Here is a 143,115-nt window from a genome sequence, read left to right as displayed (position 1 = left end):
AAGTCACTTTGGTAGAAGTTTATTGTATCAACTTAATCGCATGAACTGTTCTGATTAATCTTTTTTTGAATGGCAAAACTTTTTTTTAACACAGAATTAGGATTTAATTCTTTACTCTCCCGACTCCATTGCGATGTACGTTGCTTGAAAGCGAATGTAATTGAATATAATATAAGAATATTTTTTCGTTGATCATTTGATAGAGTAAAAGGTACTAGGTAAAAAGTTGAAACTTACACGAAGAGAGCAAACAATCGTAAGTCATGTACAGATAAAAATAATATCAATACATTTAGTTCACAGTATGATTTCCCATTCAGTGTATCAGGAACTTAGTATTCAGATTGTCAATTGTATAAGACATTACATTACCATTTAACTGTTTTATAGCTTATCAATGAAGCAAATATAGTGAATTCTAGTTATAGTGTGTTAATTTCTTTAAAATATATGTGAAAACTTTGTTTTCATATTGAAGAGGAGAGAGATCTAATGTACATAAGCTTAAGAAATGGTAGTATTTGATATACTGAAATAAATGAAGAACATGATATTCAATGCGGATCTGAATGGACATCATGATTCAAAGTATCTTTGCCTGTCAGATGGATAGCATCATGTATATATTTTAACCTTCCGATTACATTTTCTGCATCAGTTCTATTTTCGTCTAGCAGTTTCCTTAGCTTTAGAATGTCGAATTTAACCTCCCTATGAAATGAATCCGGACTTAACAAATGCCCGAAAAGTGTGTTATTGGCATAATATATGTTCTGCTTAGCATTATAATCAATGTATATACCAATGGTACAGTCATCCACAGAATAAAATTCTCTTTTTTGAAAATTCCTTTCATTAACTTCTTGACAAGTTAAATTGAATTCACATTTCTGAAATTTTTCTGTAGCAATGTTACTGCATCCCTTCTCAATATTTAAGAGAAAAACGAAATCAATGACTTTTATCTTATTGTCTATCTTCAGATCAAATGTTAAGTTTCAAATCTCCCCATCGCAGAGGTCCCAAAGGAGAATTTTTCAAATATAAAGGAAAGTCCGCAATATCCATCATGTCCATGGCATGTCTCAAACGAAATTTTATATCCGATGTAAGCATTTCCATTGTGACCTTTCACCAATATTCAGAAACGGCTGTTAGATTTCTATGATTCCACCATTGGTGTTCTCGGTGTAAATGTCGTAAGTAGTACCCAAGTAGGCGTATCAAATTGGAATGTTCTATCTGGTCACGCATTAAAATATCTTTCATGAAATACATATGTGCTGTGTAATGCCCTATAACGTTTTGAATATCAGAAAGCCTCTTAATAACAACTTTAGAACCATTGAAAATGACAATATTGGACGTTTTAGACCTTCCAGATCCAGTATGTGTTTCAATGATTTGAATCTGATCAATATTGGAACGTCTTATTGGATATGTACGAACTGTTTGCATAGTAGACAGATTTTTTCCCTTTTCGAAGAAGAGTATGTTTCGTTGATCTCCGTTAAATGAGCAGGCTTCTCTGTCACAAATATCACTACTGTTATGACTTAAAGTAGCAGCAACAACTGTCCTATCATTTCCGCTTTTATTTATGAGTTATTCATCAAGTTGTACTAGGACAATAAAAAACCAGCAGCTTTAAAATAATAAACAAAAGAATATCGTCATATATGATCGTGACAAATGCTTGCAAACAATTGTTTACTGCAAACAAAGTTATTCTGTTTGGGGTTTGAACAATTTATCAAAAAAAATTTAGATATGATTAAGAATGTATTACAAAAGTAATTATAATACTAAGTATATACAATTATACAAAACAAACATGTACATTTGACTTGGATGAAAAGTTGTCTCATAGGCACTCATACCACATCTTCTGGTATCAATTATTTATTTTATTTTGAACTGCAACGGTCATTCTGATTTGAACAGCTCATAAAACACTGAAAACTGACATACACTATTTAAGGGTGATCTCAATCCTACTCGTCATGTGAAACACTCATTTATTTTGACACATACATAATATATAAGTCTAGACGTCCGAGACAAAAAAATATTTATCCATATAACCTCACTCTTATTTTTTATTATAATATTAAAATGTCATCTGCCCACTTGCAATAAAAATTATCGATACTATGAACACTGAAGTGTTTGATATGTCTTCATAAAAATAAGACACTAACACTTCACTTGTCGTCCAAATACATCTAAAATATATGCAACAATACTTTGAAAACATCCCAAAATGACCGAGGGAGATGTTTGAACTACAAATGGATCGTAACCAGTTGCCTCACCAAATTAAGTGCTCACTGCCATAATATCTAATTACTGTGGATTCCTTTATTTTCGTGGGTACCAATTTTCGAGGATGAAGGAAAAATCACATGTTCGTGGATATTTGATTTCGTGGTTTTGCCGAGGTCTGCATACAAACCTATAGAAAACTTGTTATTCGTTGAACATTTAATTTCGTGATTCGGCTGTACCCACGAAATCCACAAACATTGGTACCCAACGAATAATTATTGGGTAAACCTGTGACAATTCGGAAAAAAGACACCTTCGATAACAATACAGGTAAGGCGAGAGCAATGGAATTGTAACATGTCTGAGACTCAAGAACATAAGACACTATCGATAACAATACAGATAAGGCGACCGCAATGGAATTCTTACATATTTAAAACTCAAGAACACTAAAATAGTTTCCAAGTTATGATGAGAAGCATCTACTGCGGATTACAATGCACCGCCTTCATTCAATCATGATCGGTTGAATATCTTCGTGTACTGTGTATACTGGTCAATGTTGGAAAGGAAGAGGGGCGAAAGATACCAGAGAGACAGTCAAACTCATACTTCGAAATTATAAACTTACAACGCCATATCTAAACATGAAAAAGACAAACGGACAAATAAATAGTACACAAAACACAACATAGAAAACTAAAGACAACAACCCCAAACAAAACTGGGTGTGATCTAAGGTGCTCCGGAAAGGTAAGTTTAGCCTGTTCAACATGTTGAAACTTACCTGAAACGTTTTCTTAAAAAATTTTAACAAACTTGGCTTTTTTTCTTCATCATTTAAACATTTAATTTTATCAATACTACATTCAGTCAAAGTTTCAGTCTCTTTTATGAACTCGTTTTGAAATGGCCTATTGGTCACTGTGCATAACTAAAAGAAAACGGCTGTCTCTTTGAACAACTAATTATATAAGGATCGACACAATTCTATTTCATAGTCTCATTGAAGCTTAAAAATAGATACCCTCTAAAGAGCCATGCGATGTTAATTTTGTTTTGACTCAGGTACGAATGTCTTTTACTCTTTTTTTATTACTCTTTAGTTTTTATATTTCTGAACTCTGCATTTACGCCTATAGGAAATTTGTCAATCGTTGCACAATTAATTTTGTGGTAAACCTTTACCACAGAAATCCATAAAATTGGTATGAAAACAAATAAAAATCTAGAGGTTAATGAAACTAGAATTACATGTTAACATACGATGTATAAAAGGTATGAAACCGTGGATTAAACCTGGTTCTATAGCTATCTAAATATCTCTCTTATGTTCAATTATTTGATGTAAAGACACATGCATTAGAGATTACTGTCAAACATAGTCGTACAGCAGTCAGCAATGTTTTATAAACTTAACAACTATAAAGACAAAAATGTAGAAAAGGTAAGCAAAAGCACCGTAGCAAAAACGAAAGACACACTAGTAACCCGAATTTAGCATGAACGGACAAAAACGTGTTAACGCTATTTAAATGAGATTAATTGTCATTTGATAAAGATTGACAACATTTAAAAAATATTGTTAATTGATTTCAATTCATTTCAATTCATTTTCACGCCAGTCAAATAGATAGAACATCGTTGAGACCCGCGCTTTGCACAGGTAAATCACTCAAGCAAAACAACCTTGATTTATGTATCTTTTTTTTTGAAATTTTATCGAAATTTAGTTAAATGCGTGTATTCTTAGTAAAGTCGCATGCTTTAAAATTTTAAGGACCGTTATAGCTTGCTGTTCAATGAGGACAAGGCCCAAAGCTCCGTGGTGAGGCCGTACTTTTGACCTCTAATTGAAATATACCATGTGACTTGTCGGAGAGTGTTTCATTTGCACACATACCACATTTCTTATTTATATTAACCGGGAGCAGTTTAAAACATTTTCATTTAGATAAAAAAAATATAAAAATTCAGTGAATCAAATGAATTTGTAGCATATTGTTACATTCAAAAGTATTTTATTTTGATTGATAGTATACATTATTTGTATTGCATTGGTCCACAAATATTTTAAAACAATGTGTTCTTAGAGATGAAATAACTCTATTAGCGCGTTTGTACCCGTTTCAGTGCTCAGTATATACCCTGTTACTTATTCGTTACCTATTCGTTACCTATTCGCTTATAATACGTTTGTTGTACGTTGCACCTTTTCGAAAAGGATTTTCAATTGTATCTATGTCTCTGGTGGTAACAAAAAAAGTAACGAATAAGGAATAGGGAATTAGTAACGAATAGGTAACGAATAAGGAATAGGGAGTAAGTAACGAATAGGTAACGAATAAGGAATAGGGAATAACTAACGAATATGGAATAGGGAATAAGTAACGAATAAGTAACGAATAGTTAACGAATAGGTAACGAGTAGGGAATATGGAATAACTAACGAATATGTAACGAATAGGTAACAAATATGGAATAGAGAATAAGTAACGAATTGGTAATGAATAGGGAATAGGGAATAAGTAACGAATAGGTAACGAATAGGCAATAGGGAATAAGTAACGAATAGGCAATAGGGAATAAGTAACCAACTTGACGTCCATACAAAAGCATATGTTTCCGTGTTTTTTGTTTTGTTTTATGGGTATGTTTCTTTCAAAGTAGAATTTCATGAGAAATAGTTGAATGTACATGTTGTGATAAAACTTTTCAACATGAAAATTTTAAGCTGAAACAAAAAAAATGGAAGGGCAAATTAGAAAAACCACATCAAAATATATAAAATAACAACGTTTTACAATGATCAATATGTAACAGAGTTAAATTATTATAATGACAGAATTCTATGAAGATCATAAACCTTATCCTCAGCGAGAGCTACAATTCCACTGTTGGTGCTACATGAAAATCCTAAGATTGCATCTCGTATTCCTAACAAAACAACAGATTAAATGTTGAATTAATTCTAATAAGTAAACAGATTCAAATATAAACGTGATGACCTTTTTTGTTGTATATCTTCAATTATTTTAAGCCATGCTACAGATGTTTTCCCTCTTTGAATCTACTTTTTCTTTTTAAGTAGGATTTAAAAATCAAATAAAAAAAAGATTATGCAAAGCATGCTTGAAAATAGAATATATATATATATATACAACTCGTCTAAACATCAACCCAACAATGTTAGATCTGTAAATTTGCTTTCGCAAATTTTTGGTTCTTCCCTCGCCGGGATTCGAACCCATGCTACTGTGATATCGTGACACCAAATCGCCTGCACTGCAGCCGTCCCGCTAGACCACACGACCACCTGGGCTCTCAAAAAAAGAGCTTTCGGTGGGCATGTGTTACCTTTCCACGTCAGTTTTAAATATATATATATCTGAAAGCAGCATTTACCTTAGGCTACATGTATGAAGTATTTCTGATAACATCAAAACTGATGATTAACCTTCGTCTTACTATACTATGTTCTTACAAATAAGACATAAATTATTGATCCACATTTACATGTTTTTTTAAATTTATTATAATAAGTGATTAAAATGTTAATCAATATAATATGTACAATAAGGTATATTTTTGGCACAATAATTTTATCACCCATCAGATTTTTTTTTACCCAATCGATAATTGACAAGGAAGCTTCTAAACCATGAATTCTATATGGTGAAGTTGAAATCATTCCTTCGTTAATTTTATGGACACCATCACGAGTTGTTGACCAAAATGGAATAACCGTTTCACAAATGATAGCGGATATTTTCCTTTCGTCGTAACTACAACCCCTTTTCCTTCATAAATGTGACCTACCGAATTCGACTATTTACCGGATTTGTAATCAAATTAGCAACACAAGATATGCCACATGAGTAGCAGGATCTGCTTACCCTTCCTGAGCACCTGATATCACCTCTAGATTTTGTGTTCGTGTTGCTTATTCTTTGTTTTCTATGTTGTGTCATGTGTACAAGTGTTTGTCTGTTTGTCTTTTTTCATTGTTAACCATGGCGTTGTCAGTTTATTTTTGATTAATGAGTTTAACAAAATGATTTTTTTTCATTTCACAGAAGCCCATAAATTGAATTATTATGAATCATTTTATTAAAAGATAAAACCTTAAAAGTTGTATTGATAACTCTTCAAATGCTTTGTCTGCATCTGTTGTATCTGCTGAGTGTTGTTGTTGTGTTCATTTGTATTTTATTCTTTTCAGATGGTTTTGTCATTTAAGGAATATTGTTCTAACATTGCTATTTCAGCCGGGAGGTTTGGCTACATAAAAAGTAAAAACACAAAAATACTGAACTCCGAGGAAAAAACCCCAACTTTTACAAACCATTTTTCTGAAATGTTTTGTACTAAGTATGGAATATTGCGTTTGATTTAAACCAATCAATTTGCTTTTGTTGCACTTTTAGCTTTTCTGATATGTCATTGTTTTCCTCTTTTGGTTGGTGGGTTCATTCGGTTTTAATTAAAAATATGTTGTCCCTAAATCGATGCGTGACTTTTGAACAGCAGTATACTTTTGTTGCCTTTATAAAACATCAAATTTTATGTCTCCAACTTCCAAGATCAATTTTTCTTGTAATATTAGTAGTAGAACATTGACGATGACTGTAATCTTATACAAGTGCTCAGATATCATCTAATGCGGATTCATTAGTTTTCGTGGATATTTGATTTCGTGGTTTTGCCAAAGTGAGCATAAATTCTTGTAGAAAATTTGTAATTTGTTGGACAATGGAATTCACAGTAATTTATTGCACACATTATAAACCACACTTCGCTTGGTACAGTTAGTTTAGCAATCCGTCTTATATAATGCCATAGGTTAAGGTTTTAGTTTTTTGAAAATTATTTTGATTTGAGAGAGAAAATTCCTATTTCGAATTTTTACAAATAAGGGTCTCTACAGCGAATCACAAATATTGGGAAATCCATAGCTTATTAAAGATATGACGAGCCACTAAACCAACAATAACGCAAAAGGGATAGTCATAGTCCGGTCTTTAGGTTGAGGAGACACTTTCCTTTATTTAAACTGATTCATTTTTTGTCCATAATTGCAAATTTGGATAAAAAAAAATCATATTTTCATGGCGTGACGTAAGTACGTTTAATATAGGCTTTTTAAATCTGAAAAGATTTTATATTTTTACAAAATAATGCATATAATACATTCCCTTTGTCACATGTGCAACTCTGATACGGAGAAAACAATTATATGGCAAAACGGTTGAGTGGACACCATATAAATATTGAAATAATATTCAAGACATCAAACAAACAACAAACAATTATTACAAAAATTCATATAAACACTACAACATTTAAATACAATATACAAATTGAAATCTATGTACCATGATCAGATCTGAAATAATATATATGCTTGATTAAAGCGAATGCTGTAATGAACAATATTCGTTTTGATAATAAACCATTAATTTCACAATATTTAAATACACGTGTAAAACATTAAATTATTGATGAAAAATAGTATGCTTTGAACTTTCAATAATACATTTATCAAACGTGACAGCTGCTTTGACAGAACATGAACTTTTTTTTTCTTTCTATATATTAACCGTATATTATGTTTAGATCAAGGGTCATTTTGGGTATTAATTTTATCCGTATAAGGCACTTTTATAAGTTAGAAAATCTCAGCTGATGATATGTATTGATTTTATCCATAAAAAGTAAAATCCCCAAAATACTGAACGGTGAGTAAACTCAAATCGAAACTTCCCTAATCACATCACAAAATCAAATGACAAAACACATAAAAAACGAATGGACAACAACTGTCATCTTCCTGCCTTGGTACAGCATTTTCAATGTAGAGAATGGTGAATTAAACCTACTTTTAAAGTGCTTAACCTCTCACTTTGTATGACAATCTCATAAAATTCCGTGAAAAGCAAGTAAAGAGATATTATCTGACGATGTGAACAATGAAGTTTCTTATTCAAACCTTTAAGCATTCGGAAAATAAAAGATGAACATCCGGAAAAATCATGACTATTTCGTAATTAGAGATGCATCATTGATGATTTATCAATTTTATATTATTTTAAAATTTAAAAATTCGCACACAAACATTTTAAAATGGGAAAACACATCATTGTTTCAGGTTTATACCGTATAACTCAAATGTTTATTTATTGATCATAGTATAAAAAAGAATGTACAAGTCTTGTAAATCTAGTATTGAACAATCAGTTTTTCATTCACTTGTACAAATATAACATCAATATCAACTATATGGACATACAAATAGACATGGGAGACTGAAACATAATATACACTGCAAATAGAAAGTTTGTCGAATATTTGTTTTTCGTTTACAAACGAAGTTTATATTTATATTTATTGCATAGCAATATGATATTTCCCTCGGAAAGTAACAAAAAGTAAGCGTTCAATAAATCTCATAAATACATCTCATATGACAGTTCAATATTAAAGGTATAAGAAATGGCCAAAACGTGGGCATTAATATAATATCACACTATAAAATATAAATTGCTGTTGATCAATTTGTTGTTGTTAGGTTTGTGATGAAAGACTGGTATCATGTATATATCATAACATAAAAAAGCTAATCAAACAATGGTTGAAACAATAAAAAGCTTCGTTTTCATGGTCACAGATTCACGAATTTTTTGAATAAGTAAGTTTTTGTCTCTCACTTTTGTTTGTCTATTCCTTTGTTTATAAGACTTGTGAAGGAGTTTCTGTCTGTCAATGATGATACAAATAATAAGAAAATGAACCTTCATTGTTGTACCATATGTACCTACAATCCGTCTGTGAAACGAAGTTTTTGTTTAAGAGTTAATAAGTTTAAGTTTCATTAAATGTCATTTGCCTCTACGTTCAAAAACTTAAGACTTAGATACAGAATTATGTACATTTCAAACTGTGTAAATTATGTGATAAAGACAGGAGACTTATCCTATTAAATGTAAAAATGAATATTTTATTTTTTTCATTAGTTTGTCTGTATGCACCAAATTACAGGACTGATAGGAATTCTTTCTATAAAAAGGTCCATAACGTTTTTGATACTATTATGGAAAAAGATATAAATATTGATGACTTTGAAGAATGTGATGGGGAAGTAACTATTGATGAATGTGATAGTGCATTAAACACGATAAAGCTGAATAAATCACCAGGTCTTGACGGCTTGACTTTGGAATTTTAAAAGACTTTTTTGGAAAAATTAAAACTAATTTTGGTTAAAGTTCTTAATAAGGGACACGAGGAAATAAATTTATAGTATACCAAACTAACAGGTGTACTATCTTACTATTATTTAAAAAGAATGACCCATTATCTTTAGACGATTATCGTCCTAAATCATTATTAAACGTAGATTTGTAAATACTATCCCATGTTTCGGCACAAAGACTTAAAAAACTGCTTTTATTTAATTTGATCACAACGGAAACGAATGTGAAAAGTTAAATTGGGAACCTCAAATTGATAAGTGAAATCCTTACTGAAGGCATGGACAAAAAGAAAAATTAATAACAATTGGAAAAAAAATAAATGTAAAATCTTTGATCTTATCTTAATTTACATTTTTGGCTACTTCGTGTATTGTTCCATATAAATACATAAAAGAGATTCAAAGCTGGTGTTTTTGAATATATTGGGGAAGATAAAAATTACAAAGGAAAACGAAATACACTTATTGGTGATTATAAAAAAAAGGGGGGGGGGGTAAAAATGTTGATTATGATAGCTATTTTACATCAGTGAAAGCTGCATGGGTTTCCAAATTTAATTCAACCACTATGGCGAACTGAAAAATTATTCCTACCAAATATTTCAACAATCTGGGAAAACATTGTCCTGTTTTCAACATGAATTTAGATAATGTTAAATCTCTAAAAGAATTCGAAAATATACCAGACTTTTATTTGCAAGTAATTTTGAGCTTGGTGAAAACAAGATGAGGTTTTACAAAATTTATAGATCATTTTCAAAATAAAACAACAGATTATTTTGTGAAAATAGATACGTTAAACAGTGTAACAATAGTTTGTTCTTTCAAAACTGGGTAGCAAGTGGTTTGATTGATATCAACGACATACTTGATCGTTAGGGGAAATTATCAGAGGTTTTAATTTTAGAAAATTTAAGCAATAAGTCTAATTGAATTGCAGAGTTTACAATAAACAAATCTTCCATCCAAACGGAATGGCAGCAAGTTCGTATTAAAGAAACTTCTTTAAAGAGTAAAATCAGTATCAATAAGGATAATATGAGATGGGGAAATTAAAAAATACGAGCACAAGATATCTAAAATATATTGTTATATAATAGTCTAGTAGATCAAAAATATACAGAGCCGATTGGTATCAATATTTGGACAAGACATTTAAAGCTAGATAGAAAGCCAAATATGTTATTCGTAAACGATTTTATATTTAAATTTTAAGAGAGAATAAGATGAAAATGTTAAGATGGAAACTTCTAAATTATAATATTCCCACAAAGTAATTACTATTAAATAGAAAATTTCTACTTAAAGTAAATGTTAGATTTGTCAAACTGAAGAGGAAGATTATCAAAGCTCTGATTCCTTTCACGGATTGGGCTATACTTTTTGGACCTTTTGGATTATAGCTCTTCGTCTTTTATATAAGCTTTGGATTTTAAATATTTTGGCATCACTGAAGAGACATGTATTGTCGAAATGCGCATCTGGTGCAAGAAAATTGGTACCGTTAATTTTATGACTTTCATTTCTTTATGACATGTTCTTTCTAAAACACTTTTGGGACAAAGTGGAACATCTTCTTGCACAACTCAATTTTAAAGATAAGATATCAGTTAAACAAGTGGTATTTCGATACAAAATACAAAAAAACAAATTCTCAAAGTGTATTTTTTCATAATTTGAAGAAATTGATTTAATAGAAAAATTTGAATATATTTGAATAGTTTATGAATTGAAGGACTTTTTGTTGAATACATTTCGTTTTTGTATAGTGTTTTATACTGAGCCATTTGTAAGTGATATGCATAAAACAATATTGCAAACAATTAAAGTAATGGCAAAAAAACATGCTTCGTATTGTTTGACAATTTGTACAAATATAGTGTTTGTACATTTTCTACGTCACGTTAAGTCTACTGGTGATTTTTTATAAGTTGTTTTTGGCTTTTGACAGTCAGTTACTACACGTTCTCTCAGATCTGTACTAATTGTTTATTTTGTTGTTGCGTATTATGTATTGATAAAAATCCCTTCTATGTCCTGTTGGTGTTTTATTGTTTGATTTATTTTTGCTTGATAACGATCTGTTAAGTTAATTCTTTTTGAACTGGTTTTAATTGTTTGTTCTTAGATTGAGCTGTTTCATTACTGATTCATGTAAAGATACGATTGAGAGTTAACACTTATGTTTAATCCCGCCATATTCGACATATACCTCTCCAAATCACGAGCATATAGTTCAGTGATAACCGTTGGTTCATGTCCGTCATAGGTGTTTGACGTAGTTAGTTTTGTTTAAAATAAGACTGTTAGATTTCTCAACAGATTTTAAGTATTTTTAATGTTGAAGCCTTTCATTGCAAACTAAATGTATACGGTATGTTTTTTTTGTAATTGTGTTATGTGGTATGGTTACATTTAATTGAATATATTCACTTCTTGTGAACTTTAGTGGACAGTTGTTTCATTGATAATCATACTCCAACTCCTTATTTTAATAAGCTAAAACTCATTTCAGTATTTTAGAATGAATTATTACTTAATGTGGTGTGTTAAACGTCATATTTAGCAGTCTTTTTATATAGTGGTCAGATTTTTGTTGGATAAAGTCAAAGTGGCCACAGAAAACTACAAAATAATCACAATTCCTGTATAGTTAAAAATAAAAAATAAAAACACCATCGGAATCATGAGGACAGGTGCTTTTAGCCTCAGGATATTATGATATATATTTTGTAGACAAGTCGGCAAACCAGTTCCCTAATGAGTTGAGGATGGCTAACATCTAAACAATTATCACACTTTTTTACACAAACAAACAACAAGATCAACTCATGAGCGTTTTGTATATTAATGTAAGGCATCTGGAGGTGCAATAACTTGTATTTTTCATCTAAACTGGTAAACAGGCAAATCATATACATTCTTTAAGTACAAAACTCCTGGTATTTTACATACTTACTAAATAACGCATTCTACCGGCATTGTCTCTAAATACGATAGTGAACGTGGGCATTAATCATGTTAAAACACAGCATGGCTACAAAAAGAAAATTACTTTTGTTTATTTGTTTTCTGTTGTTGTTTTTTTTTTAACATTGTTTTATTTATATAGCTGTTGATATTGAAACTGATATCAAAACAACTTTTTAATTATTAAAAAAAACAAGGTGGTAAACAATAAAAACAAAACTTTGTATTGTCAGCTGTCATGTAAACAGATATCGCTATAGTACAAATACATAATATCTTATCTTTATAGATTGGTTAATATAGTAAAACGTATTCATTTTAGACACATAGTGTATTGGTCGGTGGAGATACACAGAAGAAAACATTTGATAATTGTAAGTTTTATCTTTATTAGCCTTTTCAAATTTGTCTTTACAAATTTGTTTTTGTTTATGAAACATTAATGTTACGAACTTTAACAAATTTATTTTACGTATGTAATCAATGTGCTTATTCTAAAAAGAAATCCCTTTTAGAAGACTGTTCTGCAAAACTCATTGTAAACAATTGCAATTTTAACTTCGGTGTTGACATGAATATCAATTATATGGTCATTTTTTGTAAATTTTCTGTTAACTAAACTTTGAATTTTTCGAAAACTAAGGATTTTCTTACCCCAGGAGTAGATTACCTTAGCCATATTTGGCACAACTTTTTGGAATTTTGGATCCTCAATGCTCTTCAACTTTGTATTTATTTGGCTTTTTAACTATTTTGATCTGAGCGTCACTGATGAGTCTTATGTAGACGAAACGCGCGTCTGGCGTATAAAATTATAGTCCTGGTAATTTTGATAACTATTAACTGATATATTCAGCATGTTAACATTAATCAATTTGTAACAGAGTTAAACTTAAGATTGTACCGTTATAAATATATAAGTGGTATTTTCAATTGCTTCACTAAAAGCTATTTTTAGGTTTTCCATCATCGTTGCAGATATTCAATTCATTTATATTCTAAAACACATTCTAGAAAATGATGCCGACTATTTGGATAACATATGAAACACATCATCTAATTTTTTTTACAAGTTTAAAGTATGATACATACATTATTCATGAGTATATTTTATAAGTTCTAAAAAATACATCTTTTTAAAAAGCTTTGAATATAATTCATTGTGATTGATATAAACTATATTCCGTGTCGCATGATTTGTGTTGTTGGCTGAAACCACAGTAGTCAAAAGGAACCTAACTACGTTTTTCTTATTGTTGACTGCTTACATCCATTCATTTGAACTTTGTTTAATATTTGTCTCATTGGCAATGATACCGCATCTACTAATTTTCTACTGAAAGTTGTACCTCAAACAAGTGTTTTAGCGATGCGCAATCTCAAAGAGTTTAGTAGAAGGTTTAAAAGGCACAGTTGTCTTATATTATAAGTGCATTTTCAGTTACCATTTACCTATAGATAATGTTTTAGAAAGACAGTGTTATTGGATCTATTTATTTTTGTATTTCCTATAATTATCAATTGATAAACATACTCAAACAAGTCAATATTGAGCAATCATACAATGTTTGTGTTGTCGAACTTTCGGATTTATTTAGCTAAAAAAAAGGAATGAATGTCAAAGATTTTAAAGATGTAAAATACAAAAGAAGACTCTAGCTAGCGGACTGGAAAACATACATTGCTTTCTAATTTTGTTGATGGTGTTATTCACCCCATATGTATAACCAGTATATTACTGTAGGGATCAGCCCTAATGTGTTGAGATGAATTATAATTGATATGTCCATAATCATTATGTTTCTTTTAACTTTAGTCGCCGTCAGCTGAAATTCGTAGCGGTTATCGGAAAAAATAATCTAAACTATCAACCACGTTCACTTGTGATATAGTTGTTCACATTCCATTCTTAAATCGCAAAAAGAAAAACCACTACTGACCTACCATTTAAGTCATTACATTATGATAATCATGACATTCACATTTTCCAAGACGATGTTGAATGGTGGAATCCGCCATTGTTTTTACAGGAAGTGTTTCCGTGGAGTTCAATTTCATAAAATTTGCATAAAGCGCGGGAAACTTTAGCACATCAATGAATAGAACATTATACAGGAAACTGTGTAGGTGACGAATTTCTTATGTAAACAAACGATCCACATAGAAATAAAGATGACAGAGTTACAATAGAAAATATTTTAGAACATGTGAAGGTCAGAATTATTACAGTGCGATCAACTATATCTCGAGTGGCGCGATTGATAGTTTAAACTATTTTTACTAATAACCGCTACGAATTCCAGCTGACGGCGACTATAAACATTCTTTGTTTTGAAATACCAAGGCTTCTTCTTCTCAGGAATAGATTACCTTGGCTATATTTTGAAAAACTTTTAGAAATTGTTGGTCCTCCATGCTCTTCAACCCCGTACATTTACTTTGTTTAGCCCTTTTAACATTTTTTTTTCGAGCTTCACTGATGAATCTTTTGTAGATGAAACTCGCGTTTTGCAGTGTTAAAGACCTATTGATTGCCTTAACTGTGCTGTTTATTTATTCATTTTTTTACGGGTTACTGTCTCTGTTACATTCCCCGTTTACATTATACACATACTGTTTTTCGCAACCTACAATTGATAGGCTAAATAAATGTCAAACAGACCTTTTCTTAATCTGAAAATTAAGGTTCTGAGTTAATCATTTTTGGACAATATTTTGGTCTCAATAAAGCAATAATTTAATTCACATAGTTAAGTAAGTGGCTGCTGTCTTTAAAAAACTCTTGATCAAGTTATTAACAAAATTACTAAATTGCAAAAGGAATGCGACACTTACAGAATACAGAGGAGAAATCAATGAACAAAAGATAAATAAAAAAGAAAGATTGCTCCCAAAAAAACAGGGGCTACCTCAAAGAGTGAACAGATCTTGTGTCTTGCAAGACTCGCCGTGAAAACAATTTTAAATGAAAATATTTTTTTCTGGCATTTCCCTCAATGTAGTTACTACCCTGTAATGAATGTGGGATGAGTGTTATCTCAAGTGAAATGAAACTTATTTTCAGACATTTCAAGTATATTTAATGTAGATTCATGGTATACCGCTATCTTGGATAGTAGAATTGCAGTACAATATTGGTGCAGTTATTTGGCGTATTCTGCAAATTTGGAGACTGTATTTTACTTATATAAAGAAAACTTGGTAATTTATTGTATAATTCAAAATATTTAAACAAATATCATGTTTTTGTGCTTTTAGCATCATTTTTCAAAAGAGCCATTTAAGGGGAGATAACTCTTTTAGTACACAATTAATATTATACTAATAGGATTTTTGTTTATTTCTACTTGCAACAAGAAAACAAGTTCGGTGACACCATTTTTTATTTTTATTTTCTTATATATATTCATAACAAATATTTTCACTTTTATTATATCGTAAGTACCCGTTAATATAGTCATAATTCTATATTCACTGCAAAGAAAACATTGAATTTGTCAATATGCTAAGGAATTTTCAACCGTGATCAACATGTGCCGAATTTAAAAAAAACACCTCCGAAACGGTATAAATGTGCACACTACTGCATACAACAATTTCAACACTATAATAATGGATACATTCTTTTTAACCCTCGATGATAATTCTCAGAAATAATTCTATTATAGTATATCATCTGTTATTTGCTTTCTATCTATATAACAGTTTTACAATGATGAATTGTTCATGTGAAGATGAAAAGGAGGGTGTTTTAAATAGGGTCAACATAGTCAATAACGAGACGAATTTAAGGCCACCCGACGAATATACAGTGGTAATTATATATGTTGTTTTACAAGCATTACAGACGCATCATCAAACAACTATACCTTAACATATAACATCAAATAATACTACTGCTACACATATATATATTTTAGTCTGAGTAATAAAATTAACATTATTAAGGTGGTACCTAACACTACAGGGAGATAACTCTGTAAAATCAGCTAAACGTTTTAATAAAGTTGTGTTGTAAAGGGAATATTAAGCTTCTCAATGATCAAAATTGGTGTTTGTCAAACTGCTATATAAACAGTGTAATTTTTCTGATAAAATGGTTGGTTCAAAATGTTTGAAATTTATATATTTTTGTTAAAGGGTCAAAGTAAATACTTTGTCAAAATTTCATAAAAAATAAACGAGCCAAATTAATTTTAGTGAAAGTGTTGGGTACCACCTTAAATGAAAACGCTGAAACAATATGTTGTTATCTGTACATAGTGTAAGAACACATCTCCTGTTCTGCATCAGTCAAGTAGACCAACTCTGTTGTTTTTGTTTGGAATACATTGAAGTCAACTTGATTAACTAGATTTTCAATTTACCGAAGTACTATTTTTATTTACATTTTATAACAAATATAAAAATAGGCCAAATATACAAAAATTATATTCAAACTCAAAAGTAGAAAACAAACTGCATGACAATACCATGGTTAAAAATGAATTACAACAAACAGTACACTAAACACAACAACGATAACTGAAGATTAATCAACACAAACCCACCTAAAAGCCAATGGTTAACAAAAGCGTTCCTGTAACTGAAATGGTTATTTGTTTATTTTCGCTGCATGTCAAAATAAATTTTATATATTTGCAGTCAACATTTGGCATGTTTAGTTCAGCCTGGTGTGCTTCAAGTTTAGGAATGCAAGCATTGGATCCTTTCTATTTTACGGAAAACACAACACAACAAACAGTTGCAAGCAATAGCAGTATGTTTAACGGGCTTCCACAAGACATGTCCAAAGGTAGTGTGTTTGAGTTTGGCCATTCAATAGTAGGCAACAGTACGGCCACGAAAGTAACATATTATGAAGCGTATATACAAATGAATGAAAAGTATTGCATGTCGATGTTTCCCAGTGTTTTCTATGGAAACGTTTACATTGGAATATCGATTGTCTGCTGTTTTCTTATATTTGTTGGTAACATTTTGGTTTTAATCTTGCCTCTCATTTCAAGATTATTTAGGTCGGCAATATTCACCACCATTTTTAGTTTTTCGTTTATATCGTTGATTCATTGTATCGACTTGTTGTTTTACAGCGTTGCACAATGTTCGGTGGCTTTCAAATTTAGATTGAAATCGGCTTTCAAATGTATGCTACTTAACTGTGGTAGAGGCTTTATTGGAAACATAATGAGCTTACATCTAAGTCTTCTGGCTTCCCAGCGTCTTTATCTGTCTTTCTTCCCCCTAAAGGCGCATGTGCATCACACAAAAACAAATATTCGTCGCTCTGTAGTCTTTATTTACGTTGCAGGAATTTTGGTAGAATTGATTATGGCTGTTGCGGGTTCTAGAGATTGTGTTGGCAACACATATAGTAATAATTGGTCAACTTTGTTACAAACATATGCGGATTTCATTGTCCTGAACTTAATAACAATTGTATTGTTATCATCAGCTATGATAACCGGAATAGTTAAACAGTATATATCAGAAGGATTAACTCAATCAAGAGCACAGAAATCCCAGTCTCGCATTGCCTCAATAATTATTGCTCTTTTTCTAATTTTGCATTGTCCCTTCAAAATTGCGGCAGTTGTTTTACAGAACGCATGTGTAGATCCGAAGTATGTCGGACCAATTGCTTTTATAATTGCAACCATACAATTTCTTGTAAATGCTTTAAATCCTATACTTTTGTGTCTAAGAGTTCCTGAAGCAAAACGGGCATTGATGAGTAAATTATGTGGCTGTAAAAGCAAACAAACACCCTAGCTAAGTGTTTTCTGGAGGTGTAATGAACGTATATGCATAAATGTGTTGTTATAGTCGAAAATGGTACTGAATATGCCCAAAAAGTTACTAACGCTTTTAAAGGGATAGTTAGAGAAACCAAATTAGTTTCTATTTACACAACAAATAAGTAAAAGTAAATGACATCGTCAATATAGATGAAGATCAAATGTTATTGTGTCACTTGTGTTGTGTGCTTTATTATTTATATGACGTAATCACAAAGAATAAATAATTAATACGTCATTATTTAGAACACAAACTATTGGTTTTTGTTTGTAATATTTAGAATGCAAAGATATTATGATTACTATTTGACTTTAACCAATGAAGATTTTTCTATTAGAATAACAAAATAAACAAAAAACAAAAAACAAACAAAAAACGTAAACAAAAATCAAAACTAGTACATAATATTTATACCATCTCCGAATACGTTGTCTTTTACATGTGGTTAGATTTTGTGTTGTTTCATTTCTACTTATACTATCGAATTGTATCAGTTTATATCGCACATTACTATTTTTTGTATTTGTAACATTAACTTAAACTACGTGTTCGGTTTTTAACTGTTTTATTGTATAAAATTCAAGATTTTATCAGAATAGATTGATATGAATTCATTTCACATCATAATCATACTGGTAAACATGATGAGGGATATCTGTTATCCGAAACACTTAAAACGTTAATTGTGTTCATGCTTTTATTGATTTTGGTGATGGTGTACCCTTTTTGAATTGTAATATATTATATTTTGTATGATAATTATATGATTTATCGCCCCGTTAGATTTATTGTTGGCTATTATTCAATCATTATAAATATAAACATGTAAACATTTTTTTTCTCTCCAGAAAATGTGTGTACTGTTGTAATCTATTGTACTTTATTATATACTAAATAGAAAATACAAGTTGTATATGTTAGTTGCAATCGTTCTCGTTCATTTATCATTGATAAAGTCAAAACTCTAAATTAACTGTATAAAAAGCCATGATTTATTTTCGAAATCCTTACTTAGTTATATACCAGGGATAGATTACCGTAGTTTTATTTTGGCAAAACCTTTTAGAATTTAAGGTTCCAATGCTTTTCAAATTCGTTATTTAATTGGCCTTTTTAACTTCTTTGCATCGAGCGTCAAAGATAAGTTTTTTGAAGACGAAACGTATCTATGATAATTTCGAATCAGTAAAGGTTGCAAAGACTTTATAAATCCCTATTTTATATTACGTCATGTCGTATGAAAATATTTACTTTAGATATATCATACAGAGTATATGATATACTTTTTTCAATAATCCCACAGTAGAGTAAATGAAGTTATTGTTGGTGTCTCGTATTGATAAAGTTGTGAAATTGAAAAAAAACATATGATTACTAGTTTCTACTTATTATGGTAAAATACTTGATGTATTATATGTATTAAATTGATATATTATTAATCTCTATTTTTTGTTTGCTGCCTTATGTTCCCTTGCAAAAATTCTAATTATAGTATTCGTTTAGCTCTTTGCAAATATTCAAATACAATGAAAGCATCACTTCAAAAAAGAGTTGTCTTTGGTTTTCCTGTTTAGATGGTTTATCACTAGTCATTTTTGGGGCTCTTTATAGCTTGTGGTTCGGTTTGAGCCAATGCTCCGTGTTGAAAACCGTACTATGACCTATAATGATTTACTTTAACAAATTGTGACTTGGGTGGAGAGTTGTCTCATTGGCATTCATACCACATCTTAGTATATCTATTATAGACAAGGAGCAGAGGAATATTGATGTGGTGGAACATGTGGTATGACATTAGGTCCTTTATGAAATAAATAAGGATTTTTTCGTGTTTAGCCAACCATACAAATATCTAAAATAAAATGCTTATTTCTATCCACGTGTACTCTAATGAATAGTGATTTAATTGGCAATCATACCAAACTTCCTTATTTCCATATTACGGCATTAAACGTATAGTGACTGAAAAGTGTTGACATTTCAAGATTTCTTTGAAGATTAAATCAAAAGCTGAAGAATGCATTCTTCTTTGCGTGATCACCCTGACGGTTATATATTAAGAGTTTAAGTAGCTTCTATGGGCCATTAAGATGTCATCGGAACGTCTCGACAAGGAGTAGGTCCAGTAAGACCCCTTTTTGGCCCCAAAATATAGCAGTTTTACAATTTTTTTAAAATGTAATCTTTTAGTTATTTATTGGACAGAAGAATGATTCTGCTACATAAATATGGGCTGTTTTTGACAATACAATGCACATATATCAGGTAGTAGCACCATTAAGTCATGCTAAATTACTGAAATCTTCACAATTCTATAATTTTAGTTAAATTTTAGACGGTTTCCGTGTATAACGAAAGTGGCCGCATTCGTGTTCATTATGAATATTGAAATGTAAGTTGTATTTGATGATATAACATAACATGTATAAAGATTGTGGATGAACACGGATGCGGGCACTTTCATTTTTGACAAAAACCATCTGAAAAGTGACGTTTTTTGCCATATTTGGTAGATTTTGTATATTTGAGCTTGATTCGGATCGTCAGCTGAACCTGAAATTTGAGCTCAAAATCTGTCCTTACCGGATTTACCCCTTTTCGATCATTTATACATGAAGTACTATATTTCTGGGATATAGTCCCTCTACGAAAGGCTTCCAAGTGATATTGTATATTTCAACATTTAAAGTATATTTGTAGATTGGAAAGCTAAACACATGTTTTGAGACGGTCCCTGTACGCGAGGTGTTGTGTGTGTAGTATTCAATAGCACGTGCTATTGTACATTGTGACACTAAACGTAAGAACATTATACTTACATATTATGTCCCAGAATAAGCTGATTCTTTTTGAACGTTAACCACGTGATAGTTTGTATTACAATCGTAGCCTGATTATCGGCAAATGTTATCGTCGCTAGCAAAGGGTTACGATACAGTCCCCTCCTTTTCACCCTTGGCAGATAACAATTTTTGATTACAATGATGTGCCCATTGACACGCCCATTCCAACTACATCGTTCTTGACCAATAGCAGCACTTGAATTCTCTTCAGTGTGAAGTTGTAAACTGATGGTGTCTAGTGTTAACAAATTTCGTGAAGCAGGAATCGAAAAAAGACGTTGACATTCCAACATTTGCTCTAGAATCATACCAAAAAGTAAAATCACAAAAATACTGAACTTAGAGGAAAATCAATTCGGAAAGTCCATAATCACATGTCAAAATCAAATAACAAAACGTATCAAAAACGAATGGACAAGAAATGTCCATGCATTCGTTGACAAGGAACTGCAATTAGTTGATTTTGAACATTAAAGTTGTCCCTAAAAATCCTCCCATATTTTGGGGGTAAATACGTGTTGCACAATCAACACGCATACGTGGTAATCGTTTATTTATATTAACACTTAATCATCTTAAAAGTGCTTTTTAAATGGATGCAGCCAGTTCCAACTGCGACCAATGGAAATCATTACCACGTGGATCCAAATTCTACCTTAATCAACCAAGGGATGATTGGAGGGGACTAGATCGTGGCATGTGGCTTGCAAAAGTAGCAAATGCAGGAAAGCAAGACGAAAACGAACAAACTACATTTCTGTAATGAATAAGTATCTAAGGTCGGGAACCCAGTGCTCGGAGAGCAGAACGATAATTAACAAAACGATATTTCTGTCAAAAATATTTAACTTCAATTATAGATAATATCAGTCCAAGAACATATTCATGAAGACTATTAAGTTTATACTGAGACTATGTTTATCATTTATAGAATATAACTTATAATGTCATATTGCTGGCATAATGACCAACAGGTTTGAATAGTGAATACATCTATAAAAATTGTATGCAACGTTTGAGCACCAATCGTCAGGGATGCGTTCACATAAGTTAGTATCTAAACATTTAAAAAAAAAACACTTTCATGCTTTCAATTCACCTGGATATAAAATCTTTGCATCTCACATAAAACGTTATTAATATTCAACATTAATCATTTGGTGACTACATTAATCATTTTTACCGATTTATTCTCTGCTTATATTTTGTATACCAATATATTAATAAAATGTAAAGTAAGACTTAAAGAAAATATTGATTAATTTTGATAAATAAAATGTCCAGTGATAAATATTTAACGAATGTGTTTATTGATATCATTTTTTTAATTTTCGGAGAAGATTCATTTACAGGAACGCATGTATTTATTTCAATTTGTTGTATAAACAAATCTTTAAAACAAGCATGCAGAGTGGTTATACGTGCCGTCAAAGCTTTAATAAGTTTTTTTTTATTGAAAAAGAGCGTTAACACCATATGGTCAAATAGCTAACAAACATATATATATAAAAACAATGAAAAAATAAATAAATGTACATCTTATACTAATGATGTTTTATCTCTCCCTCGGTTTATATACAGAGATTACATTATTTTCAAGGACTCCCTGACCTCAGTCCTTTTGACTTTTAGAAAAAAAGAGTCGCATGTGTTTGTATCCTTTTTTGTGACAGTTAACTGTGTTCAAAGTTTTGGGAAAGTAGGTATCTTTCAAAAAAAAATTTGATTATGTTGGAGTGTACTATTTTCTTGAAAATTTGATACTTCATTATTTGTTCATATACATTTTCATAAGAGTTTTCTAAATTTTGTTTGTATATTATCCTATTATTTTGCTTTTTATTATAATTATTCGTATTTTGATTATCAATCACAAAATATTGTTTTACATAATTTACATAGGAATAACTTAAATAACACGAATAACTAATTGTAACTAAGTGTTTGCTAAATCAAGTATTTCTTTTAGTAGGGGACGAGTACCTTCCCTTTAAAGTCTATAATGAAAAAGAAGAGTTTGTCTTTTCATAAAGCATTCAATAGAACTGATGACTGCCCAATTTTGATCGAACAGCTCTTTCTTTTACAAATAGCTTATTTAGTTTAGTTAGTATTTTATAAGGGGACTTTTGTTAATGAAATTAAGAGCGTCTTCTTTTTCATTATTTTTATCACCTTTAATTGACGCTTTAAAAAAAGGATGAATATATGTATCCATATATAATATTTCATTGTTGTAAGTTAATATTGGTCAAACTAGACGTGCATTCGGCAATCCTCGGTAGAATCCGCTGCTCTTCCTAATCGAGGGTACATAATCGGCCGAGTTGAGACGAACGACAAGACGTGCATTCGGCAACCCTTGGTAGAATCCGCTGCTCTCCTTGTCGAGGGTACAGAATCGGCCGAGTTGAGACGAATGACAAGACGTGAATTCGGCAACCCTTGGTAGAATCCGCTGCTCTCCTTGTCGAGGGTACAGAATCGGCCGAGTTGAGACGAATGACAAGACGTGCATTCGGCAACCATCGGTAGAATCCGCTGCTCTCCTTATCGAGGGTACATAATCGGCCGAGTTGAGACGAACGACAAGACGTGAATTCGGCAACCCTTGGTAGAATCCGCTGCTCTCCTTGTCGAGGGTACAGAATCGGCCGAGTTGAGACGAATGACAAGACGTGCATTCGGCAACCATCGGTAGAATCCGCTGCTCTCCTTATCGAGGGTACAGAATCGGCCGAGTTGAGACGAACGCCAAGACGTGAATTCGGCAACCCTCGGTAGAATCCGCTGCTCTCCTTGTCGAGGGTACAGAATCGGCCGAGTTGAGACGAATGAAAAGACGTGCATTCGGCAACCATCGGTAGAATCCGCTGCTCTCCTTGTCGAGGGTACAGAATCGGCCGAGTTGAGACGAATGACAAGACGTGCATTCGGCAACCATCGGTAGAATCCGCTGCTCTCCTTATCGAGGGTACAGAATCGGCCGAGTTGAGACGAACGCCAAGACGTGAATTCGGCAACCCTCGGTAGAATCCGCTGCTCTCCTTGTCGAGGGTACAGAATCGGCCGAGTTGAGACGAATGAAAAGACGTGCATTCGGCAACCATCGGTAGAATCCGCTGCTCTCCTTATCGAGAGTACAGAATCGGCCGAGTTGAGACGAACGACAAGACGTGCATTCGGCAACCCTCGGTAGAATCCGCTGCTCTCCTTATCGAGGGTACAGAATCGGCCGAGTTGAGACGAACGCCAAGACGTGCATTCGGCAACCCTTGGTAGAATCCGCTGCTCTTCTTATCGAGGGTACAGAATCGGCCGAGTTGAGACGAATGACAAGACGTGCATTCCGCAATCCTCGGTAGAATCCGCTGCTCTCCTTATCGAGGGTACAGAATCGGCCGAGTTGAGACGAACGACAAGACGTGCATTCGGCAACCCTCGGTAGAATCCGCTGCTCTCCTTATCGAGGGTACACAATCGGCCGAGTTGAGACGAACACCAAGACGTGCATTCGGCAACCCTCGGTAGAATCCGCTGCTCTCCTTATCGAGGGTACACAATCGGCCGAGTTGAGACGAACGACAAGACGTGCATTCGGCAACCCTTGGTAGAATCCGCTGCTCTCCCTATCGAGGGTACAGAATCGGCCGAGTTGAGACGAATGACTAGACGTGCATTCGGCAATCCTCGGTAGAATCCGCTGCTCTCCTTATCGAGGGTACACAATCGGCCGAGTTGAGACGAACGACAAGACGTGCATTCGGCAACCCTCGGTAGAATCCGCTGCTCTCCTTATCGAGGGTACACAATCGGCCGAGTTGAGACGAACACCAAGACGTGCATTCGGCAACCCTTGGTAGAATCCGCTGCTCTCCCTATCGAGGGTACAGAATCGGCCGAGTTGAGACGAATGACTAGACGTGCATTCGGCAATCCTCGGTAGAATCCGCTGCTCTCCTTATCGAGGGTACACAATCGGCCGAGTTGAGATGAATGTCTAGACGTGATGTAAAACATTTCAAAGTATTATCAGACCTCCTACGGATAGTACGTGAACATGAAAACGGGAATTGTTTTCTGCTATGTCGGATATTTACTTCAATATACTTTTTTTTATATTACCGACTTTTGACTCCGGATTATATAATTTTCCCGCAGGTAACTTTTTCAAGGAAGAACCAAAACAAGTAAAATAAAACATAATCGTGTAATTTGAGGGGAAAGTTTACTGTTTTCCGATGATTTTGTCGTGTAAAGAAATCATAAAACAGTTAGTTTTCCCCAAAAATGTACCGTTTGAATGTTTGATTTTACTTCGTTACGTTGCTTTTAGTTGACTTGGTACATGTACCATGATGTCCTACTACAGATTAGGTATCTTGTCGAAAAAATGAGTCAAAAGTCTGTAATATGAAAATAGTTATATTTGTTTATGTAGATTATACCTTTGGTTTTCCCGTTTGAATAGTTTTACACTAGTAATTTTGGGGCCCTTTATAGCTTGTTGTTCGGTGTGAGCCAATGCTCCGTGTTGAAGGCCGTACTTTAACCTATAATGGTTTACTTTTTAAATTGTTATTTGGATGGAGAGTTGTCTCATTGGCACTCACACCACATCTTCTTATATCTATATAGTACAAAAAAAGTTACAAAAAATACATGCAAAGTGCATGTAGACCCCGGTACTGTTTAATAATAATGTTGCATTTTAAATCTACAACAAGAACTCCTACTTTAAAAATTGCATTTCATTCAAATAAACAAAAAAAATAAAACGAGAGAACGTACTTTAACAGAATGTCCAAAATAAAGAACATCACTCGTCTACCTTAAGTAGATCAAAACTTTTAATTTATCGAAAATATCATGTAATTATATACTGTAAATTTAATGGATGACGATTTAATGTGTATTTACAGTTGTTAATTCTATTTAATAAGACTTTACGTAATGCATTTTTCATCTTAATTAGAAACAGTTATGAATATTACCCCTTTGTTTAGTGATACGTGAAGATGCACCTACACATATCCTGTTTATTTCATAAGAAATTTGTATTTTGATTGCACTGTTATTTCTTTTCGTTTCATAAAACATATTAAAAACATAATAACCTTGATATATATAGAAGTGGTGTGACATTTTATAAAACGAACGCAGATGCACGTAAACATTTAAAAACTGAAAAATAACCAACTCGCTCAGATCTTAACCATAAACCATTGCAGCAAGTAGTGTCCTCTCACATAATAGGTAGGTGTAAATTATTAAAGAATATTCTATTGAGTTTGATTAATTTTAATTTAAAAAAATGGAGAAAATAAATTGTATTCCTATCTTTTTTTTTTCAGCTGTATTATAACACTATAACTAAACAGGAACAGCCTTGGTTGTCTCGTTGCTCATTCCTTCTGCGGGAGGACATGAGTTCGAAACAAGGCTGCATCGAACTAAATGCTTTTAAATTGGAAAGTTCTCTCAGTTTTTTGGTGAGTTTCGTGTTGCAAAGTCTTTAATTTTCTATGTTGTGTTTTTTTAATACTTTTGTCTTTTTGGTATTTTTTTCCTTTTTTTCCTTATTTTTTGCCAAGGCGTTGTCAATTTACTTTCGACTTTTGAGTTTGATGTTTCGTGGGTATCTTTCGCATCTTTTCCCTTTCATATCCTAAGCTCGCAGCATTACGATGTTAACAAAAGGTCAGGGAAGGTCAGTTTTGTTATATTATGTCCGAAATTGGTTACACATCTATATAATTTAGTTTAATTAGTGATAATTTATAACACCAGATCGACACAGCATGTTGGCACGTTGCAAATTATAATATTGCATCTTATATTTTACGAATATCATCCATTTAAAAATAAAGAGATGAGGTATGGTTTGCTTAATTATTAATAATTTAATGCAGTAAAACTGAAATCGGTTGTGCATTGCACATACATGTATGTGCATGTATTGATCTGATTGATTGATAGTTGGTTGCTTACCATCCACTGGAAAATAGTTCATGCATGTTTAGGTCGAGAGCAAATTATCAATAGCTACAATAGGTTTGTCCTGTAATAGAGGCCGTCCGGGATGAAGGTCGGGAAAATATTTCACTGGAAAATGAGGGTATGTGAGTGCGTACTTGAATATCCCGCACATTAAAATGGACGTACGTTGAGTTGAATCTAACAAAAAATGTGTGCGTTCTTTGACGCGGTGATGCTTATAATTGTTTTGCTTATGTTTTTGGTAACATGTGTTACCGTAATTATACGGAATGTATTTGGGGTTTTGTTTCTCCTCCGTTTTTTTTCCCATTTAAAGTATTTGGCAACGTATGCACAAAATGAACCTGTTTGTTAAACCATTGACCAAAACCAAAACAAGGAGAGGATATTTAATCCCACCACACATTCACCATGCGTCCGTCCTTATTCCGGAACCTCGTTGGTGGTTGTTTTGTGTTTTAACTAAATGCTTTTTGTTACTTACACAATTTTTATAATTATTACCGTGATGACAACAACATTTAAATATGGCATACAAATTCAAATTCAGAAATTTAATTATGTTACTATGCAGATGATTTTACTTTCATCTTTCTTTGTGGAATGACGAAAAAAATATTCAAATATGTTTTTCAAATGTGATTTTATATATAAAAATTTTTTAAAAACGTTGAATTTATCTACGCAGAGGTTTCAATAAGTATAAACCCTTTACTAATAAATACGAACGTGAATTTCTTGTGAATTTAAAAGTTGAACGCACGATGAAGGTAATTTTGTGAAAGAACTGAATCAAACATAAAATTCTTTTAAGGTAAAAAGTTGAACGTCTAATGAAGTTTCGCTAAAGAACCGAATCGAAAAAAAAAATTCTTTTAAAGTAAAAAGTTGAACGTACGATGGAGTTTGGTAAAACAAAACCAACAGAATCAAAACTTACTAATTTTAATTTTACTAATAAATAATATAAGGAAATTAGGAGGTGTTATCATAAAAGGTAATTATCAATAAAATGTTGAAAGTAGTAATGTTTCTATAAATGTTTAATAATCAACAATGAGGGGAAAATTTTCAATTACCCCCCTTTTTGGTTGACGGAAGAAGAAGATACATTTTTGAACGGTGGTTTAAATGAGAATGTTAATATGTTTCAAAGATAAGTGTGATGTTCTGGTTAGCTTTTACCACATATCGCTATCTGTGTAATATATTCTGATTCTGACAAACAAGGAAAACCTCTTTTGTAGTTCAAAGTAAACTTTTTACAGGTCCTTTTAACTAAATTCGAGTTAAATGTAGAATGATTTCGTATTGGTGTAAAGTTGTAAACAATAGCAGTAAACTAAGTAGTTCTTTGTACAGGCTGATGTTATCATTGAAGAATTATGGCCATTATGTTTTCAAATGGATTGATTCTGTCGAATCAATATTTAACAACACTGGTCTAAGATATATTTTCATAAACCAAATTGGCTTTTGTGATACAAATTATCTTGATCGTATATTGAGTGATCAGTTTATTACCTCATGGTTTGGCGATATAGAAAATTCTATGGGACATTCAAAAAGGACTTTGGACTAGAAAAATATCTGATCAGACTATCTGAACAGAATAGAGGGTGGATAACTAAATTAAGGACATCGAACTTACGTATTCCAATCGAGACAGGCCGTTGGCAAAATATACCTAGACCAGAGAGAATATGTTCTTTATGTCATAAATTTATTGGTGATGAATTTCATGTTTTATTTGTATGTCAACATGGTTCTATTGTTAATTATAGAAACAAATACTTACCTAAATATTATACTATTAATCCTCAATATATTAAATTGGAAGGATTATTGTCCATATGTAATATGGAAGTCTACAAACGATTGTCATTTTTCATTAAGAAAATTGCTTGTTTATTCTAAAATATCTACAATAATTATTGTATTTCTATATGTTTAGATATTACTGCATGCTCATTTCGTCATTCAATTGTTTATGTATTATACTTTGACCTCATGTTACACATTAATGTGTCTGAGCGTTATCAATAAAATCTTGAAAAAAAAATCTTGAATCTCAAATCAATTTAAACCAAATCTTGATACTGATTTTGTGTCACGCTATATCCTTTCTTGTCCATTATTGTGCTAAGAAATTAAGTATTATCTTGAAAACCACAAACAAAAAACGGTCTTAAGTACGTTCACTATTCACTTTTCACTATTGAAATTTCATGATTAGTGATTTTCTCCCTTATTCACTTTTAAAGTTTATTCAAATCGAATAACTAATCAGTTTGTGTATTAATGGTTTCAATTCGATTCAAATTCTATCCGCTAAAAACGTTGAGGCCTACCTAGTATTATAATATTAAGGTATAAAGAGACAAGATATGTTTTTTTGCCCTACCTCTTTCAAATAAAATTTATTTACTTTTGACTTAAAATTTCACTTGATTATTAACAATTGCATCTAATATCTACTTCGGTCAATGATACATGATACTTTTTATGCATATCTAGAAGCTTACGGTACAATTGTCGCACTTAATTTGTTACATATTTTTTATATTGGGAAGGCGAGGGGTCCAACTTTTATTCATGAAGCATTAAAGTGAGAAATCGATGGATGTCCTCACGTAATCGAATCCGACCGCTACACGGTACACCTTGTGTCAGGGGAGGGCAAAATAATTATTATACAACATGTACAAATAGATCTGTGTTGTGGAGCGCCCGAATACAGAAAACGTCCAAAATTAAGGAGATCCATAACCTCTTTAATCGGATCTGTGCACTATATTCACTATATACGTTTTGTTCCGATGTATATCGACTTTATGAGGATATTTAGAATTTACCTGTAATTAGGGGATTCAATGGTCTGACGGTCGATCAAAACATGCTTGGTGAAGTATGTTTCTTAGTTTTGTCCGTTTTTGGTATTCAAGCGCTTCATAACCCCTTAAACCGGATCTGTGCACTATATTCACTAAATAGTTTTAGCTGCCCAATCTATAAGCTTTCTTAGGATATACCTAAAATAAGGGGATTCAAGGGTTCAAAACTCTATCGAAACGTGCATGATGGTGTATTTATTCTTAGGTTCGGCCGTTTTCGGTATTCGGGCGTTCCATAACCACTTAAACTAGATCTGCGCACTTTATTCACTACATAGATTTTGTTGCCCAGTCTACAAGCTTTCTGAGGATCTGTGAACTTTGTTTGGGTAGGGTAATACAGAGTTACTGGACTTGCTGGTGTTTGTTTATGTAGTGTGAGTGACCGTGTACTGCTTGTATGAACGTGTGCTGGAACTGCACTGAACTGGAACTTAGGATACTGGAATAAGAACAAGCTTGTATAAAAATAGATGTTTATTCTTTGCTGGTCACGAGTGCAAGTCATAATAATCATACAATGAACAATGAACATACATAATAAAAACATACATATAGAAACATGAATACAATTAAATATATCAGTAACTCTGGTATTTGAATAATGCGAATAAGAATAATTAACCCACCCAAAAGTATAGTTCACTTTAAATGAATAGGGGTAAGACTAGCTCACTTGAAATAATAAATATGAATTGAACTGGGGGAATGAAATATAAATATGAACTTGAACTGGGGGAATGAAATATAAATATGAACTTGAACTGGGGGAATGAAATATAAATAAAGGGAGATAATTTGAATAGTATATTTTACAGTTTCTATGGAAACAATGCCAAAGTAAGTTTATCTCATTTAAACCTGTTTCTGAATAAACAATTAATGTAACTCTTACTAAGCTATATAAAACCTTTAACTAAAAAGCTATGTACAATGTGCCAGATAAATATAACTGACAAACACAAATAAAACATGAATGCAAGAGCACCCCCCTTTTCTATGCACTGGGCGTTTGAATGAATAATTGACCTGAGAAAGTGTTTATAACATATGTGCATGAAGAATTGAACGTTACGCATAAGAATATGAATAATTGAACACTATAAAACACCTTGAATAGTCGAAAGAATGAAGAACACATCATTTTCTGTTTTGTCAAAATAAACGCTACTTCAATAAGGGGAATAACTCTGCAGTGATATGAACAATGACCGAAAAATAAAAGAACTTAAAGTACTAAAAGAAAACCAAAACTAACTATATACAAAATTGCTTCTAAATGCTTAAACGAACTAAAATAGTTAAATGCCTGAAAATGTCGCATCATTTAATTATCGTAAGAAATATAGATTGAATGGAATTGAATAAAGCATATCGAAATACGCACATTAAAATAAAACGTATTGAAACACGCATATAAAAAAATAACAAAACTATTTACAAAAACGAATTGAATACTTATTCTAAACTCTTAAAACTATAGAAAATACTTGAATTAAAAGAATATACTCTTGTAACTATTATTGAATATATTTTGTATAAAGAATTCCCTTTCGAGTGCGCAAACTAACTTAATTTAAATAAACTGTTAAGAGTTCAACTATATCTATAAAAATAATGTAATTTATGAACTGGAAAGTATAAACGCAAAATACATGAATATGAACAAAAATGCTACTTATTCTGTCTTAAAACTTTGTAATAAAATCTTAGCAATAAGAAATATAAAATAACTAATTTAACTTCACTCACCTGGAATAAGAACAAGCTTGTATAAAAATAGATGTTTATTCTTTGCTGGTCACGAGTGCAAGTGACCAGAAACGATTGTCCAGGTATCAAGCTTGGTTTCCAGGCGAGGTTAATTAGGGGAATTTCTTTTGATTAACAAAGGAAAAACATTAAATAATCCTGTGGGGTACCTCGAGGTTACTTAAGGTAACGCTGTGAATCATGTGACTCACATATGTCACTAAGGGACGGATTAACTAAATTATTGAGAAGGAAATTGTACTAAATTATGTAATCCTTTATTTGCTATCTTTTGTGAAAAAGTCTTTGTTAATTGACTTGTAAATTCTTTATGTAACGTAATTTTACCAAACAATGCTATGAAGATTAAAAGTTACGAAACTATATTTTGCCATGTGAAATTAGATATCTGTAAAGTTATAAAACTTAGAAATGAACTTTTATTATAAAAATCATGAAAATAAGAATCTTTATTAAAACATATAAATATATACAATAAAACATGAAAATCTGAAACAAGAAGTGAAACGTGAATTTCCGCTGTCACATATTCCCTCACCGCTGAAAAATTCTTTGTCCGCAAAGAATGAAATTTACCATCATGAATATTGAACTGAAAATGCATTCGAAAAGTAAAAAAAATTTGGATGGTTTTGTTCAATTAAGCAAAATTTGAATTTCTTGACTAAGATCAACAATAAAAACAAGATGACTAAGATTGTATCAAGTCATGCACAAGTATAAGATTATGTCCATCAATAAAAATATGAAAGTATATGAATAACGTAAATAGATAATTCTTTTCAATATCTATTTTATCAATTCTTGTCCAGGACATGTATGATAACAATGCCATCAATCCGTTTTTCAATTACGGTCTATTGTTACTTTGAAGTGTTAATCTTATGTTTGTAAAATTTGTCAACTTTATTATTATGTAATCTTAATTCTTTGGCAACCTGTAAACATTGTCTATCTTTATAATGTTTCGACTGAAATTAATTCTTCAGTCGGAGTCAGCCTTTTGAACTGACATCATCCGTTCATAAAAGTGAAAATAAAATCCATACTGAAAGTCTTCGTTTGTATTCGCTCTACCAGTCTGTGAGTTAGTTCCGCCAGTGGATTTATGTTCAACAGACAGGGGACCAGTCTTCGGTCACTGTCATTCGTTCCGGCATCTTCGCCAGTTTCAGCAACAGAACCTGTTGCACGGTTTCAAACATTCCAGTGTCAACAACGTTGTCACATTTGGTGGAGGTAATCCAGAGGCGTGTTGTCTTTTTAGTTCAACACACGGTACCGCGTACCTCAGCAGTCAAGCGACCAGAGTTATTCCCCATCTTCGTATCAAGTTCCAAACTTTCAGTGATGGATTTTAATCTAAGACCGCAGTGGAGTATGTGGAGACAGAATCATTTCACACATCAATATCCAGTTTGTGGTAAATGTGGACTTGCACATCATCGTTTCGAAATGTGTATAGCTTTCAACAAAAGATGTTTCTCGTGCGAAAAATTCGGACATTTCGCAAGACAGTGTTTCACAGCTACATCAAGTTTATTCGGTAAAATTCGATATACTAAATCAACAAGTTCGAAAGTGTCAAGTGAACAAAAGATTTCAACAAAAAAGCAACAGAGAGACAATCGCCGTTTAATACAGTACTATTCAAACAAAAACAGTCTCAGGGAATTGCCATTCAGCAGTGTGCGAAATTCAGCTTTCATGAACTTTTTCGACCAGGCAGCCCCAATGAAAATCGAACTAAAACAAGCAAACATTCAATTACGGAAAAACAGATCAATGATTTACGCAAAATCGAAACTTTTAAAAAGTGCACAAGAGAATATTAGAACTCTCACCTGCAAACTAGTGAAAAGTCAACACCAACTAGATTTGACAAAGCAGTTGAAAGAATGTTTAGACAAAATCACCAAACTAGAGAAAGAAAAGGAAGACAATGCTGCATGCACGAAAAAAATATCAGATCTAAACAATTTCTTAATTCTTAAATGTGACTATCAAACTAATGAAAACGGACATATTACTTCTCAAAACCATGAACTTCGGAACAAATTTAAAATTCTAACAGATCAATCTGCCGATATGGAAAATCAAATAAGGATTTGTAGGAATCATCATATCAATCGTCCCAACCCGGAAATGGACGTTTCAACAACCAAAGAACGTTTTATAGATAATTATCAATTTTTCAATACTTGCGAAACGCGAGGACGCGTTTCATTCGAGGAGGGAGAAATCTGTGAACGTGGAAAAAGTCGGACTTATTTATGTATTTCTTATTTCGGACATTTGGACTTGTTTCTTATATTATTTTTAGTTCCTGTTAAAATCTTTCAGACAATTTCATTCTTATTCAACAGACAATGTTCTTTGATTTGCATTCTTAAAGATATTTCATGTATATCACTTTTATAATCTAAAACTGTGAGAAAAACCATGCAAGGGATTGTGTTAATTTATGTTACACAACTATTTCATTTCATAATTATTTTAATCCGTTAATGTCGTAAATAGATAATTCTTTTCAATATCTATTTTATCAATTCTTGTCCAGGACATGTATGATAACAATGCGATTAATCCGTTTTTCAATTACGGTCTATTGTTACTTTGAAGTGTTAATCTTATGTTTGTAAAATTTGTCAACTTTATTATTATGTAATCTTAATTCTTTGGCAACCTGTAAACATTGTCTATCTTTATAATGTTTCGACTGAAATTAATTCTTCAGTCGGAGTCAGCCTTTTGAACTGACATCATCCGTTCATAAAAGTGAAAATAAAATCCATACTGAAAGTCTTCGTTTGTATTCGCTCTACCAGTCTGTGAGTTAGTTCCGCCAGTGGATTTATGTTCAACAGACAGGGGACCAGTCTTCGGTCACTGTCATTCGTTCCGGCATCTTCGCCAGTTTCAGCAACAGAACCTGTTGCACGGTTTCAAACATTCCAGTGTCAACAACGTTGTCACATAGTATTCCATGCTGAATTATTGGTTTATTCATCGCTAGTTCCAGAGTCTCAGTAGTTAGTTTCACCAGAGTTTCAGTGTCAGAGTTCTCATTGCTATTCAGAGCAATCATTCATTGTGTGATCAGGTGCATCACACAGTTTCATTAACAAGAGGCCGTTCATTCAGGCTCTTGTTACGCAACCTCACAAGTCACCCTTATTTCCCCGGTGACAGATAGGTGGACGACGACGGCGTGCTGACTTCTATGCTCAGCACACGATCCAGAGATCTCAAGCAGCGAAGCGAGTTCCCCAAACAAGTAGCGTAGACAATATTCAGTGATGGAGTACAGCTTCCGACCACAATGGAGACCATGGAACATCCAGTCAGGTTATAGTCCAGCATGTGGAAGGTGTGGCAAATTTCACAAACATTATATTTGTAACTCTTTCAATCAGAGATGTTACTCGTGCGGAAAATTCGAACATTATTCTAGTAAGTGTTTTTCTAAAGTTACAAAGGACAGCAAAAGTAAATCAGTTAGTGTGAAATCCAGAAAACAGAAAGAGCGCGATACAGCTAGGATAAACAGATATATTCAGTGTAAAAATATTATCCGTGCTTTACCATTCTCTGGTATGCGTAATTCACCGTTCATTCAATATTTGGATATTTCAAATGTGCTCAAAACAGAATTAAAAAGTGTGAAACAGAAAATTATCAAGGAAAAGAATACAAATATAGAACAGCAAAAGTGCATCGAGGCACTCAAAATTCAATTAAAGAATCAGCAAATCATCGTTTCAGAAAGAGACCAGTTCAAGCAAGAACTTGAAAACCTGCGTCAACAGAAAGAAAAAAATGCTTCGCGCATAAACGTAGAGGAATATGTGAATCAAATTCAAGAATTAAAGGACCAAGTAATCGAAAAAGACGGGACTGTTAAAATGGTGCAAGATCTTTACTATATGCGTTCGACCGAATTTACAGATGAAATCCAATCATTGAAAAATGAAAAACAAGCTTTGGAAAAAGAAAAGGCAGACCTATGTTCAAAGGTAAATTTTCAAGCGGATTCGATTTCTCAATTCACTTTTCAACTTCAGGACCTTAACCACGAACTCAATGTTGTATCCCGCCAAAACCAACAGCGTCCCAATAACAACAACAGACACTATAACAACCGCAGAGGAGGCCGATTCAGATAGTGCTAAGTCCGAGGACGGACTTAATTGGGAGGAGAGGCATATGTGACAGTGGAAAAAGCAGCTTCGTTTATTATTTTGGACTTTAATTTAAAATTCTTAATTTTGGTATTTTAGACTTTAATTCTCTGTGTTTTATAATTCATTTTATTTTATATTTTCGTTTCTATTTACATTTCATATACTACCATCCATTTTTTTTTATCGATAACGAGTAGTCTTTCGGAATAAAACCTTTTCAGCGATCTTATTATATGGTAGCGTGCTTACATGGAGTGCAAACCGGCGGCCAATTTTAAGAAGCTTATATAGAATAATCAAGCCAGCAGCCAATATTTATGATAAAATTTATATCTAAAATCCAAAATTAGTATTAAACTCAAAGTTCAAAAGATCTATAAATGCTAGCTAACGTTAAAAATCACCTCCTTTGACAGCTAAATTTGACATGTATGATTTACTTAAGCTGATATCCTGTTTATACTAATATATACTAATGATACCAGCAGCCACTTTTTTTCTAACAGAAACTTTTTTTCGGGGGCCGCTATGTATTTGATATAAGTAAAATATTATGTTTTCCGCTCTCTCTCTTTGTCTATTAAATAAGGAGCTACAGAAGCAATGTAAGAATAAAAAATAAGATAATATAATTATAAATTCCATATTATAAATACTGAATTTGTGAACGTTGAGATGAATTGTGTTATTGATATATTTGAAATTGACCTGAATAAGAAAGATAAAGTGCGCGACGGACGATATATATCTTTCCATACATTCGGTATCCTCAAATATCCCGTATATTTTCAGTTAAAACCATTTTAAATGTCTATTTCTCTACACATGACATTAAAAAATGTGCATAATTATACAAATGTACATACATTTGAATATATGTTGTTTGAACTGTTTATGCTGTGTACAAGTTCTTTCAAAGAGGATCGATCTTTCGAGGATAATTTTGTGAAAATTTATATGGAATGCAACATTACAAATTAAATAATGTAAATTTTAAGTTTTCTTTGTCAATTGTGTCCGTACCCATAACATATAGTCGACTAAGACACCAGTACTCCGTTGTTAACATAAAGGTTCATTCTTGGACCCAGGCGATCAAATGAGTAAAAGATATGACAATGGCTTTCAATCTAGCCTCCATAAGGAATTTCCGACGAGTACCTAAAGAATGTGTGATTGACATAAACAAAAACATGTTGCAACTTGGAACCCATGTAGTGCCTGACGGACCCGAATTCAAAGACTATACTAAGTGTACAATTGCCTTGGTCAATACCTGAATTGAGCTAGAGCTGGTCAGAACTTTGTAGTTGGATATTTCCGAGAAGTACTAAAAGAGTGTGTGGTTGACATGAAAAATACCTAAGCTGAACCTTCGAACATATGTGGTATCCATATGGGCCCTGATCTTTGGACGATACTTAATTGGAGATCCTACTAGGAAGATACTTGGGTGGACAATGGCCTCGGTCAATACCTTTAAAACGAGATAGGTTTACATGGTTTGGTTCAGAATTTTGATGTAGTGAGTTTCCCAGGAGCACCGAAAGAGCATATGGTTGCTATTAAAAACAAATACATAAAGAAGCAAAGGGTCGTAATCAGTATAGTCAGATGAAACAAGTAATGATGTGTGATTGAACGATTTTGAAAGTGTTCTGTAAATTTGTGGTAAAAGTGGACTTGGATCCAGAGACAAGTTTATCGACAAAGGGATGGTTATACTACGGGTAAAAAAAAGTATATTATATATACGTGTCATGCCCTCTGGCGTATACAATTTTATAAAGACTACAAATGAAAATAGTGTGGACTTTAAACGGTGCTTACCCAAAAATGTCAATAAAATTAGTATGGGTAGTCATGACAATTTAGAATAGGTAGGGAGGAAGGAAACATATCTATATTAGGGGTAAGGAGGGGGAGGTAGCGGAGGTATGAATTTCCGTACAATATATATTTCTTTAATAACTTCGTATTAGTATGCGACCATAAGTTTTAGAAGTCAAATCTATCCAAAAAATGTTCGTGCATAATAATCTCAAAGTCTATAGACATTAAAGCTATAAACTGTGTTCTTTTTTTGTGTGTTTTTTTGTTTGTTAGTAAACAATATTTATAAGTTACGTGCTGTTGTTATGGATAAAGAGACATGTGAAGTATACATTCATGGGACAGAAATCCGATGATACAAATGGTTTAAAGACAACACAGGGTAATATAAAATCTTAACAATATATGTCAATACACATGATACAAATCGGGAGTAAATTCAACAATCAAATATCTGCAATCATCACCAAATTTTCCATTAAATGAAGAAGAAAAAAAATATGACGCAACAGAAATACGCGTCGAGTTTAAACAAACTACTAAATTGTTGAAGTTCATTTCTCTTCTTTTTCAGTCCGAAACATGGTTCTCCTGCGTGTAAGTACAAAATACACCTAACACTTTATTATTTTTTACATTATTGAATTAAAAAAAACTTTTATTACCAATGCATTTTGTAAATCAAACCAGTTTATGTGGCATTTCCTTTGCCGCTTCTTTAATTCAATAACCACGATAATTTCATAATTATTTCAATGCGCAACATAGATTCCTGTAAGGAAGGGTAGCGAGACTTGAATCCTTTCTAATTCGGTTCTTTGTCATGTATTTGATCTCGTATTTTGTACTAAACATAAATAGTAAATTATTTGAATAGTAACATTTCATTTAGGACGGAACACTGCATATCAATCTGTGTATACTTTATACTCTTATGAATAATTTGCAATGTTTTAATGCTTTGCATTCTAGTATGTTGCTGCATGTGTACTGTGCATGATTGTGACTGCAAGTCCTGTAGGTAAGCTCATTGTGTGCATAATTGTGACTTCAAATTCAGTAGGTAAGCTTTTGTGTCTAATTATGACTTCAAGTCCAGCAGGTAAGCTCATTGTTCATAATTGTGACTTCAAATTCAAGCAGGTAAGCTTATTGTGCATGGTTGTCACTTCAAGTCCAGCAAGTAGGCTTCTTGTGCATGAATGAGAATTTAAGTCCAGCAAACAAGATTCTTGTGCATGATTGTGACATCAGGTCCAGCAAGTAAGTTTATTGCGCATCTATGTGACTCTAAGCCCAACAGGTAAGCTTTTGTGCATGATTGTGTTCTCAAGCCTAGCAAGTAAACTTCTTTTACATAATTGTGACTTTAAGTCCATCAGGTGAGCTTATTGTGCCGGATTATTACTTCAAGTCCATCAGCTTAAACTTATTGTGCCTGATTGTGACTTCATAACCAGCAGGTAAGCTTCCTGTGCATAATTGTCACTTCAACTTTAGCAGGTAAGCTCATTGTGCATTATTTTGACTTCAAGTCCAGCAGGTAACCCCATTGTGCATAATCGTGGGTAATCCCATTGTGCATAATTGTGACTTCATGCCCACCAGGTAAGCTTATTGTGCATAATTGTGACTTCAAGTCCAGCAAATAAGTTTATTTTGCATCATTGTGACTTCGAGTCCAGCAGGTAAGCTTCTTGTGCATAACTGCGACTTTAAGTTCAGCAGGTAAGCTTATTGTGCATAATTGTGACTTCAAGTTCAGTATATAAACTTCTTGTTCATGATTGTGACTTAACATGTTAAGGTCCAGCAGGTAAGTTTGTTGTGCTTGAATGTGACTTCAGGTCCAGCAGGTAAGCTTCTTGTACATGATTGTGACTTCAAGTTCAGCAGGTAAGCTTTTTGTACATGAGTGTGACTTCAGGTCCAGCAGGTACACTTTATGTGCACGATTGTTACTTCATATTCAGTATGTACGTTTATTGTGCCATTTGTGACTTCAAGTCTAGCAGGTAAGCATTTTGTGCACGACTGTGACTTCAAGTCTAGCAGGTAAGCTTTTTCTGCATTAAGTCCAGCACATAAACTTATTGTGCCTCATTTTGACTTCAAGTCCAGCAGGTAAGCTTATTGTGCATAATTGTGACTGCAAGTTCAGCACGTAAGCTTCTTGCACTTAATATTTTATGACTAAAACTGAATGCATTTACTCATAAAAAGTAAGAATGCATGTATATATTAAAACAAGGAACGAGCTGTCAAATAAACAGCAAGCTGGGTTTTCTGTAATTTGAAAGGCGCTATCAGGCTTTTTGACCTGCCCCATTCTTTGCAAATGTTCCGATCGATCAACGACCATAACTCCTGAACAGCAAAAACGAAAAACGTCAATATCAAAGTTGACCACCATTTTGTCATCAGTAACCATGGTAACGGAATATTGAAATTTAAAGAGCATTGGCTGATTGGTTCATCAGCAGTTGCAAGGTGTTTGTCTCAAGGTAATTTAGGTCAAAGTCAGAAAATATCAACTTCTGTTTTAGGATTTAAAGCTTGGGAAAGGCGAGGCTTACCGAACTCTTTTATAGTTTCGTACCGAATAGGAAAAAGATGATAATATTTTCTGAAATTGACCTAAAATTGTTTATCCTGCATCCAAAAAATAGCTAAACTAAGACTTATAGCGATGAAAATGTTAACACGAATATAAAACTTATGTATCATCCCTAAACGAACCAAAAATTGTGTAGACAAGTGACGTGAAACGAAATATTTCTTTGTTACTGTATTTGGTAGACTAAAAACAGGAAGCGCCCAAGCTGCAGTATAAAATCAAACAAGACTTTGTTTTAATTGTCCAAAAGTGTTGACCAAAACTGTTTAATCAATGATAATTCAATTTTCAATTATAATTTGCTACTAACTCCGTTAAAAAAATAAATTAAATTCAACAAATCACGTGATGATTTAAGAACATAAAAAATGTCCAAAGCTCTTATGATTTCGAAACGGCGAATTGAATTGCATGTTTAAACAGTGTGTCATTATATTACTTTATTTCAGAAAGACGGGGTACTATCACTAAGAAGGCTTGGTGGAATTTATCGTACCAGATGATGGACATTTTTGGATTGGATATATCAGCTAGCGTTCTTGACTATGGCTGTTTTTGTGGATTATATGGTGAAGGTACACCAATTGACAATATTGACAGGTTAGTAGAACAATAACACATTTTAAATAAAACCTGCGCATTCAAGATATCCAAATATGTTACACATTGTTTGTATAATGTCATATTCATCTTCAACACTGGGGGTTTAAATCTCCAGCTCTGGAATACCACGTGTTTTAAAAGTATGGTCACCGGGTCTGGAGTTTTCTTATCAAGCGGTAAAATAATGCTATGCGGGATTTCTAAGTACGCATCCACAACGAATCTGAATACGAAAAAATAAGTTATAGTTATTGTCCAATCAAGTCGGAATATATCATTTAATCTGCACGGCTCGGATGACCTTAATTAATCCGAACGACGTAGGAGTTCGGGTTAAAGGGTCATCCCGAGCCGTGCAGATCAAATTATATATACCGATTTGATTGGCTAATAACTGTTTTAACACATGACGTCATCAATTTACGTGAACATTCTTGAAATATGCGGACAATATATCGCAATCCATGGCTCCTAGGAAAGTTTCTTGTAGGGCAATGAGGTGGATATACGCTCATATGTAGTTAAAGGTTGGTACGTATTAAATGATTAACTTTTTTTATATTTGACTTTTTCCTAAATTGTTACATTATTTGGAGAATTACAATTTAATGGTAGATTGGTTTTTATACGCCCGTTAATGGACGTATTAGGGTATATCGTTCAGTGTACGTCCGTCCGTCTGTCTGTCCGTCCGTCTGTCCGTCTGTCCGCCTGTCCGTCCGTCGTCAACATGTCGGACATTAACTCAAAAATGCTTTAACCCATTTGCATAAACTTTAGTCAATTGTTTATATCTATTGACGTGAGTTCCCTTTCATTTTTTATAAATTTTAGATTACATGTTTCATTAAAAAAAAGGGGATTTTCCAGTTTTCGGACAATAACTCAAAAATGCTTTCACCAATTTGCAAGAAATTTTGGTGAATTGTTTATATCTATTGTCATGAGCTCTTTTTTGTTTTGTTTTTATGAATTTTAGATATTACTTTTCTGAGTTACGGGATTGTATTCAATAAAACGGGGTGATTTCCAGTTTTCGGACAATAACTCAAAAATGCTTTCAGCTGGTCTCATGAAACTTTGGTGAATAGTTTATATCTATTGACGTACACATGTAAGCTCCCTTTATATTTTTATAAATTTTAGATGTAACTTTTCCGAGTTATGGGGTTTCATTCATTAAAAAAGGCGGGATTTTCCAGTTTTTGGACTTTCATTCATAAAAAAAGGGGGGATATTCCAGTTTTCGGACAATAATTCAAAAGTGCTTTCAGCAGTTCTCATGAAACTTTGGTGAATTGTTTATATCTATTGCAGTAAGTTCCCTTTTTATTTTTTTAAATTCTGATATGACATTGAGAAGTTATTGAACTTTATTCCTTGAAAAGGCGACGGGCGTATCATGCGCTCATGGCGCAGCTGTTTATTTTTATCGTTTCTGTTTAATTAATTGACAATTTTTATATAAATTAATTGACATATTTTGTAGACACCTATCTTTTTTTGAAACTATACCATATGTTGCCCTCTAGTTGTCATTAGTTTGTTTTTGTCGTTTGATTGCTGTCTTATTGACGTATAACCTACATCTCCTACAGTTTTAGTTCCATTTGCTGTAATTTTAAATCGGTGTATAAAAAATCATAACTAAAAGGGTTATTGGGTATAGATTAGTTGCCTTTCTTTCCCTCAATAATATGCTTAGAGGAAAATGAACCGAGGGATGGATGTACCTTAAGTTAATTTGAAATTTTAAGTAAACAGAAAAAAATGTCTAATTTTTTAATCTTTGACTTCCTCCTCCCCCTCCATTTTTTGGATGTACTGTATTAATTTTTGAAGACAAGTTGTATCTAAACAATTGATCAGCAGCCCCCCCCCCCCCCTTCATTTTGGGTACGAAATATAACTTTGTTACCCTATGACATAGCTATTTTGATATCTGGCACACGCCCATTATATCGTAACTATATATCTTACTGCCATGGTAAGACCTTTCCAGTGCACCATACACTTTTGTTATGGGTGGCATATCTCACAGGTTGTTTAAATATCTGTACAATAATTTTTGCTAAAATTTTCACACGTAAACCATATATATTCTTAATTTAGATAACTATCACTGTTCTTTTCTACTGCAACATTGATTGCTTGTCCCAGCCAATTATAATGAATTGCTATAACCATGGGAAACCATTTAGATCCCCATCCATTTAAAATATACATTTCTATTTGCCAAGACAGTATACATATCAAGTACTCGAATGTGTTTGATGTGCGTGTTCTTCACTGGAGTGACTTACATACATGCTATATGTATACATATGAAAGTTGAGACATATAATAGTCGACTAACCCAGTTCAAACTAAGTTTATTTTTTGCTTTTTCTAAATTATGTGAACTGAAGATCTAAATATAACTTATCTGTTAAAGTACTGTGTTTTTTTTACTTACAGTTGTTGTCAAGTACATGATAATTGCTATGGTAATGTTGTAGCTGAAGGAAAATGCTGGTGGCATCCTAAAAATAATGGCTATGATTACATTATTTCTGACAACATAGTGGAATGTACAGGTATAATCAATGTGATGAATTACATGTTCTATTTTTAATGATAATTATAGAGAATTCTGAAGAAAAACTGCGTTGAATATTCAAGTCACTAACGTATAAGGTCAATGGTGTGTTTTTAATCAGATGTCAGTTTTTTTCCCTTGCGACCCATTTTGTTTACGTTAGCTGCAACGTATGTACAGACGCCTCTGACGTCATCACGCACGTGTCACATGACAACCACATGTTTTTCCACATGACCATCTATAGATAGATTCACTGCAATCCCGATTGTGACATGGAGATGACGGTCAAAATCTTGTTTACCCTTCCGTGACGTGACCGCCATTGATGTTTTACGAATACTTATGGCGGAGTACTGTATCTGGTCATTTTTTTTTTATCGTTAAACGGTTGATATTCTATAGAAAGTTTTGACCATCAAAATGGTTGCCTTCCGAACGTGTTTTATAGGCCCGCTTCGAAGTAGAAAGTTGTTATATGTCCTATTAGAATCGAAATAATTCTATCATGCCATACTCTATTCTTATTTTAACATGCGAAGGCATTAGATTTGTCAACAATTTATACATCACTACGCACGGTATAAAGATATTAACAAATATAATGCCTACCCACGTTAAAATGAGCATGTTGTGATGTTACACGACTGTTTCAGGTAAGGGTGAAGGTAAGCGCCTGTTAAAACGTTTAAACCCACTGCATTTGTATGCACCTGTCCTAATTCAGGACTGTTGTTCAGTGGTTGTCGTTTGTTGGTGTGGTTCATAAGTGTTTCTCGTTTTTTTTTATATAGATAAGACTGTTCAACTTGGTTGTCCTGTTTGAAGTGTTTTTCACTAGTGATTTTGGGGCCCTTAATAGCTTGCTGTTCGTTCGTCTCATTGACACTCATACCACATCTTCTTATTCATATATAGAGCATGGCATGATAGAATCGTTTCTTAGCTATTCATTAATTTCTTGTTTACTGAGTATTTGTGTATTACTGAGTATTTGTGTATGTTAACACATAATAAAATTGACGTCGCATTTGCTCTGAAATCAAAACAATTAAAAACCATGTATCATGTGTTGCTTGCTTGAATGATTGATTATTTACTGCCTACCGCCCAGTGACAAATATCACAAATAATCGGTACAATGTTAAATCGACATACTGGTTAATTGATTGTTGGTGTTCACCGCCACTTCCAGTAATATCAGTTTTTATTGGTGGAGGAAGTCGGAGTGCCCGGAGAAAATCACCGACCTTTGAAAACTAACAATCCTTATCTAGGCTTGTGATAAAGTAGTTGAGCTACTTAAACTACCCAGTCTTGGTGTAGGTCCACTTATGTCCATAACTGTAAAGCAATACATATTCTAAATTAGTAATGTAAGTAAATGTATCGATAAATAAAATATATTCAGTGATCTTATTACAGTTTTAAATTGATTACTTTTTAAGCATATAAATTCCACTTAAAATCGTTGAAACTTAGGAAAGCTGTTTGAAAATTTGTGAGCACTGGGCGGTTTTTTTTTCTCTAGTTTTGCTTTTTATTTTTTATTTCAGACGAGGTTGGTTCCTGTGATTGGGATGTTTGCATGTGTGACAAGCTATATATAGATTGTCTCCATGACCACATTGAGGAGTATAACGATGACAACTATAATGTAAATGTATCAGAAAGGTGCTAAGAAAGAACAAAGAAATTACATTTCTTTTTTTAATTTGTTACCACATTGTTAGCACATTTTTTTTTTTACTAAATTGTAAATCGACTACTCATTACCTTTTACCGAGCTTTGTGAAAATAACGTTAACGTCACACCATTGGTTGAATTTCAACTGTTTAGGAAGTTTATAACCAATCACGATGTTTTGGGGAATTTTTTGAAAGTATAACCACACAATGGATATTTTTTTAAATCTTTTTAACTTGTATGGTTTATCTCCTAATCAATATCACCAGACGATTATCAACACTATAATTAGTTATCAAATGGTGTTTAGATCCTAAACACAATCCTAAACACATCTTTTTTAAATACACTTTTTTATTGATGTTTAAGCATGTCTCATTTCTCAACATATTTAGGTTGCATTAGTGTTTATGATTGTTTTAAGGTTCGTATTTAGATTAGGAAGTATTGTTTTAGTCATGAACATTTTAATTCTAAAACACTTAACCATGTTAACAGTGTTTAAAATCAAGATATGTTTACGTTTTATGTGTTTAGATATTAAATGTAATCCTACATACATGTATGTTAAGAACTAAACATGTAATACAAGTTTCACAGTTTATTTTCAAAGAACGATTTTTACAGTTTGTATGTATATACATGTATATAATTTCTATCTAGACGTTTTATATATTATATAATTTTTATATATTTGTTCTTTAACATTGACGTTGAGGACACTTTTGAAGCAAGCCTGTATTTTTCATTATTTTTTTAATTCTTGTATCGGAGAATAACTTTTGTTGAAATCAATAAATGTGCATCTCAATTTGTTTGTTTTGCTCATGAGGGTATTAAAATCCACCCTGGTTTTATCATAACAGTTAGTTTGAATCGGCGAAAGAAGCCGAAGTATTCGAAGAGAAAAACGGTCATCGGCTGAAAACTGACAATTGTCAATAAGGATCAAATTGAACTTTTATCATAATGTCGAAATAAGAAGAATGATTTCTGATTTAAAGTTGTCGTAAACACATTAAAAATGTATCCAAATCAACTTGTTGGATGTGCCAAAGGGAAAATGGAGGCGTTGAAAATTGTGAAATGGTGGATTCCTTTTACATTTTTTTTTTTTTTTTTTAAATATGGCATATGACTTTGTTCTCCCTCATCCTTTGTTTGTTGATAATGACTGTTTTTTTCTTTTCTAAATTTTTTTAAAACATGATCCTTATACGCTGACTAAAGAAATAGAGGGAGCGTATCCACATTTCGAAATATGATGAATGATTTAAGATTTAAAACTGTCGTTAAACATTAAAAATGTGTTCAAAACAAACCTTTTAGATGTGCATGTGGAAAAAAGGGGCAGGCTTAAAAAATTGTAAAATGTTGGTTTCTGTTGAAAAATTAAGATGTGTTTGGTTTAAATATGATATCTGTTCTCCCTCTTTCTTTGTCAATTGAAAGTCTTCTATTTTGTTTTCTCTTTTTCTGACTTTTTGTTTTGTATTGGATACTCAAACGCTTGAGTCACAGTAGTTAACTAGTAGTTCTTGCATATGTTCTTTACTTTGGATTTTTTTTTTATCCTAGGCTTTACAACGTTTAAACATATTAAAAAATCGGCAATCTTCTCGCTTGTGTCTGTTTAGCTGTGCTTGATGTATATATACGCACCCACGTCCGTTTAGAATGAGAACACTAAATCTACGGCTCTCAATTTTGTTCTGCTGCTTCTCCTCTTTATAAAAATAAGGTAATGATGCATGATTGCCAATCAGACAACCTTCCACTAAAGTTCAAATGAAGTAGATATAAGCAATGACAGACAACCCGTACGTACGGTACGGCCTTCAACAATGAGAAAAAAAATACCGTATAGTCGGCTATAAAAGTATGAAACAATTCAATAGAGAAAACTAACGGCCTTATTTATAACAAAACAATTTACGAAAAACAAATAGGACAAACATGAAAGAACGATAACCACTGAACTACAGGCTCCTGACTTGGAACAGGCACATGAAGAATGTGGCGGGGTTAACATGTTTATGAGTGGTAAACCCTCCCCTAACCTGTGACAGTGGTGTAACAGCACAACATACTCAAAAACTATAAAAATCAGTTGAAAAAAGCTTAACTCATCAGATCGATACGAGGCAGAAAAAACACCAAACATAAATACAGACCGGACTTGGCAGGGTATTTATCCATCCATCATCCTTAACAACAAAAAGGACAATACGTACATATCTGAGAGTACTCGCAGTTTCTGACAGCTAATTCAAAGCCAATAAAAACTTGTAATAAAAATCATGTATCTAAGACTAAAATATCAATGATCAGTACACATCAAACGTCCAATGGTTTTAGTGTAAAGACGTCATTAACAGTCAGAGAAATACATGACCTTGTGCAATGCCAAATAAAGGTATCAACAGATTGTAGAACCGTTAAAGTGCATAACTGATAACAAAACTATTTGGTATGATTTTAATTTACTGATAACGAATTCAATATTTATTCCAATAAAAACAATATTCAAAGATTTTAAAATTACAGTGCTGAAATTATAACCTTTTATAAAAAGTTTATTTAAAGCATAGAATATAGATTTCCGTGCTCGATTAACAACATCACCGTAAAATTTAGGATGTGCTATTCCGTCTAAAATAAGTTTTTACAGGTTCAGCCAAATTTGCAAACTACATCTTTGTATCTATGGGATTAGTAAATTTAGTAAAGGTTCAAACTTCAAAGTAATCTGTGGTAACGAAATCCTTGACTTAATAATTAACAAGTACAAAAATGTAATACATAAATTGCGCTTTTTGAAATCCAATACGTAACTAAAGACACGGGCATAACGAACGAGTTGGGATATATAAACACCGTACGATGGTGCGAGAAGAACATCAACGTAAAAAACAAAAAAAAGGGAAAGAAAAATCAACCCTTTTGTCGTAACTTTTTGTGTAGAGTTCCTGGTGTCAAACTGAAATGTCTAAAATTTGAGAAAGGACACTTATTGCTGTTAATATTTGATTTATTTAAGGTAAGTTCCTGTGGCAGGATATTTAGAGAATTCTTAATTATTTAACGAAAAAAATATCATCAAGATAACGATTAGTGTTGTTGAAATTATCAATTAAATGGAATTTAAACGGGTCTTTACTGATTTTGGCAATACACTGTAATTCATAACAGTACAAGAACAAGTCTGCTATAAAGGTGCACAATTGGTGCCAATAGGAATACATGTACATACAATCTGTCGATAAACTTTATTGCCGAAACGTACAAACATGTTGTCAAGGAGGAAATTTATGGCTTTAATCATCTCATCACACCTCCAGTAAGTATATCTATAAATAAGAAGATGTGGTATAGTCACAATGTATAATAAGTGAACAATTATAAGTCAAGGTACGGCCTTAAACATAGAGCATTGGCTCACAACGAACAGCAAGCTATAAACATGATAAAGGACCCCAAAATAACTAGTGTAAAACAATTCAGACAGGAAAACCAACAGTTTTAAAAAACGAGAAACGAGAAACACTTATGAAGCACACCAACAAACGACAACCACTGAACAACAGACTCCTGACTTAGGACAGGTGCATAAAAATGCAGCGGGTTTAAACATTTTAACAGGCACCAACCTTTTATTTTTACCCTAACCTGAGACAGTAGTGTAACATTAGAACATAAAAATATACTCTATAAAATACCAATTGAAATAGCTTATAAACTCGATCAAAAAGACATCTAAAAAAAAAACCAAGTAAACATACGCTGAACGAATAACTGTGTTCTATGACACAATATAAATACAATATTCATAAAAAAAAAACCAGGAACAGTGTCAAACAGACAACTATTAACTGGGGCACAATGGCGATAAATAAAACAACGTACACAGGTAAATTTGAATATAATAATTTTGTTGTTAAGGGTACGAAACTAAGCATTTTTTTTTTACATATTATGTCCAAACTATCTATGAAGTTTCATGAAATTTTGTTGTGTGGTTTCAAAGGAGTTGCGATGACAAGAACAGGACTGACAAACGGACTGACGAATTTGCAGACTGACGGACTGACGGGTCAAAAACATTATATCCTATGGAACTTTGTTTTGTGGGGTATAATAAGAAGATGGAATAATAAGATATGGTATGATTGCCAATAAGACAATTCTTCACAAGACACCAAATGAAACAGAAATTAACAGCTACAGTTCATTAGAAATTATCTCTTTTGTGGAAAAAAAAGCGTAATTGCCATTTATTTTATTTTCCTGTCCTTTTTGTTTTCAAACTTGACGAAGTTTCTACATGAAAATTAAAAAATGATCCTGTATGTTATTGAAAAAAAAATGTGTTTGTCCCACGGAGATGAATGGTCGGTACCTAAAGAAATTCGTTCTATTGCTTTATAGAACTTTGAGAGTTCTAAAGATGTCACGATTACTCGGACTAAAGCTGCGTAACAATAGGCAAAAACTGGAGTTTCAAACTGATTGATTGTTGATTGCTTAACGTACAGTGGCAAATATTTCATGCATGTTCAGGACGAGAAAAACATTCACAATAAATACAACAGGTAGTTCCAGTAAAAGAGGACGTCCGAGATGAAGATCGGGGTAATTTGGACTTACATCGGAAAAATGAGAGTATATTGGATAGGGACAAAAGTTTTGCCTTGCAACAGGCCACCTACGGACCCTTTAAGAGTTTTTGCAAAGTTTATTAACGGGCAGAGATCTTGACCCTCCGTACTTGAGGCATCGGATTTAATGTTCACATAAATGGTCGGACGTGGCTGAATACTTGTACATCCCGCACGCCGGGTCAAATTGAAGCCCCACTTTGGCAAAGATATTACGGCCGGTTCGAAGAAGATCCAATTGACCATATTTCTAATCCACAGTCACAGATGGGGTGGTTTGGAAATGAATTGTCAGGACTGGTACTAACTCTAAAAATAACCTTGTCCAAGATATTATGAAAATTAATATTTTGTACTTTGCAAGAAATAGTTGTGTACAAAAAGTGAAATTAATTGTCGCGCAAAATAAATAAGCCGTACTACCAACAGTTGTGTAAAACAAAGAAAAAAACTCCCACTAAAAATCATATGGTAAAATTTAATTTAATTCTATATGCTGTTTTTAACGGATCAATTTTTTGAGTTTTTGTCATATAAATAGGTAAATTACGGAAGCCGATAAGGGCCATTCAAAAAAAATAATTTATGTCGTAATTACGACATAGCATGTCGTAATTTCGACATAACATGTCGTTATAACGACATCGGTATGTCGTAATTTCGACATAACATGTCGTTATAACGACATCGCTTTGTCGTAATTTCGACATAACATGTCGTTATAACGACATCACTATGTCGTAATAACGACATCACTATGTCGTAATAACGACATATCTATACTAAAAGAATATGTATTATGATTGACAAGAGACTAACAAATGACACAGAAATTAACAACTATAGGTCATCATAATGCCCCCAATAATTAGAAAAGGCCCCATACATATAAAAGAGGGAAAAAAGATACCATACGGAGAGTCCCCGAAATGCTGTGTGGCAGACAGTGTTATTATTTAATTATTAGCTCCCTTGGTAAAACTCCAAATTTCATATTTAATGTATTTTATTGTTAAATAATTTACAAGAAGCTTATAAAGTATATATTTGGTAATTGCATAGCTTTTGCTATTTGAATTCATTGGTTAAAGATTTCTATTTATATTGTAAAGTTAAATATTTGCATCGTCGCAAAATCCTAGGTTACCTTCTTTGAATACCTTCAGTGAGAAACTTATATATTTTTGAGATTCCATTTCCAATAATTATAAATATGAATTAAATTAAGGCTTTGTGATAATATTGTGTAATATGTAATATATGTTGTATATATATGATGAAGAATTGAATAAAAATAAAAATAAGTTACTGGACTTAAATATCGTTAATTAAGGTGGTACCTAACACTACAGGGAGATAACTCTTTAAAATCAGCTAAACGTTTTAATGACGTTGTGTTGTAAAGGGAATATTAAGCTTCTCAATGATCAAAATTGGTGTTTGTCAAACTGCTATATAACCAGTGTAATTTTTCTGACAAAACGGTTGGTTCAAAATTTTTGAAATTTTCATATTTTTGTTAAAGGGTCAAAGTAAGTACTTTGATAAAATTTTATGAAAATTAAACGAGCCAAATTAATTTTAGTGCAAGTGTTGGGTACCACCTTAAAGGACTGTACAGACAGACAAGGGTGTATCAGATTTTTATTAGTTGGAAGATTATTTTTTGGATTGGTATGGGGACTGATTTTGCAAGCCAAGCATCCCATCTCCCTTTACATAAGCGCAAACTACATGGCATCTTGTATTAAGGGTTAATTGAAGTATTGATAGCTCTATTTCTACTTTCAAACGTTGGGCACGATTTTCCGTTACACTTAAAATGCGGTGTCAAAGAGGGATTTGGACTTCGATTAATTTTTGCAAGTTTATTCGGTTTTTTATAGTGTTGGTTGATTCTGGTTCTGTTCGTTTTGTGATGTCATTTTATCAAAAATTACCTCGAGTTGTGGAAATCGATTTAATAATGTTTACCCTTTAAGTTATTTCAACTAAAAATGCAGTACAGTCGCAAGTAATGTAGGAAGGAAAGACAGGACGGAAGTACATGTATACGATTTTCTATAAAAAAATATTATCATAGGGTAGGATGTTTAACTCTCAATGTGCATCCACTGTGATATCATCCGTCATTGTAAACTTTCTATATCTTAATTCAACCCCAATACAAATATATCTGACACTCTGCAAGGAAATCGAACATGTTTACCCTTGGTTAAATTTGAATAGAATTGTATTTTCCCTGGCATATATATTTTCGAAATACACCCCTTCAATTACTTGAACCTAAGTTTGAGAATTATTTCCCCAAGTCATCTTCAAATATATACATTTTAAAATATAGTAATCTACTCCTGGATCGTCCGCGAAAAGGCAAATATAATCCCGGGTTTTTATTAATTCGATGAAACGGTTTTCGTCGCTGTTTGTGATTCGTCTTTCAATTACCTCCATTTCATGCACAAGTTTATATTGACGAAAAGTTCCGGCTTCGCTAGTACAGGAATTCATTTTTATCACGACAGTTATAACATGAATAGCAGGACAAATCGAGAAGTAAAATATTCCGTGAACTGGTAATAAGTATTGTTTTGCGGACGACATTGCGAAGATTCTGTTTTAAATCCTAGGGGTTGTAGGAACATCGTGCCCAACGTTTGAAAGTTGAAATAGAGCAAACTATACTACAATTTACTCTTGTTACATAATGCCATATAGTATGCGCTATATATCAGGAGATAGAAAGAATTGCTTGCCTTGGTAGGACAAATGAAACGTGGTTTAATTCACAGCTTTTTGACCATTGGCATCAGTCACATAGATATGAGATCTATAAAATATATAAATTTCTTACTCTACGTATCCAAAGAAGGTAGCCTAGGATTTGCGACAATGCAAATATCAAACTTTACAATATAAATAGAAATCTTTAACCAATAAATTCAAATAGCAAAAACTATGCAATTAACATATATATACTTCATAAGCTTCATGTAAATTATTTAACAATAAAATACATTAAATATGAAATTTGGAGTTTTACCAAGGGAGCTAATAATTAAATAATAACACTGTCTGCCACACAGCATTGAGGGGACTCTCCCTCTGGTATCTTTCCTCCCTCTTTTATAGCTGACAATTCGGGGGCTTTTCTAATTATTGGGGGTATTATGATGACCTATAGTTGTTAATTTCTGTGTCATTTAGTCTCTTGCAAATCATAATACATATTCTTATATATATATATAGCGATGTCGTTAATACGACATAGCTATGTCGTTAACGACATAGTTATGTCGTTATTACGACATGATATGTCGAAATTACGACATAGCGATGTCGTTGTAACGACATGTTATGTCGAAATTACGACATAGCGATGTCGTTATAACGACATGTTATGTCGAAATTACGACATGCTATGTCGTAAATACGACATAAATTTTTTTTTTTGAATGGCCCTTATCGGCTTCCGTAGTAAATAACTTAATTCAAATTATTACTATTATAATTTTTATTCAATATATGTAACTAACTTCCATATATATTCACAATAAAATCCACGTTCCAAAATCTAGTTTTATGAACACGAAACCCACACAAGGCCTAAATTGACTATCGACTGTGACTGCGTGTATTGAAAACCTGTTTTAAACTACATGTAAACATTGATTTTTATCAATGGGGACGTAGTAGAAGTTAGTTTAAGTGTAGAGTACACTTACATCACACCGAGTTAAGCTCAATGTGAACACGGCCTAAAAGACACACTATAAAATAGGTAAATTCACACCACATTCTATTATGAAAGCTGCCTTATCTAAGTTATCTCCCCTTATGTGTCAAAGTTTTCCAAAAAATGAATCAAACAAGAACATTTGTTTTGTAAAATACAGCCGTAAAGTATGACGAAACTCATAATTTTCTATTTTAACATGATATGTATTACACATGAATTACATACTACTCTCGAAATTTGCACATTTCTCAAAAGATATATACCAATTGTTATCTGTTACCTCAAAATCCAAGATCAAGGAAGACAGTCCGATTAATATCCTAAATTATCTGGAATGTTCTATCATTGTCTGAACGCAGTCGTATAAGTTCGTAAAAGATTCCTACGGATCGGGAATGGTCCGGAGAGGTCGACAAAGCACCCAGACAGTTAGATGATCCCGAGTGTCCAAATTTCCACGACCAAGCGTGATCAAGAATGTTTACGACTTCTACCCGACTGCATACGAACTTAACTCGACCATTCACGACTCCTTGATTACTCCATCACGACACCAACCCGACCACTTATTGAATACATATTCGATAATTCCGACCAATTCATGATCTCTACACGATCTTTACTCGGCTAACTAGACCAACTCAACTTTACTCGATCTCAGCTTGATCTCGGCCAAACCAGATCCACTTGATCGTATAGGGTTATAGGGATAGTCGGGCATTGGTCGGGTATGTACAGCTTCAGTATAAAAACGTCTTCTTTTTCTTATCACCCGCTGCAGCGGAGGAGGCTAAACAGTGATACCCTTGTCCGTCCGCAAGTACGTATGCGTACGTCCCAACGATTAGTTTCCGTTCTCTTATTTTATTTTGCCTCAATAAAATTTTTAATACCATAAAACACAGATCAAGTGCGAATTTGGGTAGTGTCATTTTACCGTTCTTGACTCTTTATAACGTTATTTGCAAGCTGGGGCATTATCTGTGTCCAATGAACACATTCCCCGTTTATTTGGTTAGATTCAGTAGTTCACAGAAGGTCTGAGTAAGATTATACATTTAAAATATCTAAATGGAAATAAAGCATTTGGATTGTATGACAAGGTGGTTAGAGCTCAAATAGACAGGTGCTTGGAGAGAGCGTAGAATAACAAACAGGGGTAGACAGCAAATGGTGCCGATAAATATAGGTGATGTATTGGCTGACACGGCGACCACTGTGTAATGGTAATAACAAAAAATACTAAACTCCGAGGAAAATTCAAAACGGGAAAGTCCTTAATTAAATGGCAAAATCAAAAGTATGAGAGACTTACAGGAGCTGAACAAAGAGGACCACAATGGTTACAAAACTTCCAGAAAGTAAAGTAGGACGCTGATTGTTATGGGAGTTTTACTGCTCTTTTCTTCAAAATGAGATTTGTCGCTGGATTAGTAATGATGTAAGATAGCAATATACATAAAGTTTACCATCCCCTTTTCCTTCCTTTCTTACAAATTAAGCCTACTGTTTGTGTCATATATGTACATATGTATGTAATCAGTATTTTTCATTGGTCTGATACCCAGTAGTTCAATGGTTCAAGATATTTCTTTTTGGTGTATCGATGGCAACAACCTGCTTGTTCTTACTAATAATATTGCAAAAAGGGATTAAGATGTCACATATTTTCCCCAAATTTGGCCCAAAACAGAATTTCAATCCCTGGAGGATACCTTTTCTGAAGTTGTTTACATATACCTATCACGAATTCATATAAAAATCATTTGTCTTTCTTCTCATTTTTTTTATATAATTGTGTCAAAAAGCGTATGAAAAAAAAAGTGTTTGTTAACATTCGACCGTACGGTGACATAAAGTTCAAATCTTTTCACATACACTTTTTGAATCGACTGAAAAAAAAAACTTAAGTAACTACAAAACTATAATGGAATATTATGTTCCATGTAAGCAGCAGCAGCAAGTAAAAAAAATATAACATGTATAAATAAATTAAGAATTCAGGCAAAATGTCATTCATCACGCTTAAGTCCTGGTGCAAGATCTGTTTCATTAAGAGGCTTAATAATAATACGAGCTGTTGGTTTGCAGTTTGTTCCCATGATTCCGGTTATTTCAAATTTTTCGTCTTTGAAAGATAATTGTCATGATTGTGTCATAATAGTAATCTTTCCTCTTGAAATGCAAACCGCTTCCACTTTCATGATAATACATTTGGTCGAACCCGTCTTTGTGCGCTTGATTACCGGATTCAGTTACATTTAATCCCACAGCAAGGCAGTTGCTATGAAACCAATGGGAATAGAGTACACTCCACATAACAACTGCCCGTTTCCTATGTCCGTCTCCTATCAACCAAGAGGCAACTCCTGCGCTTCCATAGAGGGACCATAGAGTCTTGTGTGTAATCTGAAAACCATATATATACCCATTTAACTGTTTGCATATACAACTTAACGTTATTTATTCAAAACCGGTTGATTTTTAAATCAAACAACTTTTCATCGGGTTGAATACATTAATTTGTGTTCAAGTGAAAAAGGATATCACGCAAAGAAACGAATAGAAATTAAGGAAGAAATGTTTATTCATAGGAAACAAGTATTCAAAAAGTGAAAGTAAGACAGTGTGTTCTCTATCATTTACTTACATACTGTTCCTTCTCTCCAGGTCTTATGGAAACTGCATTCGGCAATCCTCGGTAGAATCCGCTACTCTCCTTCTATCCTAGATCAGGGTACGGAATCGGCCGAGTTGAGACATTGAGTTGATGGAAACTGCAGAGGAATCAAGCGTCCAGAGTATTGTGTAACTCTTGCGTCAGTTAGGGGGTATTTTGTCCAGTTTTCTACTATGACTGTACATTCAATACTGTATCCTCCTCCCGACTTTGTCATCGATAAACCAGAGGAAATAAGTAGACTCCCAAGTATTCCAACTCCGTTAATAGATTTACAGGATCCTAAAAATAAATATCATTTTACAATATTTATTTAGGATTAAGCATGTTAAGCATGTTAAGAGAGCTTTCATCTGATTTTTAGTGGGAGGGGGGGGGGGGGGGGGGTCTAGGGTGAAATTAGAAAATAAGCAGCATGATCAACTTTGCAGGACAATTTTTTTTATCCTAGTCCAACACGCTCCCATATAATTCAAACGGTAACTCCCTAAACAAAACAAGCACGTCATTTGTTAAATCGAAGGAAATATAGAAAAGGACGGTTTTGGGGAGGTTGAAAGAGGTAGAGGTTGAAATTGTTTACTGTAGGAACTGTACTTTCTTACTGTATCAACACCTATCATGTTTTTATAATTATAACAATTTATCTGAATAATGCAAATTTTATATTACTTAACCAATTAATCCATTACTGTTAGCCATTAACCCTTCACATGTTGGCTTTCCCATTTGAATGGGTTTACACTAGTTATTTTGGGACCCTTTATAGCTTGTTGTTCGGTGTGAGCCAAGGCTCCGTGTTGAAGGCCGTACATTGACCTATAATGGTTTACTTTTATAAATTGTTATTTGGATGGAGAGTTGTCTCATTGGCACTCACACCCCATCTTCCTATATCTATTGGTAGCCATGCAAAACTGTTAATTTAATATGTAACTATAAATTTTATGTGAAATCAAGTATGAATTTTTTTAATTCAACATAATTTGACTTAAAGACATAAAAAAGATCATAAGAAGTTAAACAATAGAAGAAAAATAACAACGATTGGTTTTAAAAAGTAAAAAAAATCTCTTACCTAAAAGGACAATCAAAAGTAACAAGAAGCCATGGTTTTGATCCAGTGTTATTCAAGATCATACATTTTTTTTTAATTAATTGTAGCCGCTTATATATCAGTAATACTCATCTGTTTATTCAATCTTTCCATTGGTTTTCCTCTATAAAAAGATTTCAATGGGCGACCAAAAAAAAAATAACGTCATGAGTGGGGTTTAGTTTTAATCAGCTGAAGTACGTCCATTATTCATAGTTCATTATTCATTATTCAATAATGAATAATGAAATAGTTCACTATTAACTATTCAATATTTAAAAATGAATAATGAATAATGACATAGGTTATGTTTTATTATTCAATTTGAAGCGGTGAATAGTGAAATAAATATAAAAAAATTGGCTGTGACACTTTAGCTATATCCTGATTCGCAATCACCATTAGAGTGTTTACGGAGGATCTAAATGCCACAATATGCGTAAAAATTAGGAAATACATGTAGCTAATTTTGAATAATGAAATGGATATTTTGAATAATGGAATAGACTGATATGACTCTTCAGCCCCTAATTACAGATGTATATTATACCTTGATCGAAAACTAATTAATAGAGGAGCAAAATGTATATAGTCAATATGTTACGCAACGCATATGAGGGGAGTAACGAAGGACTTAAATATCGAAATACGCGTGAACATTGAAAAATAGCCCATTTTAAATAAAGAAATTGAAATTTTGAACTATAAAATGGACTGGCAGGACCCTTCAGCCCCTAATTACAGATATCTAGCATACCTCAATCGAAAGCTTTTCAAGAGAGGAACAAAATGTTTAGAGTCAATATGTTCTGCAACGCATATTACAGGAGTAACGAAATACTTAAATATCGAATTGAGAAATAGCCAATTTTGAATAATGAAATGGACATTTTGAATAATGGAATGGACTGGCAGGACCATTCAGCCCCTAATTACAGATATATATTATACTTCGATCGAAAGCTTATTAATAGAGGAACAAAATGTATATAGTCAATATGTTCCGCAACGCATATTAGAGGAGTAACAAAGGACTTAAATATCAAAATAGGCGTGAACATTGAGAAATAGTCAATTTTGAATAATGAAATGGAAATTTTGAATAATGGAATGGACTGGCAGGACCCTTCAGTCCCTAATTACAGATATATATTATACCTTGATCGAAAGCTTATTAATAGAGGAACAAAATGTATATAGTCAATATGTTCCGCAACGCATATTAGAGGAGTAACGAAGGACTTAAATATCGAAATACGCGTGAACATTGAGAATAGCCAATTTTGAATAATGGAATGGACTGGCAGGACCCTTCAGCCCCTAATTACAGATATATATTATACCTCGATCTAAAGCTTATTAATAGAGGAACAAAATGTAAATAGTCAATTTGTTCCGCAACGCATATTAGAAGAGTAACAAAGGACTTAAATATCAAAATACGCGTGAACATTGAAAAATAGCCCATTTTAAATAAAAAAATGACTGTGACACTTTAGCTATATCCTGATTCGCAATCACCATTAGAGTGTTTACGGAGGATCTAAATGCCACAATATGCGTAAAAATTAGGAAATACATGTAGCCAATTTTGAATAATGAAATGGACATTTTGAAAAATGGAATGGACTGGCAGGACCATTCAGCCCCTAATTACAGATATATATTATACTTCGATCGAAAGCTTATTAATAGAGGAACAAAATGTATATAGTCAATATGTTCCGCAACGCATATTAGAGGAGTAACAAAGGACTTAAATATCAAAATAGGCGTGAACATTGAGAAATAGTCAATTTTGAATAATGAAATGGAAATTTTGAATAATGGAATGGACTGGCAGGACCCTTCAGCCCCTAATTACAGATATATATTATACCTCGATCGAAAGCTTATTAATAGAGGAACAAAATGTATATAGTCAATATGTTACGCAACGCATATTAGAGGAGTAACGAAGGACTTAAATATCGAAATACGCGTGAACATTGAAAAATAGCCCATTTTAAATAAAGAAATTGAAATTTTGAAAAATTGAAAAATGCTAAATATGGGGGTACAGCAGTCAACATTGTAATATTATCTTAATCACCAGAAAAAAACAAACAAATATGTAAAACAAAAATTTACCATGGCACAATAACACAAAGACGGGATGTATAAGTACAGAGCCACGTCATATGTAACAAAGAAACACAAAAAGGCATATGCATTGAAATAATCAAGTTTCATTTTTCATTTAGAATGTTTTATACATTTTCAACAATTTGATTGGTAAGCCATATACGCAAAAAGAAACGTATAAATGTATATTTGATTAAATGATTTAAATAATTTATCTTCGAGGCAGAAATATTGAAAATGACACATTTTTTATTTCGTGCAATAAAAGAAAAAAATATATAATCAATCTATCAATAACAATGACAAGGACTGATAAGACTTTAGTCTGTCAGCTGGCAATCATGACATATTTTAATTTCTCCTTTGAAATTTGAAATTTTTTAGAAGCGAAAAACCCTGTCCAAGCAAATAAATTACAATCAAATATCAAGTATAGTATAGTGATCATCTTTACTTATTGTAAGTAACGTTTTTTTTAATGGTCGAATTATAAATAAAGTGCAAATTACATTAAGGATGTTCGCTACTCTCTTTAAAAAAAAACAAGCTTTTTAAAAAGACTGTATGTAAATAAAGGAACTAAAAAAGCAAAAAGAAAAATTAGGGTCCATGTGCTTATTTTCGAGATATTAGCCGTTAAATATTTGGCGGGAAATGATTCTCTCTAAATTTCTTATACATTTAACATTGGCACCTTTTTTCTTTCAAAAACGAGGAAAATATAACAAGGATTTTATAAGATTTTCAAAGATGACATTTTAAAGTATATGTAATCAAATTATGGAAAGAAGAGTAGGGGTTAGTGGGCAAAGTGTTTAATGGCACTACATGTATAAAACCAGAGAATTCCAAATATTTGGCAAACATTCAAAAACAAGGGGAGCGAACATCCTTAATAACTTATCCTAAAAATGAATTTTAGCTACTGTGTTTATTGGATGCAGACTTTATAACGGAAAATATCAGTGGACCACTTCTGGCAAAGAGTTGCAATTAACTGACACGCTATGGACCCCTGGTGAGCCAATAGGACATGACTGCATTCAGATATGGAAAGAGAATAAATTTGATGATGGTTGGTGTCATCCTCTAACTAATTTTCTCTGTGAAAAGTAAGCATGTTTACAATTTTATCTTCATGTTACAAATTATAAATAAAAAATTAAGAACAATTTTATTCGATTTTGACTTGACCCAAAACATGCCAAATGAGAGTAATCTGAAAACAGATAAGTCAGAACGTGTACATAGCCTATTGATAAAGGCAATAATTTTGAAAACCATAACCTATTGTCGCTTTAAACGCTTCCGTACTACTTATTCAACAATTGATTGTCTGTAACTTTTTCGCGCAAGCTCAGATTTAGGGAAATGATCGGTGTTTATTATTCAAAGATTTTTGTCAGTTGTACTTGAATTACTAATCTTGCAGATTTGCAGGCATCAATCGACCGTTAAAAATCATCAAAAATACAAATTTTCAATTTACAAGAAAGATTATTTTTGCACCTACTATTTCATATCACCAGAGGTTTCTGTAATCTAATGGTTATATTGAAAAAAACTGTTTTATTCTCTAAAATATAATTTATTCAGGTTAATATTTTCTTGTGTCGTAAAATTTATGAAATGTCATGCGCAATGAACTAAGCCGATTTGATTTAAGGAATCATATAGTATGTGAATTAACTATATAACACAAAAAAAAATTAGTTGTCACATATTATAATTTTATGGATTATTAAATTTTTATTAGCATATGATTTTAAAAACATACAAGTGAGATGTTTAGCGCTATAAAATCAGGTTCAATCCACCATTTTCTACAATTGAAAATGCCTGTACCAAGTCTGGAATATGACAGTTGTTGTCCATTCGTTTGATGGATTTTATCATTTGATTAGGAACTTTCCGTTTTGAATTTTCAGTTCAGTATTTTTGTGATTTTACTTTTTACAAAGATTATTGAAATGTGTTATTAATAATGAAATATGTGAAACATGTGATGTGATATGAAGACATACGATATCAATATATCAAAATTTGAGGCAGATTTTCCGAGGACAAATATATTATTTTGAATAAAAGGGTCAATTTTGAAAAACAAACTCGATTCAAAATAGATTAAATTGTTGTTCAACGTTATTATCATTATCATGACATTTAATCTGACAACATTGAACTATGATAAGGTTTTGGATGTAACGCGTTTGATTGGCTGACAGTGTTCGTCTTTATCAGCTTATGGGCATTATTTTGTCTATGACCATGACGTCATCAACGTTTTTTAATGATTTACCCCGGCTTGAGATGGAATTTGGAACTAAATTATAATTAACTGTAATATTTTTTTCTGTCTGTTCGAAATACTGTGGATTCATTTATTTTCGTGAGTATCAATTTTCGTTGATTGCTGAAAGCTTGCATATTCGTGGATATTTGATTTCGTGGTTTTCCCCATCTCTGCGTACAATAACTATTGAAACTGTGTTGTTCGTTTAACATTTGAATTCGTGGTTCAACTTTACCCACAAAATCCACAAAAATTGGTATCCAACGAATAATAATGAATCCACAGTATTATGAAAAATGTGGTGCACACTTTAAAATAACCCGCTACGCGAGTTATTCAGTGGCATCATATTTTTCATGTCATTTCTTCAAATACATAATCAAAATTAAAGCCGTTCCTTAAATATTCAAAATGTTAATCCAGCATTCTATAAATACAATTGAAATCGTACATATGACAAACCAAACCAAATACTGTGTGAAATATAACATATTTAAGTGAAAACATGCGATATTGTTTTTTTTTACAGGCTACTATATTTGTATGAAGATCGAAATCTAAAGATTGAATACTGATTTAGTGTAATACAGTAACTGTTCATTCGTTACTTAGAATTTGAATAGCTGGTTAATTGAAGACTGATTCTTTCATATATTTTTATATGTGTGTCTTATTCGTTTTGGAAAAGGATTATTTTTACATTCATGTGGATACCTTTCTATTTTTATATGATTATAATATCTCTATATCTACTGATGTTATCCGTTTACGTATGACATATTTCTAAATAAAAAACTTGTTTCAATTCAAAAGTAAAATCACAAAAATACTGAACTTAGAGGAAAATCAATTCGGAAAGTCCATAATCACATGGCAAAATCAAATAACAAAACATATCAAAAACGAATGGACAAGTATTTTTGTGTTAGCTTTAATCAAGGTTGCCCCTTCATTCTAAAAAAAAATACACTCAAAAAAGGTATATTGAAAATATACCGAACTCCATGAAGATTTCAGTACAGAAAGTTTCTCATCAAATGCCAAATCAAAAGCTCAAACACTTAAAATGAATAATAAAACCTTTAGACAAATAAGACATTGTAATACTGTTTGTTTTACGGTAGCACAATACAAAGATTTTTTTACTTCTAATCAGTAATCTTTAAAATGCTGTTTAACTTTCTTATGAATGCATAAAAAATAATAAAACGGTATATATAAATAGACAAAAGATTAATCTTTTATATGAATGCAATATTTTTATTATGTAATTATTATGTAATCAATTATTATTTACGTAATTAGTGGCAAAATCTTGGTCAGTTCACCTGAATGAATTTAGCTCCATCATCTCTTACTCAGTTCACCTGAATGAATTTAGCTCCATCATCTCTTAACTACACAGAAAAATTTAATGAAATCTTAATCAACACATCATGGGCTTCAAAAGGGTGTTTCAATTGTCCCTATGGTATTCCATTCTCTCATAACTCTCTAAATAGAGTAAACATCCTAACCACATGAAAAAATATAATGTTTAATTAGGTGTAAAATTTGTTCTATACATTCTATCTAAAATCTGAGACAATTTTTGTAGATAATGGCCATAGGAAAAACACATGATAAAATCAGCCCTCTAGGAATACCTATGCAGAAGCTAATTTCAATTAGCTTCTGCATATGTATTGACCGTGTGAAATGATGAAATCGACCAATGAAATTATTCATTGAAAAATATAACGTTTTTGTAATAACAGATAACAATGTACAAGAAATGTTTTTAAGACGCTTTTATTCTATTTACTCGTATTTGGTATTCAAACCAACACGCTACTGTATAGAAATTTGAACAGTTAGAAAGTGGATTTGATCCCCTTTTTTTACATCTTCTGACATGAGACTCGGACTTCTCTTGAACTGAATTTTAATATGTGTATTGTTACGCGTTTACTTTTCTACATTGGCTAGAGGTAAAGGGGGAGGGTTGATATCGCATAATCATGTTTAACCCCGCCGCATTTTTGCACCTGTCCCAAGTTAGGAGCCTCTAGCCAGTTTAGTTTTGTATTATTTCTAATTTTACTTTCCTGTGTACAATGTGGAGTTTAGTATAGAGTTAATTATCACTGAACTAGTATATGTATTTGTTTAAGGGCAAGCTGAAGGACGCCTCCGGGAGTGGGAATTTCACGCTGCATTGAAGACCTGTTGGTGACCTTTTGCTGTTGTCTGTTCTATGGTCGGGTTGTTGTCTTTTAGTCACATTACCCATTTCCATTCTCAATTGTATTGATCCTTTGAATGTTACAATGAGGGATAAAACAGCATGGTTTTTTCTAAAAGACAGAGTTCAATCACTTACATAACGCAGTCCATGTGTGGAATAGGTCTTTCATTATAATTTTTTGTTTGATATACACGCCTTAACATAAGTTGACCCTGATGACATTGTTTCTGGACAGTTACACGAGTTTGTATCAGTCTAAGAATGGAAGCTTATTCTCATTGAAAATGCACATCAAAACGTAGTGAAATGACTTGAAGATGGAGTTGATGTAGTAGAGTTTTTCCGGCATTTCAATGAGAACTGTATGGGAAGATATTTTGATTGTGAAACACGCCCAAGAAATTATTTCTAGAATGCAGCTATTTGTATGAATTAATCTGTTTTATATCATTCGAAATATGCGAGAGACATTCAAATGGGTGCATCAGTCTTTTGGGAAGGGAAGATGAATGTAAACCCCCTAAGGTTCGTATGCCATTTGTAGCATCAAAAAGTAAAAATCACAAAAAAAATGAACTCCGAAAAAAAATTCAAAACGGAAATTCATTAATTAATTGGCAAAATCAAAAGATCGAACACATCAAACGAATGGTCTACAACTGTCATATTCCTGACTTGGTACAAGCATCTTTTTATGAATTGTTAATTAAAAATGTATAGCAAGCTAAACCTCTCACTGGTATGACAATTGCATCAAATTTCATAATATTGATAACGATGTGTGAACAAAACAAAGACACATAATAGGTAAAAATATCACAAATTAGGGTACAGCAGACATCATTGTGTTATTATCATAAAAAACGAAAAATATGTTTAAAAGAAACACAAAAAGGCATACAGACAAAAAACATCAAAATTAATGAAAGAAAAGTATACAGACATTTTACAGAACAATAACTAAGTAAACTACGGCTATGCCATGACGAAAGGAAACTTAATTTATGGGTCAGATATATACCCACTCGTTTGGATAATTTATGAGTTGAGTATAGGTAAACTCAAGAGACTGCATTGACAATAACATAATAACGAAAAGTCGGGCTATGACCATGTCAAATTGCAAGAATCATCTGAGGCATATTTTGGTATTCAATTCGGTGAATTTTATATATAGACTAGTCTCCCTTATAGATGGATAGCGTCACCGTTTATTTATCAATCGATAGGAATTCGTGTTGCATCTTATTTAAGACAGTTGGACGTCATAAAATACATTGTATATCGCCGATAGGTTTACTGTTACGTACAGATGGGGAAATATTTTGTTTTAATACTTTTCCAGAAATTGTATAAATATATCGATTGGTACTTTTGAAAACATTTACCTGAAACGGAAAAGAAGGACGAATGGATGGACGAACAGACAGACATACAAACAAACAAACAAACAAATGGAGACACAAACAAAAAAACTTGATGTCCCTAGGTAGGCAAAAACTATACAGTTGAAAGAGAGAAAGTACTTTAACAGAATATGCAAAATCAAGGAGTCTCATACGACTTGTTTACATGTTCCTTTAGGATCGGAACTTTAAATGTATTCAAATCAACATTTAATTTTATAACGTGTATCTGATTGATGACGCTTTTGAATATTTTTTACAGCTTTTAACAGCTGATAATTCTATTGAATAACATGTTGATTAACAACATTTTGCACTTTTATTAACGATTATTAACCCTTTGTTAGGCGATACGCGAAGATTTATGGACTCCAAATGCTCCTTTAGTATCTTTCGCTTATCCTTTACCAACAAAAATACTGCTAAATTCTCAAGATGTTTGTATTGATGATTGCACTATTATATCTTTTCGTTTCATAAAATGCATCATAATTAAAAGCATAATTTGCAAGTTATGTATTGATATACATGTATATGTAAATGCGGGGGACATTTGTTAAAACGAACGTAGATGCACGTAAAATAGCAAGTGGTGTCAGTCATATTATGCATGTAAATGATAATATAACATGTATAATTTACTATTGACTTCGTATTTTTTTTTAGATTTAAAGCAATTGAAAAGGATAAGAAATTAGATTATATATTTTTTTACAGTTGCAATTTTAATCTATGACTTAATAGTAGCAGCCTACATTGTCGTTGCTAACACCTTCTGCGGGTAGACTGCTTCGAAACATGACTGCATCGGACAAAATACTTATAAATATGAAATTCCCCCCAGTGTTTGGTTTGGATCGCGGTCTCAGTCTGTAGTTTTCTTTGTTTTTTGTTTTTTTGTATTTTTTTTTGTATTTTTTTTTTTTTTTTTTTTTACCATCATGGCGTTTTCAGTTTATTTTCGGTTAATGATGAGAATGTTCCTTTGTCATTTGCCTCTTTTTTCTAATCATACATTAAGCATCTGGTGCAAGAAAATTGGTACCGTTAATTGTATTAATAATTGTTTAAAATATCTTTATGTAACATATGATGGTAACAATTCTAAAGAAATTTGTAAAAAAAGTGATCACCTATTACTCTGGATTTAATGCACAGTATATAATTGAATCTTGGATTTTTCGGATAAAATTTATATTCATTTGGTATTTAATAGAGTATGAACAAAATCTGTTGTGCATTGTACATCTGAAGATGAATTGTTCTGATTGATTGGCAGTAGGTTCTTTGAAGTCCAGTGGCAGTTATGCATACATATTTCGGACGCGAATAAATATACAATAAATACAATGGGTTTGTTCTGTAAAAGTGGCCGTCCGGGATAATGGTAGGGAAAAGTTGTTGCAAAATTCTTAACGTGTAGAGATCGTGGCATTCTGTTTGTGTGGGGAGCGTCGGATTGAATTATCCCTCTGCGACTGAACGTTGCTGCATACTTTTACATCCCGCACATCCAAACGACTGCCCTTCGTTTCCTAAGCTTTTACAAAAGTACATATATGTTTTTCACCAGTCACCATTTTAATTGATATTGTTAACCTACAGTCTGTGCATTGTCAAGGTCTTTCGTCTTTTTTAACACAAAAAAAAAACGAGAATAAATTTTAAATATTGGTCTTCTATGATCCAAAAAAATACCTCTTGTTTCAATTATACGTTATAAAACTTGTTATAGTTGAATGTACTTGCATCTACGTAAACAAAGTACTTTTAATAAATAATAACACGGTATAAGTAAGTAAGTACAACAAAATACTCCAAATCGCAAGCCAAATGCATGTACAAATGTCACAGAGTGACATAGTAATAAGTCACCGCACTGGGAAGCAACATTCTGATCGTCCGCGCCCAATCATCATTCGCTTATCTAGTCATAGAGTTAAGGAATCTCTACTTCGATTGAGCAAATTTAACAGAAAAAACCCTCAACTTGCTAATATCTCCATTAACCAAGAATTAACAATGCTGAGAAGTAAACTTGCATACTATGGCAGATTTCTGGTACGAAACAAGAAGCTCAAATCATCATGGGTGGTCGACGGCAAAATATATATTGTAGACAACAAAGATGACAAACACATAGTACGAAATAATGATGATTTCATTGCAATGTTAGATGAGCTTGAAATTGAACCCCCAACCGAATGGTCCGAACAACCAGATGAAGCACCAGCTGCTACTATTACTACAGAACGATTATTAACACATGATGATAATGCTATGTCTGTCATTACCGGAGATGTTGGAAACGGTGGACGCTAATAAAATTAACCATGTTCAGTTTGACTCTGTCTAATTTACTTTGTTACCTTGTGTTTTTGTTGTTTTGTTTTTTTTTTTATGTTATTTGCTACATCATACTGTTGTATTAATCATTCTATATTTACCTTTATATATTGAATTGGGAATGAATGTGTTTATACAATGTGTGTGGATGTGTGGGTGAGCTTATTTTATTTTGGCAGTAATATGTAAACTGGCGAGCGGGAATACATACAAAAACAAATCAAATCAAACCAAACCAATGATTTCCCCACTTTATATTAAGTCATGCAGTGATTCTTTGAGAACGAGTTGAGCGTGCATGTATAGGTGATCATTTGTTTTTGTCCTTTTGTAACACCCCCCCCCCCCTTTTCTTTTATTGAAGGTGTGTGACTAATTGAGACGGTATTTTCTAAATGATAATCACTTTATGAATTCAGATATAAATGAACAAATTAAGGGTTACTCTTTCTTTGGATACTTCAAATTGAAATTAAAATGTGCATTAATATTTCTCTATCGTGCATTGTGATCTGTGTACAATTTATTTATTTTCCTGTCATGGGTAAACTCCCAAGCCAAAGAAAATGCTAAAACTTGTTTATATAATTACATATTTGTTACTTACTGTTTATTTGCTTCCTTTTTGTTGTCCCGGCGTCGGATGTGTGTATCAGTGTTATACTTATCATTTTCTTACCACTAATATTATTATTATTGTAGTGCTCCCAACATGTGTTTTGTTCTGTAATATATTCGTCTACACTAAATGTAAACAATGGGAAGTGACCTAAATACATATAGGGCACGTGTTGGGCTACACTATGTCAGGTCTACTCGACTGTCTCACTCGATCGATTTACATACCGTTATATTAGTTAATCTGTTTGCCCAAATTGGCACAAAGGCTCTCACAATATATTTATACTTCGAATTAAAAACAAATTTTAAAAATCAAAGTTGTTCTACCTGTTTGCTATCAAGTTTGAATTCGTATCTAAAAAGTACAAGATGGGTTTTAGACACCAAAAAAGCAACTCCTTTGATGGGTAGATATGAAAATACAAATGACATTTGTTTATCGATTTGTCAGTTATTTTTATATATTTTTCTTATTATTTATACGGCAGGTGATATCGAACTAAATCCGGGGCCAACGTCCGACTCACCGAATAACTACATGCATAACCATAACGATAGTTCAACTGATATGTTAGATTTTTATCGTTATAAAGATCTTTTGACTTTTTCATGCCTAAATATACAAAGCCTGCTCCCTAAAAAATCTATAGTCGAAGCTGAGCTGGGGGACAGGGACATAATATTACTTACCGAAACATGGCTTAAGTCCGGTAAAGCTGATAGCCAATTAAAATTAGATAATTTTAAAAATCCATATCGAAAGGATCGGGATGGAGACAAAATCGGTGGTGGGGTCTTAGTTTATGTAAAAGATAATATACCAAGTAAACGACGTCATGATCTTGAAATACAAAATCTAGAGTGTCTCTGGATAGAAATTAACACACAAAAATGTAAATGTCTGTTTGGAGTATTTTACAGACCCCCTGATTCTAATGCGCAATACTGGGATAATATGAATTTGTCCATAGAAAATGCTTTCAATTCGGGTATTGATAAAATAGTAGTAACGGGCGATTTCAACGAAAATTTGTTGAATTATCGAAACACAAAACTTACAAATATTATTTTGCAAAACGGCCTGAACCAAGCAATTGATCAGCCGACATTTTTCTGCGAGACCAGTTCATCTTTACTGGATTTAATTTTAGTAAATGATCCTGACATACTTTTATATACTGAAGTCGGTGATAATATTTTGGAAGCTAATGTAAGATATCACTGTCCTGTGAGTGGCATAATAAACATTCAAAAAACACCAAATAAAGTTTTTAATAGGAAGATTTGGGACTATGACCACGCAGACCTAACTAAATATAAATTTGATCTGAGTGAAGTTAATTGGGATGATACTATGAATAATAATGACGTAAATGTTGCCGCGACAAAAATTACAGAAACTATATTAAAAATAGCTGCAAAACATATACCTTGTAAATTTGTCAAGTTTAGATCTCAAGACCCGCCATGGCTAACTGGTCATATAAAAAAACTAATTCGGCGCCGAAAAAGACTTCATAAAATGGCAAAAAAGAAAAATACTGCTGATTCTTGGCGACAATTTCGGTATGTTAGGAACCAATGCATAAACTTCATAAAAACAGCTAAACTTGACTTTTCAACAAACAAATAAATATATTAGAGAATCCAGAAACCAATGTTAAGAATTGGTGGAAGCTTTTAAGAAATTTATCTGGACAGCCTTCGAAAGCGTCAAATTACCCCCCTTTGTTAGTAAATAATGAATATATAGAAGACGATAATGAAAAATCAAACGCATTTAATCTCTTTTTTTGTAAGCAAGCTACCGTGGATGATTCTAAAGCGTCTTTTCCTAATACCCCCATGTCCGATGATATACCAATTTTAAACAATATTATAATAACCGAAGAGGAAGTGTTTGATCACTTGTCTCTGTTAGATGTCACTAAAGCGACGGGCCCTGATGAAATTAGCGGTAGGCTTCTGAAGTATGCTGCTCGAGAGTTAAGTAGGCCCCTGGCTCAGCTTTTCAATAAATCTATACGTGAAGCTGTGTATCCAGAAACCTGGAAATTAGCAAGCGTTATACCAGTTTTCAAAAGTGGTGATAGAAAACTGGTGTCAAACTATAGACCGATATCACTTTTGTCGATCATTGGTAAGAGTATGGAACGTTGTGTTTTTAAGCACTTCTTCAACTTTTTAACAAAACATAAAATAATAACAAGTGCCCAGTCAGGTTTCATGCCTGGAGATTCTACAATTAACCAACTTTTACACATAACAGATTTATTTGGCAAAGCTCTAGACGCAGGAAAAGAGATTCGTGTTGTCTTTTTTGATATAAGTCGTGCTTTCGATCGAGTCTGGCATGAAGGTCTTATTTATAAACTTAAAAATATTGGAATAAGAGGAAACCTATTAAAGTGGTTTATGAGCTATTTATCAAATCGAAAACAAAAAGTTGTTATTTCAGGTCAATCCTCTGATACTTTTGGTGTAAATGCTGGCGTCCCTCAAGGATCAATATTAGGCCCCTTACTTTTTTTAGTATATATAAATGACATTGTAAACGACATAGACTGTAATATAAAACTATATGCTGACGATACTTCCCTTTTCATAGTAGTTGAAGATGAATATGCAGCAGCGAGCAAACTTAATTCTGATATAGAGACTATCAACAATTGGTCAGTCCAATGGCTTGTAAATTTTAATGCAAAAAAGACTGAAGCTATGACAGTTTCCAAGAAATCAGTTAAACCCCATCATCCACCTCTTTATATGAATGATGATATGATTTCAGAAGTAGAAAGCCATAAACACCTTGGTTTAATTTTTCATGAGGATGGTTCATGGCATTCTCATGTCAATAAAATAATTGAAAAGATAACACCTAGATTAAATTTATTTCGTGCCTTGAAATTCAAATTGAAAAGAAAGTATTTACAAACTATATATTTAAGTTTTATCCGACCTTTATTTGAATATACAGATATCATTTGGGACAACATTCCAGACTATTTAAGTGACAAACTAGAAAATATGCAACTTGAAGCGGCTAGGATAGTTACTGGTGGTACTAAGTTATCGTCCATAAATAAATTATACGACGAAACAGGATGGGAGTTACTATCAGAAAGACGTAAAAAACACAAAATTATAAAATTTCATGAAATGTTTCACAATAAGACCCCCGATTATTTAAGCGACATTATCCCTCAGCAATTGTTTAATATTCATAATTATGACACACGACGAACGAATGACACGCAACATATAAAGTGTAGAACTGCATTTTACCAGAAATCTTTTCTCCCCTCAGTTATTCGATCCTGGAATGCTATTCCGGACGATATCAGACTAAGTCCATCTAAGTTTACACTTAAAAGTTACCTTAATCAAAATGTAAGAAAAATGCCAAATTATTATTTTTATGGAGACAGGAAAGGACAAATACTTCATGCCAGACTTCGGATGGATTGTAGCAATCTAAACGAACATTTATTTAAGAGAAATCTTGTAGAAAGTAAAAACTGTACCTGTGGTAGAATCGAGAGCAGTAAGCATTTTCTCCTCGAGTGTAATAATTACTCCCTTGTCCGAAAACGTACGATAAAAAAAATTCCCTTCCCATACAATATAGAAACACTCCTATTTGGCTGCAATAACCTTAATCAAGAGGAAAATGTACTCGTGTTTAAACAAGTGCAACAATTTTTGGTAGATTCGAAGCGTTTTGGCTAATAGCGTCGTTCGTGCATAATAAAGATCGTAATTGGGTGAGACACTCGACAATGTCCTGTAAACACACTCCGCCGCCGGCACATATATATATAGGAAAGATCTGATGAAAAAAAATCAACTTTTTAGTGGCAGTTATTTCCCTTTATCTTTTTTCTACAGGGAGACGGATTAATATAAGGGAAACCTTGTTTCCGAATCCTTTTGTTATATGTTAACACTGTATTTATATGTGTATGCCTGTACATGATTTTTTTCAAATAAAATATGTTTAAAGTAAGTAAGTAACTTCAAGAATTATACTTCTTTTGAAATAAAAAGTTATAAGCACGATAAAGTTAGTTTTATTAAATTCATAAACCGAATCTATCACCACTTTGTAAAGGTAAAATGTTTAACGCACAACGAAGTTTCGCAAAAGAACTGAATCGAACATAAAATTATTTTAAAGTAAACAGTGGATCGTATGATTAAGTTCGTAACCAAAACATAATAAAAACTTTCGAATTAAAAATAAGCAGGTCATATTTCATATCATGCAATTATTATATTTTACATGCATCTTCAAATAGTATAAACTTTTGATCTATGGCTCACTTTTTATCATTTCGAAACTTCAAATTGTTTCGAAACGGTTAACGGATAACACACGGCGTCCCGTGTATGATCCGTTATTAATAATAGCATAGTGTTCGCGTTATTTGAACATAATATATAATAATTGAATAATTGAGTAACTATTGTCGGGAAAGATGGACAAACAAATCCTAAAATCTAGAATATGTTTTTGAAATGAGGCTTTGTACATGTTGTATTATGCCAACTGATCTGTATGGCACAATTCATGCATTATATACAGAGTGGATACGAAAACAGTCACGCATTTATTATACGACTTTAAAATACAACCAGAACTTCTGTGGATAGTACATGATTATTTAAACAAAACAACTAAATAAGACCAGAAAACAGACAGAATATTGTATTATAGTGTCACATACGAATACAGAACAATATCATACATCATAATATAAGTATAAAAATAAAAATCTAAATCGAAGTTAAAATATCAGTTTCCAGCCATAACTGACTTATGAAACGGAAACTTTTATATATGCTGTATCGAATATTAAATACAATAGTACTAAAATAATAATATTATAATAATTGATACACTATTTGCATGCAGAGTGATCCGTATGCAGAACCGTATACGGTTTATTATTTTTTTAATTTACATTTGTATTTAATCAGTTTGCACGCCAATACAGTTTTACTGTTTCGTTTAGTTTTTCGTAGATCAATCACATTCTATAAATCTTATTTTTTTCAATGTTTGTGCAATAGTTTTTGATAAATAATATACCAAACGCAGCATATGGTTGAGGCCAACACGATGTTACATTTACCTAGATAACCATATTGACCTCGGAATTAGTCCTCAGTCTATATTCTTCCCTTATGTCTACATGTATGGAACGTCGTATCGACCTCATACAAAAGTCAATTGTTGCAAAAAGAAAAAAAAAACGGCCTTCAAATAAAACATTCAGTTTCTTTTCATTTGAAAAAAAAACAACCAGTAAAATGTGGAGAGAGAGAGAGTGAACTTTAACTAAATGTCCAAGATCAAGAACATCACTCGCCTACCTTAGTATTAAAACTTTAAATTTAACCAAATCATCGTTTAATTGTATAAGTATTAACGTGAATCTGATAGATGACGATTTAATGGTTGTTTACAGGTATTAATTCTATTGAATAAGACTTTACTTAATAGCATTTTTCATGTTAATTACGAACAATTATGAATATTACACCTTTGTTAAGTGATACGTGAAGATTCATCCAAACAGATCCTGTTAAATTCATAAGAATTTTGCTAGCATTTCGTTTGATAAAATATATTAAAAACATAGCAATTATGCAAGTCTTGTCTTGATATATTGATGTGGGTGAAATTTGATGAAACGAACAAAGATTGACGTAAACTGACGAAAACCAAACTCGCTCAGATTGTTGCCACAAACCATTGCAGCAAGTACATGTAGTGTCCTGTCACATTAAAGGTATGTAAATTATACTAAAATATAGTACTATTAATTTTCTAATTTTTTAATTAAAAAGTAAATTAAGAAAATATTTTTTTTATTATCCTTTAACAGATAAAATATAAATATAATAGTAAGATAATCAGGAACATCATTGGTCTGCTTGGTGCAAACTTCTTCATTGGGAGGACATTGGCTCGAAACATAGCGGCATCGAACTACATGTACATGCTTAAAAATAGGAAAGGTCTCTAGTTTTTTATGTGGTTCGTGTTGCTCAGTCTTGAGTATTGTATGTTGTATTTGGTATACTGTTGCCTGTCTTTTGGTGGTTTCTTTTTCGTAATTTGTTTTTGCCATGGCGTTGTCAGTTTATTTTCAACTTATAACGCGCGTATAAATATGGATGTTCTTTTTGTATCTTACGCCTCTCTTTCCATTCATACCCCAAGTACGCAGCATTAAGCATCGGTGGCCTGGAGCTGTTAAAATTGTCTGTAAATGTCCGTTTTTGTTGTAATAGCATGTCCAAAAAGAGTTAACACTACTGTATAACTTTGTTAAAGGAGCGATCAATTAGAACACTCCATTGAATGCATAGAATGTAAGTCTGTTGCAAAGTATCATTGCATAGGGTATTTTTCGGATAATATCCATTTGTATATTTATGATTAAATTTAGTGAGACTTAAATATGGTGGTCATTATAAATGTACACCTGTGCATGTATTGTTCTGATGATTGATTGACAGTTGGTTACTTAACGCCCAGTGGCAAATAGTTCATGGAAGTTCAGGACCAGAACAAATTAACAATAACTACAGTACACATCAATATTTATCTTTTTCTAAAATCCACATATAAGTAATCATATTCCTTGGAGTGGGCATTGCTCTGAGCATTACTGATGGTCGTTAACTGTTTATATTGTAGTTGTATATATGAAATATACTGTGATGTACAGAAAATAATATTACTGTAAGATAAATATATTCAAAATATCAGGTTGCAGTGCGTTGAGCTAAATCTAAAATATATTTTGTGAGCGTTCTGTGATGCGGTGTTGCTTGTAACTGTTTTCATGTGTTATGGGATAAAAAAAAACCATGCCGTAATTGTAGAATAATGTAAATCTTTTATTTATCTTCCTACTTTTTTTCCTGTGAAGTATTTGACAAAGTATTATAAAATGTCTTTTTTTGTAAAACCTCAACATTTGCAACTGACATTAAATATTCTAGTTATACAACATGTAAAGGTTTAATATATATATACGCAGTTGTTTCAATAAGTTCAAACACTGTATTATTTAGTAAGAAATTAAACGTCTCTTGAATTTAAAAGTTGAATGTACGATGAAATAAATTTCGTTAAAGAACCGAATCGAAACACACGTCAACATTCTTTGAAGTAAATAGTTGAACGTACGAAGAAGTTTCGTTTAAACCCAAATCATTTTTTTTAAATAAACAAAATATGCATGAGTGATAAATATATATTATATAGATATATAAATAACATAAATGTAAAAGGTTAGAGTTGATACCATGTGGTGAACATATTATCTTTTAAATACATCTCATCCTATTTTAAACTCTTTGGCTCAGATTTTATAATTTTGAATTTTAAAATTGCATCGAAAGTGGTAGTACAAATTAGTTATTTTCGCTACTTCATTTCAAACGTTGAGGAAAGTAATACAAGTAGCTGTCATCATAAGGTAATTATCAATAAAACGTTACAATTACTAATTTATTAATCGGTATGTAATATTAGCCTATGTTTCCTGGCTCATTACTCTAGCCTATCGACGAAGTATTAGATTGGGTCAGGATGCCAGGCTAGATTAAATGTCCGAGGAGTACTAGTACCGAACGTGTGCGGTATATAGACATGACAAAAAATACGTAAAGTTGCAAAGCGTCACAATCGGTGTAGTGACAGGAAGCATGTGTTTGGGCGATTGTGAAAGTTTCCGATAAATTTGTGGTAAAGGTTGACTTGGAATCAGCCGACAATGTAAACGATTTAGGGATAGCCATCAAAGTATGCATTATTTTTAATCACGTGGAGTCGTTTTTATATCACGATTTTTTTAATGAATAATGGAAAATGGTATCTATACGTCAAAGATACAGCAACCGAATGACAAAAATGGCTTTTAAAAGATATTTCGATGTTAAAAATAATATGTTCAACATTTAAATGAATATCTTTACAATTAGTTAATAATTTTAAAAAAATTATCAATTATTTACAAATCAAATACTTTTATAGTTTTACAACATACACAAAATGACAAAACAAAAATAATGCACAAAACTACTGACGTCAGAGGATTTTTTTTAATAATGACCGGTTAATAAATTCGTGGCAGGTTAAAGCAAATTTTCAAAAGTGAAGCTGACCTACGGATTTTCTCGTTGTGTTGAAGACTCAGTGGAGGCCTTTAACTGTTTTTCTGCTCTTTTGTCGGGTTGTTGTCTATTTTCCGCATTCCCAGTTTCCATACTAATTTTTATTGATAATTATGCTCAAAACAATTTCTCTTCTTTTTCAGAATCAATCATGATTTTCTTGCGTGTAAGTATATATTATAATACTTGATACCTTATCATTCTGTAATGTTTTCCTATTTAATACTTTTAATTAATCATTTTATTTGGTTGATAAACCCAGTTGTTATGGTATTTCTTTTGCCGAATTTTACATTAAAAACCGCTTGAATTTTATAAGTGGGAGAGGAATTTGTAAGAAGAAATCCCTTGTATTCCAATCCTAATAAAACTTTCCTATTGTAAAGTTTGTGTTAATATTTTCATAATACAATATTGTTAACACCGAATTTATATGCAACTTCCTCTGGTATTTTTTAGTCTTATATTATGTTTTTTTTTTTATTTGGTTCATTTATGTTTCGGAGTTAAGAGTGACGTCAATTTTCTCTAAACTAGTACACATTTTTTGTAAAAGGGCCAGTCGAAGCCCACCTCTGAGTGCGCAATTTTCCCCGTGTGTTGAAGAGCCATTGGTCTGTGTTCTTTTCTTTGATCGGGTTGTCTGTCTGACAAAATATTCCCGTTTGAATTCTTAACTGTATAATGTATCCTTGTTATTACCGAATAACGATACTTGCCTCCTTTTTAGTGTGTGTCTTTGTCTTGTATTAGACTAGCCTCCCGTATTTTGTACATGTACTAAACATAAATTATAGATAAACAATTATTAAATAATACATTACTTAGTTATGAACGAATTACTGCAGTTCAATCTAGTAATTGTTATACCAACCTGACCAGTGTGCAGTGATTAACACCGTAAAACCTGAAATAGAATCCTGATGAAATATTTTCCATTTTGCAAGCTTCAATTCAAATGTACATTCTATATTCGAATCCCAGGCCCGTAGCCAGGAATGTCCAAGGTGGAAGGGGGGTGTGTATTTCGACGCACAAACTCGACTTTAACAGTCATTATTCGAACAAAACATTGACTTTAACAGTGCTTATTTGTTTTCAAGGGGGGTTGGTCCGAACCCCCCTGGCTACGGGTATGGAACCGGAAGTCCGCTCACAGTATTGCGAGTATTGTGTTCGGATTCCAGACCGTAATTAACTGTTTTGTATTTCAGTATATGGCAGCATGTGCTTTGTTCATCATTGTGATTTCAAGTCCCGCAGGTAAGCCTCTTGCACTGAAGATGTCATGACTAAAGACGATCATTGTTTACCATTGAAAAAAAAGAAGACTATTAATAATGTATAAATTATTTCAAAGAACTTCACTTGAGCGCATTTTCTATACTTTCTAAATAATGAACAACGCAGCCAGACGATCAAACACGGGGCGCATATCTGACTTGCGCGAGCTTCCATCTCATTGCATAAAATGGTAACGTGATCAATTAATTTCTTATGCTAGTTTAAGCTGTCAATATATTTTATTTATATTACAAATTTTATATACCATGTCTCTTACTTAGGATTCGTTTGTTTAAATTTTGTTAACTCGTAAAAACTATGGTATACATAGTGCTTGTAACCGATCTATCATGTATCACTATATGAGTTTAGCCATACAATTTTGTATACATAGCCGGAGAATTGGAGTAAAATGTTTTATATCTAATGTTTTTGTATGAAGTTTTAAATATACCGTGTTCATCACTTATTCTAAAAGTACATTTCCTTAGCACAGATCAGTTTACGGAGAATGTTCACCACTCTGTCTAAGTTAAAGTCAGCTAGACTAAGAATTAGTTGTTTTACAGATTGTATGACAAATATTCTACTTGATGAAAATGCTAAATTTATGATGATAGTTAATAAAACTGATTACTTAAAAAATACACAAAAATGTATCATTCAACCGATGAAATTAGAACAACGAAACGTTCAATAATTGTCATTTAAATTTCAAACGGCGAAATTTTCCAATACAAAAAGTCCTATGACATGTATGATAAAGGGTTAATTAAGTTTTTACATGCCATGAATCAGTAAAGTAACTTAGAATTGCATGTAACGTGTATGTACATGTATATGCTAATATATTAATTACTTTATTTCAGAAAGACATGAAAAACGGGGTACAATCCAAAAAAAAGCTTGGTGGAATTTTACGTATCAGATGTTGTCTATTTTTGGATTGGGTAATTCCCTTTTTCTCTTTGACTATGGCTGTTTTTGTGGATATCGGGGTCATGGTGAATCAGTTGACACGATCGACAAGTAAGTTTAACATCATGAGTCACCAATAATGGATACACATTTAAGATATCCGAATATTATACACATCCTTTATATATATTTATAATAATGAATCCCGCCTCTAGGTGCGGGGTTCTTCTCAATGTGTTTAAGATCCATTTGAGGCCTTGTGTTGTTTTCTGCTCCTTGGTCGGGTTGTTGTCCTTTTGACACATTCCCTATTACTATTCTCAATATCATTTAATCGCCTGATTTTAAAGCACTGGAACTTCAAGTTTGGTCAACAAGAGTAATCTAATCTAGTACTTGATAACATGAAATGCGAGATATATAAATACGCAGACTGGTCGAATCGAAATAGGGTGGGAAAAAATGTCCTGTCCGACTCTTTGATGGGTCTGTGTGTTGTTTCTTTGAAGTCAAAATATCTACCCCTATTACCTTCTTTCCTCTTGGTCAATTTTGGATTTCTAATCTAACAACCCAGTTTGTCCAGTGAATAAACTCATTATAGATACCAGGACTAAATTGAGAGAACTTATTTTTTTAATGTGTTATCGGTCTACATATGCACGAACTAATTGCCACTGGACGTACTGAAAACAAAAATTCAACAATCCAATGCTGGGGATACCGTTAACACCAAGCCTGGGAGGGCTTACATTTAAATCTTTAGTGCTAGATTTTTTGAAATTACAATACTTGTATCAGTGTGCGACCATCATTGAATGGACATATCATATAATCATTTTTTTTTTAAATTAATATTGCTTATGAACATTTAGCTAAGTGTATAATTGTGTGTATATATATATATATATATGAAAGCAAATTTACAGATCTAACATTGTTGGGTTGATGTTTAGACGAGTTATATAAATATATGTCAATAAACATTTATAAATAAAAACTGATTGCCTTTTTGACATTATTGTGCCAAGAATTACTTACTGACATAGGTTCTTTCGAATTGATATTTAACTAATGGGTATAGTATCTTAAGATGAATTATCGCGTATAAATGAATATGACATTCGACCTTCAAGGTCAAATAATTGATATTTCCATATGTCCACATCGAAACCGTATATACTTGATCGTCAATGAAAGACTTTTCTAAACAACCAATGATAAGGATTTGCTCCTGAGGGCTATGGTCTATTCCTTCACAAAGTAAATCGTTCAATATCTCAACATTTTTTTTAAATATCCACCCAACAATTACATATTTTTTTTTCTATATTCCTAAAGTAATAGCCTTGCTAACGCGTTTATTTTTGTTCAGCGTAGAATCTGTTTCCAGGATACTACTAGTTAAAATAAATATTATTATAAAAAAGAAGATGTGGTATACTTGCCAATGAGACAACTCTCCACTAGATACCAAATGACACAGAAATTAACAACTATAGGTCACAGTACGGCCTTCAACAATGAGCAAATCCCATAACGCATAGTCACTTTAAAATTCCCCGAAATGACAAATGTAAAACAATTCAAACGAGAAAACTAACGGCCTATTTTTTTGTACAAAAATGAACGAAAAACAAATATGTTATACAGCAACAAACGACAACCACCGAATTACAGGCTCCTGACTTGGGACAGGCACATATATACGGAATGTGGCGGGGTTATTCATGTTAGCAGGATCCCAACCTTTCTCCTAATATGGGACAGTGGTGTAACAGTATAACATAAGAAAGAACTATAAATTTCAGTTGAAAAAGGCCTAACTCATCAGATATGGATCCAAATAGATATACTTAAAATCTTAAAGTCTTAAAATTTTAAAGACGTCGAAATTATTTAAAATACCAGAACACATGCCCCAATCCCTTAATGTTATTGATTGAAAAATATATTGTAAACAATCCCTAAATTAGATATATCCAATAGAAATGTAAAGGTCTTTATTCACCGGGTACATGTGACATTTCGTTTGTAATAAGAATTCTACAGGTACAGCCAAACTTGGAAAAAACAAATGTTTTCGATTTTTTTTATTTGAGTTTCCCGTGCGGAAAGAAATACATGAAATCTTTAAAATTATCATTAGGTCTGCTGTTAATTCAGATTTATTTAAAGCACTACGTAGTATATTGTAATTAGAGATTTTTTGAATATATTCAAACCCAACATATTGCCAAGGTAACAGTAATTGTTATTAAAATCAATTAAACGACGGATCTTTATTGGGTCCTTCAATCGATACCCCCCTCCCCTATTAAAAAGTATAGAAAAAAGGAAAAATGATATAAATGTTGCAATGCCCTGTTATCATGATACATGTACCAGTATCGTGTTATTTTTTATTTATAGTTGCTGTCAAGTCCACGACGCTTGCTACTCCGTGGTAGAAGAGGAAAACAAATGCTGGTTTCATCCTAAATGGACGCCTTATGATTATATTATTTCTAACGTAACAGGGAAAAACAGAGTAGAATGTAAAGGTATGATTAATGTAATTAATTACAAATGTGTAAGTTATTCAATACAAAAACATATTTTAACCAGATTTCCGATGGGGATGTTCCGGCGGGCTAGTTGGCGTCTGCCAAACGGTGCCCGTGCATTTACTCATGAACCATTCAACCGTTTTAATAGGTTGTTACTGATGGCAAAATGGAGGTCAAAGTGTAATATTGGTGATTTTAACTTTTACCGTTCTTGAGGTATAATGGTCCTTGTAAAAGACAGCATCTAAATGTTACAGCCGATTGCATTGAGTTTGTAGGCAAAGGTAATTTCTTTGGTTAGCTTGCTTGTTAGCTGAACCGTGAAGTCAGTGTAAGGTTAATTAAACTACCCTTCTTTAAGAGTAGACTAGTCCGACAGATAACCAATCTATCTGTCTGAAGAACTAGGCTACTTTAAAAGGAGGTAGTATACTGTCTTTTGTTGTGTTATTTGCAATTGGTATTGATTGACACTTTAGTAGTACTTTGTATCGTTTGTGATCTTGTTTTAACTTTTTGTCAACGTTTGTTTTGTCCACGGAGTTTTGAATGTTGTCTTAATGTCAATCCTCTCTTTTTAATGATCAATGTTGTCTTTTTCACTTTTGCACTTTAAATACCGCCTCTTTTGGGAAGATATATAATATCCATAGATATAATAACTTTTTAACGTACTGATTCCCAGATATGATCTCTGTTTTTCATCTCATAGAGACATAACTTGGGAATGTTACCAGTATAGAAAAATATGGTAGCGCCTAAATTTAATTCTTAGTAAGTCTACAAAAATAGAAGGTAGTGGTAGTATAGAATTTTAGTATAAGTTTAAACTTTTAGAAATTCAGGGCATATAAATGTTGAAAATATGCCACACTGCACAGCCCTATATATTTTTTTTTATCTTTGAATAAAATAGTGTTGAATAAAATAGTAGTGTAGATCAACTTTCCTTTCTGGGATATAATTTCATATTAAGGTGGTACCCAACACTTTCACTAAAATTAATTTGGCTCGTTTAATTTTCATAAAATTTTGACAAAGTATTTACTTTGACCCTTTAACAAAAATATAAAAATTTCAAACATTTTGAACCAACCATTTTATACTTTTTTACACTGGTTATATAGCAGTTTGACAAACGCCAATTTTGATCACTAAGAAGCTTAATATTCCATTTACAACACAACGTAATTAAAACGTTTAGCTGACTTTACAGAGTTATCTCCCTGTAGTGTTAGATACCACCTTAAAAGTGGCACAGTTTTAGCCGCAAATGGAGTTCCTATGGGAAATAACATTGTCTATATTTACAGAATTGCAACCTTGAGTATACATCAATATCTGAAATGAGTCATACTACTAGTATTCCCTAAAACAGTCGAAAAAAAAATAATGGTCTTCTTGTTTAAACAAAAGATTGTTTCTAGGTATATTATATGTTCAGTAAATTTGCGTGTTTGTCCTCTGTTTTTACACTGCTTTATAGTTGCCTTTGAAAAACAAACAGGACACAACGAAAATAAAAAAAAAAACTGGTTTGCCCTATTGCATTTTTTGATGAGTGGATTGTTTTATTAGGGATTGCTAACCGACCAGTGACAAATATTAGATACAAAATCCGAAGAATGCGTTTAAATGGGATATATTGAATTATATACATATATACATGTTGGTGTTTAACGCTACTTTCGGCTTTATTCACTATATCATGGGGTTAGTTATTTTTGAGGAAGACCAGAGAAACCCATATACGTACCATCGACAGAAAAACTGACAATCCTAGTCAATTATGATTAGAGTCAAACGCATCTGCCACGTTCAGACTTCGAACCCACAACCTTATTGTCGACAAGCTGCTGGTATAATAGTAGTTGAACTACTTAGACCAATCGACCACCGAATCCCCCGACAACATATTCAGTCGAACCCTTTATGTACCAGTTCATAATGTAACACTATATAATGTTTGTTTAAGAATAAAATTAGAATACGGATATCCAGTAAAAAGCTTTAAAACGTATGGAAGCTATTTAAAAATTTGAAAAAACTGGGCGTATACATTATGATCTCTTAGGAACATTATGGTTTTCGGTCTGTGCGTCCGTTCGTTCGTTCGTCCGTCTGTCCCGCTTCAGGTTAAATGTTTTGTTTATAGGTTTTGGTCAAGGTAGTTTTTGATGAAGTTGAAGTCCAATCGATTTGAAAATTAGTACACATGTTCCCTATGATATGATCTTTCTAATTTAAAAGCCAAAATAGAGTTTTGACCCCAATATCACGGTCGATTTAATATATAAAATGAAAGTATGAGTGACGCATTCTCGTTTGTTTTTTTTTTTTCAGACGAAAAAGACAGTTGTCATTGGGATGTGTGTATGTGTGAAAAGATTTTTGTAGATTGTATCCATTTACACATTGACGAATACAACGATGAAAGCTTATTTTTAGATACAGAAGAAAAGTGCGAAGAGAGATAGAATCTACACGCAATGTCTTCAATGTGATATCCTGCTATTTACATATACATTTTGTACTAGTTAAAAATTTAATACTTTATTTACACTCAGACACAACATATGTGTTACATGAGAAAACATATACAATTTGAGATCGAATTTATCATAATATATGATAAATAGGACAAACTGTTTCATTATTCAGTAAAAAATATTCATTTGCAAAGCAAATACATTACATATGATTAAAAGAATTTGACAATATTGGAAAGATAGAAAAAAACGTGTTATTGAACAAAGAGGTAAATTTTTTTTTGCGGAAACTGATAACAAAAGTCGATATTTAATTTCTAAGATGAGATTAAAGTATTCAAATATCTTCAAAGGCCTGATTCAAAAATTTAAGCAGAATATTTTCATCTTTAAAGTTTGAAGTTTTATAATATTTTAAATTGTTTGGTGAAAATATGATTTTTGTAATTACAAAAATCAAAAAGTTCGGTATTTGCCTGAGATCAGTGCACGTGGTTTTGATGAGACAATATAACAGTCTGTAAATATTAAACTTATTAGGCAACCATTACCTTGGTACAGTGAATCAAACTTCATTATATATGGAAAATGCATAGCATTGTATCGTTTCTTGTGATGACTAGACTATAAGTATAGTTATTTACTAAATTGCTACCTGAACACAATGACAGAGTTATTACCGAGAATTGTGAAATCTACGACACATCAGTAGTTCAATTATTAATAGTTTAGAACGCTTTTATGCCCCATTAATGGGCATTATGTTTTCATGTCTGTGTATTCGTCCGTCCGTCCGTCCGTTCGTTCGTCCGTGTGTCCCGCTTCAGGTTAACGTTAATGGTCGAGGTAGTTTTTTTTATATGAAGTTGAAGTCCAATCAACTTGAAACTTAGTACGCATGTTCCCTATGACATGATCTTTCTAATTTTAATGCCAAATAAGAGTTTTTATCCTAATTTCACGGTCCACTGAAGATAAAAATGATAGTGCGGATTGGGTACTATGGACACATTTTTGTTTCATTATAATTTGGTGTACTGCATTTTACAAATGGATATTTTCTTAACGTTTTAACTTTAGATAAATGGGTATTCCACTAAATAATAGCAATATAATATAGGTATTCATTGTAAAAAAAAGTGTTAAAATTCTAAACACACTTTTTTGTGCTTCTTTTTATGTCTAAACTTCTCATATTTTCCAACATTTTTTGGTTAAAGAAGTGTTTAGGATTGTGTTACGTTCTTTGACGCTAAAAACACGTTGGTTGTCCGGTTTGAATGGTTTTTCACAATTTGGTAATGTTTGGGCCTGTTATAGCCTCCGTGTTGAAGTCCGTACCTTAATCTATTATGGATTACTTTTATAAATTGTTACTTAGATGGAGAGTTGTCTCATTGGCACTCATATATACCACATCTTCCTATATCTATAAAATGGTTGATATTCAAGAGATGTGTACATTATAATATGTGATTACAAAGAAATGTGATGAGATAGGCTATTACACACAATCCTAAACATCTTAAACTTAGACATGTAATACTTAATGAATGGCTATTATCTATTTTGAATTTATTGAACCATAAAACTAATTTTTGACTCTTCACATTTTCGCGGATTATGTAAAATGTGAAGAGGCAAAAAATAGTTTTATGGTTCAACAAAATCAAAATAAATTATTGCCATTCATTATAAATAAATTTTTATCAAAAATAAGGCTCAAGGAACATTTTATATTATTTACATTAACAATAACAACGTACACACATGTTGGCGTATGAATACACAACGTCAGAGTGGGCGTGTCGGCCATCAAAATTGACAACGTTGAAAATAAAACTAATAATTTTAACCAATCAGAAGACAGTAAATACACCAAATTTATTTATTTGTGGTTATTGTCAAAGCACAAATTTGTCAGGGTGTATATATAGATATATATTTGTTCTTCAGCTTTGATGTTGTAGACACTCTTGAAGCAAGACTATATGTATTTTCTAAAGTATAAATTTTATAGAAATTAATAAATATGCACCTGATTTGTTAATGTTATTGGTGGTGTTTTAATTCCATCTTGGCTTCATCCTAGGGGCAATTTTTGATCAGCGAAAGAAGCCGGAGTATTCGAAGAGAAAACAACACACCGAACTTCGGAAGAAAAAATAGTAATCTTCAAATCTATCACAATCGATTAGAACACGTATTAGAATATCGAAACATAAAGGATGAAGATTAATTTCAGATTTAAAGTTCTAAATACATTTAAAAAGTTTTCAAAACCAGCTTTTTGAAATTGCATGGGGAAAAAGAGGGAGGCTAACAAAATTGTCAAATGTTGAATTATATTTCAAAGTTTAGATTTTATTGCATAAATATGGTATATTTTTTTCTTTGTTAATTGATTGGTGATATACATGTACGCCATTTTCAACACTATTGTGCTATTTCCTAACGGTCAGTTTTTTAATGGTGGAGATAGACGGAGAGTCCGGAGAGAACTACGGACCTTGATAGGAAGTCTTTCTTTGTTGAAAGTGTCTTATATATTGTTTTCTCTTCTTCTTTTTTGTAATCAGATACTATAACGTTTGAGTCACAGAGAAGTGTACAAGTACAAAATGTAGCCCATGCATATATTCTTTAATCGGATTTTTTTTCAACCAAAGTTTACATTTTTCTCGCTTGAGTGCGTTTGACTGTGCCGGATCTATATATACGCAAGCACGTCCAGAACTAGAACGATGACTCCATAGCTCACTATTTTGTTATGCTACTTCCCCTCTTAACTCGTCAAGCCTTAAATAACCGTTCATCTCTATTTTTCTGCTGCTCTCCTTCTTCCCATGACACGATTTCTTCATAGGACGCTTGCTACGACTTTACATTTCCAAGTTTCCGTGGGTGACCTGTTGTAATTTAAATGTTCTGTAATCCCTACTTTAAACCCGTTTTACATAAGTTCGAAAAAAAAGCAATCTGTTGTATTATTTTCACAGTTTCTTCACAGTCTGTATATGCATAACATATAAATTTGCTAAAGAAGTTAAACAAGCAGTTATAAATCAATCTAGCGTGTTTTTGGAAAACCGAAGGAGATTCACAATAGATATTCCGAATAAAACCGCGGAGGGATCCGCATTTCGAGGAGCAATCAATAAAAAGTTGCTACGTTGGGAAGGTAAAATGTAGATCCGATTCACATGGAACATAATTTTTCCGTGGAAATTGGATGCAGATTTTCCCCGCCATCCACCGTTACATACTTGTCACTATTATTGCTCCTCGGAATTCGGATCCCTCCGCAGATTTCTGCGGGATTCGTGGTGTGAGACGTCTCCCTTCATTATTTACATACCGTAACGACTTAACTAAGATGATTAACCATCAAATTCATACTTGTTATTTATTTATTCCTATGTGACTATATAGTTTCAGTAATTCAGAATTTGAATGTTTATCGCATTTTAGCGAACTACCGTATCATAGTATAACATATACGTGGCGCGAATGAAACACACAGGATACTCATAGACACCAGTATTTAAGGTTTGTACTCCATCCAATGGTCTCGTCTACAGAAGACTCGATCAGTGACAGTCGGATACAAAAAACATAATGAATACGTCAAATAAAGTACGAGGTCGAAGAGCATTTTAATGCTGTGGAGAGACTCACGGTACACATAATCTGCGATAATCGACTTCAGTGGTTCTAAATAAATTATCAGTAACGGTTGACCTGTATTAAACTGGTTGATTGATTGGTGTTTAACGCCATATAAAGCACTATTGTGCTATTTCGTTTGCAGTTACGTTCTTTTTGTCGGATATAGCCGGAGTGCCCGAAGAGAAACACCTTCTTTCGGTAGGAAATCTGAGTCTATAGTCAATTTAGATGGGAGTCGAAAGAACCTGCCACACGCAGGCTTCAAACTCACAACCTTTGTCCTGAATTAAAAAAAAGTGTTACTCATTAAAACGATCTTGTTTGGGGACGACCCTTTCATAGGATGTTTTTTTGGGGGAAGAGGGTGGCGGCTAGCACGTCACATATCAAAAAGTGGATTGAAAATAGGTGAGATGAGGGGGTAAAAGGGCACCAAATAACGATTTCTGGCTATTAATTCTTAAAATTTAATAGCGCGCGCCTACGTGACCCAGAAAAAATATGTCAATTTAGACAGCAAAAACAGTTCTCAGGAACTTGAAATAAAAAAATCCTGGGTCACGTTGGCGCAGGCACCAAAAAAACAAAAACAAATTTTGGTAAAATCACTTGCAAAATGAATAATAATAATTACAAATTATATTTGAATAATTACAGAAAGTTAACCCCCCCCCCCCCCTCACCTCATCCAGTTGCTAAAATTAGTGGTTTTGAAGCTAATACGGAAATAGTTCTGTATATAATAATTTTTTATTAATCAATTTTAATTAGACCATGTGGACAGCAAGAAACGATGTAGATAATGTCGTCACGATGTTGTTAACATCACGACGTTGGCAATGAGAACGATGTAGACAGGAAAGGGGAACGATGTAGACGATGTCGTCACGATGTTGTCAACATCGCGATGTCGTCGATATCAACGATATAGACAGGAAAGGGAGACAAAGTAGACGATGTCGTCACGATGTTGTCAACATCACGATGTTGGCGATATCAACGATGTAGACAAGAAAATGGACAATAAAGAAAGACTTTGTAGACGATGTCGTCACGATGTTGTCAACATCAAGATGTTGGCGATATCAACGATGTAGACAGGAAAGGAGGACGATGAAGACGACGTCGTCACGATATTGTCAACATCGCGATGTCGATGACATCAACGATGTAGACAGGAAAGGGGGACGATGTAGACGATGTTGCCACGATGTTGTCAATATCGCGATGTAGGCTAAATCAACGATGTAGACAGGAAAGGGGACAAGGAAGGGGGACGATGTAGACGATGTCGTTACGATGTTGTCAATATGATGATGTCGCAATGTCAACGATGTAGACAAGAAAGGTAGACGATGTAGACGGTCTTGTTACGATGTTGTCAACATCACGATGTCGGAACAGTGTAGAACAGGAAAGGCGACAGGAAATAGGGACGATGTAGACGATGTCGTCACGATGTTGGCTTTGTCAACAATGTAGTCAGGAAAGGGGGACGAAGTAGACGATGTCGTCACGATGTGGTCAACATCGCGATGTCGGCGATGTTAACGATGTTAACAGGAAAGGAGGACGAGTTAGACGATGTTGTTACGATGTTGTCAACATCACCATGTCGGCGATGCCAACGATGTAGACGATGTCGGCGATGTCAACGATGTATACATGAAAGGGGGACGATGTAAACAATGTTGAGAGCACGTATATAATCATGAACGAAGTTGAAAATATCGGTGATATCGCCAATTAATCGTGCACTGGACATACGTCGCTTCTAGTGCCGACTAACGGCCTTGGAATTATGTAAATAAGGTATTAATTTGTTCATTTTTCATTTATCTCTTCATTTATGTTCTAAGTTTCATCTACCTGCTACCCTTTATTTTCTCATATTAAGACAGTTTTTACAGTGACCAATCAATTCAGGCATTTCAACTTTCATTTTGAAAGATTGTCATGTGACCAACGAGAAAAAGTAAGGCACAATGGATTATGGGAGCTAATTTATGCAAATGACCCTAGTTCAATATGAATACATAATGTAACACCTCGTCCATTTACGATGCAAGGTAGGTAAATATCCGAGTGTTTCCGATAGTTATCATGGTTGGCTACTATAAATGTTCAATACCGACAGCCATTGGACGTCAGAGTAATCTCGGACTAGGTGGCGGCAGGTGCCTTTTTTTATACACCTGGTCAAATACACTTAACCTGTATTTAGGTTTTGTACACCAGCTGATGAAGCTTTTCGTTTTCAAAAGATTCACCAGTGACATTCGAATAAAAAATGTTGATAAATCAACATAAAGTACGAAGTTGAAAAGCTTTGAAAACCCAGATTTCAATATAGAGACAGGAACAATTTCCCCTGTATTTGTTTATTTCACAAGGTCGGAAAATTAATCTGAATTTTAAAATATTAATAGAATCACAATAATAATAAGAGTACTGATAAAGAGCCTGCATTGTATATACGGAACTTTTCAAAACACATCTACCTATCTTCAATAAAATAAAATAATAAAATTAATCCACGCTAGATGGTGCAATGCCTCTTTTTACTTTACAAAATTACTTTAACTATACAATATATCTTTTTTTTATGTATTTAAAGACGTTTTTAAACAAAAAAAGTTAATTTTGTAACCGAACAACTTTGTTTGTATTTTTATTAGCAACACAGTTCGGCTTTTAATCAAAAGATTTTTTTTAATATTTCCGGGGTAATGTTAAAATCTTAGCTAAATTCGTCAGTGCTAAGGTGTTGGGCTTTTTTAAAACTAAGTCTTGGTCATCTCGTTAGAAATAACCTGGTCTCATAACAGTTTTAGAACCCCATGATACACACAAGGCGCTGAGACTGTCAATTTAAATGAACTTAAGATTAGAATTTTTTTGTAATTGCGGGTTAGTTGGCAATCAATCTATATGTATATCACTCAATATGTAAAGGCAATTAGCTTAACAAAGCAACGTTCCCAAAACACATGAGTATTTACAAATCAACTACATGTATTGGATATACATCTTGAGGGTCTAGCCCTTAAGTGCGTATCTAATTTGCACCTACATAGATATACATGTAGGAATATGTGGTACATGTATGAGTGCCATTGAGACAACTCTCCATCCAAGTCACAATTTATAAACGTAAAACCATTATAGGTCTAGGTATTGCCTACAACACAGAGTTTTGGCTCACACCGAACAGCAAGCTATAAAGGGCACCAAAAATTACTATTGTAAAACCATTCAAACGGGAAAACCAACGGTCTAATCTATATAAAAACGAAAATCGAGAAACACTTATGGAACACATAAACAGACGACAACCAGTGAACATCAGATTCATGACTTACATGTAGGACAGGTGCAAACAATTGCAGCGGGATCAAACGTTTTAATGGTACCAAACCTTCTCCCTTTTCTGAAACATTAGTATAACATCACAACATAGAAAGACACACTATAAAATATCAATTGAAATGACTTTACTCAATCAATAAACGTAGTAACTAGTATTAGAAAGTCTAAATGATTCTCGGAGTTATCTGAATGATATTGAAGTCATGGGAAAAATTGTGTCTAAAAAAGGAAACTCGTAACTTATTAGCAGAGACATATAATACAATATATATAGTATTATATGTCTCTGTTATTAGACATACCACAAATAACACTTGTTAGATTTTTTTTCACGGTATCTTATACAATTTTACTAACTAGGTGATAAGTTCTATTCAGACAAAACAAACAGTTTTTCTGAAACAATTTTTGTAATTAATCATTTACTGCGAGTTGTGTGTTTCCAATCCATCGTCGGTAGACGAAATAATTACAATTGACATACATGGGTAGGATTGCTACGGATGATTCCGACAACAAAAGTAGGTGTGTTATACACCATTGTGAAGATAAATCAATTTAGATTTAAGCCCCAGTCCCACTAGACCACGATCGCACCACGCTCACCGCGATCTAAATTAAATTCAGATCGTGGTGAGGTCGCGATATGAGCAGCATGAAAATGTAAATTTTCGTTGCTTTCACGATGCTACTACGTCCTCATTACGCTTCTACAACGATCCCGCTACGATTATAACACGTTCTCACCGCGCTTATTCTGCGACCTTACTACGCTTATCAAGATCTGTTTACGCTCATCACGTTCTCACTACGACCATACCACGAGTTATCCGATTGCAACAAGATCTTACCACGCTTCTACTGCGATTATAGCACGTTCTTACCACGATTACACTACGTTCAAACCGCGATCTTACTACGCTCTCAGCAATAACGTCAACATCGTGTTCCATATCAATACAGTATCATTCCTTCAGTTCTATTTCTAATAAATACGTAGATTTCTCGAAAAAAATACAATCAAACCACCAAAATCTACTAGAACACGTGGGCGTGGTGTTAGGGTTGATGTAGAGGCAGATGGAGCTCTGATAGTAACAAATCTTGATCAAGTAGAGATGTCAGACCGACCAACCGACCTAAATTACAACCTACATGTATTGCTGGTCCATAAAGCTGAAATGACGATATTTTAGTGAACGGTAGCAGACATGAAACAGGTGTGTCAATAGATATAGGAAGATATGGTATGAGTGCCAATGAGACAACTCTCAATCCAAGTAACAATTTTTAAAAGTAACAATTATAGGCCAAGATACGGCCTTCAACACGGAGCCTTGGCTTACACCGTACAGCAAGATATAAAAAGCCCCACAAATTACTAGTGTAAAACCATTCAAACCAACGGTCTAATCTATATGAAAACAAGAAGCATGGTTGAGCCGTTAGAGAAAATGGACAAGAAGTCCAAATTACATACAGACAAACAAAACCTGGAGAGAATTAATATATTTTTTGGGAAAATGACAATGAAAATAATGGTCGTAGTATGAACGTAGTCAGGTCGTAAGAAGAGGGTGATGAGGACGGCAAGGGCGTGCTAGAATCGTATTATGGTCGTGAACAGCGTGGTATATACCCCCTTCACATACACGAATGTGTCTTACGATTCCTTACGAATGTTGTTTGTTTTATCAAATGCAAGCATTCGCAAGCAATCGTAAACCACTCGCAAGCAATCGTAAATCACTCGCAAGCAATCGTAAACCACTCTTAAACAAATCGTAGACATTCGCAGACAATCGTATCGATTCGTAAAACTATTTGGAAATTTTTGGACATGCCAAAAATTTTACACGAATGTCCACGAATCATTTCATTCGTAAAGAGCTCGCAAATCACTCGCAACAATTCGTTAATGCATCGTTAACCGATCGCAACAACTCGTAAATCATTCGCAAGAAATCGTGAACAGTTTGATTTAAGAATGTTTAACGATTCATTTACGAATAGTTGCGAGCAGTTTACGATCGCTTTGCGATGGATTAACGAATTGATACGAATTCACGCGTGTGCTTTACGAATATATCCGATTGCTTTACGAATGTATACGAATACTTTGCGACTGCTTTGCGAGTGCTTTGCGAATGTTTTACAAATAGGAATATTTAACAAATGATTTGACGATAAAATTGGGGTTTTGTTTTTATTCTAATAGTTCGTTTCAGTTGTTATATAATCGTGGAAGAAGGAAGTCGCATTTTACTATTGAATCATGGCTCCAAAGAGAAGACCTGCTGCAAGGAAAAGGAAGACAAATCCTGCTTCACCTAGATCCCCTACACCACCACCACCATCGCCCGAAACACCAAACCCCGCCGAATTACCACCACCAGAGGCAAACCCACCAACCGTTGGTATCAAATATCCTGAGCAGCAACTTTCAGATACTGACAATGTTGATACAGCCGGCTCAAACTTTGCCTCAGATGAGGACGATTTGATAGCCACTGCCACAACCAGTGCAGCAGTAAGTGAGATTTGCTTATTCAATGTCTTTGAAAATCACCTTTATAAAGCACATAAAAAATGTATGAGTTTCATAGACAGATATTTAGTGAAATTGGCAATTGAGGAACTGCATTTTATTCAAATAAATCATCAAAATACGATACATGCAAAGAAAATCTGCATTATTTAAATCAGATTAGTTGGACAGAATAGCAATATAATAAGATTAAAGTTAAAATAATTATAACACGGAATCTATATCCAGAGGCCAGTGTATAACTGTTGTTGAACGTATTGGCAAAAATGTAATTAAAAAAGATAACAATGTTTATGATACTTTTCAAACAATTGCAATCAGCATATGAACTTCTTGAAAGACCGGTCATTATAAAAATATTTATGAGTGTATTTTAAAGTAAAGTCGTTGATAGTTATCACGAAAATGGACATTGTGTATTTTCAGACTCGCAAGAAGAATAAACCCAAAACTAAAAGTGCGAGAATACTGACGATCGAAGAGGAAGACGAAGTAATTGAGTGGTTAAAGTCAAATCGTTTTCTATACGACAAGACAAGTATTGATTTAAAAAATCGCGATAAAAAAGAGCGAACATGGCATGAAATGGAACAGAGGATGAAGTTGAATCCCGGTGATCTTCAAAGATGGTATACGTCCTTAAGAACCACGTATGTGAAAGAAGTAAAGAAAAGAGAAAACACCACACGATCCGGAGCCGGTGTCGGAGATGGTTTGCTAACATCTAGAACTAGCTGGTTGTTGGAGAAATTCGAGTTTGTAAAACCCTTTGTCTGTCAGGCAAGAGGAACCAAGGGGTCACAGATCAAGAAACCTGACCGGTACTCAGACTGCAGTGAGTCATCAGTTCCATCAATAACGACCATGGAAAGTACACCACAGTCAGTGACAACATCGCCAACTACAACAAAGATATCTGACTGCCTAGAAAAAGTTTCTCAGCAGTTAGCAGTCCCAAAGAGTGACATAGAGAAGACCTGCGATTTCCTTAGTACGCTAATGGCAAAGATGACCCCTTCCTGTCTGGAGGATTTTACGAATGAAACTATCTTCAAGGCAATGGAGTATGTTAAACAGTCTAAACAGGAACAGCGTCAAACACAACAACCGCCAAGGGATGATTTTATACAGCCATCCCAGCTTTCATCTACATTCACAGACCCTTCCCAGCAAGTAAATCGCCAAACATTACCTCAATTTACCCAATTACAACCTCAACAGCAAACTGCAGTAGGAAATAACAGGCCTTCAATTAGACCGACAACATCATCCATGTCGTTCAGGCATCGTCAGCCGCAACAAATGTCTACTGATCGCGACTATATCATTGCACGCAACTTAGCAGCTTCGAATCCGCCAGCTGACGTCCTTCAACAATATGGTCGATACCAATGGGCAGAACTGCAACCGACTAACTTGCAACCTATCTTAATGGGTCAACAGCAACAGACAGTATACTCAACTCACACTACAAGTCAGACACCAAGTGCTATTGAATCAACTGCGACAGATACAACATCAGTACTGACGGATGCTTATGAGACAATAAACCCAGAAACACCTTTCATATAGATCTTCGACGTGAATGACTGTTTATTTTCATTTAGAAAAGATTTAGGAAAATCTTGAATAGAGAACCTTTAAATGTATAACTATTTGTAGATTGTAGAAAATTTGTAGCTTTTTTTGAGAATGAAAAGAAATAGGTTAATCCACATTTGTTTATGTTGTTTATTTTAGGAACCAAAATTTTTAAACAAAACCAATAAAAAATGACATCGCTGAAAAGTGTAATATGCAAACGGAATCTTTTGCCATTACTTGGCGCCTGTGCCCTTTTCAATGTACATTTAGTTGTAAATCAAATTCGAACACACTAAGGAGCAATCAATAATCATAAACCACAAAGAAGACAATGCCATGGCAAATACACAACAGGCAACACAAATAACAACATAACAAAAACTAAAAACAAAGCAACATGGACCCCAAACAAAAACAAAATGTGGTGAACTCAAGTACCCTGGAAGGGTTAGCAGCTCCTGCTTTAAGTGTGACAACCGTCGTTTAGCTTAAATGTCAAAATCATTCTGAAACTCATTTATTGATGCTTATCAAAGTTTGTGTTTAAACTCAACCTATTCTTTTTTGCGCGTGTTGGGTCGTTGCCTCTTTGACACATTCCCCGTCTTCACTCATATTCTATCCCTTAAATACCATTCCAAGTACTAGTATTGCAACAAATTTGTATTATAAAGTGTATGTCAAACAAAGTTGGAGTGAATTATTCATTATGATAGAACCTCATTCTGATATTTTTTATAGTCCTATCTATATCTAAATTTTTATTTTTAAACATTACATCAATTAACACAATACTGATGCATTCAAAACAATCAATGTTTCTGAACCAGTCAAATCATGTTCTCTTGCCAATCTACGGCGCCTGCTTCCGAGTTGAAGTAATTTTTAAGATAGTTCCTTTGATCAATTCCAGCAGCGTTACCAAAATTTCTCTGATACCCTGGGTCTCCGTCGGTAAGTTGCGCACCTTGTCGCCATTGTCCCTCTATTAAATTATGATTGTTGTCTTCTTCGTCAGCAAACAGTTGTAGATCAGCACGTTTCCTTATCCGAAGTAAGTTATGAAGAGTAGTACAAGACAGTACGATTAAATCTACTGTTTCTGGCAGTTGTTGCATAGTTCCAATCAAAATCTGAAATCTCATGGCAAGAATGCCAAAAGCATTCTCCACAATTCTACGTGCACGGGACAACCTATAGTTAAAGATGCGCTCATCGTGGTCTAAACGTTTTCTTGAATAGGGTTTCATCATCCATGATCGGAGAGGAAATGCGTCATCGCCAATAAGAAAATAAGGAATATCTGTTTCACCATTTGGAAGAGGGGAGGGAGGCGGAAGATCCAAAGTTCCATCTTCTAACATTGGTCGTAGTTCCGAGTCCCTAAATATCTGGCTATCAGATGCACTTCCGTATGAGCCCACACTCAGCCAAATAAACTTATAATCTGCATCAACTAGAGCCATCATCACTGTAGAGAAGAAATGTTTGTAGTTAAAAAATAACGACCCCGAGTTAGGCGGTTTTCTTATTCTAATGTGCTTCCCATCCAAAGCACCACAAGCGTGTGGGAGGTTCCATATTCTTTCAAAGTCAGATGCTATACGCATCCAATCTTCCGTCGTAATCTCATCCGGCATGACTTCATCTTTGTATGCTAAGTAAATTGCTTCGCAGACTTTAGGCACAAAGAGTGATATGGAGTTCCGGGCAACACGAAAGGCATACATAAGATCAGCATACGTGGAACCGGTAGCCAAATGTCTGAGTGTAACGGCTAACTTCAGTCCTGGTTCAAGTGGTTCCCTGTAACGAGAAATATTTATCTAAACTTACAATGCAATTAAAAGAATATTTTTTGTCGCATAAAAGGTAAACTGGAAATGTGTCATACATTAGAATAACAAAAGACAAGACAGTTTAATATACCCACTTCCATATGAATACGAACGTTATTTGGGGCGTTACTAACACGTACTTTGTTCACTTTGTATTAAATTGAATTATTTAGAAGCAAAGTGCTTAAGGAAAATTTTTTAAAAGATTGTTTTGCTGACCTTTTTACTTAGATATGAATTTCTGAAAAAACAGTTAGTATGGTTTTCTAAACTGACTATATCATGCGGAAAATCCAAGCCTCGTCCTTCGGCACCGTCGGATATTCATATGATATAGTCAGCATACAAAATAAAACTAACTATTATTCTTAATGTACATTTCTGTTTTATTTTGCTTGAAAATTGAAGTACTTACCTGAAAGAGGTAGAGCTTTTTCTGATTGCAGGGGTAATTCTGTCAAGTATCTCCCCAAACAAGTCGGCATCAACTCTTAAAAAGTTTCTGTAACCAGACGCATCTTCCCGGTTAAGCTCATGCAGGAGTTGGTCATATTGTCCAAACAAAGTTCTTCTGATGAGCCATGGCCTGCACCAAAATCTACGTTGAGTCCGCCTCCTCCTCCTCCTAAAACAAAGAGGAAACAGTTGTTGATTTTCTTCCTCTGCCCTCTGTGCCAGTGGAAGAAGAAGTCGAAGGAAGTTATGGAAGAGTAATAATTTATTTCTCTCGTAAGACATGTCTTGTTACTCCGAATGTTTACATGGAAAATAAATGAGACTGTATGGCCTACTATCTATATGAGTGCATGCATTTCCCATTGCAAAAAAAATAAACATTCGTAAAACACTCGTAACTCAATCGCAAATGTTCATGGGCTATCGTAAACTATTCGTTAACCAATCGTAAAAACTTGGATCAGATCGTTACCATTCGTATTGTGCTCGCAAAACACTCGTATGCATTCGTTAATTGCTCGTATCTATTCGCAATGAATCGTCTACTGTTATCGTAAAAGCATCGCATTCATTCTTAGTAAATCGTAACCAATCGTAAAGCACTCGCAAATCACTCGTAAAAGTGGTTTATTCGCAAAAGATTCGTTAAAGTTTAACGAATCTTGTAAATTTTGGTGATTCGTTAGCATTCGTAAGAAACATTCGTGTATGTGAAGGGGGTATAGTCGTAGTGGAGGCGTAGTTTGGTCGCGGTGAGAACGTGATGATCGTAGTGAGGTCGTAATAACGTCGCAATGAGATCGTAGCGAAGTTTCTCCGAATAGAATCACGCTTTCGCTACGCTCTCACTACGATGGTACAGCGACCTTTGCGATCTTACTACGATCTTAGTGCGCTCGGCTCTCACTACGCTTCTACTACGACCTGATTTGGCCATGACCGCACCACAATTGTTTTGAACATGTTCAAAGTTGGCCACGCTCATCACGATCTTTAAGACCTCACCACGACCGTGATACGACCTTACTGCGATCTACACGATCGTACTACGATCATCAACATTTGCATTTTTTTCACAGATCGTAGTGCGATCGTGGCCTAGTGGGACTGGGGTATTACGGCATAACAAGTTTTAGTGTGGTTGACAGCCAAAAAATCACCATATAACGGAATTTCGCCACCCGGCTGACATTTTTCTAAATCACGAGTTAAGTACCTTATGTTAGATAAAGGTTTATAGGATTTTTTTTCTAAGACGAGTGCCTGTGTATCCAAATTTCATTTAACGACATCTTGGTGCAAATAATTATTACACTATAAGGTAACCATGATAGCTAAATTTTAAAGGCCATATCACATTCAGTCTCTTGAACAAGTTACATTAATGTCTGAGAACTCATTGTTATACAGAGGAAATACCTTTTTACAGGTACATTTATATCAATACGACGAAATGAATGACGAAAGTACACACAAATGAGTGACATAATTGTCATTTAATGACAACAAGGTATGCAGTCGTCTTATATCTTCAGTTTTGACCTCTACCTGACGTCACCTGGCAATAGTTTTTGTCTAACATATTGCGAGTACGTTTATACATGAATAAGTTAAATAAATCATTATAATATAATGTCTTTGTTATAATACTTCTAAAAGGAAACAGTATTTGTTGTCACATAAAAGTAGCTTTATATGTATCTACTATCCTGTTAGTGGTATGGACACGTTATGATATGGACGAGTGAAATGAAGTTTGTTGCCACACAGATATTCCAAAGTCCATCTGGTACGTAGTGTTGTTTCGTAAAGATTCTGACAGTTGTTATGTTGATAAGTATAACTATATTAGATATATGGAGCAACGCATCGATTTAACTTTTATTCGTTCTCTAATACATACGTTCCGCGACACGTATACACGATTTTATTGTTAGATACTGATATGATACATGCCTTTTCTTATTAGTTCGTTATTCAGTTTGAACTAGCTTTCAGTAAATGCGAGTACTCTCAGATCAATTATTACTTAATATCTTTTTTGATATGGAAATGTACACACCCTGCCACGCCCGGTTTGTGTTTTTGTTACTTGTTTTTCTGATTTGTATCGATCTGATGAGTTAACTTTAAAGCCGTTTTCAACTGATTTGATAGTTAATTCATATATTGTGCTGTTAAACCAGTGTATGGAGATGGATTTATATAAGTTATATTTAGCATTGTCATTATTTGGGTCAAAATAGTAAGAAAACAAATCTAGAATCTGCTTAAATTTTGGTAATGAATTTCTTTGATATATTGAAGTCTTCTAAGAAAAGAAAAGTGATTGATATAGAATTAAATAGTTTACACTTTATCGTAGGAAAAACCCAAAGGAGTCCAAATATATGACAACATTTTATAAACCTGAAATGACTACATTCTTAGTAGATTAAAAAAAAGTGTAAGATCTTAAAAGATGGGACAATTTAAAAGCAAACGTATATCTCATCCTCAATGTCATCCTAACAAAACGTTCAAAGTCATTTCCAATCTTCTAGAAATTGAAGAGTAACGACAGAGTAACATCTACATTCTATAGCTAGCTGATGACTATTGAGTTTTATTTTGGAAACATGTCTTACAATTAACACAGTGGTATTGGTTAACATACGTATTAGTGTAAACAAACATTGTGAACCCTATATATATATAACTTGAACATGTATAACTATAGTACACAGTTGAACTAAAACTTTTAAATATAGTACTCAGTTGAACTTGAACATTGAAATATAGTACCAAGTTTAACTTGAACATTTAAATATAGTACTCAGCTGAACTTGAACTATAAAATAAAATTATCCGTTGAATTTAAACATTTACTTTTTGTAACTATAGCACTCAGTTGGCTGTCGACATCTTGCTTCACACGATCAAACAGGAGCTGTTATATTATCAAATAAAAAGCACTGACTATGCAAACTATCAACTAAACTTATACCTCTTTTCAATACAATACAACCAATGTTTCTGATGAAAGTAAATAAAAAAAAGACCTGCTTTGAATGCATACATATTTTACAGTGCATACTATTCATTTTTTAAGGATACAATATCATTTTTTAATTTTAGTTTGTTTAATTTGGGCGAGTTGGTAATTTTTGGGAATATAGCTGTCAGTAAGATAACTTTATAGAGTTTTGAAAAATTGAAAATAACACATTTAATAATTTCTTGCGTCCGAAGCGCTTTTCTGGATTTACCTTCATCAGGAACGCTCACAGCCAAACATTTTAAATCCGAAGATGTATAAGTACCGAAACCGTTGAATAGCTCTATTTAAAAATACCTAAAAGAAATAGCCAAATTCATATAAAGCCAACTTTGCCTGAGGGAGTTGAAACCTTAGTTTCTTAATAATTTATAAAATGTATGTATAAACAGACAATTTTAAGTGTATCAATAACTTTCTGGTGAATTAAAAACAAAAAGTATGATATTGAAATGATTACAAAAATAAGCACTTGTACACCCACTAAGGAAGTTCCTGACCAAAACAATTATTCGCCATATGTTTGTTGCCGATACGATTTCCGTCTTAAAAAGCCGTAATTGTGTTTCTAATGGCGTCATTATTTAATATTTTACAAGATTTGAAGTATTTATTTTATGTAACCTGTTTTGTTTATAACAGTAGCACAGTTTTTCCCAAATATTTTCTACTAAAACGATCCTATTTTTTTTTTAAATGGAAACCACCTTACAAAATGTATACACCTTAAATTTTATAATCTCAAGTGTTTCCTGATTTTAAAACTCAAACTGGGAATTTCACGGGTTCCTTGAGCAATGGTATATATTTCAGCCAAATCTCTCTTGATGGTATTCAATAATTTGGACAAGCAAATTGTACCATTGATTTGTAACTCAGGTAAGCTATTTCAAAATATATTTTTTTTATCGTTAGCCAAAACACTCTCTAAGGAGATCAAATACCACCAACGGATATAATGCTACAAAGACCTGGACTGACTTTTTGATCACGATTAAGCTCTCCTTCTGGTGGAATTATATTTACTGACTATATCGTCCAACCACTAGCACGACTACTCAGAACAGTTTTATGAACCATGACTTTTAAAAATCGTTTTTTAATTAATTTTCATGTTAACTTTCAAATTTAAAGACTAGTAAAACAATTACAGATTTTAAATTCCTATTTTAGCTTGCAATGTATTTTGCTTATTTTTGAAGGCCTATAATAACCTATACAATGGCGTACTTCTATTCCATTTGTTCTCTGTTGGAGAGTCTTCTCATTAGCAATCATAAAACACATATTTATTTTAGACAAGATAAGATAAGATAAGAACACTTAATTTTTATTCGGCATAAGTACAAATAAGCAACACAAGCTCTAAGCAGCTTTTGACCGAATATAAAAACATATAAATAGTGCATTAAGATATATAAAACAACCTGTAATACAAAGTTGAAATCTCACATACATAGCATTTGTTTTTTTTATATTTATCATATAAAAGTGTATTGTATTAATTGCTAATTTTAATGTCGATATATAGCCTCCAGAGAGCATCTGAAACTTTATGGCTTGTCACACGTGCGACAAATCATTATGTTTTGCAGATATTATGCATAGATCTTCGAAAGCAATAGTGTCATTATTGATGGCCGTTTGTGTACTTTAGATTACTAGTAGTATAACTATACCATTAAAGATGCATTCGTTGGTCCATAATCATAGTCAAAGAAAGTTTTGGTGCAAGCTCTTAATTGTCAACGATGTCCAAAATGTGGGTATACGGAACTTTATTCTGCCTATTAAACCAAAGACTATACTTAACTAGTATGTGTGGCTTCTCCCATACAGTTTGTACGGAAGCGTATAAGCGCCACACACCTTTTTAGCTCACCTGGCCCGAAGGGCCAAGTGAGCTTTTCTCATCACTTGGCGTCCGTCGTCCGTCGTCGTCGTCCGTCGTCCGTCGTCGTCCGTCGTCGTTAACTTTTACAAAAATCTTCTCCTCTGAAACTACTGGGCCAAATCAAACCAAACTCGGCCACAATCATCATTGGGGTATCTAGTTTTAAAAATGTGTGGCGTGACCCGGTCATCCAACCAAGATGGCCGCCACGGCTCAAAATAGAACATAGGGGTAAAATGCAGTTTTTGGCTTATAACTCAAAAACCAAAGCATTTAGAGGAAATCCGACATGGGGTAAAAATGTTTATCTGGTCAAGATCTATCTGCCCTGAAATTTTCAGATGAATCGGTTAACCTGTTGTTGGGTTGCTGCCCCTGAATTGGTAATTTTGAGGAAATTTTGCTGTTTTTGGTTATTATCTTGAATATTATTATAGATAGAGATAAACTGTAAACAGTAATAATGTTCAGCAAAGTTAGATTTACAAATAAGTCAACATGACCGAAATGGTCAGTTGACCCCTTTAGGAGTTATAACTTTATAGTCAATTTTTAACCATTTTTCATAAATCTAAGTAATCTTTTACAAAAATCTTCTCCTCTGAAACTGCTGAGCCAAATTAATCCAAACTTGGCCACAATCATCTTTGGGGTATCTAGTTTAAAAAAGGTGTGGCGTGACCCGGTCAACCAACCAAGATGGCCGCCACGGCTAAAAATAGAACATAGGGGTAAAATGCAGTTTTTGGCTTATAACTCAAAAACCAAAGCATTTTGAGGAAATTTGACATGGGATAAAAATGTTTATCAGGTCAATATTTATCTGCCCTGAAATTTTCAGATGAATTGGACAATCGGTTGTTGGCTTGCTGCCCTCCAATTGGTAATTTTTAAAGAAATTTTGCCGTTTTGGGTTATTATCTTGAATACTATTATAGATAGAGATAAACTGTAAACAGCAATAATGTTCAGCAAAGTAAGATCTACAAATAAGTCAACATGACCTAAATGGTCAATTGACCCTTTAAGGAGTTATTGCCCTTTATAGTCAATTTTTAACAATTTTCATTAATTCAGTAAATTTATGTAAATTTTTACCAAATATTTTTCTCTGTTACTAATGGGCAAGGTTCATTATAGATATAATTGTAAGAAGCAAGAACGTTCAGTAAAGTAAGAACTTCAAACACATCACCATCACCAAAATACAATTTTGTCATGAATCCATTTGTGTCCTTTGTTTAATATGCACATAGACCAAGGTGAGCGACACAGGCTCTTTAGAGCCTCTAGTTTAATATTTCTTCCTGTGTTTGCGTTATGTAACGTAAAGATAGGAATAATAATAAAAGAAAACAAATGTGTGGCGCTAATACGCTTCCGTAAATACGCTTTCGTAAGTTTGGCCCACTCAGTAATTTATTCAGTATGCCTTCGGAATATACAAATATTGTCAAAATTGTCAATAACGACCGGGTACCAGTATACTCCGTTACGCACTCGTCATTTCAGAGTATTAGAGAGACTATTTGTCTCGATTGTTTTAGAGTTTTTACTTTAGGACATGATATATAATTCAGTGGCGGATCCATAACTTTTCCTAAGGGGGGCTCGCTGACTGACCTAAAGGGGGGGGGGGGGGGGGCGCTCTCTAGTCATGCTTCAGTGATTCCCTATATAATAAATCAACCAAATTTTTCCAGAACTAGTCTGTCCTTTAACTTTTGTATTCAAAATAAAGAGACAGGTATAATTATCAATGAATGTACCGCTAGATCTCTTTAGTTTCTTATTAATTATATTTCCTTAATAAATTGACACAATAATTGTCATATACATGTACATACGTCAAACAATTACACAAAACATGTAGCTCTCTTCATTAAATTTATAACTATTAACGTCATTTCCAAGACATGACAGACATGTAGATATGAGCGTCTGGATGGGGGTCGTTCATTTCTGTAATCTTAAATTGTTTACTAGTATGTCATTTTTCTGAATTGTTTATCTATTTTGCCAATTGTTCTTTATTCGTTACTTTTGATGACTATGATTGTCTATTTTTTTTTTTATCATTCCTCATTTCTTCCCTTTATTTTCTATTCTGTATACCCTATTGCTACTTTCATACATTATCAGTATGGTGGAACATCCTTCGCTTATTCTATTGGTGCATGCCCACTACGTCATTGGAAGCGTTGACGATCAAAAGAGTTTTTTTATATATTGTATTATAAATTGATTATCCGAATCTATTTTTTTCCACTTTTCTTTTTTCTCAACGTTTCGTGGCCATACTTAGTCTAGTAGTTTCAAATCAAACAGTGTTTTGATCTTGTCAAATAATTCTACTTGTTTTGTCATTTTGTAGACGGAAACATTTTAATTATGCTGATTTTACGTGTAAGTATCTTTATCTTGAAATTAACAGTGTAGCTTTTAGCCATGCGGATTTAAGAATAATTGATCACTTTATGGTAAAAGCATGAAAGGAAATGGGGAATAAACAAAATAGAGATATTGAGCTACGAAAATAAATATTAAAATGGCCGCCAAATTAAAGATGGCCGATATAAGGTTCAAGGATTACAATAACAAACTTTTGATGAAGTCTACCAATATACAAGAGTTCAGTAGATACCACAAGTTTAAGAAAAATATTTTAGACATGTCAACAATTGTTTTTTTTTTCTCAATAAAACCAAGGATTTGTATAGTTAACTATAAAAATCCTTGATAAAACAAATACTTGATTAATAAAAATGAAATCGTTAATTTGAAATTTTGAAAGTATTTATATACATTCTCTATCTATTATAATAATGAATAGACGGTTAACAGATTTGAGAAACTGATCAGGAGTTAGATAGACATAGGCCTGCAGTGTATTAATTATACCAGGGGACATAGATCATGTTTTCAAAATGGCGACAAAGTGTTTCCCTAAAGTTTAACGCTACAATTTATAAGATATGGAGAAAATCTGGAGTCAGAATATTCATTTTTGTCATCTGCTTGTCATTGTTTTCCCCCATCAAATTGGGGATCAGAATATGTCTTTTAGTAAAACAGCTCCCTTGAAGTTAAATGGTCGTTCCCTGAGAAATGTATAGGGAACATACAGCATTTAAAGACTTTTAATATACTTGGATAGGCTTCAGGTTTGTGGCATCCAAAAATGACAGATATTCTATCTTCTTTTAAAAGCAGAAGTTTTGTAATTTTTGTCTAAAAATGAATGAATTTTGTTGCTTTGGCAAAACTATTTCATTTTCTTTTGACGCTAACAAATTCCTCACAAAAATAATGCCCTTAAAATCTAAAGAACATGTCAAGCATTCCCCTTATATGTTACTGAAAATACAGTCATCGACATGATTAACCGAGAAATAGATAAATATTATCAATAAATGGGAATTGTACATTTGTACTTTAGTGCCTTTTTTCACACACATCTCCAAGTTGAAGATATAATTTGATTATAAATGAACGACATAGTATTTTTACTCTTTAACGTTTTGTTTACGTGAAAAGAACAGTGAAATTGATAAGTTGTCAACATAATATTTTTAGTTTATTATTATTTTTTATTTCAGGACCTTACTGTCTGTGTATTGTGTGTCCTTGTTTGCATTGATCATCATAAAGTTGGTACGTAAGCAACGAGTAGATCATTAAAATTGTCATTAGCCAATTTAAAATTCCCCGACATGTTTTTCTACGGCCGGGTTGTTGTCTCTTTGACACATTCCACATTTCCATTCTCAATTTTATTATAAATTCTCCATAGACGTTTAAATGTGTCCAGTTGTTTATTGGTCATTACTCTACTGGTGTTTTAACTCCTTAATGTTGATTTTGCAATTGTGTTAGCTTTAATTGTTTGTGTTCGTCTCAATTTAATGCAATGGTAAAATGTGTGTATCCGTCTTCCGCATTTAAGAGTGTTTGTTAAAATATCAAATAACTGATATTAAATAACTAGAGGCTCTCAAGAGCCTGTATCGCTCACCTGATTTTACTTGGGTTTTTGAAATCATATAAAAAAATATAAAATTTGGCTAAAAGTCACAACACAACCTCATAAGGAAAGGAACATTCAGGCTATGTTTGATTTTATTCAAAAGTCCCACACTGGCGGCCATCTTGGAACACTTGGTCAGCACCTCATAAGGAACATTCATGCTTTATTTGGTTTCATTCCATTCAGTAGTTTTCTAAAAGAAGTCATTTGTATGCATTTCCCATAGGGTCCTATGTTAAACTAAGTTTCATTCCATTCAGTGGTTCTCTAGAAGAAGTTCAAAATGTTTAAAGTTAACGACGACGACGGACGACGACGACGGACGCCGGACGCCAAGTGGTGAGAAAAGCTCACTTGGCCCTTAGGGACAGGTGAGCTTAAAATGAAAGTTTATTGACTTTATTGTATCATGTGTATGATTGCATGCAAAATTCTGGTCACGCATTCGTACTCTGACTTAAAAACCAACCAATCAAAATACTGCATTTAGTGTTCCGATTACTCAGTCTGTGTTAAGTTTTATTGCCGTTAACCCTATATTTATATATTTATTTTACAGAGACGAGAAGCGTAAAAAGTAAAAGAGCTATTTGGAACATTGCATATCAATTGACCTATTATTTTGGAGCGGGCCGAGCCACTGCACTTCTAGACTACGGATGTTTTTGTGGATGGTATGGTAGTGGTACACCAGTCGATGGAGTAGACCAGTAAGTACAATGCAAGATAATGTCGAGAACTTCTCCATGTTCATTACTTTATGGTCGTGTTATTGTCTCTTTAGTGACGAATGTAGACAGTAAAGTGACTTCTCGTGCTTCAACTTTACGACCTTATGATAAACAAGACAATGGAGTGCGTGCCCGATCGAAAAGATTTCTGTGTACATTATCTTAAGGTCGGGTTGTTGTCGTTTTGTTTCCTCAACACATTTCCGTTTCCGATTTCACTTTTTAATTTGATTTCATACAGCGTTTGTCTTTAGTGCCAAGTGGGCACAGTCGAGTTCCTCACCGTGCTTAAGGTTTATGGTCCTATGATACACAAGATAATGAAGTGTGTGTGCGAGCGAGAATTTCTCTATGTTCGTCTTTAGTGCGTAGTGGAGATAGTTCAGTGCCTCATGTTTATCCTCTTATGATACAACAGATAATTGAGAGTGTTTCCGAGCGAGAACTTCTCTATGTTCGTTATTTTATGGTCGGGATCTCTTTGAAACATTCCTGATTTTGATTCTGAATTTGATTTGATACAGCCTATATCTTTAGTGCCGAGAACTTCTCTAGTATGTTTATCTTTTTTTAAGTCGGATTGTTGTCACTTTGACACATCCCCAATTTCCAAATGGCTATGTATGGATACATTTATTACGGGCAAATACAATGTATATATATATATCAATATGTCAAGATCTGAACGGTTCCAATTTTAGAAGAAAAAAAATTGTGTGATGTCCCTATCATCAAATAGTTTGGATGTATAAAAAAGAAGATGTGGTATGATTGCCAATGAGACAACTATCCACAAAAGACCAAAATGACACAAACATTAACAACTATAGGTCACCGTACGGCCTTCAACAATGAGAAAAGCCCATACCGCATAGTCAGCTATACAAGGCCCCGATAAGACAATATAAAACAATTCAAACGAGAAAACTGACGGCCTTATTTATGTAAAAAAATGAACCTGCTTCTGAATTTTATTTTATAGATGTTGCAAAGAACACGATGATTGCTATGGTCGTGTGGACGAATGCTGGCCTAAAACTTGGCCTTACTCATATGAACTTCAAAACGGAACAGTCAACTGTCAAAGTAAATACATTTAATTCTAATGATAATGTATAAAAAATATGGTAATAAGGATACAAACAAGATACTGCTAAAAATAATTATGATATGATATTATTCCAAAAGCTATTAAAGCTTATAGGATATACACAACGTTTGACAAATTATTTATGTATGCAATACATCACATAAACAGACATATAATAATCTAAACACATTATATATTAACCTTACAAATAGTACAATAAACTCATCATAGATACCAGGACTAAATTTAGTATATGACGTCAGACGCGCGTTTCGTCTAAAAGGGGACTCATCAGTGACGCTCGAATCCAAAAAAGTTGAAAATACCAAATAATGTACGGAAGTTGAAGAGTATTGAGGACCAAAATTCCTAATTCTGCCAAAAGTTCTAAAAGTTCTAAAAGTTAACAATATTACGTATAACGTATGAGATACAAATTTTGGCTAAAATTAGCAGCGTAACGTTTCTAAGCTAATTTCAAGTAAAGCATTCAATATCGTTCTTTCACTGACATTAATTGTCTAACATCTTAGTTTTATGCTATGACGGTTTTTTTTCCAGATCGTGCCAGTTCCTGTAAGGGGAGAATATGTATGTGTGACAAACTGTTTGTAGACTGTCTTCAAAATAACACGTATAATCCTGACAATCATGATGTAGACCAAGATATATATTGTCAGGGGAGATAATAAATTTCAAACATCTAACTCTTAGCTACTTTTCTTACATATTAATATAAAATAGAAGGTGTAGTATGATTGCCAATGAGACAACTATCCGCAAAATACCAAAATGACACAGACATTAACAACTATAGGTCACCGTACGGCCTTCAACAATGAGCAAACCCCATGCCGCAGGGTCAGCTATAAAAGGCCCCGATAAGACAATGTAAAATAATTCAAACGAGAAAACTAACGGCCTTATTTAAGTAACAAAATGAACGAAAAACAAATATATAACACGTTAACAAACGACAACCACTGAGTTCACAGGCTCCTTACTTAGTACAGGCTCCTTACTTAGTACAGGCACAGACATAAATAATGTGGCGGTGTTAAACATGTTAGCGGGATCCCAACACTCTGGGACAGTGGAATAACAGTACAACATAGGAACGAACTATAAAAATCAGTTGATGGACAAAAATACAAGTGAACGTGGCCGGGTACTTATACATCCCGACACAAAAAAACACAATGAACAGATCTGAGAATATTCGCAGTTATCTGACAGCTAGTCCAAAGCCACTAACAACTCATAAAAAAAATCATGCATCTTTGACTAATATATCAACCCTTGTTTCTTAAAAAAAAATTCTAAAATATATGTTTTACCTGATCTCAGCCAACTAAAAAGTTATTTTCCTTCAAGTGGGCACAACGAAAACACTTCTTTTGTACTTCATGCATGTAATAATCACAAGTTTGTATCTGTGATTCAATGAAATGTGAAATACACTAAATCCATTGGTTGTTGGATGTGTACGGGTTGATATATTAGTCAAAGATGCATGATATTTTTAATGAGTTGTTAGTGGCTTTGGACTAGCTGTCAGATAACTGCGAATTGTTTTACATGTTGTCAAGTTTTAGCCTTTTACACCTAACTATACGGTTTGAGTTTTGTGCATGCTGACAGGTAGTGGTGAATGTTTCCATTAGCAATCATACCACATCTTATGTTTTTCTGAAAACACGATAGCAGCTTTCGATATATGCCTTGATTATTAATATCGTCCGTTCTTTGATAGATAAAATGTTTTGTGTGTGATTTTTTTATGTGTGTTTCTTGTCATCACCAGCCCAGTAGTCAGCACTTCTGTCTTGACTTGAGTTATCTTTGCCAAGTTCATAATAATAAATTAACTGTTTACAAAACTTTGATTTTTTGAAATATTAAGGCTTTTCCACCACAGGAATATATTTCTTTCGCTGTATTTGGGACATTTAGGAATTTGTAGCCCTCAATGCTCTTTAACTTCGTATTTCATTTGGCATCTTAAACAATTTTAGATCAAGCGTCACTGATGAGTCTTTTGTAGACGAAACTCGCGTCTGGCGTAAATATAAAATTTTAATCCTGATATCTATGGTGAGTTTATCAAAAGTAACGTTTGAGTCATGAACATTTATTACTGAAACTCACAACCAAGCTGTAGTCTTATTTAAAGAAGTTTATCTATTGTCATATCAATTAACAATACCCAATACAATTAGTTGTATTTAGTTTCATTGGAAAATGATTATAAAACTGATTGTGATAAAACAAAATGGTTTGCTAGTCACTCTTGGTCAAATATATACATGTACTATAACTCTTTTATTATGGGGAATAATCAAATTTGTCCTCCAGATAATTTTTTTAAAGTTAAATGCCTACAAGTTTGAGCTTTCCAAAAAGGCTTCGCCCTGTTCTTTTTTAAGGTCATACATGTGCATGTGGTTGTTGATTGAGTATTGGGAATTTGGTATTTTTCAGATAATTGATTGATTTAAAATGGATTTACAATAAGAGTGTGCGTTATACACTCATGCTTTTCAAATTTTGATATCACTTGTTGAAAATCAAAACATTTACAAAAAGTCACGACTCTGGAGGTGTGCTCAGATTGTCAGAATTATAAAGTACAGATAATGCATTTTTGAAAACCTTGTACAGAAACATTGTTTAGCAAAGCATATTGTGCACATTACAGATTCACAACGCAAAAAAACGAGAATAATTTTTATGTTTATAGTACGAATAAATGACAATTTGTAGTTATTTCAAAACAAACAAAGCTGGAATAGAGACACCAGATACATGTTAACTTAAACAACAAAACACTATTACAAATAGTATCAATAGGATGAAAGTAACAAGAAAGAACGATTTGAGAGTACTGTAACTGACAGCTAGCTCAAAGCCAAACAATTAATGTTAAAAAATCATGCATCAGAGACTTAACTCAACTTTAACATATCCAAGGGATTTAGTATTTTAACATCATGGAGAGTCAAAACTTAACTTGTGCAATGCCACAACTATATGCATCGAGAAGTAGTAGGATGTATATATTATTCTTTTTGCATCATTGATAATTGGTAAACTTCTGTATGAATTAAGTGTACGGAGTAACCGGGAGACTAGTAGGCTCGATTAAAATATGTATATATAATTCTTGTTGCAATATTTATTATTTGTATACCCAAATTTCCTGATTGCAAAACTTTGAATTTTCAAAAAAAAAATAAGGATTTTTCTATTCCAGGCATAAATTACCTTAGCCGTACTTGGCACAAGTTTTTGGAAATTTGAATCCTCAATGCTCTTCCACTTGAACTTGTTTTCATTTCAAGAATATTTTGATACGAGCGTCACTGATGAGTCTTATGTAGACGAAACGTGTTCTGGCGTACTAAATTATAATCCTGGTACCTTTGATAACTATCTATTACATGAATTAAGAGTACGAATAACCAAAAAACTAGTTGACTCGATTGTTGTCCAGTAGAATTCGGACATTTAACTCGTGAGGTAACGCATTGGGTCCAATGCAAATGAAGGTTTCATGTTCATTTAACATGGGGTTCGTGTTGCTTATTCTTTTTTTTTGTCTATGTTGTGTCAGGTGTATTATTGTTTGTCTGTTCGTCTTTTTTCGCCATGGCGTTGTCAGTTTATTTTCGATTTATGAGTTTGACTGTCCCTCTGGTATCTTTCGTACCTCTTTAACATTTACATCTCCTGGACCTGTTAGTGTCGTGTTGACGTAAGGACATGATACATATTATCTTTTTGCCAAAACCTGGTGTGACATTTTGAAACTGACAATTTATCCATACAGACAATAGAAGCTCGTCCATACCCATATAGACGAGTTGTGAAAAGTGCAATTGTGTTTTGTTTTGTTTCATAAAATTGAGAATGGAACTGGGAAATGTGTCAAAGAGACAACAACCCGACCATGGAACAGATAACAGCAGAAAGTCGTTAACAGGTCTTCAATGCAGCGAGAAATTCCCCAATCCGGAGGCGTCCTTCATCTGGCCCCTATATACATATATATACTAGTTCAGTGATACTTAATCCCATACTATACACAAAATTTTACACAATTAACTTAAATTAAGAATAATACAACTAACAAAGGCCAGAGGCTCCTGACTATGGGCAGGCGCAAAAATGCGGCGGGGTAAAACATGTTTATGAGATCTCAACCCTCCCCCTATACCTTTAGCCAATGTAAAAAAGTAAACGCATAATAAAATTCAGTTCGTGAAAAGTACGAATCTGATGTCAGAAAGTGTAACCAAAGAAAATAAACAAAATGACAATAATACATAAATAACAAAATAATATTAGAAGCAAACTAATATGCATATTTAGATGACTTTGAATTTTCAATGCCGTTTGTTCCCTGTTTGTACATGATAGATAGAAATAGGAAAACTCAGTATTCAAAGTATATTGAAGTATTTATGTTTGAACTTTCAATTTAAAAACAACTATAAACTGTTGATAATTGCAGCGTTTAGTCCAATGATATGCTAAATTTCCATGTTTTGAGGATGCAATTAAAACAAAAGTTTGAGTTTTTAGTCTTGTGTGTTATTTTATCATTTAATATATTCTGTTTCAGTTTTTAATAACCTCCTATGTGTATAAGATATTTTTATCACTGTTTCTACATTTAAAAATGCCTGTACCAAGTCAGGAATATGACAGTTCTCGTCCATTCGTTTTTGATGCGTTTTGTTATTTGATTTTGCCATGTGATTATGGACTTTCCAAATTGATTTTCCTCTAAGTTCAGTATTTTTGTGATTTTACTTTTTATGTATTTTTAGAAATTTCGATTTTGTATAATGACGAACCCAAAATGCTCATTACTACGTTTGAATAGAGACAAAAAAGTATAAAACTCATTAATTAACTTTAATAGGTTATAAAAACAACGTCCTAAACCATTGAAATTCAACCAATAAAGTGACGTTATTTTCCTTTTTGGACTACGAACAATCAAATTACGCATAGTCCATTGGATTTCGAAACGGCTCATTGCATTTAAAATATAAATATAACACACATATTTAACATATATAAAAAAAGCTAAATTGTCAGTGATAGCAATCAAGTAAATTTCACTAAAGGTTGACTGATTACTGCTTGTATAACGTCTAGTGACAACTAATTTAGGTGTATTTAAATCGAGAAACTTTAATACTATTATAATAGTTAGTTTCATAGTAGAAAATGGTGGATTAAAAAAGGAGACCAAAAGAAGTTGTCTTTTGTAGTGTGTCTGTTTCAGAACGTATGCGTATTTGGACCGTACGCGTACGGTCCAAATACTCATATGGTCTGGAACATGTCCACTTAGTTACTTTTCGTTTTTTGAATTGGCTAAATCAAGAAGATAAACACAAATATATTTAAGACAATCGTGTGGAAACAAAAACAAAAATTTATTTAAAGACACATTTTAGATTTGCTGTACACCATAGTCCAAGGTTAGGAGAGTGCATGTGTGTCACAACCAAAACAAAGATGTGGTTTGACTACTAAAAGGTACAAAATCAACGAACAAAGTCGAATCTCATTCAACAAAGTGCAGTTTCAAAAAGTAAAAGGATAATCCCTCATCTTGTTAAAAGTATTTATTTTCCAAATATTTCTATAGTGACTTAGAAAAGGTTTACTTTTGATACCTGTTTTGAAAATACTAATGTTACTGTCAGTTTTGATATTAAATTTGTTTTCATTTTCCACTATGGCGAATAGAACTCGTCTTTCATTAGTCTCAACAGATAGTCAGGGAAACTCGCAGGTCAAAGTGTTAGATAGACAAAAGTGATACATACCGCCATTTTTTAACCGGAAGTTACCGTGTTATCTTCATTAATGTATTATCTCATCGTTCTGAAGGAAATATAAGTTACTTTTGTATAAAAACTCACATGGAGATTTATTACCCCGAGGGTATCATCAGCCCTGTAGTCAGCACTTGTGCTGACATGAATTATCATTGATATGGTTATATTTATAAATTTACTGTTCACAAAATTTTGAATTTTTGAAATACTAAAGCTTTTCTACCTCAGGCATAGATAACATGAACTGTTTTTGGCAAACTTTTAGGAATTTTGGTCCTCAATGCTCCTAAACTTCGTACTTTATTTGGCCTTTATAACTTTTTTTGATTTCAAGCGTCACTGATGAATCTTTTGTAGACGAAACGTGCGTCTGGCGTATATACAGTTTATTTACAAGGGATTTTACATAGCTTTCAAAGGATTCACAAAATGGCACTAATTTGAACTAACGTTATTTGCAAAATAAGCGGTGGCCATATACTATATTCCACTAAAATTACAACAAGTCATGCATCCCTCTTGTACAACAGGTACAATGTATCATCGATTTTTTTGCTACTACTTAACTTCACCTGGCAATTAATAGGTTTGGTCATATAGAGGACGTACGTTTATGCACAGTTTAATAATTCATTTTTTAGTTATAATGCCACTAAAATAGAAACATAATTTATTGTTAAAGAAAAGTTGCATAATATGTATCTAATATGATAGTGTATTAAAGTTGCTATAGATACGTTAGGAATAGGACGAGTAAGGTGCGTTCCCTGTCACCAATTTTGTTTGCCATATTGTATCTGGTACGTAGTGTTATTTTTCAAAGATCGTGACAGTTGGTTTGTTGATAAGTAACTATATAATATATAAAGCAAAACTATATTTTTTTTTACTTAGTTCTGTAGTGGCTACATACATGAATTTCAGTCTTAGATACATGATTTTTTCAGTCTTAGATACATGATTTTTTCAGTCTTAGATACATGATTTTTTCAGTCTTAGATACATGATTTTTTTTCAGTCTTAGATACATGATTTTTTCAGTCTTAGATACATGATTTTTTTCAGTCTTAGATACATGATTTTCAGTCTTAGATACATGATTTTCAGTCTTAGATACATGATTTTTTCAGTCTTAGATACATGTTTTTTTCAGTCTTGATACATGATTTTTTTAAATAAGTTTGTTGTTCGGTTTGAACTACCTATCAGTACGTGATCTTGTGTGTTCTCTCAGGTGGTCTGTACTAAGTTACTTTTTTGTTGTGAGGGATGAATAAATACTCTGCATGTCCGGTCTATGTTTTTGTTACTTTATGTACCGCTTTGATGAGTTAAGCCTTTTTCAAATGATTTACATGATTTGTACATATGTTGTGCTGTTTCACCGCTATACCAAGCTAAGTGAAGGGTCGAACGCTCACAAGCATGTTTAGCACAGCTACTTTGGTATTTGTTTGCTGTAATACTTATTTTCGCGAGCGATTTATTTTCGCGACTTTCGCGAGATGAAAAAAAAACGCGAATATAAATCGTCGCGAATATGTAAACCTTAGATCTTTCCTTATTAAACTTCATTAAGTTAATCAGAAAATCGCAAAATTAATTAGCCGCGAAAATAAGTTGGTTTACAGTATTCCAAGTGAAGTACCTGCAATTCAGTTGTTGTCATTTGTTTTTGTTCTTCATATTTGTAAATTGTTCATTGTTTTATATTTGTAATTTTGGGGCCTTTTATGACTTACTACATGAATATGGTGTGTGTGTTGCTCATTGTTGAAAGCGTTCAGTGACATTTAGTAGTAAATATCTTTGTCATGTGGTCTCTGATGGAGTTTTGTCTCATTAACAATCAGACCAAATCTTATTATTTTAATATATACATGTAAGTGAGACTATAAATACGACGAACGGATGTGGTCAGGTGAAATTTAAAAAATACCTGGAATTCAAAAATTATACTTTATTTTAGAAGAGCACTTGAGGTAACCCACATGTTTTGGTGGGTATCTTGTTGTTAAGTCTTTAGTTTTCTATGTTGTGTCTTGTGTGCTATTACAAATAACTTGAACGAATTAATTGTGTATATTCATATATAGACCTGAAGATTGTTTTCCGAATAATACGACTAAAAGATGAAGTCCGGTGAAATTGAGAAAAAAAATCTGGAATTTAAAATTGATACTTTATTTTAAAAGAGGTAAAGAACAAAAAAGGCTGGAAATATTGATATGTTATAGAACCCCTTTAGATATTTTTTTAAATCTTTTTATTGGCTGACTCGGCCTGATAGTCACCATTGGCATTACTTAGGTCTCAAATCTTGAGAAACGAAATCTAGAATCTGCTTTAATGTTGTCAATGACCTTTCAATGAGCTATTGGAGTCTTTTATGTGTATAGAACAACTAATTCGAGCCCGGTCGGAAAGAACGTACAAGAAAGTAGTACATATTTTAAACAATGTGTTCTTACGCGTTACTGTATCTTTGCCAATAGGCGAACTATGTGTGTAGTTTTGGAATCAAATGAAAACTTAGGGACTTGGGATCACTGTAGAATACTGGTTAAAAGTTAAAAGATAAAAACGAATATAAATTATTAGTGGAGAGGACATTTTCCCTTTAGTAAAGATCGGAAGTGCCTGTTTTTGTACTGTCAAACTTCCGTAAAATATACGCGCTAATAGGCAGTTAAAGGTATATTGAATTAACAAATACAGCAATCGGTCTATGCATTAGTGGAATTATATACTTTCTATGAAGTGAAAAGTGAATTACCTTTAGTTGTTAACCTTCCATGCCATTATTTGGAGAGTGGTCTCATTAGCAATAAAATCACATCTTTCTAAATATTGTTTTGAAAAGGGGCGTTTCGTTCTAAATTTTCCTTGGAGTTCAGATTTCTTGTGATTTTTCTTTCCCCCCATAATACACAAGACTGATCATGTTGTGCAATTATGTCTGATGATTTAAAAGCATTTCAATATTCACATGTTTATTTCTGGCTTGATATATATTCGACAAATTAGTTACTGAACAATGATGATATACATGTTATAGAGTAAAGCGTTTCAAAAGCACCAGACACTTTATTTTTGACCTTTAATGATTATAGTATACATATGCCATTGGCAATGTGCTTGTTAGTCAATACACTTCGTCAATAAAACATAAAACATAACTACACAGGTTAAATTGAGATCTCTGGTGTGAGTTTTAATAGGCCGTAATAAATGAAATGTGGTAATACTGAAATTTATTCTGCTTATTAAACTCAAGTATATTTAACTTGTATGTCTGGCTTATTAGGTCCACTCGGCATTACAGAGTACCATAAAGACTAGTTGGTTCGTTTGTTTCAGAGCAGGATGCGGATATATAACTCTAGCAAACTAGAAATCTTGCTTATATAAAAAAAGAAGATGTGGTATAATTGCCAATGAAACAATCCTTCATAACAGACAAAGTGACACATAATTTAACTATAGGTCACCATACGGCCTTCGACAGTGAGCAAAGCTCATACCGCATAGTTAGCTACAAAAGGCCACGAAATTAGAATGTAAAAACAATCAGTCTTTCGGTTAAATGTAGTACAGATTTTATGTTTTAAACATACCATTTTTCTCGTCCTGTATATATCGTACTGACTGTAGAACATGATATTTATTATTTTTATTCGTTGGAAACTAATTATTGTGGATTTCGTTATTACAGGTGAAATAAGAAATTAAATGCCCGATGTATGACAAATTACCTAAAGGCTTGTATGAAGACCTCGAAAAAAAAATCCACCAAATTAGATATCCCCGAATATATAAGTTTTTTTTTAATCCACGAACATTGGTTGCCCCGAAAGTAAATGTATCCACGGTTCATATTTGCAAGCATAATAAGTTGACGCGCTGTGATTGCCAATAAATTTATTCCTATCCTAAATTACTTGTTAGACAAATAGAGAAAAGAAAACAAGTAGAACAAAACTTAAACATTAATAGACAATACAAGCTATAAAGTAGGCGATTTGTGATAAGTTAAATTTTGGTTTGTGCTACATCCATCTTAAACATGAAAATATATTGTTGATATATGCATTGCTTGTACATAATAAACAGCAGTATGAAAGTTATAACTATTTTTAAACGATTAGGAAGGCAATAGTCTATAGAAATAAATAACACATTAAAAACTTAAACAATCTTCTCGTTTGACTAAATTAACATTCTTTACGAAAGGATCTTGTTGTTACTATTTTGTGTTGAAGGCCATACAACTACATCTAAATATAGCTGAATGCTTTCAATGCATTTGATATATAATGAATTGTTGTTTCGTTGACAATCAGACAAGATCTCATTATTTTCTTTGTTAAAATTGTATTCCCTTTATACATTTACACGATATATATGTCATTTTCAAAACAAATACACAAATCATGTTGCTATTTTCATTTATTTTAAAACTGTTAACGTCACATTGCAGACCTGACAGAATTACATAATATGAAATTTTGAATGGGGTCTTTTATTTTGTATTCTTTGATTGCTAAGGTCACTTTTCTGTATATTTTTTTTTATCTATTTTGTATGGTTACCAACTACAGACATTTAGCGTTTTCGAGATTTTGCCTTTTCGCCCAACATATTTCATAGGGCAGATACACGCTAAACAGGGAAGTCGAAAATCCAAAAACGCTGAAAAAAACGCAAAAGTGGTTCATTTTTGATTTTGAGTTTTCGACTCGCAATTTCGTGTAATTGAGTTTATTATTTTGTCAATGTCCCCTTTGATTATAATTACAATTTGAAAATAAGCTGCCTGGATCATATCATTCTGAAAAACTATTATTTTTTTCAAAGAGTCGTTAGTATTCATGTACGTAAAATAAATAATAAGCATATATTCATTCAAAGATATTTACTTATGATTTAATTAAAGCCAAGTTTGAGTAAGGCTCTCTACTCATGATATCAATTACAAAACGAACCTATAAATTATATTTGTTTTTCTTAAGCTTTTTATGCCCCACCTACGATATTAGAGGGGCATTATGTTTTCCGGTCTGTGCCTCCGTCTGTGCGTTCGTGAGTCCGTGCGTCCACTCGCTTCAGGTTAAAGTTTTTGGCCAAGGTAGTTTTTAAAGAAGTTGAAGTCCAATCAACTTGAAACTTAGTACACACGTTCCCCATGATATGATCTTTCTAATTTTAATTCAAAATTAAAGTTTTGATCCCAATTTTACGGTCTACTGAACATAGAAAATGATATTGCGACTGGGGCATCCGTTAACTATGGACACATTCTTGTTTGTTATGAATTATGCCGCAATAGTTTACTCAATTGAAATGGTTTATATTTTTCATGCCGGGTCCTTTTGTAGTTGACTGTATTGTATTTATTTTATTGCTGAAGGTCGCATGGTTGCCTTTAATTGCTAACATCTACTTCATTTGGACTTTGATGGATAAGTGACTCATTCCCATTTATTTTGCACCTTTTGCCCCTAATTCTATGTTTTTTAAACCCAATGGAGACCCTCATGTATTACCACTATTGCGCCAAATAATTTCCTGGATTTACTTGTGCATTTGGACTACACAATTGGGAGCATTTACAAACATTTGTTTTTATCAAGACGATAATTATGATAATATATTGTTTAAACTATTAACTATCACGGTCTATTTCAGTTTAACTTTTTTTTATTCTTTCAACATTTCGTGACCATAATTTTTTTTAACTTAAGCGGTCTTGTATATTTTCAACATTTTTATTATTTTTGTCACTTTGCAGACGAAAAAAGTTCAATTATGCAGATTTTACGCGTAAGTAACCTGTATATCGAATACCCCTATATATTGTAATTGAACAACAATGTTCTCTTTAAGAAATGTATTAAGGCAAATCAGCAAAAAAAACCCCAACATTTCATACCATAACTGCTGGAAGTTTGTCAAATTCACCTTGTCATTAATGTTATCTTATTTTGAAAGCAGTTGTTCATTCAATAATATGTTTCTAAATTGTACGGAATTTTCCACTTCCTGTGAACATTTTTCTGCTTTTGACATTCTGTCGTAAAGATTTCCAAAATACAGTGTACATATTTAGCTAAATTGTTATATGTTCATGTCCCTACAACAATGGCCATACAATTTTATGTCCCTTAAACCACTGTATATATATACAGGTATCAACATCTAACAAACTAGATATTAACTAAAATAAATGTGTGCCGGAAGAATAACGATATGGAAATAAAGAAAATTTCTGTCGATATAAATAGATTATACCTGATGACTTTTTGATTTTGATTCCATTTTTTTCTAAAAGGAACGGCAACTTTATGCTTGAAAATTGATAAATACACCGAAGTACGTTTCGGTATCTTTTTTTAGTTTATACCCTTACATGTATACAGATAGTAAAGAAAGAAGATTTTGTAATAAACATATTATACTTAGCACTATTAATTATTATCAAAGGTACCAGCATTATAATTTGATACGTCAGACGCGCATTTCTTCTGCATGAGACTCATCAGTGACGCTATGATAAAAATAGTTATAAAGCCAAAAAAGTACAAAGTTGAAGAGCATTGAGGACCCAAAATTCAATAAAGTTGTGCCATATACGGCTAAGGTAATCTATTCCTTGGATACGAAACTCCTTAGTTTTAGAAAAATTAAAAGTTTTTTTATTTCGAAATATATAAACAGACCATATAATCAATACCGTTATCATATGTATACCATGTAATGCATACCCTTTTCCAAGTATTTCTAGGATGTGTTTCAAATTAATCAATTACATTTATACTGATAAACGGAGTATAAACACAATTATACACTAGAAAAAAGCATTACAAAATACAAGTATTCTATGTGTTAAACAATGGCTATATGTATATTGCCGCAAGTAAGAGAGACCATCCGACGTGATGTTGAATTTTACATGTTTAACGTCCAGATGCAAATTTGTCATGCATATTCAAATCAAGCACACATTAAACACACCAAACATAAATACAAGAGACTGCAAATAAATTACAGAGATGAAGGCTTTGAAATTTGAACTTCAATTTGTAAGTTAAAAATAAGACTCGTCGTCACATGATATTCATGGTATATATCGATTTTTTTTGTACATTGATAAGTTGTTTTAAAAATGAATAAAATTTATGCATTTTTTTTAATGATTTTTTATAAAGTGTATTTTTATTTCAGAATGTTGCTGCATGTTTGTTGTGTATCATCTTGTACATTGATTTTGATAAAGTGGGTACGTAAGCCACTGATTGTAAATAATTTTTAGTCGACGTTCAATTCCAAACAGGTTGATAAATTCTTCACAGACAAGATAATTCAAATATTTTCATTTTTTTTGTCATGGCTCCAATGTCAACAACTAATCTTTAAATTTCACCCACTCCTTAATGTTGACCTTATTGTATACACTGATCACTTACTATTTATCCGTTTTCTTTTCTTCTTTAAATTTGATTAAAAGAATTCGTAAACAATATCAAACACCTGATATAAACAGAATTAAAAGTAAAAAGCACCGAAAGTATAAAATTTAATAAGAATTAAAAACCAACTAACCAGATTCTGAAGTTCTTTCGACATTGAATTTCTAAATAATAAATAATAAGCTTCCTGTGGTTTCCCCAAAGTAACTTTTGTTTAATTTTGTTTGAAATAAATGAAATAATTGGTTACTTGCGGTAACAGACATATCGTAACAAACAATTGAGTATAATTATATTGTCTCTATCTTTTTGAAAGTAAGTGAAAATAAACCAAAATCAGAATTTTCAATAAGACCTTTGACCATTACCTTATTTTTTTTTTGGAAAAATGACCTCAAATCCAAAGACCGTAGGATTGTAGGAGCTCCGACGGCATCAATTGAGGATTTGATGGTCGCCAATTAAGTTTACTGGCGACGCGTTAGTGGAGACAGTAAACGGGTATTTGCGACCATCAAATCCACAATTGGTGCCGTCGGAGATCAAAAGACAATATTGTTATCTCCATTCTAACAAAACTGACAGAAAATAATGTTAAAACATGTTATTAAAATCTCTCATATGCAGTCTGCGCCTGCGCATACGCCCCATAGCATCAATTGGCAATTGATGCCATGTAAAAAAGTGACGTTATCCAATCAAAATGAACGTTACAAACATTGTTGCATTAGAATTATGGTTTACCAGTTACAGATACATATCACTTATTACAAATACATAATTTGAAATAACTCTCATATGGAGCTTATATATATAAGCACAAGAAAAACAGTGATAGGGAGATTACTCTTTCAAAGATAAGTATTCGGTTACGTGGTGGCACTATGTCATGTTCATATAAATATTTACACCAAAAGTCAAAATCTAGAACGACAAATTTATTTTTGACCTTAAACATAATTTCAAGGTTATAAAGCAAGGTCTAAAATCAAATGACTCTTAGACGCCACTATGTGAAGGAAATGAGTTCTATCCCAATACAGCTAATTTGAATACTAGATAGGAAGTAACTCGTAAAAAATAGGGAAATGTAATCGCACCGCTTCACTTAAATATGTATGCTACAACATGTCGCAGAATAGTTTAGTAAAAATACTTTGTCGATATCTTATATGTTACTGACAAAAAGCAATTTTAAGCCAAAATATAAATTTGGAATCTGACATAGACCCTTTAACTTGAACTTATTTTCTGTTTGGATGATCAAAGACCACAATTCAAAAGACGCTATGTTTCTATAACTTATGGTTTACCAGTTACAAAAACTTTTCACTTATTTTATATACAGAAGGGAAAATAACTCTCATATGAAGATTCCGGACCACTTTTGTCAAAATATTTTTTTAGATCCTGAGAATATAACGAGCGAATTCATGAAATAATTTTGTCATAATCTTTAACGGTTGCATAGGAGATGCACACACAAGAAAATTAGTGTTTGTGGAGATAATAATGACACAGAAATTAGTTTTGTTTATAAGCGCATAAGTTGTTAGATAACATATGCCTTCTATCTAAGCGACATCTTGCGAAACAAAATCTACACGCAATAAACAAATTAGCCGGAAGAAAAAAATGATAATCGGAACAAAATCAATAGGACTTTCTTATGAAAAGGGAAAAAAAAACTAATAATAATTAGAACAAAATCAGTAGGTCTTTCAATGGAAAAGAGGACAGACCTATTGTATGTATAATTTTAATTTCAATACATATGTTTGTGTTTTATGCACAATCCTTAAATTGTGTGCATATAAAAATTGAAGTATTACTATTCTATTTAACTCTCAATTTTACCAATCAAAATACTGGATTTCGCTTTTCGAGCACACATTCTACACTACGGGTACTGTGTCAAATTTCATGGTCGCTCACCTAGTATTCAAATTTGTGTTACAGAGACGAGAAGCGTGAGAAAAAAGAGAGCTCTTTGGAACCTTGGATATCAATTAACCTATTATTTCGGACCGGTCCGAGCCACTGCACTTCTAGACTATGGATGTTTTTGCGGATGGTATGGTAGCGGTACACCAGTTGACGGCGTAGATCAGTAAGTATGCACGACTACGGTTGATGTTATTGCAGATATGGAAGTGGTAGACAAGTTAACGCTTCGATGATAAGTAAGAATGCATGCCTTCAGTTGTTTTCTGCTCCTTGGTCAGTTGGTATCTCTTTGACACATTTCTCATTTCCATTCTCAATTTTACTAATACATGTAATTTCAATAAAATACTCAATAAAAGGACTTGTTGATTGAACGCCTATGTTTCACAAACTACACGACTTAAAAACAAAAAGATATATCAAAACACTCTTGAACAATAACGGGACTACATTATATGTCAATATTTCAAGCTCTTAAATATTCCAATTTTAGAACTGTTTTGCGTTTTGATTTCAACAAACGACCATTTAATGCACTACTTTTAAAAGATACAACAAAATACACACCCAAGTTACAGGAAAACAATTAAAGAATGTTTGCACTTACTGAAAAGTAGGAAAACAACTAGCTCTATAGTGTCCATTTAAATACTAAAATCTTACAGCAAGTTGATGGACCAAATACCAATAGACTAAATAAAATACTGGATGTATGTTATTGTTACAGCAATCCATCAAAACTATAAAACCAAAAAACAAACAAAGAATATCTAGGAGCCAAAATACAGTCAAAATACAGTCGGCAGCAGTAAAAAGTAAAATCACAAAAATACTGAACTCAGAGGAAAATCAATTTGGAAAGTCCATAATCACATGGCAAAACCAAAAAACAAAACGCATCAAAAACGAATGGACAAGAACTGTCATATTCCTAACTTGGTACAGGCATTTTCAAATGTAGAAAATGGTGGATTAAACCTGGTTCTATAGCGCTAACCCTCTCACTTTAATAACAGTCTCATCAAATTCCGCTACGTTTACATGATACAAATAAACTCATCATAGATACCAATAAGCCGTTTAAACAAGATAGATTTTTTTCTGAAAGTTCAACAGTTATAATACTTAAGACAAACTAGTTTGGTTCTTAACTTTGTAAATGCATATTAACGTTTGGCGGGATAACATCTTTTTGTTCTTTTAATTGGTTCAGTTTTGTTCTGATCAAGTATAAAATAAATTAGGAAGAAATATTAATTAGCAATGCTTTCAATTTGACCCATAAAAAAGAATGTGATATGATTGCCACTGAGACAACTCGTCACAAGAGACCAACATGACACATAAATTATTAACTGTAGGTCAACGTACAGCCTTCAAATTTGAGCAGAGCCCAAACCGCATAGTCAGGTATAAAAAATAACGAAATGACAATGTAAAATAATTAAAACAAGAAAACTAACGGCCTTATATATGTCTCTATCAAATATGAGTTCAGATACAGATCGTTTTGTGTCTCTATCAACAATTAATTTGAATGTACCCGCTTTGACAACAGTAAACACTTGCTTTATTTTACAGATGTTGCAAAGAACATGATGAATGCTATGATCGTGTCGACGATTGCTGGCCTAAGATTTGGCCATACTCATATGAACTTCAAAACGAAACAGTCAACTGTCAAAGTAAATTAATCTATGTGGCTAATAATGATAATGATAGTAATAATAATGATGATAATACAAAATAATTATAACAATAGTACCAATAATAATCAATAACAATAATGATGATTTATGATATTAATAATCAGCGTAATAATGGTATTCTCTCTTTCAATGGAATAAATGTGTGTAGTTGTCGTTTGTATGTGGATCATAAGTTTTTTTTCGTTTCTCGTTTTTTTATAGTTTATATCGTTGGTTTTCCCGTTTGAATGTTGTTCGGTGTGAGCCACTGCTCCGTGACCTATGATGGTTCATTTATATAATATTGACTTGGATGGAGAGTTGTCTCATTTGCACTCATTCCACACCTTGCTATATCTACTTAGTTTTATGATTTTTTTCTTTCTAGATCGTCCAAGTTCCTGTAAAGGGAGGATATGTATGTGTGACAAAGTTTTTGTGGACTGTCTTCATATTAACACGTTTAATCCGGATCATCATGATGTAGACCAAGATGAAAATTGTCAAAAGAGATAATAAATGTGAAACATATATACTCTTACTTACCTTTCTTATAGAAGTATTTTCACGTTGCATTGAAAAACGGACAAAAAACCTATGATTCTTTATGCATTAAGTACTTCAAAAGCGTTTTCTTTGTTGTGAGTACATGTTTTGATTGGCTAAGATCAGAAAGACAAACACATGAAATATATTTTAGAAAATCGTGTTGTAACTTAAAAAAAAGAGATTTTGAAAGGTAACGTTTTACTTTGTTGTACACAACTTGAATAGGTAAGAGGAAGGGTAACCGTCACAATGAAAAATGAGAAGATATGGTATGAGTCCCAGACATATTATTTCCAAACTGAGACCAAATGACGTAGAAGTTAGCAGCACAAATGTTTACGAGTCATATTTTGAAGTAAGCCAGGAGCCTGTAATCCGACGGCTGTCGTTGTATTTGATTTGATTGGACTTCATTTTCGCTTATTGATATAATTTAAATCAGACTGTTTGCTCTATTTTAAATTTGATTTAAATTTTGTCATCCCATGGACTTTTATGGGTAACTTTACGGTACGGTACAGTTTTTGTAATTGCTGAAGACATTGCAGTGACTTTGAATTATTCATACATTTGTGCTTTGTATTATATGGATAGTTGTCTGATTGACAATGTTATTTTCTTGTTGTTATTCTTGGTCATAAATATACCTTTTCCGCATTTTTGTTTGGTACTTACTATACAATTTTGTGATAATGTGCAGATACATATTTAACCATACATATATTGATGTTTAAAATCCTTAAAACTTTGGCTTTTGGTTCAATTTTCTTTGAAATTCCTTGAAAATCGATTTACACTTGTTGTTGCCAGCTGTAATGTTTATATTAGACGAGCTGACATTTAAACAGGAAAAACTACATAAATAGTATGGAGCACTATATTTTTTTTTAGACATTTAACATATTCTCGGCTACACTTCTTGGTAAAATTTGGTCCTCGTGAAGAAACCTCTAATGGCTTCGTTCGTCATTACTCTTTAGCAGTTACTCTTTATATAATAATTGATATATAAGTCTAAGATATATAATTTATTTATCAGTTGTTTTTGGCTTTGAACTAGCTGTCAGAGACTGTGCGTACTCTTATATTTGTGCTTGTTTCTTTTGTTGTAATGGATGTATAAATACACTGCAACGTCAGGTCTGTGTTTTTGTTAAATGTTTTTGGATATATCAATTGATGAGATTAACCATGTTCAAATATTTGTTGTTATGTTGTAATGTAGCACCGCTGTTCCAAGTTAGGGGAGGGTTAAACTATCACAAAAGTGTTTAACTGCCCAACATTATTTATAGGGCAGTCTAAAGTCAAAAGCATCTAGTTCAGTTGATGTTGGTTTATTTGTATCATATTTGTTTTTTGTATTTTTTGTTTGTTATAAAATTAGTCCGTTAGTTTTATCAATTAAAGTGTCATAACTTTAATGTATCGGCCTTTTATAGCAGACTATACGCCAAAGATTTTTCTCGTTGTTAAAGGTTGTACGACTGGCTATAATTGCTTACATACACTTAATTGAACTTTTAATAGTAGTCTTATTGGTAATTATATCACAACGAATTATAAGAACAAACTTACAATTTTATTAAAGATTTAATATTAAATCAAATACCTATGTGTGAAAGGGAAATGCTGAACCTGTTTTAGGAAGCCTCGTAAGACTTGTCGGAATTGAAACATAGAACATATTGTATACAAACGTAATATTAAAATAGTAGATTGAAGGTAACACTGCATTCAAGTTTGAGATTCTACTAAATATAACCAATAGTCGTTAATTTATAGGATGGTGACTTTCAACGAATGCAAGCACAACATAAATAGAGATACACAGACGTGGTATGAGTATCAATGAGAAAACTCTCAATCCAAGTCACAATGTGTAAAAAGTAAACCATTTCAGGTCAAAGGAAAAAATAAAGTATTATTTATTAAAATGTTTCAAAACCTACTCAGAAAAATGCACGAATTACTTTATGTTCACAGCTCACAATAATACTTTTTCCCATTTATGTTATTATAATATGTATTCTTTAAAAACATTATTTGTCTCTAACTGTCTAAGAAATAAGTTTATTCTTTTTTTATTGATGCCGATTTACTAAATACGTTCACAACTTCGTGTCAAGTACATGTACGACAACGTACTTATATTTATATAATATATTACAATATCATTGTATTCTACAGTTATTTCGTCGTCGGATTATAAATAAATTACATACATTTTACCTTATATGTCCCTAACAAATAGACAGAACAGATCATATAATCGAAACGTTTACCTATTACATACCTCGTATAATTTCATGTCATCTTCTGTCATTCTAACAAACATGTATATTGTAGTTTTAATGCAAATGAGGTCACTAGTTTGATCTATATACATGTATAACGTCAGTAGAAGTCAGTATATACACATGTTAGTCTGAAACGATCGTACAATGACTTGATTATCCCTAGCAGTATGCCTACATTGCTCTTTTAATTATTCCATAGTAGCGAAATGTAGTGCTGTAGACCCGGACGACCGTTTAATTTGTTAATATATTGCAATTATTGTTGTATTCAACAGTCAGTGAGAAAATCTAGTTATGCAGCTTTTGTGTGTAAGTAACTTCGTAATATATTGGTTTTGTGTTACTTTTTGGATCAAGCGTCAGAAACAAGTCTTCTGTAAACGAAACGCAAATTAAGCGTCAACAATACAACACTGATATGTATGATGAGTACATTTATAGAAATATGCAGTGTGGATGTTGTAACTGGAATATATTTAAACATATCAGATGAACAGAATATTTAGTGGTTATGCTATTTCAACATTCAACTTTTGGTGGATGGATATCTTTCTTTTTCTGGACAGAATTGTTCCACAAAAAAAATATTTCTATAGGATATTTATATTTCTTTTATTTGAAATGACTGGTTGAAAAATGAAATATATGTTTAGAAAACTAACAGGTATGAGCTATACTATACTGAATACCGTTTAGCATACAAAAAAGCAACTTCCAAAGTTATGATTCACAGACGGTTTCTATGGCGCAATCAATGCGATTTTTAAATAAATGAATTTCAGGTAAGTCCATTTGTATAGAACGATCAATTCTCTTACATGCATATGTTTGTTATAATGCACCAAAGACTTTTGATTTATTATTGTGTATTTAAATCATCTCAAAGTGTGCTTTTATTTAAAAAAGAAGATGTATATGTATATAACATGCATGTTTGAAAGGAGACACCATGCAAACATATGAAAAAGAGAGGCGAATAATACTAAACTGAATCTCATGAGTGGACAATAAACTGACAACCTAATATAAAAAAAACCCAATTGACGACAAAAAAAGACAACACACAACATAGAAAAAAAATGAAAAAAATGAACCCCGCCAAAACTGGGGGTGATTAAAGGTGCATCGGAAGAGTAAACAATTCTGCTACACATTAAGAACCCGTAATGTTGGTAATGTTAGTTCAAACCCGGTACATATAATAAGTCTAATTCATAATTTAACATTCGAGGAATTCGGAAATACTTTCAACTTATCCACTTAGATCTCTTTGCTAAACAACTTACTTGGGAGCAGCAACCCTTTATCAAGCTTTTTAGTAAATCAAGATAAGAAATTAAAGCTTGGTAATATAATATCAAATAGAAGATACAAACTTTGCATGCATGCGCTGCTGAAATGTTTCTAAAAAAGTTCACAATTGGGAAAATGAAATCATACCTTTGGCCTGAAAGTATTGTTTTCAAAATGTCAGTTTCTACATGGCAGTCAAAATATGACGCAGATATAACGGTACTCGTTGTATTTTTACTAAGCTTTGATGTATAGATGCATTCAACATAGTCACTAAATTTTGATGAATTTCAAGACTTACATTTGTATATCATACTGATTGATTGATTGATTGATTTATTGTTGGTGTTTTAATGCCTTTTTCACGCGCCACTATTTGGCTATTTCATAGCGATCAGTTTTGAAAGGTGGTCGAAGCCAGAGTCGGAGAAAACCACCCTTCGGTATGAAAACTGACATCCTAGTCAAATAAGATTGCAGTCGAGTGCAACCGTACGAGCGGTGTTCGATCCCACAACCTGAGTGTTTACTGCCTATATATTGCAGTAGAGCTTAGACCACTTGGTCACCAAGGCCTCCTGTAATCATATTGAGTTACAATCAAAGTAGACATAGTATCACAAACTGTAGAAAGATCCTGTATTGGACTTAAAAAAAAAAAAAAAAAATCTTCTAATTTCTTGAAAGATTTGTCACTTGATTTGCACATAACCTTTACAGACATATTTGTGTTTATTTCAGAAAATTGCGGCATGCTTATTGTGTATAATAATGTACATGTATACAGGAGGTAAGTAAACTCGGGGTTGGAAACAATCATTTATCGTCTTATTTGCCGTCCTCTATGCACTTTTGTTTTTAGCAACGTAATTGGTGATTAAAATACGTTAGAAACTCAGGAATGATAAGGTACAATAGAGAATTTTGCACAATTTATTTGATATGAAAACATTTAAAAACAAACATGGGTACGTATACGGTAAGAAATAAACGCATTGTTCGTAAAGGCAAACTTGTTATCAAACTTGAAACTCTCTAAAGCGAATGTTGACTTTGCAATGTTGCAATTGTTGTTTTAACTGACTTCATTCATCTGGACCATCGTCTTATATTTCCTTAAAAGGGGGACGAAAGATACCAGAGTGACAGTCGAACTAATAAACTGACAACACATGGCTAAAAATGAAAAAGACAAATAGACAAACAATAGTACACATGCCACAATATAGAAAACTAACGAATAAACAACACGAACCCTTAAAACTCGATAAAAAAAAACAACAAATGGAAACGTAAACAATAGTATGAACTAATAATTTGTAAACACTACGATGTTCGGTGTTGTCTGAGTTATCATATACATCATTGCACATGTTCATGTTTCAGAGGCCAGAACGGTGAGACATAAGAGAGCGATATGGAACTTTGCATATCAACTTACCTATTATTTTGGAGCAAGTCAAGCCTTTTCACTTTTAGACTACGGTTGTTTTTGTGGATGGTATGGTGAAAGCAAACCACTAGATGGCGTGGATCAGTAAGTATGCTTAAAAAATAACAGTTTGATCAATTAAACGTATACAAAATGACAATTATATGATAATACCGTACTCGTCACAAGTCTTAAATTAGTTTGATTATAAAAATGATGTATTTGTAGAGAAATACATAAAAAAAAACACATGATAAGGCTATCCGATTTTAGTTTTGATTAGGGTCATTTTCGTATTCTGTCATTCATTTTTTGTATATATTTTGTTTATAGGGTTTCTAATTGCCCTTTTGCTTTTTCTTTGTTTACATATCTCTTTAATTTAGAGTTTTGATAGTGATTAGCACCATAACACAATGTTTCCAGCTGAACCCCAAACTTACCTTTCTTAACTTATCTTTTTTGTTTTATTTCATGATATTGTCATTTTAAAGGAATTGTATTTGACTTATACAAACGCCATTATAGATCAAAGTACAGTCTTAAACACGTAGCATAGTTCACATTATGAATGATTGTGAATATAGCTCTGCTGAATTGTTCATACTCCCTCGGTAGTGTGGTAGCATGTTTACATCGATAGTGGGAGTCAGTCCAAAGACTTCAAAAGAGCTACGTACACGTGCATGCGGCAGTTTGCGTTCCGATTATGCATTTAATTAGCCCATTTAAGTTAAACAGCGATCATCTGATTTCCTCCTTAAATATTGTCAAATTAAAGGAATTTATCCGACTGTCATACTAAAGTGTAGCAATCTATATATAAAACCAGTCTGAATTCACTATTTTCTTCAAAAGAAAATGCTTATTCCAAGTCATGAACATGAATGTTGTTATCTTTTCGTTTGATGAGAATGAACTTTTGATGTTGCCATTTGATTTAAGACTTTCCGTTTTCAAATCAGCTGGGAGTTTGGTCATTTTGATATTTTACTTTTTTAAATACAATAAATGTCCGAAAATGACATTTAGCACGGATTTAATTGGATGTTATGATGATACATGTTAAATCCTTGAACACCTTACTATCTCTTAAATATAATAACCCCAGTTAGTATAAAATAAAATACATATTGTGAGTCTTCCTTTTTACTTCACACTAATCAAGACTCCAGTTAGTATAAAATAAAATACATATTGTGAATCTTCCTTTTTACTTTGCACTGACTCTAGTTAGTAAAGAATAAAAATACTTATCGTGAATCTTCCTTTTTACTTCACACCGAGTCTAGTAAATATAAAATACAATAACTATTGTGAATCTTTCATTTAATTTCCCTCTGAATCTGTCTATTTAATATAAAATACAATACAGATTGTGAATCCTTCACTTAACTTCACACTGAGTATAGTTAATAATTGCTTTTTATTATGAACATGTACAATGATGTATGTGTATGTCTTGGATTGTTCCTATCGAACATATTTTCAATCACTGAAGAAAGTTTAAATTGAGGATCGTTATTTCTGTTTTCCCTATTTTATGCCATTTGTCTCTTCTCTTTGTTTGCTCATCATTTTTATTCTATTTTACAGATGTTGCAAAGACCACGATGATTGCTATGGTCGTGTAGACAGATGTTGGCCTAAAACTTGGCCTTATGCGTATGATCTCCAAAACAAAACAGTTAACTGTCAAGGTAAGCTAAACAATTTCGAAAAATAAAATATTCGTCTCATTTTTAATTGGTAGCAGTTCTTTCTGATTAAGATCTTAACAAAAAAGTTAAAAGGTCATAACAGGGACAAAATTTTACAGTATTGTAATAACGCTTATTAAAATCTTGTTAATGAATTATAATAGCGAAGCATTTGTCTTTTAAGAATACTTGGCAATACAATTACTCCGAAGAATTCTAAATATAACTGCACAGCAAAATATAATTCCGTGTAAAAATTATAATACAGTCGTTGACATTTTTTAAAAATAAATATACACAATCTTCAATATTCAATTTCATCTACCCCCTACCCCCTCCCTCCGACCTTTTACCTTCTAAGTAAAATAAACATATGCGATACGATTATCTGCACTTGTTCACATTTTAAGATAATATGCAAATGTCATACATAGTTACATTTTAATAGTCGACATCAAATTAAATTCATTGAATAGATAAGACTTATTGCGGTTTGTATTATATGTACGAGAAAACAATATTTATGTTCTTTTCCTTCAATAATTTACATTGCAAATTTTGTCAACGCTGACATGTAAATATTACATACTGAGAGACGCTTTATCTAAAAAACACATGTACCATTTGAATATAGTTTCATGTCAACGTATGATTGATAACATGGCTATGCTGAATTGATTAATAGCCTCAATGGCATGGTAGCGTGTTTAACTCAACAGTAGGAGCACTATATCAGGAGTCGTGGGATTAAACCCATGCTGGATTATACTTAAGACTTCACAAGAGGTATATTCGGCATTGTGGAATTGTTCACATCCGGATTATGCATTTTATTTGTCAATTTACGTCAAACAGCGATCAATCAGTGTCATTATCTGATTTCTTTTTTGATTTATGACTATTATCATTTTATCTATTGTTGTTGTAATGAATATTAGTATTGTTGGTATTATTTTTATTAATAATCATAACCATCATATTTATTAAATATACTATAAATGTTATGTAGTTCAACACATTATCTCGTTGTCGTGTATTCATTTGTTTAATATATAACATTACCATCAATAATGTAAATTTATTAATTTCAGTGTTATAATATTTTTTTGTTATCTTTTCAGATAGTCCCGATTCATGTAAGGGGAAGGTATGCATGTGTGATAAAACATTTGTGGACTGTCTTCATAACAACACGTTCAATCTAGACAATTACAATATAAACCACGATACGCATTGCAAGGGGAGATAATAAATTTGTTCACTATTATTGTTTGTCATTTTACTTGAATTACCATTATCATATTGCATTTAATTACTTTTTTGGTGATTTATCTTACAATGTATAAAGCGGAACATGTTACAAACAAGTATGAGAGTCCTTTGCTGTTCGTCGTGGATTTTTTGGAGTTTTGATATAAAAAAAAAAACAAACGCAAAAAATATAATTGAGAAAGTATTTTTTGAAAAAAATATATATTCATATTAAATTAGCTAGAGCGCAAAGCAATTGCATGAAATTTGAATATCAGTACATGGAATTGTTAAGCAATGATTGTATTAAATTATCGAAGGCATTGAAACACATTGATATTTTGGGAATAGACAAGACCTTCTAATCCAAACAAAAACATATTTATGAAATACATCTATACATTCGACTAAAACTTGTGGGTCAAACGCATTTGGTAAGTGCTTGATAAACAATTTCCACATGTATCAGGGTTTTCTAGTTTTAATAATTAACCAATGCATTTTATATTAACTTTCATTTTAACCGATGTACATATTTTGTTGTATTTAATCTGACACATTTATCTAATCTCTTGTAAAAGCGCGTGTTGAATATATCCAAGAAATAGTTACAATCTAAATACTTTAAAACACATATCAACATTTATCATACAATTATAAAACATAATTTCATCTGTTATCCTTATTAAACAAATATATCATGACAAACCAGCAGTCCACCCTAATTTGTTATCCAAATATGTACATAATTGTAGTGATAGTAATTTAAATCTCATATATAAGGAAATCCAAAGAAATGTTCTGAGAAATTAAATTTCCTCTGTTTAATTCAATATTCAAATCGTTTTTCAGCGTCTCTATTAGAATTGAGCACGTTGATTTATCTCTTTTTTTTTTTTAGCTCACCTGGCCCACAGGGCCAAGTGAGCTTTTCCCATCACTTGGCGTCCGTCGTCCGTCGTCGTTGACTTTTACAAAAATCTTCTCCTCTGAAACAACTTGGCCAAAACATGACGTAAAAATGTTTATCAGGTCAAGAACTATCTGCCCTGAAATTTTCAGATGAATCGGACAACCCGTTGTTGGGTTGCTGCCCCTGAATTGTTAATTTTAGGGAAATTTTGCTGTTTTTGGTTATTATTTTGAATATTATTATAGATAGAGATAAACTGAAAACTGCAATAATGTTTAGCAAAGTAAGATTTACAAATAAATTAACATGACCAAAATGGTCAATTGACCTCTTTAGGAGTTTTTGCCCTATATAGTCAATTTTTTTAACCATTTTTCGTAAACCTTAGTAGTCTTTTACAAAAATCTTCTCATCTGAAACTACTGGGCCAAATTAATCCAAACTTGGCCACACTCATCTTTAGGGTATCAAGTTAAGAAAATGTGTTGCGTGACCGGGCAAACCAACCAAGATGGCCGCCATGGCTAAAAATAGAACATAGGGGGTAGAATGTAGTTTTTTGGCTTATAACTCAAAAACCGAAGCATTGAGACCAAATCTGACGCTTTTGATTGTTTATCAGGTGAAGATCTATCTGCTCTAAAATTTTCAGATGGATCGAACAACCTGTTGTTAGGTTTCTGCCCCTGAATTTGTTATTTTAAGGAAATTTTGCCGTTTTTTGTTATTATCTTGAATATTATTATAGATAGAGATAAACTGTAACAGCAATAATGTCCAGCAAAGTAAGACCTGAAAATAAGTCAACATGACCAAAATGGTCAATTGACCGCCTAAGGAGTTATTGTCCTTTATAGTCAATTTATAACCATTTTTATAAAATTTGTAAATATTAACTAACATTTTTCACTGACACTACTGGGCCAAGTTCATGTATAGAAACAATTGTAAGCAGCAAGAATGTTAAGTAAGATGTACAGACACATCACCATCACCAAAACACAATTTTGTCATGAATCCATCTGCGTCCTTTGTTTAATATTCACATATATAGACCAAGGTGAGCGACATGAAATAATTTATTTCCGTAGATATTGATTTTCGTAGATTGCTGAAAACTTGCATTTACTAAAAGCGACTTAAACAAACCATACTCTATTATGTTCAGTATGTCTCTAATAAGTTAAATTTGTATAAACGTTATAAACAAATTATCCTTGGGAGGATATATTTTTCTTTGCTGTACAAATTATGCCAGGACTGGTGTAATTACTTTTCTTAAGATGTCATCATTTAGTTAACATACATGCCCCACTTTTCCTCCAATAAACATTAACCATGGATCAGTGAGTGTAGATATAAACAATCACGACATGACTTAAGTATTTAACCTTTTGCCAGGAAATGTAAGTAATACGCAATAGGTTTGTTTGTGATAAAGGTAAGTTTAGTGTTTGATCACTTACTATAACGTTTTGTTCAGTGTATTTTCAAAGCAATCAACAAGATTAAGCAAAATATACAACATGTTTGATAGTCTGTTATAGTTGAGCACTTACCTGGATATTTATGACTGTAAGTTGTTTTCATCTTAATGATTGGGACGTAGTAAAGAAATTTAAATTTGCAATTACAAACATAATTTGATTGCTGGTTTACACTGTTTTCCTGGATTTGTTTGTTGTTTCTTAGATTAACACTGTACATGATATAAAATATTGAAAACAACACGTTATTAATTTCTTGCGTCCGAAGCGCTTTTACACCTATATTATTGCTTTTTATAAGTTTTAATCAGCACCAAGTCAAATTTGTCTTTAAGTCTATGCATGACATGCATGATTAGTTAGACATGTACACAATAAGTTTATTAAGGATGGAAAGGTGTTTTTTTTTCTGTATTCATTTAAATGTGTACATGATGTAGGGCAGTAACTTTTACTTTTGAAGTTATCCTGTAAATTTATAATGATATATTTGTACTTGTTTCTGCATATATATGATTTATTAATTGAGAATTGTTTTGTCTTTTATCATTAATATTTTTGGCATAACTTTTTTTTCCATAATTATGATAATTGTTCGTTATAATTTTGCATTTAAAATAAACTTATCGATGACTACATGTATGCTAATAAACTACATGCAATATTAGAATGCACCGAATTATTGCCAATGACATCAAGTAATGCAGACATTAGCAAGAATTGTTCACTGTGCGGCGAGGGATCACGGTTGCCGAGTAGTCTCACTGAGGTCGTGAGTTCGAACCCCGATCGTGCAGGTGCATTTGATTCTAATTTTATTTGACTAGTATTGTCAGTTTTCCTATCAAATTTCGGTGATTTTCTCTGGGCACTCCGGGCGTTCCAGTTTCATCAACCAATAAAAACACGACGCTACGAAACAGTTCTAAAAAGGTGCCAACAAGTGGCATCAAAACACAAAAAATGTACAGCTTTTAAATCAGTTAATCAGTGTAGATACATTTGTGTAAGGCTTTTGCTTATACCTTTATTGACCATAACTATGCGTTAGATTGTTATTTTAATAAACATTTTTATGATTGTTGCATAGCTAATCAGAAATGGAACAAATAAAGTAACGATTAATGATTTAATTTAACCTATATGAAAAACACTGCCTTCGAATCAAAAGTATTATACAATAGTATAGCTTGTAAAGCAAACTGGTATACGATATTGATGTGTTTTCAAGGACAAAAATCTGAAGTATCACACCAATCATCACATATGAGGTGTTAGTTATGTTCAATACAGGTTGGCGCTTTATAATAGAGAACTGCGATCAATTGACAAAAGTGTCAACATTTTATTTGTAAACACAAAATCATTTACTGCGCCGATGGAACTATAGTCTCTCAATAAAACCAGACGTTTCACAAATACTTTCCAACTTTTTGTAAAATCGAAAGTGCACATAACTAAATAAACTCAAATATGAGCTTTATTAAACATCACAAGATTGATGAGAATTATGACAGAATATATTAGGTGTGTTTCAATATCTAATCATAGAAAAATCTTCTTTGTTTTAATAAAAGCCTCACCCATTGAGGGATGAGTCCGACACCCCGAGCTACAAAAAACTTGTTGACAAATCAATTACTGTTAGCCAAATTATATTAACTAAGAAGTTAGTATTGCTTCAAACCTTTGATAGCCGAAACTTGCATATGAAGTCTCAAAATCTGCAACACAGAAAACTAAGTAGAGGTTTTTGAGATTAAATTGCACGGAAACATGTGAAAACGTGAGTTGTTTCTTCAAAATATTTAATAATTTGATTCCTTCCGTGCAGTACATTTTTTGGTGCAACGAATTCTAAAATAAAACATTTTGATACGTTTACTTATCTTGGTCGCGTTTTCTTCGCTTCGAAACTGCCACCCCGTGTAAAAGTAGATAACACCCCGCGTGTTGTGTTCTTTATTGTGTTAATTAACTGTATGGCTGATTATCGATAAAAAAAAATTGAGAATACAACATCCGTAGAAATGGGCGTAGCATTTTCAAATGAATTCCTTCATTCTTGGTTGATTAAGTTATCAGTCATTCAAAAACATGAAAAAAAACCACAATCTAACTTGACTTTGTTAACTTAACAACTCTATTACCTACAGTTGATATAAAGTGTCTTTATGTTGTGGTAATATTGGAGTTCCATTTTCACTACAAAAATACTAAAAAAGGTTAAAAGTTGAAGACAATAGCTGTACGTTCTGTATGAATTATAGATTTTATTCAAACAAAAAAGTTCTTATCCAAAACAAAAATCAGATATAATCAATATAGTTAAGTAAAGAATCAGAAAACGTGTTAACCAAATGGTAGACTATACATTAAAGACATTCATTTGATACATATGATAAATAATTAGTGTATACAGAAATATTTTGCGTTTTATTAGGTTACCTTGGTTGTTTTAGTGATAAAGAAAATAGTATGTTACCATCAAACACCGTCAAGGATATTTCAGATTTGACTCTGAAGAAATGCCAACAACAATGTCATGGCTTCAAATTTTTAGGACTTCAGGTAAATTGAAATTGTATTTCTTTTGTTCTATCCATTAAAAAACTATATGTTCATATCAATTGAAAAATTTGCATACCCGCTGAATACACAATGAAGACTTATATGATGTAGATTTCGATTTGTTATATAAAGAAAAATGCATTTCCTTTTTTTATATATTCCCCTCAGGTGATAGATAAAGTGAGTGGTATTGATAATCAGATTGACATGGACAATAGATGAACAATAGATACCTGACAATAATTGGAGATTTAAACTGTGTACCTGTGTGAACCATATCAACGGAAACACAACTGTTTGTTAATTATGATATTTCTAAATCTTGCAATGTATTTGAATTATATTTATCTAGGGCATGCTATGACTTAAAACTAATCAAGATGCCTGCACACAGAGTAAATTTTGTAGTGAAAATACGGCCATTTTTGCCACATATGAATTAAGTTTTGAATTAGTCTGTGGGCGGCATGAATAGCTACATTTAAAATAAGCTCCAAAAACTTGACAGATAAATATCAGATAAATCTCATACACTCTCTTATTTGAATATCACACATAAAGATTTCAAAACATGAGAATATGAATATAAATAATACCAATTAAAAAATAAAAGGTTTCTCCAGACTACAAAAACAAATCATTTACATTTGAACTGCAAAAAAATCATGGAAACATCACTCTCAATGCTCTTCTTCAAATCAAAATCGCAGTGACGACTTCATAATTCATAATATTAGGAATAGAGTAAACGTCTGAATTTGTCTTCGTCATTCATCAATCCGTTTTCTTGTAATGTCAGAGAGCAATGCTTTTTTCTTCAATTTGAATAAACAATAGTATTTATTACACTGACGTTCTTTAGTTTTGTCAAGCCTGCGACTTCTGTCGACGAAAAACATCAAATGGATAGTGATAGTGCAGTGGCGACGACGCTGGTTGAACCTACTACTTGAAAGCCTAATATTTCGAAAGGTAGAATGCGTACTTTGTATACATATAGATATATGCCTTATGTAATGAAGTTTCCGTCTACCTGATTGTGTTCATTGTCCTTGACCTCATTTTCATGGTTTAGTGACAACTTTTTAATTCCTCTAATTATGAGTAATATGATAACTTTATTTTGTATGTGTGTAACTTGCAAATTTTTGTGATCAATTCCATATCTCAAATACTATAAATAGTAGGTCAACTATATTTGGTGTATGTGATGACTGTAAGGTATGTTTAACTGGCAAATGTCTAGTGTTTGAGGTTAAATAGTGGTGTTGCAGACTGTTTATTTAATACTGTATACAATAGGTGTATGCAAACATTTTTTCATGTGCATATCAGTCTGGCAGGTTTTAATTGACCTCATTTTAACGATTCAGTGGTCATTGCTTTTTTCTTTGATTGTAAGCAATAAGTCATCTGTTTTTTTATGTATAGAGTGTTTCAAAGGTGTATAATAATCCTCGGAGTTCAGTATTTATGATATTTTACTTTTATCATAGACATTGCAATGTTGAAAATATCGTTTCAACATTATGTTTATATTGTTTAACGATATTTTATGTTTACAACGTTCACTTCGTCAAAAAATGTTAAGGATGTCAACGCTGTAAACAACATATACGATATCTTATACTATTAAATTTGTTGACACGAAATCCAAAACAATGTACAATCGCAATGTAAAAGATTAAATCATAATATCGTTACTACATCGTAACCGTTGCAATGTTATTGATGATCGTGAATATAGAAATGTCTACAGTATTGTGTGTACATTGGGCATTGCATATGAATGAGTTTTCTTGTTATTTTTTGGAATAATTAGGTTTATCATATACTTGTATAAAATATTACTTTAATTTTACAGTTCAATAACGTTTGAAAATATCAAAAGGCTATGAAAGGATTGTTAGGTTTATTGACCAGATTCTTAAGAATTTCCATAGCGGGCTGATAAAGGTACCTTTATTGACTGCTTCCGGGTTGTTATCACATGCCTTTCCGTTAATTTCCGTGACGTTTGTCACATGCAACTTCGTGCATTTCCGGAAATTTTACTGAAAACGACAACAGAGCGCGAAAAACGGCAAGGGATAAGACTTTTCCTAAAATAGTTGAGGAGCAAAAATGAATTAAGTTTAACTTGTTTTGAAAGACATAAATGAGGTGACAATATTATTGAAGAACATGACAAACAAAATAAAATGCTTGTTATATCAATAAAACAATTAAAGTAAAGAATTTGTTTTGGTTGTCTGTAAATATTTATTGAAAGTGCAAAGACAAACAAAAAAAGTTAAATTTTAATAGTTCTTGTCTGTATATCTTCTGCTGAAGTATATGATAAAAAGATAATTACATGTCATTTTTCATATCAGACCCTTTATCGGCCCTCGTTCATGATATCAGCCCTCGAGCCTGCGGCTCTTGGGCTGATATCACAACCTTGGGCCGATAAAGGGTTTGATATGAAAAATGCCATGTAATAATCTATACATATCTCATATGTTAAAGGAATAGGGAAAGCTTTAAATGATATACTGAAACTACGGTCTTCTCTGCTTAAAGGTTCTTTTTTGTTTTAGCATCATCTGAAAAAAAAATCTTCAAAATGATTAATGTTTTTAAGAGTTTCACATGTTTAAGCATATTTTTTTTTTAGAAATTTTAGATTCTAAATTTTAAATTAGAATCAGCGTAAAAGTATCATCACCTGCCCTTGGAGAGTAACTAAAACACTTTTTTTGTCTGTGCTAATTTAGTTTACACATATTTATTTATAGTGGATTGGGGAAGAAGTTATTGAAATTAATCCCTCTCCACTTTGCAGGTGCAAGTTCTGCCCGTGTCATGTTTCGTGTATATACAACAATACAGTGCATGTATAAAGAAAATGATCAGCATTTACCAGGAGGAGAGACTTTCACATTAACAGCTTTAATATATCAACATTTTTGTCTTTCAATAACAAGAGATTTACAAGAAAACATATATTGATACTCGTCATTGATTTCAGCCGAGCCAAAGATACGACACATTTGTAAATGCACGTGTGTGTTTTATTTCTTGTTTTCTTTAATATATAGTTTGTATAAGGACCAATATTTGTCCCTTCTCACTGAAAATTAATATCCATGACCCGTTGTTACTTTATATCGTTTGAATGTTAACCCAAATTCTGCTTCTTATCTTATTCGTACGCGTCGCCGGGTAAACCAAATTTGCGACGGAAAAACTACAGATGGACGTCCAAAAAGCTTCAAATACAATACATTTATTTCTTAATCAACATATGCTGCTTCCTATTTAATTCAATTTTATTACAGATAATATAATAGAATAAAAAAGTCAACACACAAATGAAACTGTCCAAACATAGAAACTAATTTGCGAAGAATGTTTTAATAGATATATTCCTCTTATCTTATTCAATAAATCATATATAATATATTAGAGAAAAAGTCAGCATACAGCTATACTGTTCAAGCAAAGAAATATCTTCGCAAAAGAGTGTTTTAAAAGACATATTCTTCTTATGTAATGACTAGTGTCGTGAGTTAACCTTTTTATGGATTATTTTTGTAACCTTTCATCGCTTACCATCACCCTCAACAGCTTTAAGAAATAATTGTTTGTTATTGGATTATTATAATTAATTGCTTATAGCCCTGGACGGCAAAACACAATTATAAAGAAACTATTGAAAATGTTGAATATTCTTTAGAAAGAGATTAGTGATTCTTTTTTTTTTATCTGAAGTCTAAGATGCCACTATTGAATAGAAAGTATTGAAGTATTGAAACAGCTGAACAGCATACATAAAACTTAGTGTTTGTTTGCTGTTCAATTATTTTAATTATTTGCGTATTAGCCTTGGCAGCAAAACAAAATTCTAAAAGTTGTAATTATTTGAAGTATTCTTTAAAACATAGATTTTTTTAAAACCGAAGTCTAAGACAAAACAAAATATTGAATTATTGATAGAATATAGGAAAGCTTTGATGAATAATTCATTTGGAGTTAAGTTATAAATATGTGTGCAGCTGTTTATTGAGCACCCTAAAATATTCAGTGTTAAAATCGAGAGATAAAAACGTCAGCAGACTCTCAGCTGTGATTTGAGCACCAGACATATTCAGTGTTAAATACAGAGAGATAAAAACGTCAGCAGACTCTTAAACACCAAGTAGACTGAGTTTATATATTACGTTTGGAGTTTTTATCAAGACATTCGTAAATTTTGGCATTAAGTGAAATCTAATCAAATTGAATGATTGAGTGAAGGACATCAATTCGAACATGTAAATCTAATGTTCATCACTTCACAGTTATTGAAACACTCTTTAATATTAACATGCGTTTTGTTCGTTGTTTTTCGAGGGAATCTTAAATTCTGTAAAACAAATAATCACGTGTTTTGTAGACTTATATCATTGTATATAAGCATCAGCTAATAAACATAAACAAAAATACCCAACTGTTCGATATAATGA

General features: G+C 32.7%; 5 protein-coding genes, 1 long non-coding RNA gene and 1 pseudogene across 7 annotated transcripts; 5 read left to right on the top strand and 2 right to left on the bottom strand.

Moving 5' to 3' along the window:
- The first annotated feature begins 26,273 nt into the window (after positions 1-26,273).
- LOC134683202 (basic phospholipase A2 1-like) lies at positions 26,274-46,112 on the top strand. Its single transcript, XM_063542355.1, has 6 exons — positions 26,274-26,388; positions 38,391-38,413; positions 38,789-38,837; positions 40,883-41,033; positions 43,494-43,612; positions 45,171-46,112. Exons 2-6 carry the CDS (start codon positions 38,399-38,401, stop codon positions 45,293-45,295), a joined length of 459 nt encoding a protein of 152 aa, XP_063398425.1. The 5' UTR covers positions 26,274-26,388; positions 38,391-38,398; the 3' UTR covers positions 45,296-46,112.
- Positions 46,113-55,683: 9,571 nt separating this feature from the next.
- On the bottom strand, positions 55,684-57,472 carry LOC134684100 (tereporin-Ca1-like; annotated as a pseudogene).
- Positions 57,473-74,079: 16,607 nt separating this feature from the next.
- LOC134683201 (acidic phospholipase A2 2-like) lies at positions 74,080-85,966 on the top strand. 2 transcript variants are annotated; one of them, XM_063542353.1, is made up of 6 exons: positions 74,080-74,286; positions 76,828-76,850; positions 77,899-77,947; positions 78,838-78,997; positions 81,299-81,429; positions 83,779-85,966. In XM_063542353.1, the coding sequence occupies exons 2-6, from the start codon at positions 76,836-76,838 to the stop codon at positions 83,910-83,912; spliced, it is 489 nt and encodes a 162-aa protein (XP_063398423.1). In that variant the 5' UTR covers positions 74,080-74,286; positions 76,828-76,835; the 3' UTR covers positions 83,913-85,966. The 2 variants fall into 2 exon arrangements, with proteins under 2 accessions (XP_063398423.1, XP_063398424.1); XM_063542354.1 differs by lacking the exon at positions 74,080-74,286 and adding an exon at positions 75,804-75,987.
- Positions 85,967-95,842: 9,876 nt separating this feature from the next.
- Positions 95,843-97,678, bottom strand: LOC134683200 (uncharacterized). Its single transcript, XM_063542352.1, has 2 exons — positions 97,348-97,678; positions 95,843-96,900 (listed from the first exon to the last, which is right to left on the bottom strand). The coding sequence occupies exons 1-2, from the start codon at positions 97,668-97,670 to the stop codon at positions 95,925-95,927; spliced, it is 1,299 nt and encodes a 432-aa protein (XP_063398422.1). The 5' UTR covers positions 97,671-97,678; the 3' UTR covers positions 95,843-95,924.
- A 1,361-nt stretch (positions 97,679-99,039) lies between these two features.
- On the top strand, positions 99,040-108,856 carry LOC134684834 (acidic phospholipase A2 E-like). Its single transcript, XM_063544143.1, has 6 exons — positions 99,040-99,177; positions 104,694-104,725; positions 105,919-105,973; positions 106,906-107,056; positions 108,060-108,163; positions 108,729-108,856. The coding sequence occupies exons 1-6, from the start codon at positions 99,120-99,122 to the stop codon at positions 108,854-108,856; spliced, it is 528 nt and encodes a 175-aa protein (XP_063400213.1). The 5' UTR covers positions 99,040-99,119.
- Positions 108,857-128,170: 19,314 nt separating this feature from the next.
- On the top strand, positions 128,171-133,670 carry LOC134684099 (acidic phospholipase A2-like). The gene is made up of 5 exons (XM_063543378.1): positions 128,171-128,287; positions 130,013-130,061; positions 130,658-130,808; positions 132,300-132,403; positions 133,525-133,670. Exons 1-5 carry the CDS (start codon positions 128,273-128,275, stop codon positions 133,650-133,652), a joined length of 447 nt encoding a protein of 148 aa, XP_063399448.1. The 5' UTR covers positions 128,171-128,272; the 3' UTR covers positions 133,653-133,670.
- A 2,295-nt stretch (positions 133,671-135,965) lies between these two features.
- LOC134684098 (uncharacterized) lies at positions 135,966-139,114 on the top strand. The gene is made up of 3 exons (XR_010101169.1): positions 135,966-136,008; positions 138,498-138,625; positions 138,794-139,114. It is a non-coding gene; the product is annotated as an uncharacterized LOC134684098 (long non-coding RNA).
- The last annotated feature ends 4,001 nt before the right edge of the window (positions 139,115-143,115 follow it).

This window comes from Mytilus trossulus, chromosome 9 (genome assembly GCF_036588685.1).
Source record: "Mytilus trossulus isolate FHL-02 chromosome 9, PNRI_Mtr1.1.1.hap1, whole genome shotgun sequence".
NCBI lineage: Eukaryota > Metazoa > Mollusca > Bivalvia > Mytilida > Mytilidae > Mytilus > Mytilus trossulus.
This window is presented reverse-complemented; position numbering and strand designations above follow the sequence as displayed.

What these genes read in the sequence shown, in the direction of transcription:
- LOC134683202 (XM_063542355.1), top strand. An exon ending in CCAATTGACAATATTGACAG is followed by an intron (nt 41,034 to 43,493) that starts GTTAGTAGAACA and finishes TTTTACTTACAG; the next exon opens with TTGTTGTCAAGTACATGATA. An exon ending in CAACATAGTGGAATGTACAG is followed by an intron (nt 43,613 to 45,170) that starts GTATAATCAATG and finishes TTTTTATTTCAG; the next exon opens with ACGAGGTTGGTTCCTGTGAT.
- LOC134683201 (XM_063542353.1), top strand. An exon ending in TCAGTTGACACGATCGACAA is followed by an intron (nt 78,998 to 81,298) that starts GTAAGTTTAACA and finishes TTTTATTTATAG; the next exon opens with TTGCTGTCAAGTCCACGACG. An exon ending in AAACAGAGTAGAATGTAAAG is followed by an intron (nt 81,430 to 83,778) that starts GTATGATTAATG and finishes TTTTTTTTTCAG; the next exon opens with ACGAAAAAGACAGTTGTCAT.
- LOC134683200 (XM_063542352.1), bottom strand. Translation starts at nt 97,670, where the DNA reads ATGTCTTACGAGAGAAATAAATTATTACTCTTCCATAACTTCCTTCGA. An exon ending in AAAAGCTCTACCTCTTTCAG is followed by an intron (nt 96,901 to 97,347) that starts GTAAGTACTTCA and finishes TTCTCGTTACAG; the next exon opens with GGAACCACTTGAACCAGGAC.
- LOC134684834 (XM_063544143.1), top strand. Translation starts at nt 99,120, where the DNA reads ATGATATGGACGAGTGAAATGAAGTTTGTTGCCACACAGATATTCCAA. An exon ending in TAATTATGCTGATTTTACGT is followed by an intron (nt 104,726 to 105,918) that starts GTAAGTATCTTT and finishes TTTTTATTTCAG; the next exon opens with GACCTTACTGTCTGTGTATT. An exon ending in CCAGTCGATGGAGTAGACCA is followed by an intron (nt 107,057 to 108,059) that starts GTAAGTACAATG and finishes TTTATTTTATAG; the next exon opens with ATGTTGCAAAGAACACGATG.
- LOC134684099 (XM_063543378.1), top strand. An exon ending in AATGTACATGTATACAGGAG is followed by an intron (nt 130,062 to 130,657) that starts GTAAGTAAACTC and finishes TTCATGTTTCAG; the next exon opens with AGGCCAGAACGGTGAGACAT. An exon ending in CAAAACAGTTAACTGTCAAG is followed by an intron (nt 132,404 to 133,524) that starts GTAAGCTAAACA and finishes TTATCTTTTCAG; the next exon opens with ATAGTCCCGATTCATGTAAG.